We start from the raw sequence: 133,257 nt of genomic DNA, 5'->3' as shown, positions 1-133,257 counted from the left end.
TGTTTGCAGCCCATACTAGTTGCAGTAGAGTACACAAAGATCACTTGTGTTTTGTAATGGCTAATTCCGAAGGTACCGTAACATTGGCAACATTTGTGTAAGGGCTTCAACTTTGCCGTGCACTTTCAAAGACATTTTCCAGTTATCTCCAGTGATACATGTCCCACGTAACCTTGACTCTTTATAATATCTTCAATGTTTATTTTGTCTGCACAGACTCTAAGTAGCATGCACAAGAGTACACTAAAAGTGCATCAAAATTATCCCCTCTTGCAGACTTAAATACCTTTGGTGGACTGTTTCAATAGTTTATGTGAGTAGGCTCTGCTTCTGGCATCTCTCCCACCCAATCCAGCCTCTGCCCCAGAATGAATGAGGGAGACACGGAGAGAAGATCCTTTGGAGTTGAGCTGAAGGATGGAGAGATTGGGAGCAGCTGCCAGACAGGAGTCCACGTGAATACCTGCCCAAGGGATTTGCAGCCGCATACTTGAGGGAGACTCCTGTGCCTGGAACGCTCAGAAACTGTTCACAGGGCAAGAACCACTGGCAGTGGACCAGCTGATAGAGGAAAGTTCTAGAGGACCAGTCAGCAGTGGAAGCAGCCAGTCTTCAGTTCTCAGCAGCCTTCACTGGGCCACATCATCCCTTGGCAGCCTCCTCTTCGTGACTCTGCTCCCTGGCTCCATGGCATTCTCTCTTGCCGCTTCTCTGTCTGCCCTTTGCTTCTCCATTGCCAGTTGTGCTTCATTCCCCTCTTCAAAATAGTAGATATTCCTCAAACTTCCATTCCCTGATCAGAAATGAGCACTGGAAGGTTGGCTGCACCAGGACACAGGCTGTTCAAACCAGAACAAATGTTGGTATGGAGGCTGAGACGTCTCCAAACTGAGTGCGTCAGCCCTGGAAATCCCAGAGCATGACCAAGACAGGGATTATCAGATGCCAAAGAGATCAGCGAGTGATATAAAACCTGCTCTGTAGAAGAAAAAGACCCAGAGAAGGGCTGGATCAGTTACCCAGGCTGAGGTTCAGTCATTTCTTGGCTAGGAGCGATGAGTTGCTTTTTATTTTTTTCGTTTATGTATTCATTCATTCTTTAACAAATATTTAGTAAACATCTGTATTCATTAATAAGCATCTCCTAAGTGGCAGACATAGAGCTGGATGCTTGAGATTCAGTATTAATCTGACTAACATGGGTCCCTAAGTTCATGGCGCTTGCTTCCTAGTGGAGGAAGCTGAGATAAAGCCAGATGATAGCGACAGCCTTAAGTAACTTGAGGGAAATAACAGAGGAATGTGACAGTAAATGGCAAGGATGGGGGCAGGGCTGTCTCTGATGGTGGCCTCAGAGCGGACTTCTTAGAGGATAATTAACCAATGAGGAGACACTTAAAGAGGCCAGGAAAGACCCTTTCGGGCTGGGAGAACAGCAGATACAAAGGTCCTGAAATGGGAAAGAAACTGTCCTATACCAGCTGCAGGAGGGAGGCCCTCAATGAGTGGAAAAAGCAAACGAAGGCTAGCTACAGACGTGGATGGAAGCTGGACTCACCCACCTTTCGGCCAAGGTGAGGGTATTTTCTAATTGCAGTGGGAAGTCATTCAATGGTCTTATGCAAAAGGCAGCAAAGTAGTTGGTGTTTGAACAGATCCCTCTGACTTCTGTCTGCAGGGCAAGAGTAAGAGCAGGAGGACCAGTTTAAGAGGTTGTTCTTGGAGATCAAGCAAGAGACAAGGGAGGAATGATGCCGGTGGCAGTAGAAAGAGGGGCAGACTTGAGATCTGTTGGGGAGATGGGAAAGGACTTGGTCATGTGGTAGCTTTCTAATGTGTCAACTGGGCTAAGCTGAACTTTGTTTCCCATATTTTCCTCCCCTGGATGTTTCTAATTAGGGTTAGTCACCAAGACATTTTTTTGCCTGAAATTGCAGGAGCCATTCTTGTTTTCTTACACGTAGAAGTTTGGGACCGGCACTTTTGTAGCTCACACACGCTGTAACCTATCTGCAGACTCACCTCACTGGCACAAAGCAGCAGTGGGACCTTCCTTTCCCTGGCTCTTCCTTCAGCTCCGCCCACACCTGGGACTGGTGTGTGTTTAGCTCCGTGAGGAAGAGCACCAAATTCTCCTGCCCGACCACCACATCCTCGAGGTTGGAGGCAGTGAGAACACTCCAAGATTCTAATCCCTTCTTGTGGATCCCAGTTCATCCTTGTGGGTCCAAGCTTGTCTGCCTCTTCCCTACAGCGCACCCAGAAGACCCTCGCTGCTCTCCTGAAGCTCTAGCATCAGAGGCAAAGGCTGTCTGCAGAGATCCCTTCAACCAGCTCCCACATGGGTCAAATCCCTAGGACAAATCCCCGACTATTTGTATCTTTGGAACTTCTGCTTCTCCGATTGAACCGTGACTGATATAGCTCAAATGGAGGGGCTGTGGGAAAGTGAGAGCTTGTACATTTTTACCTAAAACTCCAGGTAGATGAACACAGCATTTACTGTGGGAAAGGGAAAAGAGCTCAGGTAGGGAAGTCAAGAGTTGTGTTTCGCATTTGTTAAATGTTAGAAACTAGTGAAGTAACATTTGAATGCTACTAGAGTATAATCCGTATGGTCAGAACAAATAAATTAGTACTAGCGGAGCAGTTTCGGAATTGTTATTATAAGAAAGAGCTACCCCAAAGTCAGGGATATCTGCAGATGAAAGAGGTTGCTTCAAAAGAACAGCCATTTTGGCAAGAGGGGAGGTCCAAGAGATGAATGGGGTACAAAACCATACTTAATTTTAGGTAGTCTCCTACAAATTGTATTCTCTATCAGTTTATATAGTTGTGAACTCAGTGGAACAATGCCATGCCTTCAGCCCACCCCCTCTGGAAATTCCACAGCGATCCCCTAGGTGTCCTTGGGCTCCAACCCTCCAAGCAGTAATAATTTGGGCCCAGCTCTTTCAGTGCTCCTGATTACTTTGGCAAAACATTGGGATTTTGACCCAAGTGTTTGGTGTAAGGTAAAAAACCATGACTCTGGCCTGAAAACCTTGCAAATTCATTGGTATTTTTGTTTCCTTATCAATGCTGTGTTACTTAATGTGTTTGTTATTGAATCTGTACCCACTGCTATAAACAGAACCCTTCAAGCTGGAAGTCATGTCTTATTAGCAGGTTAACAAATTAATTGAGAGGGGGAGTAATCAGCATTTAAAAAGAGAGAGAGAATAGAAGGGGAAAGAATGACAATAAAGTAGAATTGGATTAAAAATCCGAGTACTGAGGATGAAGGTAGTTATGTGGAAATTTTGTTTCAAAAATATATATCCCCACATGTGCACTGAATTTCCATGTTGTAGGTAAACGAAGGGAAAAAAAACTGGGAGACTTAAAAACCCAGAACGCTCCTACCATCTCACAGCTCCGGGGCAGAAGTCTGCCATCAAGGGCCAGGTAGGGCCACACTCCATCTGAGCACTGAGGGCAGAATTGTTCCTGCCTCTTCCTACTTCTGGCAGTTCCTGGTCTTCCTCTGCTTCCAGTGTCTCTATCGCGTGGCCTTTGTGTGCTCCTGCCTTCATGTGGCTGTCTTCCAGGAAGGATGTGGCTCACATTGGAATGGGGGCCCGCCCTACACCAGTATGGGCTGGTCCTAACTACTTATATCTGCAATGACCTTATTTCCAAGTAAGATCATACCCTGAGGTACGAGGGGTTAGGACTTCAACATACCTTTTTTATGGGGGGAGAGAGGGACACAATATACCCCATGATGCTGAGAATTCTGTATATATTTTAGACATAATAGATGCACCACAAATATTTTCTCCTAGTCTCTGGATTGTTTTTAAATAAAAATTTAGCCCTGGCTGATGTAGCTCAGTGGATTGAGCACCGACCTGGCTGAACCAAAGAGTGGCTGTGCAGATTTCCAGTCCGGGCACCTGCTTTCGTTGCAGGCCAGGTAACCAGTAAAGGGAGCGCAAGAGGCAACCACACTTAGATGTTTCCCTCCCTCTCTTCCTCTACCTCTCCCCCTATCCAAAAATAAATAAATAAAATCTTTTAAATAAAAAAATAAATATTTTAATTTTAGAATAGATTCAGATTTATAACAAAATTGCAAACAACAGTTCAAAATTTTTTCCACAAAACCAAAAAGTCGGGTTGCCCATCCCGTCTCAGCTATTAGGAGGCCTTGGAGGGGTCAGAAATGGACTGGGACGAGCCACAGGCCGGCACCACAAAGCCCCCTGTGCCACGCGGCTCCGCTGCCAGTGTGGAATCAGTGGCCGGGGTGTCCCATCTTTTCTTGGACCCACAGCTCGATCTCTCTCTGGGTAAAGAGACTTTGGTATTCTGAAGAAAACCTCGAAACTTTCCTTTGGGCCATGCTCCAAAAACCCCAGCTTTATAGAACCTTAGTTTTCTTTTTGACCTCTCTGAGTACTCAGGGTCCAAAAATCATTGCTTAGTAATGCTCTTTGCAAACTGGCATTGCAGCATCTGCGCAATCTCTGCCCAGGCAAAGATAAGACTATTCTTATCTGAGAAGGAGGTCAGAAGGTACCTTGTAAATGCTATCATTTAATATATTCTGTTGATAAACCGTGGCAATGACTGTGTGTATTTATTAATAAATGAACACGCGCTTTCCCCTGGGGCAGGTTTGGTGCCTGTGCTGCTTCTGCCGACTGTTTCTGTCACACGAGCTTTGAATCCAGGCAGCTGAGGGGCTCTGGGCGGCTGCTGTCCAATGGCTCCTGTGGCGTTGACGGGCCTGCTTCCTCTGTGTGTGTGTCTCCTGCTGGCCCCTGGCTGTGCCCGGGCAGGCAAGCTGCTGGTGGTGCCCATGGATGGGAGCCACTGGCTTACCATGCGCATGGTTGTGGAGAAACTCGCCCTCAGAGGCCATGAGGTGGTCGTGGTGAGGTCCGAGGGACATTGGCTCCGGGAAGACTCTCCCAGCTATACAGTGAAGACTTACTCCATGCCATTCACTCTGGAGGACGTGAATCGTCAATTCAAGATTTTCTCTGATGCCCAATGGAACACTCGGGCACACAGTTTATCTTCTATACTAATGAGTTCATCCAACGATATTTTTTACTATTTTTTTTCACGTTGCCGGAGTTTGTTTAATGACAAAAAACTAGTGAAATACATAGAAGATAGTTCTTTTGACGCAGTGTTTCTGGATCCTTTTGATATGTGTGGCTTAATTGTGGCCAAGTATTTCTCACTGCCATCTGTGGCCTTCTCCAGGGCGCTGTTCTGCCACTATCTTGAGGAAGGCGCGCAGTGCCCCGGTCCCCTCTCCTATGTCCCGAGAGGCCTCCTAGGGTTCTCGGACACCATGACCTTCAGGGAGAGAGTGCGGAATCATATCACGCATGTGGAGGAGCGTCTATTTTGTGGCCATTTTATTAAAACAGGCCTAGAAGTTGCCTCTGAGATTCTCCAGACGACGGTCACAATGTATGACCTTGTGAGCCAAGTATCCATTTGGTTGTTACGAACTGACTTTGTTTTGGACTATCCCAGACCTGTGATGCCCAGCATGATCTTCATCGGGGGCATCAACTGCCTCCCAGGAAAGCCACTGCCGCAGGTGAGTCGCCTGCCCTTGAGCCCGCTCCCAGTCATCTCGCTGGGACCTGTAATCGAAATGGATTCCTTATCGAGCTGTCTTAGTACTTACTTATTTTGAGTCAATTCATTTCCTTGTGTTAGTGAATTTTATAAGCTGTCCCCTTTGATATTCACTTGTGTACAATTAAGAAAATTGTGTAAAATTTCTAGGCTGCGTTTTTAAAGGCCATTTTGGAAAAAAATTTTGAAAAACTCAATAAGTAATGAAACTTTTGTTAGTCTCGTGCTAACCCTATAGGAAAACACTCAGCAGTTTCATGTACATCTCTTCTAATTTTTATGAAATTATTTTACGTATGTGTGTATACAGCTAATGGAACTCCTCCCACTCAATTTATGACAATGAAACCTACTATCAGGCCGGACATATGGTCCTTTACCTTCCTTTTCTCACTTGCCGATAATTCATGGACTTTCGAGGGCCACATATGCAAGTGTGTAATTTCTTTTTAAGAGTTGCTTAAAATTCTTCATTTTGGAGTCACTGTAGTTTGTTCAACTAACTAATATGGACAGGTCGTTAATCATTTAAAAATGTTTTATAAGACTGTATTAATTGTTTTCAAATAAGCTCTTTACATTCCTGCATTTCCATATTCTTGCTCTTGGTGTAGAGGACCTGAGTCTTCAGGATAGGCACGCCTAGCGCTATGTAGGTATCACATTCGAGAGTTCTAGTTTTTCCATGCCGTCTCGAGCTTCAGATGTGGCCAAACTTTAGAAATTTTGGCAAAAAGAAAATTCTGCATAGATGTTTCAGTTTATAGAGATTATTGGCCATTTGCATTTCACTGTCTGAGATATGTATTCACATTCTTTAGTAATGTTCTGTGGGACCTTTTATTTTCGTCTAGCTAATTTCTATGTCTCTTGAGGATTAGGAATATTAACACTTAGCTTTTCATTTATGCTGCGAATCTTTTCTCCAGGCTATTCTTCCTTTTTGTCATACAGGATTTCATTTTTGTGTAGTTAATCTGGTTTACTTTTTCTTTAATGGTTTCTGACTTTTAGCTGGTTTAGGTTTATCCAAGCATGGGATATATAAACATATTTTCCATACTGTGTCTTAGTGTATTGAATTCCTCTGATATGAATAGTTTTACTTTTTACATGAGGTTTACTTACCTTTATTATTTTTCTAAATGGAGAGCCCACTGTCCTATCACAGTTCAATAAAAAATCCTTTGGATTGAAATGCATTTTTATCATATTTGAACTTCCATATTTATTTGCATCTGCTGTTGAGCTTATAGTTGTGTTCCACTGATGTATGTCTACATAATCACCAGTATCATATTTATAGTTATAGTTAATTTTGCTACTTTTGTCTTTTGACCTTTGTAGTAGTTTTTAAATGGCTGATGTTTTGTGTTTATTGAATATTTGTCTTAATGTCAGACTTTTTTCTTTTACATATTGTCTTATTTCTTTTATCTTTTTTTTATTGTTCAAATACATTTGTCTCCATTTTCCAGCCAATGCTCTACCCTGCCCCACCCACCCTCACCTCCCCGCCTCAATCCTTCCCCACTTTGGCTTTGTCCGTGGCCCTTTACACATGTTCCTTGATTTGACCCTTCCCTTTCTTTTGCCCCTCATACCCCTCTCTCCTCCCTCTTCCTACTGTCTGTTTGTTCTTTCAAGTGTTGCTGGTTATATTTTTCTTGCTTGTTTGTTTTGTTGATTAGATTCCACTTAGAGGTGAGATCATATGGTATTTGTCTTTCACCCCCTGGCTTACTGCGCTTAGCCTAATGCTCTCCAGTTCAGTCCATGTTCTCATGAAGGGTAGTAGCTTTCTTTTGTTCTGTTGCGTAGCGTTCCGTTGCGTAATGTACCATAGTTTTTCGAGCCACTCATTTATTGCTGGGCATTTAGGTTGCTTCCAGCACTTGGCTATTGTGAATTGTGCTGCTATGAACATGGGGAGCATAGGTTCTTCTGAATTGGTGTTCTGGGATTCTTAGGGTATAAGCACAGCAGTGGCATGGCCGTGTCAAAAGGCAGGTCCATTTTTAGCTTTTTGAAGAAATTCCAAACTGTTTTGCACAGTGGCTGCACCAGTCTACATATTGTCTTCTTTCTGATTACGGCTTTTTCTTTTTTGCTTCCCGAAGACCTTTCAGCATTTGTTGTAAAGCTGGCTTACTGCTGATGAACTCCTTTAGTTTTTGGTCAGGTGAGGAACTCCTTATTTGTCCTTCAACTCTGCATTATAACCTTGCTGAGTAGAATACTCTAGGTTGTCCAGTCTTTGTAGCTCTCTAAATATGTCTTACTACTCCTCTGCGGTGGGAAAGTGGGTGCTGCAAGATGAGCTGATACCGCCGTGGGGCTCTCCTCGATGGTATGTGACTAGTGGTTTTACTCTTTCTACCATCAAGGTTACCTCTTCATCTTTAACTTTTGTCATTTGAATTGCAATATGTCTTACAATGTGTGGGTCTCAGGGTTCATCTTGGTTGGAACTTTCTGTGATTCTTAGACCTGCATGCCTATTTCCTTTCCCAGCTTAGGAAAGTTTCTGGCAACTATTTCCTGAAATCAACTTTCCACATTTCTCTCTTCTTCTTCTCAGATCCAGATCATGGGAATGTTGGTGTGCTTGATGTTGTCCCGCAGGTGCCTTAAACTGTCTCCATTTTTTCAAAGTTCTTTTTTTGTTGGTGTTGTTCTAATTGGTTGGTTGCCACTTACTTGTCTTCTAGTGGTGGATTCATTTTCTTAGGTTATCTAATCTGCTGTTTCTTCCTTCTAGTGTATTTTTAATTTTTGTTCCTATGTTCTTCTGCTCTGGTTGGCGCCTTACGATAGTTTCTAGTTCCCAGTGGAAGTTCTCCCTGAATCACTTCATTCTACTCTCGCGTTAGGTGGGCATCCCTACGACCATTTGTTCGAATTCTTTATCAAGCAAATGACTTACTCTGTTTTGTTCTTTGGTGGGACTTTTTCTTATTCCTTCATTTGAGACATATTCCTCAGTGTTCTCATTTTGTGTGACTTTCTACGCTCGTCTATATGAAACAGACAAAGCATGGCCCTCTCTCTCAGTCTTGAGAACATGGCCTTTTGTAGAAGAGACCTCTGTGTGGGCTGTGTGTGCCGGGGGGTTTAGCAGGGTGCTGGGAGCTGGGCCTACGCTTGTGGCAGTTTGGGTGTTGGCGTGCTAGGCTGGAGTGGCTTGGGCAGGGAGGCCAGGCGCATGCGATGCTGCGCTGTTGATTCTGCTTCCGTCCTCCGTTCAGCACCAAAAAAAGGGCTCTGGACTGTGTAGCTGGGAAAATGCTGCAGCTACTGTGCAGGCAGCCCGGATGATACGGACACAGCTTCCACCTCCCTGTAGATCCCAGCGAATCCCCGCGTGTTCTGGAGAATTCCTGCACATGCAGTTCCCCAGGCCTGCGTCCGTGGTCAGTCTCCATTTGTTCCGCAGCAACTCTTCAGTCAATCCTCGGTTGTTTCTCAGGAAAATTGCCTTATGTGTAGGTGTATATTTCAGTGTGCTCTTAGGAAAAGGTGAGTTCCGGATCCTGCCATGCAGCAGCCATCCTGGAACTCGGTCTTGCGTTTTTAAACGTGGCCACTGGTAAGTTTTAAAGGAATATGGCTTGTATTCTATGTTCTCAGGGGCAGCACTGAGAAAGACGGTTGTGCCCAGGCCTTTCCATGGACATTGCTGATCGGGCAACTGGCCTGAGCCGTAATGGCTGTTATCAGGCAGAGGACAGAGAGGAGATAGGACGGAGCGTGGGTGCTAGGGGCACGAGGAGTTTTAGTCAATGGACCGTCGTGTTAGTTGACCTGAAAGCCCAACCTCCAGCTCGCCCATTATGGCCTGAGGGGAAGTCTGTCTTCTGACTCCCGCCTCAGTCTCAGTGTTTGCCCCTGACTCTGGGGCAGGGCCTTCTGCTCACAGAAGAGCGATACCCATCTGCAGGACCACTGCAGGCGGAACTTCCGCGGGGATTCCACAGGGTCTGGGGGGCCACTTCTGCAACCAGTAATGATTTGGGGGCAACTCCTTTCAGGCTCATGATTTTTTTTGTGTGTGTGTGAAAAAAAATTTTTTTTTTTGTGAAAATTGTTTACCCCAATGGTTGGCGTAGTGCAAAACTCATGACCCTATCCTGAAAAGCTTGCATTCTATGGGGTATTTATTGTTTCCTCATCTGTGGTGTGTCACTGAATCTATTTGTTACACAGTCTGTACCCAATGCTATAAAAACACCTTTCAAACCAGAGTGGGCTATCATATTTATTGTGAGCATCATTTAAGGTCACAGAGAGTATAATGCAAAAGGAAGAGAACTGCATCAACTTGGATAAAAAATATGTCAGTACTCAGCACAGAGGTAGTTGTGTGGAGCTTTTGTTTTAGACGTACAGACCCACACTCGTGTACCGAGCTTTCACGTTACACATGAATTATTGCTGTGGGTCCCGAACCCGGTGATTGGAAAGCCGCTGTCCTCAACCGCATAAGGACCTTGCGCCAGCCTGCGCAACACACTTAAGCAAACTTTATGGAGTGTGACCAACAGTCACCAGTGTGGGCAGGACAAGACAGCATCTTCAAATCTAGAATAAAAGAATAGAACCCGCATGGTATGTGTTACTTAACGGAAGTGTAGCAGCCCTCTGGAGATCCGCTGCACAAGACAAAGGGCATGTACAGGACTCACAGAGTTCCTTCAGTTTTTATCTGAGTGACCTCCGGTGACATCATTGCTGCGGCCCAGGTCATGATCGCTCCTGTCTAAATTTCCTGGGCTGCTCTGACCAAGGATGGCAAGAGGGGGAGCTGACATACCCAGAACGCTACTACCGTCTCCCAGCGTGGAGCCAGAAGCCTGACTGCAAGGGGCGGCCAGGGTCTCGCTCCCTCTGAGCCCTGAGTGGAGAATGCATCCTGCCTCTTCCCAGCTTCTGGTGGTTCTGAGGCTCGCGCCACTCCCTGCTCGCGTGACCGGCTGCTGCGCGCTCTTGCCTTCTGCGGCTTGAAACGGGTGACCGTCACACCCTTCTCATTGCTGGGATGGTTTACGTAAGTGGGGTTGTCACCCCCTTCTCAGCTTTTAGGAGGCCTTGTAGGGTTGGGAAATGGACCGAGACAGGAAGCGGGGCCGGCGCCAGTCTTCCTGTGCCACGTGGCTCCCCTACTGGTGAGGATCAGCGTCACAGGCATCCCGTGTTTCCTTGGAGGCGGATGTCGATCTCTTTGTGGGCAAAGAGGCTTTGGTAGTCCGAGGATAAGGACCAGACTTTCCTTTGGGCCACACTCCGAAAACCCCAGCTTTGTGGAAGCTGAGTTTTCTTTTGACCTTTCTGAGTACTCAGGGTCCAACATCATTGCTTCATACTTCTCTTTGCAAAGTGTCATTGCAGCATCTGCGTGATCTCTGCCCAGGCAAAGATCAGAACGACTCTCACAAGGAAAACACATATTGTTCCCTGTGTTCTTATTTGTCAATCTTTGGCAATGAGTGGTTTTGGGTGTTCTGTTTGTTTGTTTTTTGTTATGAACATGCGCTTTCCCCTGGGGCAGGTTTGGTGCCTGTGCTGCTTCTGCCGACTGTTTCTGTCACACGAGCTTTGAATCCAGGCAGCTGAGGGGCTCTGGGCGGCTGCTGTCCAATGGCTCCTGTGGCGTTGACGGGCCTGCTTCCTCTGTGTGTGTGTCTCCTGCTGGCCCCTGGCTGTGCCCGGGCAGGCAAGCTGCTGGTGGTGCCCATGGATGGGAGCCACTGGCTTACCATGCGCATGGTTGTGGAGAAACTCGCCCTCAGAGGCCATGAGGTGGTCGTGGTGAGGTCCGAGGGACATTGGCTCCGGGAAGACTCTCCCAGCTATACAGTGAAGACTTACTCCATGCCATTCACTCTGGAGGACGTGAATCGTCAATTCAAGATTTTCTCTGATGCCCAATGGAACACTCGGGCACACAGTTTATCTTCTATACTAATGAGTTCATCCAACGATATTTTTTACTATTTTTTTTCACGTTGCCGGAGTTTGTTTAATGACAAAAAACTAGTGAAATACATAGAAGATAGTTCTTTTGACGCAGTGTTTCTGGATCCTTTTGATATGTGTGGCTTAATTGTGGCCAAGTATTTCTCACTGCCATCTGTGGCCTTCTCCAGGGCGCTGTTCTGCCACTATCTTGAGGAAGGCGCGCAGTGCCCCGGTCCCCTCTCCTATGTCCCGAGAGGCCTCCTAGGGTTCTCGGACACCATGACCTTCAGGGGGAGAGTGCGGAATCATATCACGCATGTGGAGGAGCGTCTATTTTGTGGCCATTTTATTAAAACAGGCCTAGAAGTTGCCTCTGAGATTCTCCAGACGACGGTCACAATGTATGACCTTGTGAGCCAAGTATCCATTTGGTTGTTACGAACTGACTTTGTTTTGGACTATCCCAGACCTGTGATGCCCAGCATGATCTTCATCGGGGGCATCAACTGCCTCCCAGGAAAGCCACTGCCGCAGGTGAGTCGCCTGCCCTTGAGCCCGCTCCCAGTCATCTCGCTGGGACCTGAAGAGCACCATGTTCCTTACCGAGCCATGACTTGTAGTTTACACTAGCTACATTTGGAATTCCTTCCTGGTTCAATGACAAATAATGACTATTATTTGTGTCAATTCATTTCCTTGTGTTAGTGAATTTTATAAGCTGTCCTCTTTGATACTCATTTGTATACAATTAAGAAAAGTGTGTAAAATTTCCAGGCTGCATTTTTAAATCCTGTTTTGGAAAAAAATATTGAAAAACGGTAAGAAATCAAACTTTTGTTTTGTCAATTCAATGCATCCCCCTTAGGAAATTGCTCTTGACGGCTTATATGCATCTTACCCAAATTTTTCTAAAATTATTTTACATATATGCATATAGCTATTCTCACACTGTTTTTTATGAAAATGAAATCTAGTATCAGACTGGACATATCGTCCTTTACCTTCCCTTTTTTTTTTCCCTTGCCGATAATTCATGGACTTTTTCTGCCAATATATGCAAATGTGTGACATTCTTTTTGAGGGTTGCATCAAATTCCTCACTTTGGATGCATTGTAGTATTTAAGTACCCAATGTTGATTGGTAGTTAAGCTTTTTTTCCCTTCTTCCTTTTCTTTTTATAAGTAAGACTATACTAATCATTTTAAAGTAAGTTCTTTACATTCATATATTTCCATAATCTGAGAAATTGAGGGAAGGGAGAGGAGACTGGTGCTTAAGGAATCATGTAAGAAGTGAGAGATCACTAGTGGTTGAGAAGACTCTTAGGAGTCAGAGGGTTGAGTGTGTGGCTTTGAGAAATTTCCTGTGTGCTGCACTGAGACAGCTCCTACCTTCGGGACCCTTCACCTTCGTAGAAGTTTTGCTACGTGAAATGGCCTGGCCTGCGCTTTGTTGCAAGGGTGAGGCAGCAAGGGGTTGCGTCTTATGTTTGATTTGAAATAAAAGAAATTCCTAATGACACATAAAGGGAGACCAGGATTCAGCAGAAGTTGCAAATAAGAGTTGGAAGGTAGCAGTGACTGGGAGGGGCTGAGACGGTGGATGGGACATTGCATGGACATGTCACTCAATCTTATCTAGATTTAAGGAGCGAGATGACCCCAGCTCATATAGAGTTGCCTCTCAATTTCACAAAATCCTTTTTGCAGACTTTTCTCCATTCCTGTGTCCTCCATCCCTCTTCCTTGTACCGCCCCAGTTACTTTTTCTCTCTATTCCATTTTCCTTCTCCATCTCCTTTCCTACCCGTGTTTTTCCTTTCCTTGTCACTTCCTCACCTTGACCCCAGCGACTCAGAGGAGCAAAAAGGAAGTGCTTCCCACTGGCTGGCTGATGCATGGTGAGAGGTTAGTAGTTGATGGTGGGCAACGAGGTTGTACCCTGAGGCATGCCCTAAACCCTGGAGGGCCTCAGGAGGCGGTGCCACACAGTGTTTGAATATGTGGGCTCGGGGGCCCTCCAAACATACGTTTATAGCTCCTCCAGCTCTGACACTTAGCGGCCACATAGCCTTTGGTAGAGAATTGCTGGTAACACACTAAGTTAAGTAGGGATAAAATAGTACCACCACACGGAACTTTTTACCAGATTAAGAATGATGATTGTGTATGAGTGCCTGGTAGGTGGCAAGGAATCAGTAATAGTCATAACTGGGTGGGTGATATGCATTTTCCAACCTCCCCAATGTTAACATTAACCACAGGATCAGGCTCTTTTCAAAGAAAGAATGAGCCTAACTAGGTCTCTCAGTTGGTTAGAGAATTGTCCCAATATGCCAAGGTTGCGAGTTCAATGCCTGCCTGGTCAGGGCACATACAAGAATCAACCAATGAGTGCATAGACAAGTGGGACATCAAAAATCAGTATTTCTCTCTCTCTCTCCTCTCTAAAATCAATCAATAAAAAATTTTAAAATGTTTTAAAATATGATCAGATGTCAATACTCTTCTCTTTGGGGAGCATCTCAAGAATTACTTAACCCTCAGCTGTGTGGATAGTCCCTCAGGGGGAGTTTACCAACTCAGTATAACAAAGGCTAACATAGGTTGGCATTATCTTAAGCCCCTTTTGCTGATGAAGGAACTGAGGCACAGAGACATTGAGTGACTTGCCCATGGTCATGCCCCTGGGACGTAGGAAAACAGGATTTGAACCCAGACTTTCCTTTAAAAAAAAAAATGGTGACCTAATTCATATCCCAGTTTTCACCCTTTATAAATATACAATTCAGTCGTCTTTAGTATATTCAGGAATACAAGCAACCATCACCTCTCTCTAATTCCAGTGCATCCCCACCTCGCCGACACGCACTCCAAAGCGAAACCCCACGCCTACTGGTTGTCACCCCCCAGACAACCATGAGTCTACCTTCGGTCCCTATGTATTTGCCTATTCTAGACATTTCACACAAATGGGATCGTTAAATGGGGCCCTCAGGGTGGGCCCTGGTCCAATATGCCTGTTGTCTTTATCCAAAGGGGAAAGGCGGACACAGATAGGCACCCAGGGAGAACACCATGTGATGACAAAGGCAGAGGAAGGGTGACGCTCTGCAAACCCAAGGACCCCGACGGTGGCCAGCGAGCCACCAGGAGCTGGGGGCAAGCCTGGAGCAGATTCCCCCCTCAGAGTTCCCGAAGGAACCTGCCCGCTGACACCTGGATCTCAGACCTCCAGCCTCCAGAACTGTGGGAATCAGCGTCTGTTATTCAGGCTGCCCAGAGCGGTGCCTTGTTACAATGGCCCTAGGAAATGAAGACAATGGGAAACTGTTTGAGGAGCCGAACACGGGGGTCCTGCTGCGGGAGCCACCTTCTTGTGGTGACTGCTGGCTGGCCAAGTCGCCGCCCTCAAATGCTCTGTCACCCGATGCCTTCCCACCTTCCCTGTTCCTACATTTTCTTCTCTTCTTCATTTCCACCTCCTCTTCTGTCCCCTTCATTCCTTCCATGTTTCTTGCATTCGCAGCACAGGGCCATGAGTCGTTTTCGGGGCGCTTTTAACCGCCGCAGTGCCCCTCAGTTCAGGCCGCAGAGAGCCTGGCTGCCCCGCCAGACCCAGAGGGAGCCCCCGTAAGGGCCCTGAGCTCAGCTCATTCTCACAGCCCCTGGGGGACGTCCTGATCCAACCCCATGTGACAGGTGCAGCCGTGCAGGTGAAGGGCGGGGGACCGCACAGCTCGGAGGGGAGAGGCGGCTCCAGAATGTGTGCTCTTCACAAAGAGGTAACAGCAGGGTCAGAGCACCTATGCTGGGATTTGATTCTATCTTTGATATAACAGAGACCTCCAATAACAGCGGCACCGGGGGGCGGACAGTTCTATTGGACCCGTCGATGAACACGCTCGTCGTTGATTCTGCAGCATCCTGACGCTCGGGGAGGGGCCTGTGCCCAGCCCCAGGGGCCTCTCCTGGTTGTCCTCAAACAGGAGAGACAGGCAGGTTGGTATGGACAAAGAGAAAACCCCAGAAGCTCAGACAGAAGCTAAGAAGCATGGTTGGCTCCAGTTATCCATGTGCTTAAAGATAGTTAAATATTAATTTAGGTTGTTGCCCAACAAAGGCCAAAATTCAGAGTACAGAGAGAGGCAGGCAGTATCCGTGGAAAAGGGGCTTAGGATGGGGAACACAACCAGAAGCCGTGTGGCTTAGGAGGTGTAAACTATTTATTCTTGTTGCTATCTGCACTTCCCATCAGGATGAACTGCATCCCGCATGCGTTTCAGGGAGTTTCCGCAGGGGTTTTCCTCTTAGCGCTCTGGGATGTGGTTCTGGGTGGCAAGCTGCTGGTGGTCCCTCAGGATGGAAGCCACTGGCTCAGTATGAAGGACATAGTTGAGGTGCTCAGTGCCAGGGGCCACGACATCGTGGTGCTGGTGCCAGAAGTCAACTTGCTCCTGAAAGAGTCCACGCACTACACCAGGAAAACCTACATGGTGCCATACAGTCAGGAGGAGCTGCAGGGGCGCTTCCACGCCTTCGGGAACCAGCACTTCGCCCAGAGGTCGCTCCTGAACGCCAGCCAGGTAGAGTACAAGAATAACATGATTGTTGTTGACCTGTTCTTCACCAACTGCCAGAGCCTCCTGAGGGACTCAGCCACCCTGAGTTTCCTCAAGGACAGCAAGTTTGACATCCTTTTCACAGATCCAGCCATGCCCTGCGGGGTGATCTTGGCCGAGTACCTGGGCCTGGCCTCTGTGTACCTGTTCAGGGGCTTCCCATGCTCCCTGGAGCACACGTTCAGCCGGAGCCCGAACCCCGTGTCCTACCTTCCCAGGTGCTACACCCAGTTCTCAGACCGGATGACTTTCTCCCAGCGGGTGGTCAACTTCCTCATCAATTACTTGGAGAGCGTTCTATTTTACTGTTTATATTCCAAGTATGAAGACCTGGCCTCCGATATCCTCAAGAGAGATGTGAGCTTGCCTGCCCTCTATCAGAAGGTTTCCATTTGGTTGTTAAGATATGACTTTGTGTTCGAGTATCCCAGGCCAGTGCTGCCCAACATGGTCCTCATTGGAGGACTCCACTGTAAGAAGAAGGGAGTCCTGTCTCAGGTTGGTGGCGTGCTTTCTTTGCAATGGCGCTGTTGCGATGTGCCTGGCTCAGATGCAGAGCAGGGGGTGGAGGAGCCCTGAGGCTGAGCTCCTGGGTACTGCAGAGGCTTTGAATGAAGACAGGGCTCTTGCCTTGGCAACAGCAGGAGAGGCTTTAGCTAGATAATCTGGGGACAGCCACAGTCATGGATGAGCCTTAGAGGTTTCCAGGCCAAATCCTGCCCTCACCTGTTGAAGAAGCAGGTGAAGACCTGACCAAGAGAACACAGAGCGAAGAGGACAATCCAGGCCCAAACCTGATTTCCCTGCTCTGTGTCATGCTTTTTCCGCTGGTCCTAAACCAGCGATCAGCAAACTGCAGCCATTGAACCAAATGGGCCCAGGGACCCATTGCTACATAGCCCAGAGCTAAGAATGGGTTTCGTGTTGTTAAGGGGATGTTAAAAACAACAGTAAGAAATATGAGACAGAGGTGTACGTGGCCCGCTAAGTCTACAGAGTTACTGTCTAGCCCTTTATAGAGAAAGCATGCTGACCTCTGACCTGAGGCAGGTGTTGTAGACACTCTGATGTACTGGGAAGATGGCCAGGCACTGCTTCGGAAAATAAAACTTGTGAGGACCCAGGGGTCCCTCCCTTGTCCCCATTGCATTAGTAGGATAAGAGCTCTAAGGCTTGGATTTGAACCGGGCTGTGTGGCTGAGGTAGGTGGCTTCTCTCCAAGTGTTTGCCTCTCCCTGTGTGACATGGGAACCCTCCGGACACCGTGGTGGTGCGCAGGGAAGACCAAGTTTGCGGGAGGACTTGGGACACTGTTAATGCGACGTGAATGGGACAGGGCCGCTTTGGGCTGGAATCATGGGATGGAGGCCCTCAGACGGGGGCAGTCCGACTCTGTCACATAAAGGAGCACACTGTTGCTTCCCTCTGAGTCAGCGGCCAAGGCCACAGCCAGAGCCAGGCGCAGCGGCAAGTTAAGTCCCTGCTCCCGGCCGCTCCCACCCGAGGCCGCCTGTTGGCCCTCAAGCAGCAGCCTCAAGACGGGAAGGAAGAACGCTGACTGGCCAGCCGGCAGATCTGACCAGCCTCCTCCTGGCCCCCTAGCCTTGGGCTTCTGCTTCCTCATCTGAAAATGGGGCCAGCGACGCCTGCTCTCCCCTCTCAGGGTTGTTTGAGGATCGCATGGGAGGCAAGTAAACGTGCATGTGAGAGACAGGGAGAGAAAAGCGGGGGAGAGAGAGAGAGAGGGAGGGGGAGAGAGAGAAAGACAGCGAGCGCGAGCGAGCGCAAGGCGGCTTTGCAAGCTGTCAGAGGAAGCTACGGCCCCCTCCCTTCTCTGTGCCTGAGCTCGATCCAGGCTGACACTTTATCCTTGTGAGATGATGAAAACAACATGGTTTTCCTGCCACAGTCTTCGGGGAGCATTTTCCCAAAAAACTAGACCCCAGTTTCTCAGTCTTAGCTCTTTTGTTCCCACCTTTTCATGTCTTGTGTTCTGGAATCATCTAGATAGTGGTTCTCAAATGGGGGCGACTTTGCCCCTTGAGAGGTAATCCCTGAGGACATTTTCGCTGTTGCAGTGGGGAGGTGACACTGTTATCTAGTAAGTAAAGCCCAGGGATGCTGTTAAAAATCCTACAAAGCACAAGAAATACCCACCCACTCGGTCCCAACAAGGAATCATCTGGCCCAAAATGTCAATGGTACTGAAATTGAGAAATGCTGATCTGAGTAAATTCCAAGTGAGTATCAGTGACTTCTACGCAGCGGGGTGGGAGCCGGGCGATGAGGGGGCGGCAGGCTCCCTCTGCCCACCCCTGAGCTCACCTCTTCCCCTCTGGCAGTGTCTGCAAGCAGAAAGCACTCAGCTAAAATCTCAACACTTGTCGGCTGAGCTGAGACGTGAACTCAAAGCAAGTCAGGGGAACCAATCGCAAAAATGCTAAGCCATTCTTAACAGGCACTTTTCGAAACACGCAACGTAAGCCCAAGTCTACAACTCCTATAGTGGTTTGCTTCTCTTTCCAAACCCTGTGCTTGTCTTTTTGACTGGTTATCTTGGAGATGATTAGACATGTGGAACATCTTCACAGGACTGTTTCTGTTATAAAACGCTTGTCCAGAGAGTGGCTAAATGCTAAAATGAGTCAAGGTTAAAAAAAAAAAAAAAAAAAGGAGGATTCAACACAAGTACCTGAAAGACTAGAAGCTTGGTTGGTTAATAATTTAGATAATTTGAGGCAAATGAAATTAAATGGGTAATTTTATATTAAGATATAATTCACATACAGTACAATTCATTTAAAGTTTATAATTTAATGGTTTTTAGGCATAGTCGCAGAGTTCTGCGACTTTCACCACAATCATTTTTAGAACATTTTCAATCACCCAGAAAAAAAAAAAGCATCAATTAGCAGTTATGCCCGATTCCCTCTTCTCCCCGCCCTCTGGCAACCACCGATCTACCTCCTGTCTCTATGGATTTTCCCATTCTGATCATTTCATACAAATCAAATCATATAATGACGTGACTGACTCTTTTCACGCAGCGTGGTGTTTCTAAGATTCGCCCATGCGGTAGCGTTGCTTTTGATTATCGAATGATATTTTGTTTCACGGATATACCACACTTTATGTATCTACTCATCAGCCAATGGACGTTTGAGTTATTTCCACTGTCCCCAGGGCCCCTGCAGCTTTGATTCAGGCCCTCGCCTCTCACAGACAGGCTCCCCATAGACCACCTGAGTCCAGCCCGACCTACTAAGTCATCCCCGGCTTCTATGCAAGAGGGACATTTCAGGGACACAAAGCCAAACCTACCACACCAACCTCAGTGGCTGCCCCAGTCTTTAGGAGAAAGCTCAGGGCCCTGGCTTAGCACACGAGGCTCATGGAATTGGGGATCCCCCCAGAAAAGTCCTAAGCCCCCAGCACCTCAGAATGTGGCCTTCTTTGGAAACAGTCTTTGTGGAGGTAATCAAGTTAGCATGCGGCCACCGGGGTGGCCTCTGATCCAATGTAACTGGTGTCCTTATAAAAAGGGGAAATTTGGATACAGAGACAGACACATCAGAGGAAGACCACGTGAAAACATGCAGGGAGGAGGAGGACACGTGACTGGGGAGTGATGCATCTGGAAGCCAAGGGGGACCCAGGGCTGCAGGCAACACCGGGGGGCTGGGAGAGGCCAGGAAAGACCCCCACTAGAGCCTTCGAGGGAGCATCCCCACTTTGGGCTCTGCCCTACGCAGTGGGAGACAACGTGCTTCCCTCCAGTTCTCAGTCCCCCAGTCCTGGCGCGTTGTGTCAGCAGCCCTAGGAAGTGAAGGCGCCCGGTGTACTTGCAGCCTCCTGCTTCCTGCGCTAGCTGCTCTGTGAGTTCCCCGGGTCCTTTACTGCTTAGGATGTTTCCTGCCCCTCCTGTGCCTCTGTGCAGGGGTCGGCGGCCATGTCAAGGCACTTGAGAATGAGTTTCAGGGGCGTGACGTGTACCAACCATGGCTCGCCCTCGTGCAAAGAGCCATGAACGTGGGCGTGGGAAAGGCAGCCTCCCCTGGGCTCTCTTTTGGCCCCACTCGCCGTGTAAAAATGGTCCCGGCGTGGAAGTCTGCCCACCCAGAGCATAGGCAGCCTTGTCACCTAGCCTAGGGATGCCTTTCCACGCTAGGGAAGTTTCCACGCGTGGGGATGCCTTTCCAGTTTCAGGCTTGAAGAAAGATCCTTTGTCTTTGCTTGCAGCGTGCAGGACCACATGGGACCCAGCCAACCCGCTGTTGCATCTCCCCTCCAAGGGGAGGGGCCGGGGTCTTTCTATGGCAGCTTCGTCGGGGTGGAGGGGCCAACTGCTGTCATAAACACCTGCTGGCCGTGGGTGATCACTGCTGGAGTTGTCTCACTCTGTCTTTCTCCCATGCAAGAAAGGCGTGTTGCATCCGGTGCGTGACCATGTTGTGCTCTCGGAGACCCCAACAGCAAGACTCTGATAGCAGTGGGCAAAGGTGTTCGGCCTTCTTTCCCTGGCGGTTGGCACAGGGAGGGTCTTCACTACCCTCAGTGAAGTAGAAGTCCTCCCCTGGCATTGGTGCCTGGTACCCAGTGATCTGCTCTGATGGTTTGGTGCTGTGAACAGGGTTGCCAAGGAAACACAGCGGGGCAGGGAAGTCACGTGTGGGCCTCTCAGCCTCTCCATCTCAGGGTGGTGCTGGCTGCCCAGAGATGAGCTGACTGAGGTACTGGCTGCCTTCTGGCCCCGTGGAAACAAAGGAGCTGCAGACAACCTCTCTCTTAACAGGAAGGAGCTGGTGCACTGGGCGAGGGCAGACGTAGGAGAGGCAGGTGCTTCGAGGAGAGCAGGGAAACCCTCCGCGGCCTTCGGCCACCCTCCCGCTCCCATGTCATTTGGTGTTCCTTTCAGTTTCTGCTTGTTTTTCCTTTCTCTCTAGCGCCTTCAGACAGCTTGAAAAAATTTTTGGGGGGTAAGAATTTATAACGATTACCTGTCTGGTCTGATAAGAACTACCGTTGTATTACCAGAAGACAAAAATGCTTGTGGGTGAATTAAGTATTCTTTGTCATGTGAAAAATCCCAGTGAGATTTTGTTTGACCTCGTATTAAATCTGTAGCTTAATTTGGGACAAAACCAAGAGTATCACAATGTTAAATCTTCCCATCCCGGACACTGCGTGGCTCTTCCTCTATTCTCCCTAGATTTATTTGTACCTCCCACTGGGGGAGAGAAAACGCCTCCACAGTGACCAGATCCCTAGGCGCACCCCGCCTTCTTACTTGGCTTACAGCATCTGGTCAGGTTAGGGTGTGACCACAGCAATGAAAGCTGGAAAGGTGGCCCTGGGATACACGCTCCGCAGCAGGTGTCCAGTGCAGTGACAGCCGCCCAAGGAACAGGGACCACTGAGCTCTTAACAGAAGGAAGGCCACCCAGCTCCAGGGACTTGCTACTGCTTCTGTTGACATGGTGGCAGCAAGAATCCTTAAGGGCAGCTTCTCTCGCTGCTGGTATAGCAGCCACAGGGGTTCCCGTCACACACTGGGAGTTGCATTTTCCCAGCTGTCGGCTCCATTCGCCCTTGTGTTTTGAACACAGGGTGCAAGCAGCCTCGAGGCTACGCACGCAAGTCATGTTGCATGGCTTTTTGGAGAAGTGAATGGCGGGGCAGGGGCGGGCAGAAATGATAGGATTTAACCTGTGAGTAGGGGACAGAAAGGGAGCCTTGGGGAAAATGTACAGTTATGTCTCAGACAGAAAGAGACTCTGGAAAGGAGAGCAGAGAAGTTGCTGTTGGAGAGGCCGGCAGAGAGCGGAGGTCCTGAGCTCAGAGCCTCCAAGGAAGAACCCTTGGGCCTAACGCTGCCTGCCCCGTGGTGGCTGGTGTCACATGGGTGGTATCTTGGTGTGCAGGCTTGTGTCCAGGCCTGCGTCCAGGCCTGTGTGATCTCTGTGATGGGGTCATTTGCTTCAGCCTCATGTCGTCACGGCAGCCTGAGCCTGGACGTCGGTACAGCAGAAACCGAGGATGGCCAGGAGCCTGCCTGCACCGTCCCCAGGGCGAACAGGACAGGGAGGTGGCAGCTGACCGCCTGTGGGAGTCACTTTCTGGGGCCTGGCCTCATAAGCACGTGACTGCTGAGGCTGCACAGGACCCTCCCGCCCCGCCGCCCCCCCTCCGAAAGAACCCACACATTCTGTAGCCCACCCTGTTCTCGAGGAATCCATTCTCATGAGGACCCAGGCTGTAAATGACCTTGGAGAGGCGCCCGAGCACACGCCGCAAGTGTCAAAGGCCTGGGTGAGGGCACAGCCCACCGCCTGAAACCGAGCAGTGGAAGACCGTGCCTGCAGCAGCGCAGAAGAGGGGAATGTCCCACAGGGCACAGGCGTGGCGGCGGGGGGCGGGGGGGAGCGTGCTCTCTGAACCCACTGTGTCCCTGCCCATCTATGCTGTATATAACACCAGCCTTTATTCCCGGAGGTGCAGAGAAATCTCAGCAAGCTCTGGGTTGTCTTTATCAAGACTCAAGCTCGGGGGTCCCTCCAGATGTTTTCATAGTTGATAGCTGCTCAAGCAGACTCTTCCGTGAACATTGTAAGAGATGTCCTTGTGTAGAAGAGGGACAAAACCAAAGTCATGGTGCCCTTCCCCATTGCAGAAAGCTGTCTTAGGCATGTTATATGTACTCGCTGGAAGTGTTCTTTGTTACCCACCAATGGAAGGAAAGAGTTTTAAGAGTTCTCAAATAAGGGCACATCTAGCAGAAAGGTTCTGGTTGGGGACCAGGCAGATCCCCAACCAGATTGGACCCCTTGGAGCTCAGCCACAGCCCTGTAGATTCAGTTCACAGAGGAGTGGGTGGTGAACGGTTGAAACGGGCATCCACAGCCTTGTTTGGGGAATTGAATGAGAAACAAAGAGAGTGAACTAGAAGGTTCACTGGAGAAAGCAGCAGACTCAGATGAATTTCTCCAAAATAAGGGGATCGTTATCTCCCCAGTAAATGTAGAAAGGTGAAGGATGGGGCAGATTCATTCTGTAATGATTAACCTTTAAGTAGGGCGCTCTGCCCTCTAATGACATGCTGTTCTGTTCATTGGTTTGGTGATGTGATAAAACCAAGAAAACACAGGCACGAGTCACAGGCTGTGCTGGGAAGTCAGCTGCTCGTACATCTGCGGAGATGGCCACAGGACCCCCGCTCCCCCTGCCTGTGCTCACGGGGCTGCTGCTCTTGCTGTGTGCTGGGCCCTGCGCTGAGGGCGGGAAGGTGCTGGTGGTCCCCATGGAGGGCAGCCACTGGCTCAGCATGCGGGAGGCTGTGCGGGAGCTCCACGCCAGGGGCCACCAAATAGTGGTGATTTCACCGGAGGTGACTTTGCACGTCAAGGAGGAGGACTTTTTCACCCTGAAAACCTATGCCATTCCATTCACCCAGGAAGATTTTCAGTATGTCATGGTGGGCCAGGTACACAGGATTTTTGAAAGAGAACATTACCTAAAAACATTTTTTAAAATTATGCCAATTTTGAAAAATGTGTCTCTTGTCTTCCAAAAGTCTTGTGAGGAGCTGGTGCATAACAAGGACCTGATCAAGCAATTGAATGCTAGCGCCTTTGATGTGGTTTTAACGGATCCTGTCTACCCCTGCGGGGCAGTGCTGGCTCAATACCTGTCCCTTCCTGCTGTGTTTTTTTTGCGTGCCATTCCCTGTGACTTTGACTTTGAGGGCACACAGTGCCCAAACCCTTCTTCGTATATTCCTAGGTTATTAACAAGGAATTCGGACCACATGACATTCCTGCAAAGGGTCAAGAACATGCTCTACCCTCTGGCCCTGACGTACGTTTGCCAAATTTCTTTACCTCCTTATGCAAGGCTGGCCTCTGAGCTTCTTCAGAGAGAGGTGTCAGTGGTAGAGGTTTTCAGCTATGCATCCATTTGGCTGTTCAGAGGAGACTTTGTGCTGGACTACCCAAGGCCGATCATGCCCAACATGATCTTCATTGGGGGCATAAACTGTGCCAACAGGAAGCCATTATCTCAGGTCTGTATCAATCCTTATATTCAATCAGTGCGCCAGGCAGGATGCACTTTATTTTTTAAGCTAATTCCAGGTGCTGACTTATGTACCAATGTTCTCTGTGGATTTCTCCCTCTCATTCTCCTTCTGAGTCTTTGGTGAGCAAGGTTGTTCAAGTGGCTTCAGTGCTGTGGCTAAGGTTTGCAATGGTTAGTAAGAGGAATGAGAGGCAGGCGCAATGTTCTGCAAACAGGATTTACAAACAAGGCTGTGATTCATCCAAGATTATCCTTTGATAAAAGTACCATCCTCAGGGTTGTGCAATTTTCGTCCGCTCCGTAGGAGCAGAGAAACTGAGTTGTGAGCTGATGCATCAGGGAGTTTTTGCTAGTGGGGTTCAGTGGAAGGACAAAGGCATGAGCACACTGCATTGGCTGGCATGATCATTTACAGTGATCTTTTCTCAGAAGGGACTGAGGAGGAATGTCATTCAAGCCACATATGTTATTTAAAACTTTTTTGTAGGCACATTAAAAAAAAGCCAAAAGTATGTTAATTTTAATACACTTTATGCAACCCATAGATCCAAGACATTATCCTTTCACCGTATTCTCAATATCAAATGATTAATGAGATATTTACATTCTTTTTCGGGTTAGTACTGCTTTCAAAATTTGGTATGTGCTTTATACTTACAGTGCATTTCAATTTGCACTAGCAACGTTTCAGATGGTCAATGGTCACCTATGACCAATGGTCACTAATGGCTACCACATCAGACAGCATGTGGGCAACACTTGTAAATGTTCCATAGATGTACCTAAAATACATATTTTTAACTTTTCTGTTAAAAAACTCAACATGCCAGTTCTGAAAAAGATGTCTTACACTCTACCTTATTTAACTAAATTTTGCCCAATTTGTATTTGGAACTTTAATAGTTTTTACTTATATGCAGAGTTGCATGATGGGTGCACATAGTTTTATTACTGTAGTATTTTCTTCTTAGCCTTTAAAATTTTAAAAATTGTGGTAAAATACACCTAACGTAAGGTTTGCTACCTTACAATTATAAAGTATACACCTTAGTAATGTTAAGTATTTCACATAGTTTTGCGACTAATCTCTAGAACTCTTTTAATCTTGAAAATCTGAAACTATACCCGATAAATAACAACTCCCCACTACACCCCTCACCCGCCCCGGCAACCTCCATTCTTCTACTTTATGTCTCTATGAATTCGACTACTCGAAGTACCTCAAAAAGGTGGAATTATGCAGTATTTGTCTTTTTGTGATTGACTTATCTATTGACCCTGCAACGGGCACTTGGCTTACTTTTACTTTTCGGCTACTGTGAATAGTGCTGTTACGAATGTGGGTGCACAGATACCTCTTGAAGACCTTACTTTAAGTTATTTTGGGTTTATACACAGAAGTGGAATTGTTGAATTATATGGTAATTTTATTTTTAATTTTTAGAGGAACTGTCATATTGTTTTCTACAGCGTTGGCACAGTCTTACATTCCCACCAGGGGAGTATCAGGATTTCAATTTCTCCACATCTTCTCCAGCACTTCTTTTCTTTTCTCTTTTCTTCTCTATTCTAAGTAGTCCTCCTAATTAACTGTGATATGGCATCTCATTGTAGTTTTGATTTGCATTTCTGTTTGTGATGTTGAGCCTTGTTTCATGTGCTTTTTAGCCATCTGTCTATCTTCCTTGGAGAAATGTTTTTTTAAGTCTTTTGCCCACTTATGATTTTTTTTTTTTTGGTTGTTGTTGAGTTTTTGAAGTTCTCTATGTATTCTGGATATTAATTGCTTATCAGGTAAATGCTTTGCAAATATTTTCTCTCATTCTGTGGGTTGCTTTCTTACTCTGTTGATAGTGCCGTTTAATGTAAAAATTTTCAAAAGTTTTCATAAAGTACAATTTGTCTATTTTTTCATTACCTGTGTCTTAGGTGTCATACCCAAAAATCATTGCCAAATCTAATGTCAAAATTTGTCTTTTACTTTCTTCTGGGCATTTCATCACTTTAGGTTTTACATTTATGTGCTTTATTTACTTTGAGTTAATTTTTGTATATGGTGTTAGCTAAGGGTCCAACCTCATTCTTTGTGGTTATCCAGTTTCCCCAGAAATGTGTGTTTTAGAGACTGTCTTCTCCCCGTTGAATGGTCTTGCCATCCTTGCCAAAAATCATTTGACCCCCTATGTAAAGTCATGTTTATTTTTAACTTAAAAACTTCATTAAAAAACTTGCTTAAAGAGTTTTTTAATAACATTTTTAAAATGCCTCTTATGATACTTTCTTTTATGTAAGAATTCCATAAATTCACATAATATATATACTTGATTTTATTCCATTTGGTGTAAACTCGTTCTTTTGCACTTTTTTTTTTTAAGTAAGCTTTTTCTTGTTGCTCTTGTTACTGTGGGATCGTCTGGTGCTTTCCCATTTCCGCTTGGCGCAGCACGGCACGCTTCAACCTCTGCTCTCTCTCCTCTTCCTTTCACTTACAGGAACCCTGCGATTACATTGACCCTACCCAGGTAATCCAAGATAACCTTCCTATCTCAAGATCCCGACCTTCATCAAATCTGGAAAGTCCCTTTTGCCATGTCAGGTTCCAGGGGTTAGAGAGTGGACATATTTGCAGGGCCATTTCTTGTGCCTACCATGCAGAGCAAGCCTAAAGTTAAAGCTAGGCCTTATTGAAAACTTTCAAGTTCTCCTCTAAATTGTTAAGCTTTTTTCTTCTGGTTCCTTTGGCAAGGTGTGCCATCCATAGATTTCTATTTTTCAGTCTCTGTCATTGTCATCTTCCTCTCCAACTTTATCTTCTGTGTTTTTCCATTGCATCATGGGAGGGTATCTCTAAAGAGTACACTTGTATCATTGATTTTACTTTCTGTATCATCCACTGTGATCTTTTTTGCTTCCTATATGCATTTAAAAAACTCATCATCTTGCTTACTTCAAGCCAGTTACTATCCCCCCTCAATGATACAAATAAACATTTATTTTCAATGAACAATTTTATTTTCATAGAGCTCCAAGAATCCTCCTCAATTTTCAAGTATAGATAAGTCAAATGAAGCATTCTCCCTGGTTTTACATAAATAATCTTTCCTAAGTGGAAAAAAAGTGAGGTTCCCTTAGACAACTCCACCTTAACAAAGCTTATTTCTGATTGACTATACAACAAGTTGCTTATGAGTAGGAGGAAGAGTTCTCTTAAGTTACCAAGAAGTCCAAAATTCAACTGAGTGGGATAAAGATGAACAGGCTATTTCAGGAATAGGCCAATGACGACTCCCCAGAGTGTAGTCACACTCGATTGCTGGCCATCGAAGTTATACTGAGAGGGGACACAGGAGACTGGGAGCAAACACAAGGAAAGGACTCTTGTGTTTATTGAGAAAGATGACTAAGTGGAATTAGAAATTTCTACAGAGGCCGACACTTGAGGGAATGATTTCTTAAGATGAAGGAGGTCTCTCTTCCTGTTTCCTGTTTGGAGACAGAAGAGTGGCATTAGCGAGGAAGAAGACAGATCTTGTCCATCTTCTTCTAAAAGCTCCCTGCTGTGTGTGGTAAGCGGAACTAAACCAGGTGTGCATGGAGCGCCAGCCCGGGGAAGTGTCTGGCTGTTTGGATCCTGCTGAGATGGCCGCAGGTCTCCAGGTCTCTTGGGGTTTGTAGGAACGTGTCTCTCCCTGCCTGGTGCGCTCTGTGGGGAGATGCAAGAGATTCCAGGGAGTTCCTCACCGCAGGAGGCTCAAGGTGGTCATGTTTGCAACAGAGAAATGCTTTCTTTTTCTTTTTTTTTTTTTTAAATCTGAAAGCCCATTTTACAAAGAGATTTTCAATTTTGAAAATTCTTTAAATAAAATGCTTTATATTTCTGTAAAGGAGAAACTTTTCACTTAGGAACAGTACTCTGAGATAGTTCAAAACTCAGTGCTGGGTTTATCCTCCGCTATTGGAACGAACCAGAACTATTAAAGATCTATGACCTCTCAGTGACCTCTGAGACTTTTCCTGGACCCAGCTGAAGACTTCCCTGACTGTGGAACAATGGGGACTTATTTTAACCAGTTGTGTAGCTACAAATGCCCTTGCTTTGCCTTCTTCAGAGTGGTCATTTTCAACCCTTACTTGGCATATCTACCATGAAAGTATGTAGCCTTCTTCGTTTCCTGTCAAATCTCCTGACATCTTGTCTCCTCCTGCTCCCCCCCACCCTCTCTTCCAGCAAATCACTCTGGGAATATCTTCTGTCGTGTAAGTTCCTTTGCCTGGCAAGCAAATCGTCTTGTTTTTTAAAAAGCTGCTTTATTTTGATATTTTTTTAAATGATGGCTCCTTGATGCGGTTATACGGTGCCCTGTGCCCCTGTGGGACCGGGGTGGCAGACTCCTAGGCTCCCGCAGTGTAGTTATCCTGCAGGGATTGGACTTTAAGGGCACTGAAGGGTACCAAACTCATTCTCATACGGGCTGTATTTTCAGTTGGTCTAGTTCAGTTGTCTTTTTGCTCTTATGCTTCATGCAAGCCTCCCCTTGGAGGTGACTGGGGGAATGGCCCACTTTGTGATGGATTATTCCAAGGCAACCATAACCCAAGAGGGTTTTCTCTGGGGGCACAGACTGGTCCAACAAAAGGCTGCTCCCTCAGACGTGCATATGCGACCCCACCCAATCAATATTCCAAGTGAAACCTGGCTTTCATCATCCTAATTTGCTATGACAGAAAACCTGTGCATGGCAAGGCAAGTTTCATGTAGCCTTACAGACATGCTCATCGCCTTTCCATCAATCATAGCTGTAGCATGTTGGGTCAAGGCTAGCAATCGGGTTTGCATGAATGTAAATGGCCATCGGTACCACTGTTATTATTAAGTCCTGAATATGGTCCTAACATTATTAATCAACCATGTGACCATGAGAAATTCACTTATTTAGCTCACAGCCTTTGGAGGGAGTATGTTCCTGCCAACACTGATTTCAGTTCAGTGAAACTGACTTGAGACTGCTGACCTTTAGATCTTTAAGAGAATAAATATGGATCTTTTTAAAGCCACCAACTCTGTGGTAATTTGTTACAGCACCCATTGGAAACTCATACATCCACTTTACTACGTTCCTCTGCCTTTCAGAAACCTGGGGGTAACATCATGTTTAAATAACAGTTAACTCCAAGTCACCAGCATGTATATTGAACTAAAAACATTTTTAACTTAAGCAGAGGTATTATTAATATACTCATATCTTTTACTACTTACTATGTGCTAAAAAATGAAGTAAACCGTTTCACCTTGGCAATATTAACCTTAGAACAAACCACCTAATGCTGCTATGAACACTTTGCCTTACTGTGAAATTTATGCCGTCTGCCTCAACATTTTCTTTGATAAATAGCAAAGGGTAGGCTGACATTTTCAGCCCACAGAGGTTCTATTTGTGTGGTCCCAACAATAAGAACAAATAGGCATTGACTGGCATGAACTGTTTATAAATTGCTGAGTACAGTTATTCTCAAAGTAGGGTCCACTTGCAATCTTCAACAACAACAACAAAAATGTCCTGTTATTCCTCCTGATGTGTGTTCAGTTAAGCCAGGACTGGTGTTACTTGGTGTTGATGTGCAGCAACCGCTCTTCGCCATTTATCATCGGGGACTTTACTCTCTGTCCTCTTCCACTTCCACCTTTTCCTGGCCATTCTCAATGATTCTCTTGGTGGTGATTTTTTTGCCATTAATGATTTTGGTGGAAGTCAACACCGACTGGAAGTTCCCCGTCCCACCATTACTGCAAGTCATGGCGAAGGAAGAAAGGCCCTCGTTCCCCTCGAAAGCAAAGGAACGAAATCCTGTATTGAAAGAAGAAAAAACACCAAATGCTGGAAACTTACTGCAGGTAGAGAAAAGGGATGCGGACCCTCTGCTTCTGCTCCTCCGGGAGCTTCTCCGACCTCCCAAAATAAGTGGGTCTCTGAACAAGTCAAATGAAAATGGGTGCCGGCCACCAAAAAACTCCCTGAAGACCTCGGCCGGGTCGCGGAAGGTAAAGACGTATTGGAAGTGGTTCTGGCAGGGCCCGCCGCCGTCCACGCCGCCGTCCTGCACTCCTGCCTCGCCGTAGCGGTCGTAGACGTCCCTCTTGTTGGCATCGGACAGCACCTCGTAGGCCTGGGCCACTTGTTTGAACCGCCTCTCGGCCTCCTCCTTGTTCTCAGGGTTTTTGTCGGGGTGCCACTTGAGCGCCAGTTTGCGGTAGGCCTTCCGGATGGTGTTGGCGGAGGCCCGGCGGGGCACGCCCAGCACCTTGTAGTAGTCCACCATGTTGGACGGCCGGCCACGGGACACGGAAAGGCAAGGGAAACGGCGAGCGGCGCGGCTGGCAACCCCAGAGCCCGGGCCGAGGGTCCGGGGAGCCAAGGCCTTCCAGGCGATGGCCCCTTGTGACGTAGCCCGCACCTCATTGGTCGGGGCGGCATCCCAGGAGGCAGGGCTAGGAGCCACGCCTCACGCCCTCTGCCCTACGCGGAGCTCTGTGCTGGGTCTCCTGCGGGAGCCGAGGCCCCTCCCCCCAAAGCCCCGCCCACCCGCCGACACCTCCCACCGGGCCCCCAAGCGAGCTGCGATCTCCAAATAGCGGAAGAGAAGAGTGTAACCCGTGGAGAGTAATTTTCTTAAAGTTGGCTTTCCCTTGGCCTGAGATTCAGGTGGGGTGAATTTATTCACTCAGGGCTGAAGGACAGTCATCGATTTTGTCTAGGAAATTAGTTTTCCCAACGTTTTGGCTTCAGGACCTGTTTTTGTTTATGGGGGTTATATCTATTGATACTTGCTCCGTTAGAAAGTAAACAATCAGAAAAATTCATTAATCAACTCAATTACAACAAACATGATGCGCTATCATACACCGTATTTTTTATGGGAAAATTAGCTTTATGAAACAAAAAGATTTAATGAAGAGTGGCGTCATTTTACATTTTTGCTTCTCACTGGCTTAGCTGAAGAGAGCTAGATTCTTATATCTTCTTCTATATTCAATCTATTGTTATATCACACGTTCCGGGGCCCCTGGGAGATTCCCCTGTGCACTTGAGAGAGAAGGAGAGTGAAAAAGTCCAATAACATAATTACAGAAACAGTTTTGACTTTGCAAAATCCCCCTGAAAAATTCTTGGGGATTGCCCAGAGTGCCCTGGTACACACCACTATCAAACTGATTGAAACTTGCTGGTTGAGCTTATGTGGCTAAACTGGGGACGTTTATTAATAGTGATTATTTCTACTAAAACAGTTATATCACAGCCACAATTTTATTTTTGGCATTTCTTGCCACTTGCTATCTCTCTCCTCTCTCTGACCCTATATTCTTTGCTCTGATAAATGGTGAGGCAACACCAATAAAGATCACGTAGTTCTAAGAGGAAAATTATTAACCAATGAAATCTCTAATTTCATCATAAAGAGTGGTAGATTCAAAAGGGTGTGTGTGCTCTATCCCCAGAACAAACTGCTACCTTTGTATCACCTTGAGAAAATGAATATAAAGCCCTGGACCTGGCGCTTGGTAAACATGCAATAAACAAGAATAAGAGGCCGACTAGGAGTCGAGTGCTGTGTGAACAAAGCAATGTGGGAAATTACAAAGCATATTTGTGGAAGAGCAAGAGATCAGGATGGCTGGAGGGAAAGAGGGCATGGGGGGAGGCATGAGCCTGGGCAGGCGGGCTGGGTCCATCCCCGTTCTGAGGGCAAGGCTCAGGAGTCTGAATTTTCTTCTGGGCCCTCAGAGGCTGTTGACCAAAGTTTCAGGAGCGGTGGTCGAGTGGGGCCACGCAGGGGTGGCTGATGTCAGGAGTCAGAAGGCATAGAGAATGGCTGGGAACAGAGGCGGCTGGAGCCCTCAGAGAGGACCATGGCAGCAGGGTCTGAGAGACAGCGGTAGAATCACCTGGATTCAGTACTTCCTCTTTTGGACCGGGGACCTAGAACAAAGGGAGAAGGGAAGTCACATCTACACAGAAACATTTACTGAGTGCTTAAGGCCTAAAAAAGCCATGGACTTGCACCTGAGTAACAGCGTGACACCAAAGCTGACGCTGAAACCCTGCCTGCCAGGAACCTGGTTAGATGAATAAATAGGCACACCGAGTAGCAGAGGCAGATGCGCAAACTGCTGAAGAACACACCGCAGAATAAAACAATGTTACAGAGATTCCAGGAAGCCTGCTCTGCTTCCCCTGGAAGGTCTCATAGCTTACCAGGAAGGCAATGGCTTTGTTTATGCAGCTTCTTTACTTTAGGAGCATCAACAAGCAGCTCCAGTCCGGCCCTGCCAAAGGAGCTAGGAGCGAGTGGGCTGCTGGGTCTCTAAACTACTAGCTCCAGCTTGAAAAAGAAGTTACCTTCCAGTGGGTTCCAGGAGCTCTCTCACAGACATTCCCACTCTGCGGTTGCCGCCACCCCCGCCCCCGCCACCCAAGCAAGACCACATCTCTGCCCTGTTCCCTGTTTCCTCGGCCACCCGTGCTCCCCACCAGAGCCCATCTCGCCTGCCCTGTAACCCGCCTGGCCGTTTGTCCACTAGAGCCCTCCTGATGGGCAGGAGTGACTTCTAACTTGGTTTTCCGGCGCCAGTCGCCAGCATCGCGCCAGTACAGCCAACGTTCCACATAAATATCTGGTGAATGGGAGAATTAGCAATGGCTTTTGCGTGTTGGGTCTGCTCAGGTTCTAGGGTAGAAGCTTTGTTGGACTGCTCAGTAGTGGTTCTTGGCTGCAGTTCTTGAGAGTGAACGTGGATCACCTGCTATTCATATTAGTAAGCAACATACACCAGTCATGGGTAAACTTGGGACCGAAAGCATCTAGGTGCACAGAAACCCCCAAAAGTTCTGAGGTGCTGCGTGATGCAGGAAAGCCATAAAATCATTACAGTGGTGACTGCATTTACAACCTTTGGCCCCGTGTAATCTACAGATGAACTCCCATGATATTGAGACCTTAGGGGAATTATTACCCTTAATGTTGAAACTGGAGTATGAATTTCAGAAAGGTCGATAAGGGCACACCAACGAGCCAAAACACGGCTCTCCTCTTCCCTTCACCCAGCATCTTGGCCCTGGAGAATGGAGAGTGCTGGGGAGCGGGGCAGAGGAGCTTCAGGGTGCATGTGCGGGTGGGCACACACGTGTGCACCTGTCGATAAGCAAGTGCGAGACTGGAGGTTTGTGGAGGAAGGATGGTGGTACAAGGAAACGGGGTTGTAAGTACTTACTACTCTAAGTACCAGGAAGAGAGGGACCCTGTGACTGTGTCCCATGAGACACCAACACTTAAGTTAGCAGCGTCTCCATGACCCTCCTAACAGATCCCGCAAGTGTGGGTGGCCACCGTTGTTCATGGGCAAAATATCGGGATCTGCGCTTTCATCCTTGGATAATTCAGAACAGCAATGGGTTCCTAAAGGAGAGAGCAGGGACACTCAGTTCTGCCTGCACTCCAGTTTGCCCTTGTGGCAGAAGGGACCTTTCTGTTAGGCAACTACCGTATTTGTTCCCTGACCCTTCGCCTGGTCTGCTGGGGTGCCAGCTGGCACTGGGCGAGCACATTGCTGAACGAGCACATTCTCCGGGGTTGCAAAGCCCTGCCCTGTGCCTTCTCTCCATTTATTTCAGTTGGATAATGGCTGTAGGGATCATTACCTTGAGGCCTCGTTGCTTGTAGATTTCAGTCGTGAACTTATATTCTACTATCGCGGCGCTGCTGGGAGCCAGTGGGTGTTGTGGCAAAGAGCAGGGTCTCTAGGCCCCGGCAGTCACAGCCTGGGACTCAGCTCTGCCACTCGGTAAATGTGAGACTGGCAAATCACTTTGGCTCTCTGAACCTCAGTGCCCTTGTCTGTAAAATGGGGATAATAGTATGTGCTTTTACAGGATAAGTCTAGGGAATTACCTAAGAGGTGTTGTTAAGTGCTCAGTCACCATACTTGGCACGTGGTACATGCTCCATAAATACAGATCACTTTTATTCACCTCTGCCCTTTGCTTCAAAAAGGTCATTGCAATTTCCCAAAGAGTCTTCCTTTCCCTGGCCCTTGGGCCTGTGCCACGAGTATAATTTAAGCTTTGTTTCGTTACTGATTTTAGTCTTTTATACACAGAAAGCTTCTTACTGCCTCTCTGAATGAATGCTGATCTGTCCTGCAAAGGGCCTTCTGTGCACAGGTACCCAAGTGGGCTCCCCTTTCTTGTCATTCCCTACCCCATCTGCACTCGGTTCCTTCTTAGCCCTTTTCGCAAACTCTCATAGGCCTGTTTATCCCTTGAAATTGCCTGTCTGTCTCTCTTGTCGGAGGGGGAGCTCTGGGGAGGTGAGAGACTCATCTGCGTTGGCCTGTGCTGGCGCCCCAAGCCCAGCGCTGCGCCGGACTCAGCCGATCCATGTGGGATGAAAGGATCAGAGATTGTTGGACTGTGAAGGACATTCTTAAAGGTCTCCATGGGCCAAAGGTACGCTTGCAATGTCGTCTTCTTTTCTTTCGAAAAGGCATAGTCAGCTTTCTCTTGCATTTCTGGAAAGGAGGTATACTTTTCAGCACATCACTTTTTTGCCCCTCTTAGGTAACACTCTCTTGGTCTATGAAAATACTAATTTAATGGAGTAAAAGGTGCTAGATTGTTCACTCAAGAATGTGACTTCAGTGGTTGATAAACCTGCCAGTTAAACCTGCCGTTGCCCTTTTTATTGCTAAAAGTAAATGTTTTTGCTATCCATAGCTGACTGACAGCCGTAGTCATTGACGCTATCAAACATTAACTCCATGTATAGATTGGTTCTTGGAAAACTAAATGGCAGAGGACAAAACTCTGGCAAGTGGAACTCTTGGCAGCAAAGGCGGGGCACTATGACAGTGTCAGGTCCCTGGAGTCCGCGTCCGCTGGTCCTGGGCCTGCTGCTGTGCGCGCTCGGGCCGGCTGTGTCCCAGGGTGGGAGGCTGTTGTTGGTCCCCATGGACGGCAGCCACTGGCTAAGCATTCGCGGGTTCATCCAGCAGTTTCAGCAGAGGGGACACGATGTAGTGGTCTTAGCGCCCGATGCCTCGATGTACATCACAGAAGGAGCGTTTTACACCTTAAAGAGGTACCCCGTGCCGTTCCGGAGGGAGGACCTGGAAGCGTCTTTTATCCGCCTTGGGCGTAATGTGTTTGAGAAGCAGCCTTTCTTGCAGCGTGTGGTCAAAACGTACAAGAAAATCAAAGAGGACTCCGCTCTGCTTTTGTCCGGGTGTTCCCATTTGCTGCACAACAAGGAGCTGATGGCCTCCCTGGCCGAAAGCGGCTTCGATGCCTTGCTGACAGACCCTTTCCTCCCCTGCGGCTCCATCGTGGCCCAGTACCTGGGCCTGCCCACTGTGTTTTTCTTGAATGCACTGCCGTGCAGCCTGAGCTCTCAGGGAACGCAGTGCCCCAACCCACCGTCTTATGTGCCTAGGGCTCTGTCATTTAACTCGGATCACATGTCCTTCCTGCAGCGGGTGAAAAACATGCTCATTGCCCTGTCAGAGAACTTTCTGTGCAGTGTGGTTTATTCCCCGTATGGGACACTTGCCTCAGAAGTCCTTCAGAAAGACGTGACTGTCCAGGACCTTTTGAGCTCTGCGTCTGTCTGGCTTCTCAGGAGTGACTTTGTGAAGGATTACGCCAAGCCCATCATGCCCAATATAGTTTATATTGGCGGGATCAACTGCGCTAACCAAAAACCATTATCCAAGGTTTGTAATCTGAGTGGGCACTTCACAGGTCTGTACTTTGGGGAGGTGAACTTACACGGAACTATCCTGACTGAGCATGCCTGGTTTCAAACGTCCTCTTGTGTTAACTTCTATCTTGCAGGTTTCCAAGGGTGAGTTGTAACTTCTGTCTTTGGAATCATCTTTGAGGTTGTTTCTTTGGCTCTGAGGCTTTAGGAAAGCATACTTTGGGCATTTGAGTCTGTGGGCTCCAGTGGACTGTCATCAATTAGAGGCAATAAGGGTTAAATGCCATATGCACAGAGCAGTGGGTTCAGGGGTTTTTTCAGAGAACAACAGTGTGCAGGATGCACCTTGCCTTTGATTGTGTCAGGCACGCGAGGTTCAAAATTGCTGAAATAAGATTTTGATATCTGTAGATCCCAGTAGGGGAAGTGGACCTTATGTTCCTGGTTAAACTGCCAGTTTCTAGATATTCCTAAGCTGGCTCCACAGTCTTATCTTCTGTAATAAGGAACTAACCAGACAGCCAGATTCTGACTTTGGGCAGAAAGGTCATGAGTCGCATTCTCTGCAATGCTCCTCTGGTCACTTTTCTGCTACAGAATTTGAGGTGTGCAAAAAAGGAGCGCGCACATCCTCTTCCTGGAGGCAGTCGTGGAGAATAGCAGGCGAGGCCCCTCCGGAAGATGAGGGGCGGGCTCTTGGGGTGGTGGCACCTCAGCGGGCCTTCCTTCGATTATTCTTCAAGAATTGGCCAAGGGTCTGCTAGGAGTCCAGGCACTTTCCAGGGGCTGAGCCCTCACCTTGGGAAACAGTGAGTCTCATGTCCAGTGTGCCTTCCACATGATTCGTGTGTTAAATGACCATGCAGGTGCCCTGGCAAGGAGAAACTTTGGGTGGTAGGAGAAGCACCAGTGAGAAACCAGGGCTGAGCTGGTGCCGGCCCACTGCTGTGGGCCAGATCCCCTCTGTGGGGCTCTGATCTCTCCCCGAGGACATGGAGACAGATCTGACAGCGCTTGGAAGATCCCCTGGCAATAGGAGTCTAATACTCTGTAGCCGATTGGACAAGTTTGTGTCTGACGGGGTGGTCTGGGTGAGAAAGAAGAAGGCGCTATTATTTTTGGAACGCAAAAGGGAGAAACCCTAGCAGTATAGAAAACCATTACTTATTCTCTATCTCTTTTAAAATTTTTTAATTATTTTTTCCATTACTATTTAGTCCCTGTATACCCGCCTCCTCCCCCAAGTATTCTCTTTCGAGCAGAGGAAAAGGAATAGATGAAATATTACCGGACCAACAGGCACATCTCAGGTCAAAGGAAAGAAAGCTGTCGGTCTGTCCAGGTTAGAGAGGCACGGAAGAGGGACATGTTTGGTGTCATTACGCAGGATCCAGGAGAAAACAGTTGTGTCTCACGTTCACCTTAATAGTGAAAAGGCTTCACTTTGGAGATGTGCATGCGTAGTGGAAATTGCACTTGACGTAGAAGGGCCTGGCTAGGAACTTGGATGGACAGTCCCAGTTACTCCGGCCTTCTCCCTATTTCTGGGACATTCCAATACATTTCCCCGTCTAGGACCACTGAACATGCGATTCCCTCCTCCTGGGGTGCTGTTCCCTGAGTCTGTTAGGCGGCCATCTTCTCATTTTTCAGGTCAGCTTCTACATCACTTCTCCAGGGAGTCCTTCTGCCTAGGACGGCGTGCTGCTATTTCCTTTATAACACATCAAATCCTGCGATCGTTTCACTCAGAGAATTATTATTGACTGTTTCCTCCTAATGCAGGGGGAGCAGGGGCCCCTCCTGCCCGGGCACCACATCCTTGGCAACGCAACACTTGGCAACGGTTGTGCACGTGACTGGTATCTCATAGTGTCAGCACCTAAGGCGTGTAATAGGCACTCATCTAATATTTGTTATATGAATGAATGAAAACAAAAAAAAAAGGGGAGGGCCAAACTGAGGACGAGTCATGGACAGGGAGTAACCCCACAGTGCCACACCAGCATACGCACACGTGTGGAATTTTGGGGGGCTCGTTGAGCACAATCTGCTCAGCTATCAATATGTCATGGACATCGCTCCAGTTCTAAGTGTCACATCTGTGTTTTTAACTGCTACGTAGCATCTCGTGGTTTTATATGCCTGGGTTATTCTGTTAGCTGTCCACTGTGGTTCTCTGTTGGAGGAACACCGACATTTGTATTCCAGGATGTTCTGTTGTTCTTGCTACTTCAAACATCCCATGAACAACGATCAAATATTTTATAGTCTTCTTCATGTTTGTGCTGTTCCTTCCTCAGTCATTTCTTTCTGAAGTGTTTTGTACTTTTGAGGGGGGGGTCACTACTTCAAAAGTGGCATTTTTTCCATTTCTGCTTCTAGCTGGTTATCTGCTCACCATTCAGCCATCGCACCTAAATAATTGATTTTCACCATTAAAAAAAGCTAGCATGAACCAACGTGGATACCCCGGGAGGTCACTCTCCCCGGGCTCTGTCCAGGTGGCGTAGGGGAGCGTAGGGCTCTGCCCAATGATGTACAGTCCCTTTCCACAACGTTGGAGAGAAAGCCGGGCCTCGAGTCTGCGCCTATGTATTCCTACAGCTTCTCAGAGTCCTTTGGACAATGACTGAGGAGACAAACCATGCAGGAAACATTTCTAGAGAAAACAAACAAACAAACAAACAAAAAAAACTAGCATGCAGTCATTTGCCAAAAAAGAAATTTAAGTTTTTCTGTTCTAAATTCCATGCTAATGCTCAGTCTTACTGAATTAACGAGAATCTCTAAAAATAATTGAATAAAGTTGGGAATAGCAAGGATTCCTGTTTTGTTCTCAATTTTAATGGAATTCGTTTTTCATTTCACCACTTTGTATCCTGTTTGCCATTGCTTTTTTTTGGCAAGTGATCTTTATTTATTTAAATGATTTTTTTTTTTTTTTACTTTAGGATGATTAATGGAAGAGGCTGCTGAAATTTATCGATTGTATTTTTATATTACATTGTAATTATTATTTATCAATATATTTTTCCCTTGTAAATTTGTCTAGGTGGTGAACCACATTCACTAACTGCCTTGTTTGGTGCAAGCAAGCTTAGATGTGAGAAGGTCTTATATTGTAAATCATACCTGATAGTAACTCTCTTTGTCCTATTTAATGCTTTAATTTGAAGTGCCATTTTTTTAATATTACTATTACCATCCCTGCATTATTCTTGTTTACATTTCCCTCTTACCTCTTTAGTTAGTTCTCCTTTGTCTTCAGGTTTTCTTCTTTAAAAAAAAAAAACAACAGCACAGAGCCGATATTTTTAAATTGGTCAAACAAGTTCCTTTAATGGGTGAATTTTGCCGGTTTGCACTTAATTTAACAATTGATAGAGTTGATTATAATTCTTCCAGTTGACTTCTTGTTGTTTTACATTGTCATTTTCCCTTTCCCTGACCTTTGCTAGTTTGTCAAGTTGCTATTTATTTTCTTTTTTCCCCTCTGTTAGTTAATGAAAGCTACTTGTCAACTAGTTTTCATTGGCTCAAATTCAACACCAACAGGGACCCAATTCGGGCTGTGGTGAAGAAAGCAACTTTATTCAGGGCAAACAGCTCAGTGTGACAGAGCCAGGCTGTGGAGCGGCTCGACAGTGTCACGGCGCAATTATGAAAGAGCAGGGCCGCGGGGAGGACCTCGGGGAGGCCTCTCTCCGCCGGATGGCTCTGCTCTCGTCCTCTCCGCCCCGCCCTGGTAGGGAGTCTTCGGGAGAAATGCAGCCTACAGTTTTCAGCCTTTGCAGGAAAGGGAGAGTGCGCTCCCAGAGCTGAGGGCAGCTGACGTGTGTAGAGCAAACCCCTGCCCCATCCCTGATAGGCTCATCCCTGCGCAGATGAGGAACCCAAATCCTTGCAGTCTGGAGCATCCAAAGAGCACTGTTCTGATCGGTCAGAATGGAGCCTCTCGATCGGTTGGTGAAGATGTTGCTGGGGAGGAGGCGGGAATATAGCCGAGCAGCTTCAGTTGGACAGGGAAGTAGGATTCCAGGAGCTTCCTTGCAACGGTTGGCTCAGCCGGCAGGAACGCCGCACAGGCAGGCTGTTCGGTGTGGGAGGCAGGCGGCTCCATGCGAGCTTCCTCCTGGAACAAGGTTTGCCTGCGAGGCCCCTGTTTAGGAACAGCGGCTGGGCTCTTTGTATATTTGAGCCCTGTTAGCCACCAGGAGTCTCCTTGGTATCTTCTTTCTCAGGGTCAACATACTCTGTACTTCATTCCTCTGCTGCATATTTTCTTATTCCCAATGCTCTTGGTTAAAGTCCTGAACTTCAAGAATAAGGATAAAAATCTTTATTCAATCAAGAGAGTCCATAGAGAAAGCACAGTCTGGCACTGGACATGCCTTTGTGAGGCCTGACAGACAAAAGATGGAACAGCACTGAGGGCAAAGGAAGAGAACTCCACGATGTCACTGTCCCCTCAGCGTGAGGGTCCATCTCTGCGGGAATGTGGAGATTCAGAGGTGAAATCCATCCACATATATTGGGTGTGGGGAAAGTAGCCAAAGAGAAGGTCAGAGAGAACAGAGGCTTGGAGGTGGTGAGGAGAAGGAAGACTGGGACCGGGGAAGCCTGCAGGACATGTGGGTGGCTCTGAATGCGCAATGATAAAGTGACGTGTTTCCAACATGCTAAGTGCTTAATAAGGGTTCTTGCAAAACTGAAGGCATTTAGGAAGGGACAATGTAATAAAGGCCTGGAACTGAAATTACTACACTCTTGGGGAAAGTAAGGAACTGTTTTAAAGGCCTCCTTGGAGTGGGCAAGTGCATTAACTTCAGATGGCGCCTCGTTTCTCTGGAAGGTGATACGAGGTGGGAAATCAAGGGTTACTTTCAGTTAATAAACACGGTGCTCCACCCTTTGGCCATCCCGGAGTCTGTGAAGTTGCCCGAAGGCCGAGGGAGGTTTTGCCAGGTAGGGAGGGGGTGGACCACACTGTTGCCAACTCCCACCCGCGCTGGTCCAGGACACGCCTGCCCACGACAACGCAGCCTGCGCAGAATGCCTTTGGGGCCTTAGATAAAGTCCTATGCCATGTAAACTTGAGCCAAGTGCTGATGTTTAACTTTGCGTGTTTCTGGCCTGTGGGTTCCATTTGCATCATTGCACCCGGCTGGTGGCTGAGTGGGTATGGGAGGGTTTGCCAGGAGGGGGACTTAGGTCCGTCCCTTCCTAGATGAGGTTAAACATGAGGGTGGTTTCACTCCTGTGTGAAGGTAATGCCTGCTTGGAACTGAGCTCTCCCTCCCCAGGAACGAGGGCTGTGGTGTAGATCTTAGGAGGAAGGACCTCAGAAAAAGCACCTGCAAGAGGCCCTTGTCACAAACCCCAAATATGGTGTGGTGGGGGAGAGGATGAGGCTGGCTCCCTGGACCTCTCAGATGAGCTTGGCGGAAAAGGCCGAGACCCAGCTGCCAGGAGCCAGAGGCCTGGGAGAAAGTGGGCGGCTGGGAGGGCGGACCAGGCGGAGGGCTCCCCTCCGAGGACACTGGTCAGTGTTTTTACCCGTCATGCTCTGGGTCAAACTGGGCAAAGTCTGAAAACCGGGTGTGCTGAGCCCTGTTGGAAGTCACCTATGTCTCACGTCCAGGGTGACCAACATCTGTTCAGGACTCTTCAGGTTTTAACACAGGAAGTCCCATGCCCAGGAAACCTCTCCGTTCTAGGCAAACCCAGCCACGTTGCAAAATCTCGCTAATGCCCTTGGCATTGTTCAGAGACGTATAAAACCATTTGGAGGTGCCGGGGAGTTAATTAGATCACCTGAGCCTGTGAGCAAGAAGCCTTTCTCCTCTGATGGGGAGAAAGGCAGGCTGAAGTGCTGTAAAGCACACTTTGTGTCTATCACACACGCATGCGTGCACACACTCACACACATGCATCCCTTATATCACATTCTTTTCTTAAAATCCTCACCTGAGGATATGTTTCTATTGATTAGAAAGAGAGAGAAGAGAGACATTGCTGTGAGAGAGAAACATCAATGTGAGAGAGAAACATCAATGTAAGAGAGAAACATTGTTTCTCGCGTGCGCCCCAAAGGGGAATGAACCCACAACGTAGGTATGTGTCCCGATGAGGAATTGAACTCGCGACCTTTTGGTACACAAGATGATGCTCCAGCCTACCAAGCCACCCAACCAGGGCTAAATCACATTCTTTAGAGAAAGATATCTGACTCATAGCTTAATGTATGCAGCTACCCAATGAATATGAGAAAATTAACGGGAAATTTCTCTTCTGGCTCTAGGAATTTGAAGCTTATGTTAATGCCTCTGGAGAACATGGAATTGTGGTTTTCTCTTTGGGCTCAATGGTCTCGGAGATTCCAGAGAAGAGAGCAATGGAAATTGCTGATGCTTTGGGCAAAATACCTCAGACAGTAAGCAGACGCTATATTTACCTATTTTCACAAGAGTCCTAACCCCGAATTTTCAGCTCTGAACTAATTCCATTAGTTAAACTTTAGACTTGGGTTCCCTGTCACTTCCCAGTTCTTAAGCCCAAGTTCTTCTTTTTGCAATTCCACTCTTAACCCTGGTCCGCTTTGCCCAGATGGTTCATCTTCTCTGAGACTTGAAAGTGTATTAAGGAGAACTTATTTTAAAAATAAAATTAATAGGATATTGTTTCTTCATATTAGGTAGGAATATTTCCCCCAGGAAACTGTTGGTTAGGACAATGGTATATAATTATAGTTCTACATTCATTTATTTTATTAAGTAGACTTTCTCTTGAAATGCAGAAAATTGCAAAAATCGTAAATGTATAGCTTGGTCACTTTTATCAAATTCACAAAATATTACCAGGCCCCGGAGCCTTCTCAGTCATTCCACCCCCTGCCTTCAATGAGGTTACGTCCATTCAGAAGACTCCAGTTTCTAGCTAATTTTTAAAAAAAATTTAAAAAATCACATTATGATTTTTTAAACAATCGGACTTAAAAAAAAAAAATCACATTATGTTCTTTAAACTCTCTACTCATCTCTAAGGTCCTGTGGCGGTACACTGGGACCCGGCCCCCGAACCTTGCGAAGAATACAATCCTTGTCAAGTGGTTGCCCCAAAATGATCTGCTTGGTACGTGGAGAGGATTCGATGTGTAGGTCCAACTAAGGTCACGTTAAGAAGGTGGCTTAGGCACGGCTGTTCTGAAGGATTGTCTAGCTGGATCATATTGTGGCCGACATATCCCACCTTGCTTTTTACCTGGGAGGGGCGGGGCATCTCCACCACCCTTTCTTCTGGAAACTTCTGCAAGGGCCGCCCATGCCCAGCACTGAGTGCTGAGAGCGTTTTCAGAACGTAGGCGTGACAGAATGTGACACCCAGCGACTTGACCACCGCATCCCTTCCATGTTGCCTGCCAGGTCACCCCAAAACGCGTGCCTTTATCACGCATTCTGGCTCCCACGGCATCTATGAAGGAATATGCAACGGGGTCCCGATGGTGATGCTGCCCCTGTTCGGGGACCAGATGGACAATGCGAAGCGCATGGAGACGCGGGGAGCGGGCGTGACCTTGAACGTCCTGGAAATGACTTCCGAAGATTTAGCAAATGCCCTCAAAACTGTCATCAATGACAAAAGGTAAGAGAGGCGGTATAGGGGAATACGACTTGTGTTCTGTTCATTGTAGTCATAGTAAATATTCAAACAAATATGCTAAAATCTATTATAAGGAAGGCGATTTGGGATTATTATTTATTTTATAAAAGAATGCTTGATTCCTCTAGAATCGTGGAAATGATTTTATTTTAATATTATTTTCCCTCGTAGATTTAAAACTTAATTTAAAAAATTGTCACCATAATCGACGCCTGATCTATAAGGTCCTGAAAAGAGAGAAAAATAGTCCATTGCAGGAAGTGTGCTTAGAAGTACAGCACTGAAACCTGTGAGGAAGTTTGTCCGTGAGATTTGTAACGGGGGTGGGGTGGGGTGGAGGCTGGGGAGTCACGTGATAGCACTTCTAATAAAAGGCGTATAATACAAATCAAAGACAGGTTTGTTCACAAATGGCTCTGAAAACAATGCAAAAGGCAAAGCCGCCCGATCAAGTGATCGCTGCGTGACGTTTGTTGTACAGCTGCCAAGCTCGCGGGGAATAGGCCGCTTCAGACCCTGTGGGAAGCGATGCGCGCGGGTGGATTCCATCCCGCTGTCCACCGTGTGCGTGAGTGCGCGCGTGAGTGCGTGCGTGCGCGCGCGCCTGCAAGCGTCTCGGCTGCCTTCACCTGCAGTCGCTTCATTTCAGACGAGGCACGTCGGTCAGGGGGGCGGATGTGACACCTGGGAATGTTCAGGTGGGAGCAGACGCACGTGGGGAGGGGGGCACTGAGCCTGGAAGAGGGAAAATGGAGAAATGGCGATGCTCGCGTGGGTGCGGTGCCAGGGAGACAAAAAGAGAGGCCCACAGGAGCTCCGGGTGATGTGCCCGGAGCGCTGAGCAACAAGCTGCCCAGGGCCGCTGGCGCGGTGTGCGCGCGCCCCTTCGGGGCAGCGGGCCGCTCCGGAAGGCCGGCCGCGGGGCGTCACACGTGCTGCTCACACGCCAGCACAGTGAAAACCCACCGTCTCTCTCCGTGTACCAAGGGAGCTCATGCCTGAGGCTCACGTCGGTGATGGAATTTTGATCTTTTGTTCACTGGTGTAGACAACTACCTGAAACGTACAAGTGACTTGGTAGAAGTTCTCTAGTACATTATTGCTAAAAAAAACCCCACTAACCCATCTACTTAAGTTATTAACAAGAGTCATCTATTCGTTTTTGAGCTACTTCTACTTGGTTGTGAGTCTCCATGTTCCCAATACTCTAGGTTTGGACTGTACCCACACAAATTAAAGAAAATGGAAAAAATTTAAACAGCAGATTAGGCAACCAGACCATAACAGGTGCCCAATAAATATGGAATGAATTAATGAAAATCCAAAGAAATCAACTTTGCTTCAGAGAAGACGTATAAAAGGAAGATGTTTAACAGGATTTATAGCCAAATATTAATATTACAATGTAATAATGTATCCAAATAAAACGATGGACATGTTTAAAGGCAGCAAGGATCACAACTACTCCTGAATAGAAGTGATTTTTTTCTTTCTCCTCTCTTTTTTCTTTTTCTTTTTGCTACCCCTCCTCCCCTTCCTCCTCCTTCTCTTTCTTCTCCTAGTGCATATATGCCAAGCGTTGAGATATCTGAGCCATCTGGGATTTGGATATTCTGATTCAGCGGTCCACACCGTGCCAAATAAACAGGAATCCATTTGCTTTAACAGGTTGCGTAGACACAGCCTCATGCAAAACTGATTGTCTTGGAAATGGACTTAAAAATGGCTTTTACTTTTGACTAGATGTGACTGTTTACTAATCCGAATGAACAGTTGTTCATAATTTCTAATGTGACCTTTTTCTTTATTTCTTTATCTCACTATAAAGAAAGTATAATTTAATTTCCTACAAAAATATTGCTAGAGATAAAAGAAGAAAAGTAGCAAGCAGGTTTCAAGTAATTTAAAATTATAATCCTCCCTCCCTCCCTCCCTCCCATCCTTTCCTTCCTGGAGGTGAAGAACATTGTGTGTGTGCGTGTGTGTGTTCTTTGCTACTTATAATAGAGACCCATTCCCTACGGAGCTTGGGAAAACCTGGCAGCATCCCTCATTGCGCGCACACATGAAGGGAGGAGAACCCTCTGCCACCGGCGCCCCCAGCATTCACGTAACTGTCTTTGTGTGCAGCTATAAGGAGAACATCATGCACCTGTCCAGCCTTCACAAGGACCGTCCCATCGAACCACTGGACCTGGCTGTGTTCTGGGTGGAATTCGTGATGCGGCACAAGGGAGCCCCGCACCTGCGCCCCGCGGCCCACGACCTCACCTGGTACCAGTACCACTCTTTGGACGTGTTTGGCTTCCTCTTGGCCATTGTGCTGGGAGTTGTCTTCGTTGTCTATAAGTGTTGTGCCTTTGGCTACAGCAAATGTTTTGGGAAAAAACGGCGAGTTAAGAAATCTCAGAAATCCAAGGCGCACTGAGCGGTGGGTGGGAAATGGGGAGACGGAAGCTGCAGGGCCTGTGCCACATTCATGTTGTGCTGATTGAAGAAGGGCTTTGCTGCCTTAAGTTAGACACCCAGAGTGGTTCTCAAAAATAAAAATAATTTACTTGACAGCCACGCCTGTAGGTAGAAATATTTTGAAAATGTCCTCTGCCCCTCCGGTACCTTTAATCGGGACCACACCTGCCACCTTTAATATGACTTGCCAAGAGGGTCGGACGGGGCCCCTTCACTCTGCCTGACCTCTCTCACTCAGAAGGGGAGCCAGGGCTGCCCCCACTGCGCGTGACGGTGCTGACACCCTCTGGCTTCTCCAGACTGTTGTGGTCAGTTCCTTCAGCAAGTACGGCAGGTCCTAATTTATTTCCATGCTTCATAGATGTCACTCTGTGTGTGTGATGAAGTCAACATGTATTCCTTTAAGGCCTGATGCCTTGCACTTGACATGAATGAATGACGCAGTGTCCTGTGAGGACAGCGGGTGACTTCTTCCTTGGGGGGCAAAGAATGACGTTGACAATGGTGGCCTGTATGTCTGAGAGGCTCCTCATTGCTTGTGTCGAATGCTTCTTAATTTGATAAAAGTGCAAAGTATGTTTTTCTCTGGTGTACATTTCCCACAACTAAAAACATCAATAAATTTATATGGTATATTTCTTAGGTGTTCTTCTTTTCATTGGTGTTGCATTTATTCATTGCTAAATTACATGTTCTAATTACAAAAGTAATTCATCATTATGACAGAAATTTTGAAAAATACAGACTTGTGCACAGACACACACGGTAAAATAAAAACTGCCTGCAGTCATGTTCCTCAGAAATAATCACAGAGACTATTTTGGCAAATGCACATCAAATACTGCAGCTGTGTGAAATACTTCGTGTTGCCTAGCGTTCTTTCTTCACTTCACTCTACTGTGAATGTTCTTTGTATAAACATTTGTTTTTAAGGATTGACCAAGGATTATTCTCTTGCACGGGTTTACCAGGATTGTACCAGTGGTGGTAGTTAATCACAGCTTCTGGGTGGATACACTTTTATTTTCTTTTATTAAAAAAGCTAAGTCCCTGCGCCTATTCCTGACTATTTCTGTGGGAGGGAGCTTTACAACAAACCAACGGCTGGCTGCCTCAGTTTAGGTTCCTTTGTGGTGAGGATTCAAGGGCCAGAGGTTTGTCTGGGAATTGAAGGCAACCCAGATCCGGGCGTGGGGACTGGGGTGGGGGTGATGGCCGCCAAGAAGCTGGCTCTCCTGTGGGTGACGGAGCTGAACCCCCGTAGTGGACGGTGGGTGCCGGTGCAGGAAATGCACCAGACTTTTCCCACCAGGAAGCAAGGCCCCCAGGTCGCTGAGCACCCGCCTTGTCAGTAATTGGCTGGCCCCAAGTGGCATTGATTTCCCGCACTTCCGGTCAGCATGGGGCCTCTGGGAGTCAGAGTGCCCCCGGGAGAGAGAGGCAGGCACGCTGGTGGAGGTGGGCTTGCGTGCTGCAGGGGAAAGGACACAGGACATCCGAGAGGGGCGCTGCCGCCTGTCATTGCAAGCGGTTTGAGCTATTCCCACACTGCATCCTGAGCTGGCGTGAGAAAGCCTGGTTCCCACACCCTTTGAGTATAAAGTAATATCTTGCAAAACAAACAAACAAACAAACAAAAAACAGAGCAAAGAAACCATTAGTGTGAGTGAAGAAACGTGGGACCTTGTTTTAAATTTGCTTTTATTTTATTATTACTAGGAAGAGTTGAGTTTTTACAAGCTACGAGGCTCTTGTACCTGTTTTCCATCCCCTTGTCTGTCTGCCGATGGGGTGTATCATCCCGAGCACTTGCTAAGAGTACGAGCCGCCCTGGTGAGAAGGTCCTCTGTCGTTTGCTGGGGGTGTATTGGCTCTGCTTGTTCTTTGCCCTTAATTCTGTTCACACCTCTGTTTGTGGCTTTGTGTTGCCTGGAGACATTTTAGACATAGAGGCTTCACGGGGGAGCTGGGCGTCGCGTGGACAGCCAGCAGTTCCCCTGACCCCAGTGCCGTGCGCTCCTTCCCCAGCTGCTTTTGGAGCCCAAGCTGTTCACACCAGCTCCTTCCCCGCAGCTGTGGGCCCCATGGCGACTCTTGGACTATGTCCACCCTCCTTCCAGGCCCTTGCAATCCAGCCAGTGGACGTCTCCTGGGTTCCCTGCCCACACTCCCTGCCACCCACGTCCCTCTCGGGGACCTTGAGCTGCTCTGGCCTCCCACGTGTTCCTCTGCGCCTTCTTTTTTCTAGCCCTTATGGCCTCTTGTTTACAAGGAAGAGGACCCAACTCATGACACCTTAAGCAAAAAGGGGGTCCTTTTGTAATGAGACAGGTTTCCTAAGGACTCAAGTCTCATAGCCAAGTCTCCAGAGGGAACCTCTTATGTCCTCTCCTGTCCCTGCGTGCTCTGAGGGACAGCTTTGCTCTTCCCTCTCCTCGTGTCCTTCTCTGCTCCCCGTCCCCAGACCCCTCAGCGCCAAGATCCCACAGGACACTGATGGGGTTCCCTCTTACCCAGAGTTCTGCAGTCCTGGGAGAAAGAATCTGGTTGGTCCAGCGGGATCAGGTGTTCGCTCCTTGTCCAGCCGGGCTCGCTGGGAGAGGGATTGCAGAGGGGAGAGCATGGCCACCAGGAGCCTATAACTGTGACCCCAAGGATCAGGGAAGAGGGACCCTTGTGAGCTGAGGAGATGCCACCAAACGTGTTTACGACCTACGTGTCTTTTCCCCACTTTTGCCTTGGCCTTTTCATACATTGAAGCTCACAGGTTTCTACAAGTACAGTGGATTGTTGTTTGTTTTTTTTTAATTTTCAAGTTAGTTCCCATAGAAGTGGAGGTGCGGAGCTCTGTAGAGTGATAGCACAGGGGAGTGGCTGATTTTACGAATGGATTGTGAGTCAAGTGTCATTGTCACGACCTGAAAGACCAGAAGCATTTTTATCCCAGGAAACCCCGCAGGGCCCACCGGTTTTCCCCGGCCTCACCGTCTCCGGGTCCTTCCAGGTGATGGAAGGACAGCGCCTCACTTTTTGCTGCGCTTACTCACTTGCCTGGTGTGTGAGAGGAGAGCGGCCCTCGTCTGCCACCCCCACTAGCTGTGGCCTTCACAGTGGGACTTCGCGGCCCTTCTCATTGTGAGGGGAGATCTATTTCCCCGGCCCTAGCGTCTGGGCCGGCCTGTGACCCGCATTGGCCGACAGGATGTGGCAGAGGTGAGGGGTGCCAGTTCCAAGTCCGGGCTCCGGGAGGCCTCCAGGTTTCTGCTCGCTCTCTTGGAGCCCCGCTGAGCGGCTGTGAGACACAGGTGTCCCAGTCACCCTAGTCCCTTCAGCCGACAGCCAGCCAAGTGCCAGGCGCGGGTGTGTGAGGCCATCCTAGACCAGCCAGCCTTCGCCCAACCCAGTGGCTACTGTAGATGCACAAGTGACTCCAGCTGTGCTTGGCTGGACGTGGGCCAGATCAGCAACCACCCGGCTGACACCCACAGACTTGTGAACAACAGTAAGTGGTGGTTGTCCGTCATTAAGACTGAGGTGGCTTGTTGCACGGCTATGGTTAACTGATACAGACGCTTCTGTCTCCACATCCGTGACATTTCATGTGCTGGGTCTTTAGACCCTCAGAGGACAAAGGTGCGCCCTACCTACCTCTGGGTCCAGCACAGCACGGAGAGCCACATTTAGCTGCTGTGAACTTGCCCCTTGTCACCTGACTAACCTTTGGAAGAGAGACGAAGGCTCTGAGGGGAGTGAGAGGAGGGAGGGCAGAGGGGCTGGGGAAGCGGGGGCGTGTGATCATTGTCTTCAGGGGTCTGTTCCGTATTTGTCAGTTTGTCTCCAAAGGGCAGACCAAGGAACAATGCTTACATTTTATGGGGTAGAAGGGTTTGGCGCGATTCGCGGGGAGCTCGCCTGCTAGCCTTCCAGAGTCACTAAAGCAGAAATGGGTTAGTGAGGGAAAGGGCTTCCTGGCGTCAGAGGTGTCCAAGCAGAGGCTGTGAGCTCGCGCCCTCTCGGCCCGGCAGGCAAGCTCCGAGTGTCAGTGTAGCCAAGCAGCCGAGCCTTGGGCGGCTCTGAGCCTTGTCCGGCTGCCCTGTGATGCAGGGAATGAAAGCCCTCCAAAGGCTGCTACTGCCCTGCTCCAGCTGCTGATCTGGACTCTCTCACAGCTGCAAGCGGCAGGGGGACCCTTTGCACCCCACTTTTGGTGTAAGAAAACAAGGTCCCTGCCTTCTTTGAGGTTCTTTGCCTTCTAAGCGTTCTGCCAGTAGAAACCCCCTTCCCCATTCTGCAAGTCATCAGTCCTCGGCGGGGAGGCGTCCTCTTCCCGGACCTTTCCTGTCGCCCTCCTCCCCTCCCGCAGCCCGGACCGCACCTCCCCACCCGGGGGCCCTATGAGAGCATCCCCATGGACCTCGGCTGCGAAGCAACCCCTTCCGATCATTTTCCTTTCCCAACCAGGCCACCGTACGCCCCCAGACACGCGGCTAACAGGGATGTTTCCACAGCATGATGTGGGGGCTTTATTGGGGGGGCACTGGGCACTCTTCAGAGCCCTCAGTGGACAGAGACTCCGGGAGGCAGTTGGAGCTCAAAGTTCCAAGGGCTGGGAGCTAACGGTGATGGTTCTGAGGAAGCCGCCACCCTGCCAGGAGAGCGCGCCCTCATCTGCCTTCCCGCTGAGGAGCCTGGCTGCCCCCTGTTGGGACAGCCGACCCTGCCGCTGTCCGCGTCGCCACTGATGTGTTTTAGGCCAAGGACAGGGCTTCTTCTTGCGTTGTATTTTTGTTCCGTCTGGGAGAGAACTCAGAGAAAAGGTCAGTACTTAGGTCCCAGAGCAGCTCTGTAAAGGATTCGCAGGCGGCAGGAGCCCAGGATGGGAACGGGCTCTGGGCTGGAGTCTGAGACCGAGGGACTTGGAAACAGGAGGAGGCGGGATCTGGGAGCGTTGTCTTCCATCCTGACATCTGTGTTGGTGTTTGTCAACACTCAAGAAGCTGTTAATGTTGTGGGAGCCCCTGTCAGGGACTATGAGACTTGGTGAGGTGGATTTCTAGATAGTCTTTCCTTTTCAGCGTCTAGAAAAGAGGGAGGAGGGCCTACTTAACCAAGGGAATTATTTATTTATTGCTGTGTGACAAATGACTATAACCTGAGTGACATTTATTATCTCATAGCTTTTGCGGGTCAGAGACTGGGCAGGACTTTGCAGGGTCCTTTGCTCGGGGTCCCACAGGCTGCACTCAAGGTATCATGTGGCTGCCTTCTTTCCGGAGCTCCGTCCCCTCCCAATCTGTCGTGGCTGTTGGCAGAATCCAGGTCCTTGTGGCCGTAGGAGCGAGGCTCTCCGTTCCCTGCCTCGTGCAGCTACGTCACAGCAGTTACCTTTCGAGGCCGGTGGGAGAATTTCTCCGTCTAGTCTGCTAAGATGGAGTCTGATACATCACGTGACCATGGGCAGGGCTTCCCCTCATCTTTGCCATATTCTTATGGGTTAAAAACCAGTCACGGGTTCTGCTTGCCCTCAAGAGCAGGGAGTGATACAGGGTGCGACTCCCTGGAGGCCATCTTTGAGTGTGTCAACACACCATGTATTTTACAAATCTTGTGTATGTCGAAAGGGCCCGAGGAAGAGATGGCAGAATCAGCAATAGACCAAAATGAGCACCCGTCTGAGGAAACAGAGGAGCTGGACCCTCTGGAACCAGACGACGGTGGTGAGAGAGTCCCCCACATCCTTGCATTCCTGACCCATCTTGGCCCCTGACTCCTTGAGGGCATGTCCCAGCCGAGACCTCAGTTTCTCCACCTGTACCGGGGACAGGAAGGTCCCTGCCCAATCACCCCACAGGCAGAGTTGAGGCTGGGCAGCTGATGGGGAGGCCCGGGCACAAGGAGCACCTCCTGGGCCATCTCTGTCTCAGGGACTTTCCAACAAGTCACAAACCTGCTCGACATCATGGACAGCGAGTCGGCAGCGGCGGACACTGCCGGCACGGGTCCCAGCCTGCGGAAGGCGCTGGCCTCGGCGATCATCACGGAGAAGGCCGCCAGCGAGCCCTGCGTGGTGATGAGCGCCCTCATCCGCTGCCTGCAGGTGCCGCAGGTAGGGCCGCCTCGGCCTCGGCCGCCCCGGCGCCTGCCTGTGTCCACCCATTGCTCAGCACTGGCCGTCAAGGGTGCAGGGCTGGGTGCAGGACTCTGAGGCTCTTGCTCCTTGAGGACCCAGAAGTGGCCTGGGGCTTTGACAATTTTTTAAATTCCTTTGTATTGAGAGGCAGTGGGTTAGGGAGCCATAGTCCTGGAGCAAGACAAAGCCAGTGGACGTGGGGGAGCAAAGACTCAGCCGACACAGGGGAGACTGTTTAGGGGGACCGGAGGCTGGCGGAGAGGATGCTGAGGGGATGGTGGGAAGTGTAATGGGAGACCATGGTGGGCCTCGCAGAGCAGGCCTCCTAGGGCAGGGTTTGGACCAGAGCCTCAGAACCGCCACGCAGTCCTGTTAAAACCCGGGTTGCCAGGCCCCCACCCCATGTGTTTCTGGTTCAGTGGATCTGGGGCGGGGCCCGAGGAATCAGCATTTCTAGCAAGTCCCCAGGTGCTGCTGCGACTGGTCTGCAGACCACACTTGGAGAACCGCTGGGTGTTAGACTGTCCCGTGGCCTTCGGGAGAGGGCAGCAAAGGAGTTCTTTTTTGGGGTTCCTTATGGAAAGTTTTATTTTATAGAAAAGCGTGTGGCAGCCACGGAGAAGGGGTGCCGGAGTCCGGGAGCCCAGGCAGGGGGTTTTCCTATGCGACTTCAAAATGCGGGTCGTATTACTGTTCAGGGGTAGTGAGCAGACAGCGCAGGAGACGACTGCCCTCGGAGAGACGGTGCGTCTCGCACAGGCCCCATGAGGCGAGGGGAGGCGGCGCCACGCCGGCCACGTGGGAAGCGGCCCGGCTGGGCGAGCGGCCGAGGCAGGGATGGCATCCCCTGGCCAACGGTCGTTATTGTGGCTTCTCGCGGGGCGGGGCGGGGATGGAAGCGCGGGGTCGGCGCGTGTGAGTGAGTTCAGCGGGCTCTGGGCTAGACGGCGGCCCAGGGCCTTCTGGTGCCCGGTCCTGGGCTGATCAGGGCGGGTGGGAGAGGGCGTCCCTCTGGTGGGCTCTGGGTGGGTGGGTTTGCATTTGAAACATCTACTCCCAAAGTGAGCGTTGACTCTCTGTAGGAACTGGCTCCCTGGGAGCCATAGTCTCTACAGGGTCAGCAAGACCGCAGGATGTCAAAGCACCGGAAATAGACAACATTAAAAAAAAAACAACACATGATTAATACCCAGGCCATAATCAGTGATCAGTGGTAGTAAACAGAAAACACACAAGTAGGCATAGTTTTTAAATTAATGTAGGTCAAAGATTTGAGTTATTCATTAGTTGGTGAAGGAACCGGTAAGATGTTGAAGTCCGTTAAAATGAAAATTCTGGTTATTGAGATTTACATTCTTTGCCAGGCAAAATCAATTTCATTGCCACAGGCAAGAATTGTTTTCATTGCTATGGAAGGAATGTTTTCTTTTCGTTTGTTTGTTTGTTTGCTTATTTTTTTTATTTAATTTGAGAGAGAAACACTGATTCATTGTTCCACTTATTCACGCATTCATTGGTTGAGTCTTGCCTGTGCCCTAACAGAGGTTCGAACCCTCAACCTTGGCATATTGGGACAACGCTCTAACTGACTGAGCTACCTGGCCAGGGCTGTTACTCTCAGTTTTCTACAACTTAGCTTCTATCCCCACCGAGCCACACTGTTGCCTAGACAGTCCCAGGATAAAGGTGCCTGCCCCCACAGGCCCCCAGGTCCCTCCAGGCTCCCCCCAGGCCTCGGAGCCCCTGAGCCCCTGTGCGCAGGCCGGCAGCACCGCGCACTCCTCTGGGCGGCCACCCAGTGCCTGTCTGACACCACTTTCCAAGCCTTGGACAGTGTTTTTCTGGTGACCATAGATATTTTCCAAGGATTCACTTCGATACCAGAGAAGGCCGACCTTACTACAATGTGGCCGTTCAGGCTGCAGCTGCAGTGCTAATGAAGCATAGAGACCTCCTTCAGCTACGGGGGGTGGGGGTTGCCAAACAGGTAAAACCGGTTCTTAGCGGTGGGAGGAATGCTAAGAAAATCTTACTTTTTATGTATAAAGCACAGACATGTATACAGCCCATAAAGAGACACATAATGTATTCGTGGTATTAAGGTTTCATGGGGGATGATGAGGGAAAAAATATCCAAGAAATGTCCTGAGGGAGAAAAAAAGAAAAAAAAAGAAATAGTTGAGACTCACTGGACTCCAAAGGCCGCACGATTCTCTTCTGCCCAGGAACTCCCACGAGGAGTCTTGGGTTGGCGTTTTACCAGCCCCCGTGACTCGCAATACCAACACTAGGAAAACAAGACCGATAGACTCTGTCCCGGATTTCTCTAGAACATACAAATTGGGGTGAATGCCTCTCTTCTTGAGGTCCCCAAATTTGCTAAGGTGTCTGGGCTGTTGGGAAGTGACCTTCTTACCACCTGGGGGAGGAAGCCTTCCTCCCAGAGGGCTTTGCAGGCAGCGGCTCACTTGCAGGGTGGGCCCTCCCGCGAGTCGATCTCGAGCACGTCTCTGCGGGTGTGGTCCGGGTTGTGCAGCCTCTTTGTTCAGTCTTATTGTTTAGGATAGTGATAAGTGCTATCTGGGAATCTAAATGCGGGCAGAGGAACATTTCCTGGTCTGCAGTGCTCCCTCACTGGGCCGAAGGGCAGGACAAGCCCAGCTCCTTGGACGCGTGCCCGGGCCCGTGCCCAGTCCATGGCGGACCTTGCCTGCAGGCCATGGGACACCTGCCTTACTGTGGCTGCCAGGCTGAAAACGGGAGAGAGGACAGATTTGCAGGCCACCCTGACAGAGCCAGACGGAGGGACCCCTGGGAGGAGGACGGAAGGGGAGGCGATGGAGGCGGAGGAGTCGGGGTCTGAGGCTCAGGCAGTGTGACGGCGGGGGTGGGGGTCCGCGCCCAGGGGTGGGGGTGTCGGGGGGAAGACCGGTGAAAGGAGAAGACAGTGGCCCCACGGCCCCGCGGCCTGGCCCGGGACCTCCCCGCCCACCACGCTTGTTTCCCAGATCCCCACCCAGCGGAAAGTCAACGTTTACAACATCCTCCAGGAGGTCATCCAGCAGGAGGGGGAGCTGGAGGAGCAGTGTGTCCAGAGGCTGGTGGCCATCGCCTCCAAGGAGATGAGGGAGATCCAGGAGGTAGTGGGACTCCGGCCGCTACCAGTGCCCTGTCCCCCACCCCCCACCCCAGGGGCTGGGCTGCTGGAGGCCCGGGCCGCGTGGCGCGAGGCCCTGGTCCAGTCACCTCACGGGGCAAGAATAGCCTGAGACCCAGGGGCCCAGCGGGGCTGGAGAGGGTGTGGGCCAGGAGGGTGTTTATATGGAGGGTGGGGGCATCACAGGTCCCTCTCCGTCCCCTCAGATGGAGGGATACCTGAGGGCAGAGGTGGCCAGTGACACCCTGGTGGCCCTGTCCCGAAACCACTTCAGCCTGGTCATGTATGAGATGCAGCACCACCTCAAACCCCTTGACCTTGCAGATGAATTTGTCATTGTCACCCTGGCGAAGCTGGCCAACGGCAACGGTAGGGTGCGCCCCCGCCACAGTGTCTGCCCCTGAGGGCGGGCCCAGGGCTCCCTGCTGGTCCCTTCTCTTTCCGTTTCTGTCCTTGTCTCGGGCCCCGCCCCTTCCACGTCTCTCTCTTCTTATCCTTCTGGGGCATCCCTTCTTTTCATCTCCGTGGGTAACCTCTCCGCTGCTAAGGTTTTCTCTCTGTGTCTCGGCCTCATGTCTTGGTCTCTCTTGCTCTTATTCCGTCTCCTCCAAACTTCTCTCCTCCCTCCCTCTGAGGCTCACCGCTTCTCCGTCTTCTCATCTCCCTTCCTCGTTCTACTTCCCTTCTCTCTCGCTCTTTCCTTTCCTGCCCCGAACAGGGTCCGAGCTCCGTGCGGGCACTGGGTGGGTGCTGGGCCACAACAGTGAATAACACATGCATGGCCCCTGTCCTCGCAAAGGACTGCAAACAAGTAAATAAGAAAATAAGTGTCACAGTATGAGGTGATGGGTGTGAAGAGGAGGCCTGGTGGCTGCGGAGAGGACCTCCTCTCGGTAGGGTCCTGATTGAGGCAGCGGTATTTCGGCTGTGACCTCAAGGGTGAGAGGACGCTATCTGTGTGGAGAATGAGATGGGAGAGAACATGTGGGCAAAGGCCCTGTGGCCGGACTAAGCCTGGCCTCTTGGAAGGGCCGAGAGGTCGCTGTGGCTGGACTTCGAGCGCGAGGCGGGCGGTGTAAGGCGGGGTCGCTCGGTCAGGCAGGCCGGGTGCGTAAAGAGCCAGCGCTGTATCCGAGGACGCTAGGAAGCTACGGAGGGACGTTAGGCTGCAGCTGCCTGAGGAAACGTGGCTGCTGAGTGGGTGGGCTCGGGGTAGGAAACGTGGGAAGGCGCGGAGGCATGGCGTGGGCCGGAGCGCGTTCGGTGAGGGATGGCCACGCAGGAGGTACAGGAGGGGCCTGGCCGTGGCATGGAGCTGAGTGGTGTGTGGGAGGTGCAGAGGAAGAGAGAGGGACTCCCAGGGTTCAGGCTGGAGCCATGGGATGTGCGGGTGGCCATGTCCTGAGAGGGGAGGCGGGGGTCGGGGAGAGAACTGGGGAGCTTGGAAAGGACCTCATGTGTGAGCGTTGCGTTTCCGTTCCTTGTGGGATGTCCAGGTGGGGAGGTCCCCAGGCGGGGGAGCTGCGGTGTGGGTGTCGGGTTCGGAAGGCAGGCCTGGGCTTGGCCTTTGTCCCTGGCTTGTTCAAAGCCACTCACCCCGAGGGTAGGTAAGTGGAGAGAAAAGAGAAGAGCTAAGGAGGCTTGAAGGGGGTGGGGCTTGTAAGAGTGGGGTGGACAGTGTGGTGTCGTGGGGCCTGGGGCGGGGACAGTGATTCAGAAAGGGCCCAGGGGCCGGCTGGGTCGCGTGTTGCTGGAGGTCCAGGAAGATGAGGCTGGAGAAGGCCGCTGGGCCCAGAAGTTTCCAGACGTGCGGGGCTGGAGCCTGGGTGGGCTGCAGAGAGGCGGGCAGGAGGGGGGAAGACCAGGAGGGTGGGCCGCTCACTGTGAGAGGCTCAGGGGCAAGAGAGGCCCTGGCATACGGCGCGCCGAGGCCAGAGAGCAAGGACAGAGGGACGGACGGATGGACAGGAGGGAAGGCCCCAAACGGGGAAGGAAAATCCGGGGAAGGTGCGGTGACGGGGCTGGGGCTCCCAGCACAGTGGAGGCCTGGGCTCCGAGCGGGGTCGGAGGGCCGGCCGGCCACTTGCTAAGCCCCTTTCTCTGTCCCCTTCGCATCTCGTTTCCTTCCTCTCCCTGCCCCGCTTTCTTCTGCCTGCCTGTCTTCTTTCTTTCAGCCTCTCTTCCTCACCTGCTGGGTCCCCGTGTCCTCATTCCCTCAAGAAGGCCTCCGACACCCCCAGGAGCCAGCCGTCACTCCAGGGGCAGATGTGCTCTGACGGCCCTCTGTCTCCTGTCTCCGCGTCCGTCCGGCCTTTCCTGCCCCCCGGGCGTCTGCCTCCCTCCCTGCGTCCTCTGTCCTTCTCCCCTTCCCCCTTCTCCGCCCTTTCCCTTCACCCACCTCTGGCGGGCTCCTCACCACACGCTGACTTCCCTCTATGTCCTGGCGCCTCGGGGTCTCAAAGGGGCTCCCTAGCCCGGCCCTGCAGGGTTGTGTGGGGCTGGGGGATGGGAACTGGGCGTGGGGGCAGCCGGGTGGCCGCCTCTGCCTTCTCCCTGCTGACGCCCCTCCTGGCGCCCTCTCCCCCGTCCCAGTGTTCGAGTTCATGCCCTACATGGGCATCACCCTGGCCACCATTTTCACGATGCTGAGACTTGTCAACGAAGCCAAGATGCGCCAGGTGATCTGCAGTGGTAGGTGTCCCAGGTGGGCCTGCAGGTGTGGCCCCATCAGGGGGCGGGAGGGCAAAGTGGGGCAAGAGGCGGGTTGTCCATTTGTTCCCAAACACTTGCTCAGGCTGCTACTTGGCGTGGCCTCTGACTGGCTCTCTGGCGCTGGGGCGGGCGGGGTGGGCAGGTGGCTGAGAGGGAGCGGCGGCCCCTGTGACTCAGGTTCGCTCGCTCCCTGTCAAGCTTCTCGGGAGATGACTAGAGAAGGCCGATGGGCTTCGCGGGGCGTGGAGGCCAGGGCCTGGCACCGCAGGGCTTGGATGCTGTTTACGTCTCCTCTCCTTGCCCCAGGGTTGGACTACATGATGTTGACACGGTCCCCAAACCCCTGACTGACCCCTGAAAAAAGTAATAGGTAACAGGGCAAACTGGGTTTGCTTCCCTCTGCACTGGAGTCCCGGGATGTAGGCGAAGAGTTGTATCCAGGCCCCGCCCTTGACCCCTGGCATGTGAATCCCAGCCTCAATGCCCGGGGTCTGGACACCCCTGTGTGCTCAGCGCCCCCTGGGGGAGCCTTTCACACACAGTGTTTTTTGATAAAAGTTAGGGAGCTGCGAGGGGAGGGAAGGGCAGAGGAGGGGGATGCCCAGGGGACTATTCTGGGCCACCTCGGCCTTCCTCCTGGAGAAGGTGGCCTGGGACCTTCCCGCTTCCTGCCCGTCTGCGTTCCCCCTCCCCCTAGCCATGGAGACCTTCTGCGAGACGGTGCAGTTCTACCTGAAGCACCTGGAGGACAGCGTGTACCCCATGATGACCGAGGAGCAGTTTGCTGTCAAGCTGTTCCCGATGTATCGCTACTTCGTGACCGTGTGGCTGAGGAGCCACAACCCAGAGGTAAGATGCGCCCTTCTAGGGGGCGGTGGGGGGGAGCCTGCTGCCCCATCAGGTAACGGCTCCCCAGCCTGCGGGGCTGGGGGAGCGGAGACACCTCTGGGTCCGGCCTCATTCCCAGATGCCCCGAGGGATGGCAACCTGGGCAGACTGATGGCAGAGCTGGGAGGTCGCGGCGAGTGGCCCTGGGGCCTCAGGTGGCCCCATGGGCTTTCAGATGAGGGCCGCGTCCTGGGCATGTGGGGCTGTCCGGGCGCTTTGCTCCTGGGAGCTATTTATGTGCCAACTCTGCTGCGGGACTGTTTTACAAAAGAGGAAAGGGAGACACAGAGAGGGGAAGTACCTGTCCCAGGCCCCCTAAGTGACACAGCCAGGACTCGCGGGGACAGCCCGGCCTCACTGCCCACCTGCGGGGCCTTGGGCGAGGACTTGACCTGCTTCCAGCATCCCCTCTGTCACGTGTTCTGGGTTCTGTGAACGGAGCTTGTGTCCTTGGGCCTTGCTGCGGGTCCTGGGCTGAGGCGTCCCGGGGCCCCGCTCCTGTGGCAGGTGAAGCTGGGGGTCATCAAGTCCCTGAAGCCCATGCTGAACCTCCTCCTGCCCAACGATGACCTGCGGGAGCAGGTGTATGACTACGTCCCCCTGCTGCTGGCGGAGTACCAGGGCAACCTGGAGGCCCTCTTCATCACGCAGGTGAGGGCCGCGTGGGACAGCACCTGGGCCGGACGCTTGGTCCCCCCGAGCACTGGGCGGGGGGGGGGTGCCATCTGTGTGGGTGGCAGGTGGGATGTCAGATAGTTTGATACCTGACAGCAGACCCAACATCGGTGCCCTATGAGGGGCTATGGGGCCTGGTACTTCTAGGGTCTTCTGGAAATAAGAGCTGCCATTCCAGGGGGACGGGGCACAACCCCAAAGTGTCTCAGAGGCCCCGTGAGGCTGTGGTGTTTGCAATAGTTTCCTGGGGCTGCTCCAACAATGAACTGTTACAAGGTGGGTGGCGTAAAGCCACGTAAGTTACCCTTCTCGCAGTTCTGGAAGCCAGAAGTCTAAAGTCCAGGTCCTGGCTGGGCTGTGCTCCCTCTGAAGGCTCCAGGGAGAATCCGTCCTGCCTCCTCCTGCGTCCGGGGCTCCCAGCATGGCTTGGCTTGTGGCCGCCTCACTCAGAATTGCCCTTCATTTTCCCCTGGCCTCCTCCTCTGTGTCGCTGTCCTCTCCTCTCCTTCGAAGGATGCCGCCAGTCATCGGACTTAAGGCCCGCCCCTAATCCAGGATCCATCTAATCTCCAGGTCCTTAACTAATTCCATCTGCAAAGTCTGTGTTTCCAAATAAGGACACATTCTGAGGGTCCATGTATTTTGAGGGCATGTCTTTCCACCCATGGCAGCTTTGAACCCATGGGAGTGGAGGCGTGACCTGGGCCGCCTGACCTATATTGTAAAGCTTTCGCCCACCTTCAGGCGAGGCATGGTCCTTAGCTGTGAACGCAAGCAGCGGAAATGAACGTGATGGAGTTAGGGAGCCACCTGCATATCTTTCCGGCTCAAGAATGGGAGTCACCTCCCAGGAACTAAGAGAGAAAGGTGAAGATGGCCTTGAACGTCACGCCTGGTGACCCAGCGCAGGGCTCCCCAGCTTCGCTGAGCACAGGAAAGGCCTGGGGCCTGGTTCAAACGCAGGGTCATTTCCGCCAGTTTGTGGCACTTGCCGGAGCGGCTGCCTTTTCCACCATGCAGCGTGGCCAGGGTTTCGAGTGAGTCAGTCGAAGGCCATCTGTCCTTCCGTTGCAGATCTTGAGGCAGATCCTGGAAGTGTCGGTCACCACCAGAACCCCCGTCCCCCAAATGCAGCTACACACCATTTTCACGGAACTGCACATCCAGGTGAGGCCAGCAAGCTGGGCTGGGCAGGCCATCCTCAGGGCGGAGCCCACCGGCAGGACGCGGCAGCGGCTGGGCAGGAGGCCGACCTGGGCAGAGGGGAGATGGTGGCGGCCCCTCCTCTGACTCCTGTGCACCCGCCTCCGCTGTTCGTGGGGGTCCCACCTCCCACCCCGCCCTGCCCCCTCCAAGGTGTGCGCCAAGGCCCCCGCTCAGCATCAGTACAGCGGCCAGAACGTGAGGGAGATCGAGCACTGCTTCATCGCCCTCGGTGAGGCTCTGGTTCGGCCCGGCCAGGGCTGCCTGCTCCCTGCCCGGCCACCGCCCCCACCTCCCGCCCGCGCCCGTTGCCGGCCCCGCGGGAATGACGCAGACGGCCCTTCCTCCGCAGCCCGTTCCTACCCTAAGGAGCTGATGAAGTTCTTCCTCAGCCAAATGGAGATGAGCAAGGAAGCCGTCCGCCTGGGGACCCTGACCCTGATCAGGGCAGTGGTGGCCGCGGATGGTGAGCAGGGGCCGCCAGGCGGGCGTGGGCCGGGGCGGGGGGCGGGTCTCACCCATTTCCTCTTTTGTACACTCTGCTTGGTGAGCTAAGGAGCCATCGCTCTGGACTGCCTCGTATTTTCTTTTTTTAATTAAAAAAATTTTTAAAAAGATTTTATATATTTTATTTTTTTGGTGGGGGGAAAGGAAGGAGAAAGAGAGGGAGAGAAACATCACAAGTGTGGTTGCCTCTTGCACACCCCCTACTGGGGATGTGGCCCGCAACCCAGGCGTGTGTCCTGACTGGGAATCAAACCGGCAACCCTTTTGTTTGCAGGTCAGCGCTCAATCCACTGAGCCACACCAGCCAGGGCTGCTTCAGGTTTTCTCTTCTAGAACCTAACCAACACTGTGACCTCCGCTTCCCCACTCCTAACGCTCTCCTTAAACCCTGAGTCCCAGCTTCCACCTGAGTCTGAATTTCAAACTGTTAACCTGAATCCCAGTACTAAGCCCAAACCTAAATCGGAGGCACATAGAAAGCCTCGTTACAGCATGCGGGGATAGCCCTAAAGCCTCATGGACCCCATGCTCAACCTTAGTCTAAAAGCCCTGATTCTGGATCCTTAAACCCATACTCTGGCCTTGATAACAAGGAAAATGCCGGACTAGCTCAGTCTCACCTTTTGGACCAGGCGCCCCCTGCTGGCAGCGTGCCGCCCTGCAGGTACATGCCTGGAGAAGAGCCGGGGTGGCTTCCGCTCAGCCCGCTGTCCCTGCGCGGGGCGCAGACTGGGCGGCTGTGACCCCTCTCTTCAAGAAATGTGACTTTAAGCATCAATGAGTCCCCTTTTACTTAGCCCATGGGCAGAGATGACATGACTCGAGTTGTCCTAGCCGCTTTTCTGTGCAAGGTGATGATAGCAATATGTTCAGCTCACAGGCCACGTGGTCCTTGGGACAAATTACTCAGCTCCGCCACTGCAGAGCAAAAGCAGTCAGACCGCAGAGCGCAGCCGTGTCCCAAGAGAGCTATTTACAAAGATGGGCTTGGGCTGCGTTTAGCCTACAGGCTGCACGTTGCTAATCCCCGGTCTAGAATAACAAGGAACCAGCTTCTTACTCCTATTTGACAGGGGTGTAAGCTGATGAAGAATTTTGGATGCGCAGTTGAGTAGGGGCCAAAACCGGGGCTCAACAATCCAAGTTTTTGTCAATTGAATGAAAAAATTGCCCAAAGGTAATTGGACAACAGTGTTCATTATAATACTGTACATAAAAGCAAAACATTAGAAACAAACAATTTTTTTTCTCTAGGGAATTTTTGGAAAAAAATGATAGTGTATCTCCAGAATGGAGTATTATACAACCGTAAGGATGTAGTCAGCCTCTACTTTTCCATGGAAAGCTGCCCTTCATACATTAAGTTTAACAATATGTTATAATATAGTATGAGGCAGCATACATAGCAAAACCTCGGCTTTTTGAAAGAAATCTGTTTATGCATAAACGGGCTTGGACACACGTGAACTGTTGACCAGTTATTTTTAGTTTTAATTTTGCAATGAACATACACTATACAATCAGAAAAAAGTAACAGCCCCCTCAGTACCTGGTCACCTGTCCTCGTTCCCTGTCTCCTCCACCAGCACTCACTTCTAGTCACACCCACCCTTGAGCGCAACGTCGCCCTAAGCCCCAACCCTAGCTCTGCCCATACACGATCTCTCCAGAACCTTCGCGTGGGGGTGCTTTCTCACCTCCCGGAATCGCCCTCCTGCTTTAACTGGGGGTGTGGTCGTCAGTTTCAAAACACAAAGCCGCATGTCCCGTGTACCAGGCACTGTGTTTAGCCCGTCACTGCCCGGCGGCTCTGTCAGGGAGGTACTATCATTGTCCCCATTTTCTGGGTAAGGAAACTGAGGCACAGAGAGGCTAAGTGATTCACCCGAAGCCTCACAGCTGGGGTGTCCTGGGGCCAGGCCTGGGCCTGGAGCCTGTGCTTTGCAGCCTGCTCGTACCCTCTGTGTGCCCTGCACCGGCAGCCCAGCTCAGGGGACTAAAAAGCTCTTAGGTGGAGACCCTTCTTCCTGGAGACTCCAACTAGGTTCGAAAAGGACACACGCCAAGCAGAGGCCAAGGGAGTGAGGCAGGAAACACACCGCGCCGGGGCGGCCCAGGGTGTGCGGGGCCAGGCGCTGGAGGCTTCTGCGGGAAGTGCCCTTGGGTGCGCGGCAGAGAGCGGGAGGCTCAGGAGGCTGTGGCGTGGACAGGCCGCCTGCTGTCTGCCGGGCTCTCTGTGGAAGGGGGTGGGTCGCCTGTCCAGGGAAGGTGGGCTGCTGCCCCCGCAGGCACCTCTGCAGCTCCCAGCCTGAGGCTGTCGGCCCTCCAGGTTGGCTCTCCTCTTTCAGAGCCCAGGATGAACATCAAGACTATCTGCCTGGCCATCCGGGTAGTCAAGAGCTCCATCTCCGATACCCGCCCCAAGGTAACAGGGCCGGCGCCGGCAGGGGGCGGTGCTCAGCGGCCTCTGGCGGGTGGCAGAGGGAAGCCAGGCCGGCGGCCAGCTCGGGTCATCGGGCGGAGGCCGGCGCCTCGGTGATGCCCTTCACAGAAAACCCGGCTTCCCGGCCAGCACTGGCAAGGCAGCGGGTGGAGGCGGCCCACTGCGGCCGCTTTCCTCCCAGTCTCACTGTCCCCAGTGTGCCGGCGAGGGGTCTCACACACCCTGGAGCGGGGCAGGGCGTGGGGCTGCAGCTCCAGCCAAAGCAGTTAGGCCCCTGGGGGGTGTTGTAAGGTGGTTGCTGTAAGGGAAGAAAGCACCTGGGGACACACTCTCCACCCTCCAAATGAGAACGCCCTGGCAGCCAGGGCCACCTTGCAGGGCGGCCTCGGTTCTGGCCCGGGCCCTGGGGCTGCTGCCCGTCCCAGGGGCGGTGGTGGGGGAGGCCCAGGATGGGAGAGTTTGGGCTGGAGATCCAGGTAGCGCTGTCTTCAATGCTGGGGGCTGTCGAGGTAAGAGAGGACGGGCCTGCTCTGTGCTGCCCCGCACAGCAGCCCCGGGGAGCCCCAGTGTAAGAGTCCAGCGGTCCCCTGAGGGGGGTGCTGTCCACGTAAAAGAGGGTGCCCTCCGTGTCTCTGAATGATCCAGACGAGGCTCTGGGGTGGACGTGCCGCAGAGCGGGACCCTCTGGATGGGGCAGGGGCAGTGGACAGAGTGGGCAGTGGGCAGGTGGCCCCTGAGGCGCCGTGCACAGCCCCGAGCACCCCCAGATTCCAGCTGTCTCGCATCCCGGGATTGGGTGTCAGAGGCCACGCTTCCCACCCCGGAGCCCACCCCAGCGCCCAGCGTGTCCTCCACCCTGTGCCTCCAGGTGAGGATGGCTATTCTCCGCATCATGGGCCAGCTGGCTCTGTCCGGCTTTCAGGACAGGATCAAAGGTTGGGGCCTGAAGTTCGTGTCCATGCAGCTGACCCTGTCCACCTACAAACTGGTGAGTGGCCCTGGCCAGGGAGCAGCCAGACTTGGGAAATGGTTTCCAAAGGGTTGAAGACAGGATGCACCCGAGCTGGGACCTGCAGGCCTGTACGTCCGCGACACCAGTGTGCAGACACAGGGGCACCCGCATGTAAAGGCGGGCGCAGCCACACAGGCAGGAGAGACATGCTGAGCATCCCGAGACTCGGTATCGGGGCATCGAGCCCCATGGGGGTGAGGAGGCCACACCTGAGGCCACGGCAAGCCCCTCGCCAGCCCGCAGGCAGGGACCTCTCGGTTCTGCATTCCAGACAAATCGCCGGGACAGCTTCCATCAGAGGGACCTGGAGGAGAAGATGGTTCACAAAGTCACCATGGACACCGTGAAGATCATCACCTCTTCTGTCAGTGGGATGACCCACGTGAGTGAGCCCCGCCCCCCGCCCTGCCCACCGGGCTGGTGCCCTGCCGCTGGTGGCCCTGTCTGCGCAGCTCTGCCAGGCGCGGGGGAGTGGTGCAGGCCCAGAATTCCTCGCCGTTGCTTCTCCCGTTCCCGCTGCCCAGGATGCCTGGGCGCCTTGATCTTCCACCCGCCTGAGCTCTGGTCCTTCAAGATGCAGTTCCAGAGCCAGGTGCTTGATGGGAACCTAGAGCCCCCAGGTGCCAGGGCAGTGCCTGGCACACAGTAGGGCCTCAACATGTATCAGTTGACTTAGTGCCTAAATGTGTTTGTTACCTTAAATCCCCTTCAGTCTAGGGGTGTGTGTTTGTAAAGAGATGATTTTAGTGGTTTAATTCCACAAACATTTGGCAAGTTCCTACTACGTGAAAGACGTGAGGGCCCACACCGGAAACGCTCACTATGGCCCCAAGGAGTTCACAGGCTTAAGGGGAAACAAATGTGTCAACTTTCCATTGCAATACACTGTGACATAGCGATACGGTAGGAAAAATTTACCTTGACAGCTCAAGGAGGGTATCATTGTCCATTAACTGCGACCATGGGCTAGATGCCCTGTTCAGGGGCGGCTTATCCTAATAACAGACATCATGACAAGAATAATGATCTCAACAACTCATTGAACATCGGCATATGGGAGGTACTGTACTATGTGTGCAACGTGCTGACTCTGGTTTCATTACCCCAACCAATGAGATACGGTCTCTTATTATTACCCTACATTTATAGACGAGGAGGCTGAGCATCAGAGGGACATTAATTTGGTCCAGGCTCTGAAGCTGGCAAACAGTGGAACCAACATTAAGATGCTGTTTCCAGTTCACTGCGATGCCCCCCGGGGCGGGGCGGGGGAGGGGGGGGAGGGGCGCCCAGGCGCTGAGTGTTCTCTTCCCGGCAGCTCGCGTGACTGCACGTGTGTGTTGGTAGCACAGGAACTTCACCCCACACTCCCAGGGGCGTCGAGTGAGGCTTAGGGGGACCAGGATCAGCTGGGGGCAACCAACGATCATTCAGGGAGAGGGGAGATGGCTGGGTGAAGTCAGAGGGCTAGAGACACGGCCCCAAGAACGTGTATCAGTCAGTGTTCTCCAGAGAAACAGAACCAGTGGGAGATACACACACGCACGCACGCACGCACGCACGCACGCACACGCACTACTTACTTCGAAGCATTGGTTTCCGCAGTCGTCGGGGCCGGCGAACCTGAAGTCCGCAGGGCAGGCAGCAGGCTGGACTCTCGGGTAGGAGCGCGTGCTGCCACCTGGCGGCGGGAGGACTTCTTGCTCAGGGAAACCTCAGGTTTTTGCGCTCAAGGCTTCTTAACTGGCGCGATGAAGCCCCCGCAACCCCCTGTGTTATCGAGGACAGTCTCTTTTTGTCACATGTACAAAACCTTCACAGCCACAGCTAGATTGGGGTTTGGTCGCATAGCTGGGTACCTTCGCCTGGCCACGCTGACCCACAACCCTGCCCCTCACAGCTGGTGAACACCGTTGAATCGTCTGCCCGGCGTGCACCTCTACGGGATTGGGGTTGAAGGGGATGCGGTGGGTGTGTGAAGCGAGGCGGGAGGTCAGCAGGGACCGGAATCGGGTTCCCAGGGCCAGCTTGCTCCTTCCGCCATGTCGGGGTGGGCAGTGCCGCTCAGACGGCCGTGGCAGAGACCAGGGTCGGCGGCAGAGCCAGCCCGGGCGGAGGCTGCCGGTGAGTGGGAGAGCAGTTCTGGAAAACCGAAGTGAGGCCCGCACTGTGCAGGGCGGGGGAAGGACCTGACTCATCTCCTCGCGGGCATGGGACACCCCGGCGAACTCTGGCTCCTCCCCCCAGGAGTTTTGGGTGAGGCTCCTGTGCTACATCATGGAGACAGACAACGTGGAGGTCTTGACCCCCATCTGCGTCAGCCTCACAAACCTGGCGGAGCGCCAGCTCCACTCCACGGCTGAGGAGGCCAGCGCAGCCAGCAGGAGCAGGCACGGTGGGCAGCACCCCTGAGCCAGCGAGTGGGACCGGGCGGGGCGCGGGGGGGGGGTCGCTGTGTCCCCAAATGTCCCTCTCCTCCAGGAAGCGTCCTGGAGCCCTAACAGCCAGGCCGAGGGCCTGCCCAGGGCACATACAGGGGATGTTGACATCGGACAAGCATCCTCTGGCAGCTCACTCCCCACATCCCCATGTCCCCATGTCCCAGCCCTGACCTCACCCTGCGGAGGTCGCTGCACAGCCTCGCTGGTGGTGTGACATTCTGGGCTTCTGTGAGCCGGTGGGGGAACAACAGATGTCCCATCTGAGTCCTTGTAGACCAACCCACTGTGGTCCCCACGACTGAGCACTGGGAACATCAGACTCTCCACAAAGTGACTAGGGCCTCTCTGTGCAGGGTGACACTGTGGTCCTCATGGGACTGCTCCCAGGGCCTAGGGCTTTGCTGACAGCGTGGCTGACAGTGGAGGTGGCTCTGGGGGCCCTGTAGGGGCTGGGGACAGCTGAAGGCAGACTCTGCTCTGAGCCACCAGCGAGGCCACCTCCTCAGGTCTTCCTCATGCCCCCAACCCCGGTCGGGGTGGGGGGCAGCGGCGTCCTCTTCCGGCCCCGGCACTTGCGACTCCTCAGCAAGCCTGGCCCGCCCTTGCCTCCTGGCCCAGGCGCTGTGCCTGCTTCTTACAGACTCATTGACTCCAGAGCGCGCAGGTGCGGGGCGGCAGGGGGCGGGTGTCCGATTGCTGCTGGCTCAGTGATGCCAAGCTTCACAGTAAGACACGGCCACTCTCATGGGGGCCCTGGAGTCCTCCACAAAGGGGGCTCCTCCTGAAAATCACATCTTCTCAGCTCCCAGTCCATTCTCCACCCTTCCCAGGATTGGCCCATTAAAACGATGTTCTTTATGGAAACCCCCCTTTTGCCAACACATTCTCCACCCTGGAGACAATGGGATGGTGTTGCGAAAGCACCTTCCAGGGCAAAGCCCCCACCGGGGACACAGGGAGGGCACATCCTGGCTGGGGCCACGCCCTTCAGCGGGGTCGAATCTCCTTCCTCAGTGGACCTGCCCGTGCCGCAGAAGCTGCTGGCCCGCCTCCTGGTGAGTGGCTCGCCCGGGGTGTGCCCTGTGTGGCCGTGGCCGTGTCCTGCGGTGCCTCTCCCTTGAGCCGCTAATTCCCGGAGCCCCCAGAGGGAGGTGGGAGCAGGTTGCGTGATACAGCGGAGCTTTCCTGGTCCCTGGTGTCCCCCCTCCACCCCGCGTAGATGTCAGGGGTCGGGGGCTTGGATCTGCCCTCGGGTTCCTCTGCCCAGCCCTGGAGCAGCCTCGAAGCATCCCCGGGCCGATGGCCTGTCTGCTCCCGGGGGGTGGGCTCCGTCCTGCACCCTGGGGTGGGCTCTGGATGCTCCTCCGTGGTCCGTGGAGATCTAGGGTGGGGAGGGTGCTTGCTGTCTCTTCTCCCTGCTGGGAGTGAGGTGCCGGGGGTCGTTCAGAGCAGGCAGGGGCCTACCGGAGGCTTGGCTCCCTCCAGGTGCTGATGTCGTCCCCGTACGAAGGGGAGGGCAGGGGGATCGCCATGCTCAACCTTTTGAGGACCCTGAGCCACAGCATCGCACCCTCCATGGCCGACATGTGGGAGCTGGAGATCCCACTGTTGGTCAACTACCTGGAAGGTGAGGGGCTCGGGGCGCCCACCCCAAGCCCACTGCTCTCTTGGGGTGCAGACTGGGGCACTGCTCGTGTGGCTCGAGCCCCAGGAGCCAAGGCTCGGGGTGAGGTGGCACCGCCCGGTTTGGTCCTCGGGAAGGTGAGCAGGGATACACAGCGGGGGGGTGAGCCGACCCGTGCAGGGCTTCGCAGGCCAGGCTAAGGAGGTGGCCCAGTGGGAGGTGCAGAAGACAGTGGCACAGGTGACCCTTCTTTCTGCAGAACACACAAAGTTCACCTGGAATCAGAAGACCTGGGAAGACAAGCTGATTCAGGTAGAGCGGTGACTCCGCCTGCTGAGACCAGGGTGGGGAGGGAGGGGGATCGATGGAGGGCACTTGGTGGGGCTGGCATGTGGGAGCTTAGGGGCCCTTACAGGACACATTCTCCCTCTGTTAGAAGATTGGGGGAGCCCCAAGCATGCACACTGTGGGGTCTCCCCACGGGGAAGAGCCCAGGGCCTTCCATCCGGGGTCACCGAGTGCTCAGGACATCAGCACGGGGTGACACCCTCCCACGAGCGCTCAAGCCAGAGCTGCTGCCCAGGCCCACAGGCCCACAGAACGTCCGCACTAGATCAGGGCTTTACGGGTTGGGGGATGGGCCCAGAGGCTGGGGAAGGTGGGTTGCTGCTCAGTGGCACCCAGCCCTCCTGGAGCACCGCCCACCCATGCCCCCTCCCTCCCCAGTTTCTGAGGCACTCCCTCAGGAAGACTCGGGGTTCCAACTGGAGCCTGCGTCTGGGCAAAGAGCTGAACAACCAGATCGAGAGCTTTGACAGCCCCTCCCTGGAGAAGGTTGGTCCCCACGGCGGGGGCGGGGCAGTTTGGACAAGGAGGGGTGCCCAGGGGCGTTGCAGTGGAGAGGCTGCACCTTGTGAGAGCAGCTGCCCTGTGGCTCCTGGGAGGACGGGGAGGGGTTAGTTTTTGTTTTGCTTCTCTTTAAGAACCTGCTGTGCTGAAGCTGAGGCTCTCTCCTCCAGCCCACCAGCTTCCCCTCCCTCTCACTTCCCTCTCTACCTGAAGGTGTCTCAGAGCCGAGTCCAACAGGCAAGGGCTGAAATGTCAGGGCAGGTCTCGGTAAATGGGGAAAGGTGAGGATGACACTGAACCACAGGTGTCCGGGTTGTAGGGGGCAGACGGGGGTGTGGAGCTGGGCTCCCGGCTGTCCTAACTCCCCACCCCCGACAGGCTGCTGGGTGTAGTTCCTCACACCTGACTCAGCCAGATACTGCCCTACGATCACATGTGTATGTTTCCCTATGGAAAGCTCTTTACAAAACTATAAACATGGTTGAAAGAAGTCGGAGGGGGTCTCAATCAACGGAAAGCATCCCATGTTCATGGACTGGAAGACGATACAGTTAAGCTGACGACAACTCCCGAAATATATCTATAGATTCAACATGACCGCTATCATAATTCCAGCTGGGTTTTTTCTTTCAGAGACGGGTAAACTGATCTTGAAATTCCTGAGGAAATGCAAGGGGCCCAGAACAGCCAGGAAAACTATGATTTAAAAGGGAACAACATGGGAGGACTCAGACTTGACACTCTCTTGCACGCCGCGGCAGTGAGCAAGACAGAGCAGCACTGGCATAAGGGTAGAGAGAGGCATCGAGGGAGCTGAATCGGGAGTCCGGAAATAAGCCTCACGTGGACTGGCAGTTGATTTCCGACAAAGGGGTCAATGGGGAAAGCACAGCTTTTTTCAACAAGTGGAGCTGGGACAAATGCACCTGCCCCTGCGAAAGGGTGACACATAAAAATGACCTCGAAAGGGATCACAGACGCGCATATGAAGCCTCAAACTATAAAACTCTTAGAAGGAAGCATAGGTGTGAATCTCTGTGACCGTGGCTGGGGCAAAGCCATCTTAGAAACGACACTAAGAGCACAAGTGAGGAAAGATAAAAATTAACGAGTGGGACATAGTCCAAGAAGTGAATGCACTTCTGCTGAAAATGGTGCCGCCGAGGGAGTGGAAGGGCCCGCAGGGAATGGTGGAAAATATTTGTAAGTCAAGTTCTTGTTAAGAAGCTTGTATCTGAAATATATGAAGGACTCTTATAGCTCAGTAATAAAAGGACAAACACGCCAGTTAAAAATGGGCAAAGGATCCAAATCAACATTTCTTTTAAAAAGAGACACAAATGGCAAGTAAGTGTTCAGGATCGTCACCATCAGGGAAATGCAGATCAAACCTCAGGTGCCACTCCACGCACACAAGGATGGTCCCAGTGTAAGAGATGACAACAAGGGCTGGCGGGCGTGGAGACGCCTGAGCCCTCCCGTGGGGCCGGTGTGAGGGTGGACTGGTGCGGCGGCTTCGGAAGCCAGTCTGGCGCTCCCTGGAAATGTTAAATATGGCGGTAACACGTGACCCAGCAACTCCTTGGGGAAAAGGGAAGCAAACGTCCACATGAAATATTGTATACAAATGTTCACTGAAGCGTTGTTCGTATAGCCAAAAAGTGGGCACAACTCAAGTGCCCATCAGTGGGTGAATTCATAAGCAAAATGTGCTCCACCCATGTGATGGAACACTGTTCAGCCATAAGCAGGAATGATGCGTTGACATACAGAACAAAAACATCATCCTTGAAAACCTGCCGAGTGAAAGAAGCAAGATGCAAAGGACACAAAAGACCACTTATTATATGACTTCATTTATAGGACGTGTCCAGAACCGGCGTCTCCATAGAGACAGAAAGTAGGTGAGTGGTTGCCAGAGGCTGCGGAAGGGGTGGGGTGACTGCCAATAGACGCGGGTTTCCTTCTGGGGCGACCCAATGTTCCAAACCTCGATTTTGGCGGTGGTTACACCAGTGTGTGAAGATACATTGGATTTGTAAACTTCGAAGGGGTTAATTTTATGGAAGGTGAATTATATCTCAGTAAAGATGTTTTTTAAAAAGGTTTCTATAGGTGTCCACCAAAACCTGTGTTTGTTCAGATATATACCTTTACAAGTGAGTATATAAAATAACAAATAGTAAAGTATATCTTACAGATATCTCTATAGTTAAAACTGTAGGTTGGCAGATATAAGTTCTTACCAAATGTCAGTTTAAGGCCAGATGCCGTTTGATAGAAAGTTGCATGTAGTATGGCATAAGGAAGTGCATGCAATTTAACCATATTGCAATACCTCACCTAGCTTAAGAACAGTAAATAAATAAGATTGCATTGGCTCAGATAACTTTAAAAGGCACAGTTGGATACGGCAGCTTAAGGAACTTCACCAGGACCACATTGAGCTCTTTGTTGCTAGGCTGGACCCCTCTAGATGGGGTCGGGGGCTACCAGCAGCCTCCGGATGTATCACCCCAGTGGACAGGGCCAGTCTTCTTCCAAAAGTAACACGCAGAAAACATCTTCCTACATACAAAGAAAACAAAAATACAATGTAATGGAAACAGATCCTATTCAAAGGACCAATGCAATGTAAAATATGTAATCAATATATATTTGGTCATAAAATATTAACCACATGAAATAACGTGGGACCCATGTGAAGGACACGAAATTAGAGGGAGAGGCCCCGAGCAAACAGATACAACCATTTGTTTGTCAACAGAAAGTCTCAATGTTGTGACGGTGTCCACTGTCCTCAAATTAATCAGCAATATAATTTACATATATTTGACTAATTTATGAACTTTGACAAGATTATTCCTAAGTCCAGCTGAATGAAAAAAAATGTAAGCAAATAGCTAAGAATACCGTGAAAATGAAGCACATTAAAGAAGGAATTGCCGTCCTGGAGCAAAGACTGAAGTGCGCGCCATAGAACCGTGGAGCAACCAGGAGAATACGCGGATGAATATTTTTATAATTTTAACATGGAATAAGCCCTCCTGGAATAAGAGAGACAAAGGAAAACAAAGACACTTTCCTCTATGAAAATTTTCTGTGTGACAAAACAAAATTATCGTAAATAAAATCAAAAGGGAAACGAGGCACCGGGAACGGCACCGCTGGCGATCCGCCAGTAGGCTCTTCCGACGCGCGACTGTTAAGCAGTGAGCCTCAGGCCGTGCTTGATTTCACATCCTGGTGAAGTGATACGTGTTTGTTCGTTCTTATTTCAAATCTACACATCAAGTTCTTGTATATTTCACACTAAGTTCTTCAAAATAAAAACAAGAGAATAACCAAACAGAAAATGGGGAAAGAACATAGATAGAAATTCAAAGAGTGGATACGAGAATGTGCAAAGATGTTCAGCGTGACTGATAAAGAAACACGTGAAAATGGTGTGTCCTGCCTCTCCCTGATAACGTTCTACATGCGAGGGAATGTGGGAAAATTGGCCTTTGGGATTGGTTGGTGGGAGTGTAAATTGGTTCAGTTCATACAGCAGAGAAATGCGGCCTCCCCTCTTTATAATAGGCCTGGGTCTGCGCACACAGTCCAACTGCCCCTGAACATTCATTTTAAAGAATGTACAAAATGCGTGGACACCTGCGTATTAAGAATATATTTAGAGGACTCTGCAGCGAACCACACCCCCCGGCACAGAGGCCCCAGGGGGCGCAGAGGACAAAGGCCTGAAGCTCCCTTTGCCCTCCGCCCTCCAGAGATTTCTGTACCGGGCCTTGGGCCTCACCCTGGCCACAGGCCTGGAGGCTGACAAGGTGGAGTTGCTGCTGCTGGAGCTGCTGTACAAGACGGACTACAGCAAGGACTTCGACCAGGAGGTGAGCGCGCCCTGCAGCCCCCGCCTGCCCGCCCGCCAGGGCTCTCTGGACCCGCAGGGGACGTGGCACGTGCATTTGTGCATGCGGCAGGTGCATACCTATGGGTGCATGAGTGCCTGCCTGCACGTGTGTGCACACGTTCCATTCATGTGTGCATATGTGTGACCCATGCTTATGTGCATGTGTGTACGGGGGCCCCTTCTCTGCCCTCACCGACCCCTCACCCCTGCCGGCTGGGTCTGCCCGCAGGGCGTGATCCTGTGCTTTGGCCTGTGCGCCCGGGGCCAGGTGAAGACGGTGCTGAACGTGCTGCGTGACTTCGAGGAGAGGATCCAGGAGTCGGAGCAGTCCTGGCAGATCGGTGCTTGGCGGGTAAGGCTCCCTCGCTCCACAGCCAGGCCTCGGGGGCCTCTGAGAACAACAGGTTCTTACTCGATTGCAATAAGAATCCCCCCTCCATGTCTCCTGTCACCAAATGACGGATCGGAGCCGCCTCCAACAGGGCCTTGGCTGTCGGGGGAAGTGAAGAACACAGGGTGGCCCTCTCCAGGCCCCGGATATTGCAGAGGCCTCCGGGCCCCTGCTCCTCATGGGCGGGGTGCCTGGGTGCTGGCTGGCCCGCAGGGTCCCGGGCCTCGCCCAGCCCACTGGGTCTGAAGAAGTGCAGGTGCTGCCTTGGGGAATCAGCGAGGCTGGGGTGGGCGGGGCATAATGGCCACAGTCGTGAAGAAGAGAGTGCCGAAGCTTGTCCAAAGGCGTGCAGCCAGCCAGTGCTGAAGCCAGGACCTGGCCCCGAGCAGCCCACGGCCAGCCCCTGCTCCAGTGCCCTGCTTCAGGGCGTGGCGCCACAGGTTGGCCGAGTCCCCAGTGCGTAACCGTCTGGAGTCACCGATGCCTCAAGCTTTCGCCTTGACCTCGACCCTGGCCCTGGGGGTCTCAGGCTTCTCCATGGAGCAGGACCTGAGGCCTGGATTTCTACTCGCAACCTGTCCGGGCCGGGAACGCCCTGCCGCGCTTCCATGTTGGGTCTGTCTCCATCGCCTCCCAGGAGAGCAGGGCTGAGGCTGCCCGTCCCCACTGGGTCCCCAGCACCCTGAGAGCCCCTGGCCCAGAGCAGGCGCCCGGCAGGCGGAGGCGCGACGGCGGTGCAGCCAGCCTCTGCTCAGGGCTGTCCACAGGGCCATCTGCTCGCAGCCAGTGGGCGGTCTGGCCCTGCTCTGACTTGCTCACCGCACTACACCTGGGGCCTGGAGTGTGGTGGGTGCTCCATAAAAAGGTGTTGAATGAATGAACAGATAAATGAGCATTTTAGGCACCTTCAGCTGACTCCCTGGCCCTCCTGGTATTGTGACCAGAGACCATCCTTGAGCAGCTGGGGCGGACCCCTCCCCCTCCCAGTGGGACCAGTTGAGCACACGGCCGGCTAGCGTCCCTCCTGTGGGCCTTGCAGAAGGACCTCCCCTGGAGGCGGGAGACGGTGAAGAGCGCCCTCATGGTGATGTACGGCTGCGTGGCCCTGCATTGCCACTGGCGGATGCTGCGCGCCCATGTGGACACCCCCATCACCTCGAAGATCATTCACCACTACACCAGCAGCTCCCAGGTAACTCCGGAGAGCCGCAGGCCCGCATTCGGTGCCTGGGAGACGCCCTCCTTGACCCCAGCTGGCGGAGTCACCCCGAGTCCCCCTCGGGTGGGGGTGAGGCCAGGGCTGGATGCAGGCAGCCCGTGGCCCACGTGGAGACACCCAGGAGCCCGACCTGACTCCCAGCGTTTGGAAGGCCCGTTGCCCAACCTGTGCTTTGCTCTGGGGCAGGAGGTGGGGGCAGCCCCTTCCCCGAGTGCTGGGGTGAGCGTGAGTCCCCAGAAGTCACAAGATGAGTCCCCCTTTCCAGTCGCCATCCCTCCCTCTACTCTCGCCTTTGTCCCCCCGATCCCAACACCTGACCCTAGACCTTTTCATAGGGGACAAGATGCTTTCTTGGAATAGCGAGGAGAAAACCCAGGAACTAAAGCAAACATCACTTCGTTATTTTTAAAAATTGTGGTAAAATGCACATCACATAAACTTTGTCATCGCGACCATTTTTACGTGGCATTATGTACTTTCCCATGGCGGTGCGGCCATCACCGCCACCCACCTCCAGTCCCTTCATGTCGTGTGACTGAAACCCTGCACCCAGCAAAGGACTGCCACCCCCCGCACCGCCGCCCTCGGCGCCCACCCTCCCCTTCTCTCTGTCAGTGTGACGGCTCCGGGGACCTCACCCAGGTGGAATCGCACAGTATTTGTCCTTCTGTGTCTGGCTTATTCCACTTCCCATGATGCCCTCAAGGTTCCTCTGTGTTGTAAAAGCACACAGGGTCTTCTCCCAGTAACTCAGGCTGCCTCTCTGGCGACACACGGGGCTCGGTGCCCCAGGTCCTCGAAGGTGCCCACTGACCAGCCCTGCTGCCCTCGGGCCCAGGTGTGGGGGGCCTGGTCCCCGCCCTGCCACGTGGCCGGTGCTCTGTCAGCAGCTGCAGGACAGAATGCGGCCAGCTGTCTCTGAGCGCGGAGGAAGGCCCGTGCCTCGGCGGCCACAGGGCCCGGGCACGCAGGCCGTGGCTTGGTGTCCTCGGGTTCACTCACGACTGGCTTCTCCCTCCCCGCGGTCTTGGTCCGCGCACAGGACATCGGCCTCAAAATGGCCTTCATGAAGAGTGTGGTGCAGGTCGCCAATGCCATCAGAAACCTCAGGGACCCGGAGGACTTCCAATTTGCCCAAAAGGCGGCTCTCACGACCATTCTCCTGGTAAACCCGGGTCCTTGGCTTTGGGCGCTAGGGGGTCCCACTCCGCTGAGTTCCTGAGGGCATCTGAGGCCCCTTCCCGTCTCTGTGCTGCTTTGATCCGAGCGTACAAGTCCTGGGGTGACATCCTGTTATCTGATGAGGAGCTTCATGGCCACGGGATGGCTGGGCTCTCCGTGGCCCTGAGGCGGCTGGTTCAGGGCCAGGACTCAGGGCGGGGCCGCCCCACGGCAGCCCCAGCGCTTCTCCGTGGGAGGGACCTAGTGGGGAGGTAGCAGCTGCAGTCAAGACCAAAGCTAATATGCACAGAACCTTGGTAAGATCTAGAAAACACGAACTGCCCAAAAGCGAGAGACGGTGACAGGCACTGATGGAGTTTGTGGCTCAGTCCCTGCTCCCTCTGTGTTGGAAGTAGCCCTGGAGTGATGTGAGGCGTGGGCAGGACAGGAGGGACTGAGAAGGAAGCAGACGTGCGTCTGGCTCCTGTCTGGGCCGGGAGCAATGCACCTGTAGTTTCATGCCGGCCTGGCTCAGCCCCAGGGGACACCTGCGGAAGGCAGACCTGAGCGGGACGCACACGCCCATCTGAGCCCCTCGCCCTCCACCAGAGTTTGCCCCCTGCCCCCGAAAATGTCAAAGGTCAAGTGGCCCTAAAAACATCGGCTCTTCGGGACACTAACACTGCAGCTCTGGTCGGGGTCCCTGTGCGTGAAGGGCCCCGCCAGACTGGCCCGGGACTCGGGGGCCTGGCCACTCACCGCCGTGTTCCGCCGGGCAGGCGATCATTAGGGCGGAGCCGCCGGACGGCCTGGCCTCCCCTGTGCGCATCATGGCCATGGAGGCCCTGTGGCACCTCAGGTGAGCTGGGCCCACCCCAGGGGTGGCCATTCTGGGGCCCTGGGGCGGGGCCGTGGCATCTGCATTCCCGATAGACTCCGTGGCGATGCCGCCACTGCAGGTCCCGGTGTTTCCCCCGAGCCCTGGGCCAGGACTGGCCCGGAGGGCAGCGTCTGTGGTGGTGTCAGGGAGCAGCAGATGGTCAGGGGCAGAGCGGGCACCAAGAAGGAGAGGGGGCCTTGACCCCTGAGTCTGCCCCTCAGTCCCAGACCCAGTCACCAGGCGTGCATGGCTGGGCAGAGCCAGGGCCCTAGGCACACGCCGGAGCCCCCGGCCAGGGGAGTGGGCCCCTCCCCTGATGTGTGACATGCCTCCACTCCCTAGACTGGGCCATGGGTCTCAGCTCCCCGCTGACCACTCCTTTGGTCGCTTTTTCTGTCCCTAGCGAATTGAAGCCCTTCTACTCCACGGAGGAAAACAGCGAGCTGATGGATGCGAGCATACATTCTGTAGTTTCTCTCGTGCCCCCAGGGGAGGACAACGAGTCCATTAAGGTAGGTCCTCCAGGGCCTTTTTGGGGTCAGGACTGGGAAGTTGACTTTAACGTGAGTCTGGAACCAGCCATCCGAGGCCAGAGGCAGCTAAGGGCGGGAGCTCCGTTAGTCAGCACCAGATAGAGCTGGCTGCTTTAGCAGACGGACTGAAATCTCTGCTGTTTAACAAGATGGAAGCTGAGATCAAATAGGCAGTGGGGTGGGGACAGCGCTGCTTTGCACGGTCGTTGAGCAGCCCTGCCGTCCTCAGCGAGTGGTTCCGAAAGCCCCCGTGGGTACTGGGGTCCAGCCCGGAGAGGAAGAGAGTCTGCTGGATTCCCCAGCGGCTCTGCCCGCCTTCCCTTGGCCAGAATCCAGTCACAGGGCTGTACCTCGAGGCAGGGGGTCCTGGGAAATGTAGTCCCAGACTGGATGGCTGTTTTCCAGGCGCACTCCTGGAAAAGGAGGACACACCTTTTGTGGCCAGGTAGCCACCCGGGCCTCCAGAAGGGGGCTCTGGGAGGCCAGTGCCCCCCTTTGTGAAATGGCTCCCTCTTAAGAGGTTGTTGTGCACATCACACGAGAAGATGAGCGTAAAGAGCTCCGTCTGAGCAGAAGTACAAGGGGTGACTATCAGGCCATCTCAGGCTGTGCGCCCCGCGCTGCTGCCCGCTCCCCGTCCCGTCGTAGGCCCTGCACTCGGACGCCCTGTGCGCCCTGGAGCGGCTGACAGAAGGCCTCCTGCGGAGGCAGCTGGGCCCTGGTGCGCTGCAGGAGGCGGTGCAGGTGGGTGCCCCGGGGGGCCGGGGCCGGGGCGGGGGGCCAGGCTCTCTGTGCGAAACAGGAGGAAGAGTTAAACATGGTTTCGGTAATTTAATTTAGACAAAACGTCGAATTTGCTGAAAAGTTGCAAGTATAGCAAAAAGAACTCCTGCATACATTTCACCCAGCTTCACAGGACTTGATGTTTGGCCACAGTTTTTCTTCTTTTTCTCATCACACGTATTCCTTTTAAATCATAGGGAGTTAGTTGCAGACATTAAGAGCAAGAATAGTGTTTTATATAACAAAACAATGATCAAAATCAAGAAATTTCACACCGATACCATACTATATCCAGGGTCTATGGTCAGGTTTTTCTAATTGTTCCGACAATGTGCTGCGTAGCTATTTTTCCCTCAATTCAGGATCCAGTGTGGATCATGCATTGCTCTTCATTGGCATGTCTCTTCCGTCTCCTTCAGTCTGGAACAATTCCTCAGTCTTTGTCTTTTACAATCTTGGTATTTTTGAAGGGTACTGGTAGTTTTTTTTTAAAAAAATTAGGTTGTTTGCATTCTTTTTATTGTTTTTAGCGTTTTATATTTTCTAGATACAAGTCCTTTATCAGTTATATAATTTGTGAATATTTTCTCTTGGTCTGTAACTTGTCTTTTCATTAATTTCTCAGTCTCTTTTGAAGAACAGAAGTTTTAAATTTTGATAAAATCTAATTTAGCATTTTTTTTTCTTTTATGGATCATGGTTTTGCTATCTTACCTAAGAAATCTTTCCCTAACCCAAGATCACAAATATTTTCTTCTAAAACTGTAGTTTCAGGTTTTACAATGAAGTCCGTGATATATTTAGGGTTAACCATTGTATATGGTGCGAGGTACGGATCAGAGCCTACTTAATTTTTGTATTTTTGCACACAGATAACCAGTTGCTCCAGCATCATTTATTGAAAAGATGGTCTTTTCTCCATTGAATTAATTCCCTTTGCACCTTTGTCAAAAGCCCATTGGCCACGTGCGTGTGCCTCTATTGCCGAACACGCATTGTGCTCCCTTGGTGTACTTGTCTGATTTTACACCAACATCATGCTGTTTCCATTACTGCAATGTTGCGATAAGTCTAAAGTCAGCAGTAGATCATATGGGTCTGCTGGCTTTGTTCTTGGTGGCTGCATCCCATAAACACGAAAACGTTGTGTCCTAACTTTATTTCAGTTCAGAAGACATATTAATTTCTCTTTCAATCTCCTCCTTGACCCATGGGTTTTCTAGAAATTTCCAAATATTTGAGGATATCACCCCTCCCGAGAGGTCATTCTGGTTTTGATTCCTACCTTAACTCTATTGTAGTCTGAAGACATACTTTGTGTGATTCCAATCCTTCTGAATCAAAGGAGACTTATTTTGTAGTCCAGGTATGGTCTATCTCTGGTGATGGCTCTGCGTGCCCTTGGGAAGAATTCTGCCGTGTTGGGTGGGGTGTTCCTAAATATCGGTTAGGCCATGTTGGTTGGCAGGCAGGGTCGTTCAAGTTTTCTGGATCCTTCCTCATTTTCTGTCCTCTTGTTCCATCAGTTACTGAGAAAGAGGTCCTGAAGTCTCTATCACTGCGGTTTATTTATTTCTCCTTTCAGTTCTACTGGGTTTTGCTCTGTGTGTTACGAAGCTCTGTTATTAGACGCAGGACTGCGGAGGCCCTGGGGGGCCGGGCGGGCTGGGCTTCCGGCCCGCAAACGCCTGGCGCGAGGCCCAACACATTCAGTAGTCAAGAGCCGTCTTGGGGAGGATGCCGAGACGGTTCCCTCTCTGTGCCCGCACCTCATCACCCTAGTGCTGGGGCCTGGGAAGAAAACCAGAAGTGTCTGGAACCATTCAGAGTCACTGAAAGTCAGCTTCTGAGTAGGGGGGATGAGGAGGGCAACAGTAGGCCGGGAAAGGCCTGGCCTTGGGATTTTAACGCTCCCTTCTGTGTTCCTGGCTCCGTCCGTAGCTCCTGGAAAAGTGGATCTTGTCGGAGAAAGAGTGGGAGCGGGAGAAGGCTGTGAACCTCCACCTTCGTCTCATGCAGACCTACGCCCAAAGCCTTGGCGCCTGTGTGAGTGCCGGGGCGCCCAGCCCCCCAGCCTGGTTCTGCCCCCTGAAGAGTCCCTTGGGACGAGGCCCCCTCGTTTGGGAATGGCCACGAGACGCCTCGGGGGCCAGCCGGAGACTCCCGGTGGGGGCGAGGGCAAGGATGGGGCGCCGCTGGCGTGGGTCTGTTTCGTGGGGCCTGAGGCTTGTACTGTGGCGCCAGCTCTCTCTAAGAAAAAGGACACAGTTATGGTACCACATGGGCGAGACAAGTGAATGTTCACTTAAAATGAGAAAATACATCACTAAACAATGACACATTTTATAAAGCTTGACAAGCACCATGAACATCCAGAAAAGCAACGAGCTGTTTTTGTTGGTTACTTGTCTGACACTCCCTGATGGGACCTCTCTTCCTCCATTTGTTTGCTCCCTCATCTTGGACATTCTGGTCTCCAGGGACAGTCGGCACTGGCAGGAGGACGGTGGTGTCCTGGGGCCAGAGTGTGGGGACCAGCCTCAGGTCTCAGGATGGGGACATGGTGAGAATGAGGGGGGCCGGACACAGGCCCCCCAAAATGAGGTCACGGCCAGGACAAGTGCCAAGTAACATTTGCAGCCCGATGCTGGGTTTTCTGGTGCAATTGTCACGCCGCCCCCTGAATGGCGGGCGTGGTGGGGGTAGAGAGGCGGGGTGCCATTATTATCGGATGAAGAAGACGGGGTCCGAGGTTAGGAACCCTGCCAGGTCACACAGCTAGTAAGTGGGGAGGCCCATTCTGAGCCCTCCCCGATCCTGGCTGCTCAGCCTGCAGGGGCCCAGCTGGGGGGCTCCGGGGGCAGAAACTTGGGCAGCAGACGGAGGCGGCAGCCCCCCTTCCCACATGGGGCGGTGTTTTCGGAGCAGAGGTCCCCCTCTCTGGCCACCCACCACCCTTCCCCTGGGTGGCCTCAGGCGGGCAGGAGGTACCACCTGAGTGTGATCCTTAAGGCCTCCCGTCTCTCAGATCCCCCTGAAGCTGGGGCAGTTTGGTACGCTGGTCGGCCTCGTTGCCCCGTGCACCTGTGACTCCAAAGAGAGCACTCGCATGACCTCAACAGATGTCCTGTCCAGCCTGCTGGATCTTCATGGTATGCGGAACGGGGGACAGCGGGCCCCCCTTCTCCCGGCTGGGAGGGAGGGCTCTCCCTCGCATGGAAGCTTCTGGAAGCAGAGGATCATTGGTTCAGCGTAACTCACTGCGGGCATGTGCGGGGCCCTGAGGGGCCCCACTGGGACAAGGCCAGCTCACAGACACCAAGGACACAGCATGAGCTGGGCCAGAGATGAGCTGGGGAGAGGCTGCAGCACGGTGGCCATCAGGAGGGGAGTGTGCCTGTGCCCTGGGGGCTGGGGGCGTCCACCCCAGGAGGGCCTGTGGGGGAACAGGTAGTTGGGCCATGTATGGAGGTTGTGGGGGGGGGCGCAGTGAGCGCAAAGGCAGGAGGGGGCGGGACGCCCGATGCCGCAGTGCGGTCGGACCCGCCGAGCCCAGGCGCCCCGCCAGCCGGGGTGGGGGCCGCCCTGACATAGCTCGTGGCCGCGCCTCCTGTCTTTGCTGCTCACGCCTGAAACTGCACCCCCGGCAGCAAGCCAGACCCGCTCCTCATGGGACGCGTCCACAGAGCTGGAGCTTGCGCAGTGTAAAGAAGACCTCCGGGCCATGGAGGTGGAGAAGATTTTCAGTGCGTCCTGCAGGATCGCCAAGGTGATGAGCCAGCTCGTGTGGGCTGCTGGGCTGGCTTCCCGGGGCCTGGGCCATCGCTGCGGGCAGGACCTGGCTCGGCCTGGCCGCACAGTCCCCACCCTCTCCTGGGAGTCATAGCTCGCATGGCCTTTGGTCCAGCTCAGGCCGTCAGTCCTTAAATGGCCTGCACGGTGTAAGGTCCCCATGTGTCCTGGCACACAGGAGGTGCCGAGCCGTCCATGGCTGGTGTCTCCTCCGCCTTACGATGTGCTACACCGAGGGTGGAGGGGCCCCAGGGAGACGGGGACGTGAGGTCCGGCACACAGGCCCTGGCACATGGGCAGGCTGATGGCAGACTGGTGACAGAAGGCAGCCAGGGCCACCCAAACTCTCGGGGCTGCAGAGGGGTACGGTCACTTCTGCCTCACGGGGCAGATGGGGCTTTCTGGAGCAGGGGCGCTTGTGGAGTGGCAGGACAGATCAGGTTGGAGGGGCTCTAGTGCCCAGGGCACACACCCTGAGGGGAGGCTGCAGGGAGCAAGGACAGAACGGGAGGGTTTGGGGTGAGGCTCCCTGCGTGGGGTTCGGGCAGGGCCGGGGCAGGTGATGGGGAGTGGGAGGTGGAGGTGTGTCTGGGAGGCTTTGCAAGCCCTGCTGAGCCCTAGGAGGCTCCGGAAAGAAAGTGACGTCCTGAGCAGGCCCAGGATAGGACAGGATAGAGCGAGGCTGGGAGGCAGGGAGGCAGGCAGGGGAAGGGGCAGGCCTGGGGGTGGGGGCCGTGCTGTCCTGCAGGACATGAGGTCCCATCAGTGGTGACCAGAGGGGGCAGGGGCCTGGGCCTGGGACTCGGCTGTCGGACCCTCGGCAGCCTCTTAGAAGTCACTTCTGCCGAGAGACCCTCAATATCCCTTCCCGGTGGGGTAAGGAGGAGAGTTTCTGGAAGCTGATCATACTGACAACCCTCCTTCCCGCATGACCAGGGTTGATCTGTTCTGGTCCTAGGTGGCTTGCACGCAGTTTAATTGTGATGATGTGGTCTCGCTCATCCAGAAGCTCTGCGAGAACATCGGGGCCATGGGCCTCCAGCACGACCAGGCCTCGGTCGCCTGGATAGGCATCTTCCTCCAGATGCGGGTCAAGGAGCTGGAGGACAAGGTAGCAGAACCTGTGGCTGGGGCTGCCCAGTGCTCCCAGGCTGTAGGGACCGGCCAGGGCCCAGCTGCCCTCACTGACAATGCCTCCCAAACCCCTGGCTGTGAAGAGAAGGAGGCAGGAGAGTTCTAGAATGAGGAAGAAAGGTGTTGAAGGTAGCCGGGTCCGCCAGTGGATGGTTGACTCGGGCCAGTGGACGGTTGACTTGGGCCTGTGGCTTTCTGTCAAAGCGCACCGCCTCCCACCCCAAAAACCTGACCACAGTCTGGAGAAGACCAAAGCATTCGCTGGAGGGGTGTTGGCATTTAACTGCCCCCGATGGGCGAGAGTCCCTGAAGGAGGGGTGTTGAGCAGGGTGAGGGCGAGAGGCCCGTGGGGGCCGGCTGCCCTGGTGATGCCCAGCACCCCCCTCCCAGGTGGCTGAGATCCTGGGCGCCATCCTCGCCCACCTGCCCGTGGTGGAGTCCCCGGAGGTGCGGCGGCGCCTCACCGAGGCCGTCCTCCTGCTGGCTCAGCACCACCAGGAGATGGTCCTCACGTCGCTCCTGAGACAGCCGCTGCCCATGCAGAGGTGGGGGCCCTGTGCAGCCGACCCCGGCCCGACGCGCCCCGCTGCCTCGTCCCTGCATCTTCCGTGGGAGGTCCCGCCTTGGGGGAGCCGCGGACCCAGATCCGTGAATTCTAACAGGCAGTGTCCGCGTCTCCTTGTTCCGTTGGATCTTGTGGGGCTTGTCTCTTTGGCCCAGACTGTAGTCTGGCAGGCCACCTGACCCCCCAGGCCTCACTCCCTCTTCCTCAAAGATGTGCGGGCAGGGAGAAGGCGCCAGCCCGCGGCTAGGGCCGCCCGGCAGAGGTCGGGCACGGGAGGCTCTAACCACGTGTGCCCATAGGTTGTCAAACAGGAGGCCCAGCGGGGACTTCCGAGGTCACCTAGCCGTGGAGCTGGGGCTTCCCAGGGGGCCACGGCTTTCTCCAGGGTCCCCTGAGCCAGGGCACAGAGATGCAGCTGAGTGTGGAGCCCGGGACTTGGGCTCTCGTTACGAACATATGGCGGCTCCCTCGAGCTCTCTGAGACTGGCCTCCAGAGTCCATCGGTGACCCAGGGCGCCACTGGGGGTCCAAGAGGCTCGTACCTGGCAGGGCACAGGGCCGGTAACCCACAGCCCTCACCCCTGTCTTTGGCCAGCCACCTGAAGGGCGTGTGGCTGGCTGTGGCGGAGAACGCGCCCTTTGCCCAGCCGATGCTCCGCGGGCTGATGGGCCGGCTGCAGTCGCGGTTCACCCCCAGGGCTGCCGCCGCCTCCACGGCCGACGTCTGGCGCCTGGCTGCCGTGGACCCCCTGATGGTGAGTTGCGGGGGCAGCCCCGGGGCTCCGCGGGGCCTCTGGGTACAAGCCCGACGCCTGCTGGCCCTCTCCCTGCAGACCCTCTGCACCGTCCAGCTTCTCATTGAGAAGGTGGACAAGGATGACACGCTCCGGGACCTCTTCCCGGACCTCCTCTACACCCTCCTGATGCAGCTCGGCAGCAGCCAGGGCCCAGGGGCTGTGTCCCCCGTCCTGAAGATGGGGAGGCTCGTCCACACGGGGACCCTGCCCGAGGAGACCAACCTGCAGAGGTGCTCTCCAGGGCCCGGGCGGGGCGGGGCCTCGGCAGCCTCTTTGAAGCCACCTCTGCCTAGAGACCCTCCTCATCCCTTCCTGGTGGGGTGAGGAGGAGAGTTTCTGGGAGCTGATTGTACTGACAACCCTCCCTCCCGCGTGTCCAGGACAGGGCAGACGAGTCTTAGCCCCTTGAGTGAGGCCCAGCAGGCATTGGGACCATCTTCACAGACCCGGGGGCGGTGCTTGCCCCTCCGAGGCGCCGCGGAGGCTTCCGGCGGGTGACCAAGCCGTGACACGGTCCCACCTTCTTCCAGGGTCACAATCAAGTCCATGCAGCTCTTGTTCGAGAGACTCGGCAGTGAGCAGGCGGTGCACGCCCTGGAAGAGCAGGGAGCGTGGGCCCTGCTGGCAAGCGGCTCGACCTTCCTGCAGGGAGCGGGCCTGCTGGCCAGGTGGGTGCCCGGGCTCCCACGCCGGTGGCCGCGCGACTTGCGGAGCCGCCTCCTTGCCAGAGGTCTAGGCGATGGCCCAGCGCCTCATTTCTGGGGATCACCAGGTGGACCCGTGCCCCGCCCTTTGGGGAGGTGGTAGCAAGCAGGGCGGGCAAAGGGAATCTCCCATCCCTTCATGGTCCTGAGCCGATGTGAGGTCAGGGGCCGGTGGGGCTCAGCCTAGGCCACGCAGAGCTTCTGAGCCGGGCTGGGAGCGGGGAGTCCTGGTCCGATCACTCGTGAGCAGCCCTCATTAGAATTCTTTTATAAAAAGGTGAGAGGGAGTGAGTACTTCAGTGATGCCCCTGGGGGGGAGGGAGAGGCCCAGAGGTGTCAGCCCCGCCCAGAGGTGTTAGCCCCGCCCACTGGCACCCTGCTGCAGAGCTGCTCTGCTCCCCCCCACCGCCCCCCGCCCCCGTTGGAGCTGAGCCGCCCTCCCCGCCCGCTGGGCTGTGGTCCCCCCTGCAGGCTGTGCATCCGGAACAGGGAGGGCTGCTGGCAGAGGCTGTTGGAGCTGGCGCTCAGAGGCATGGCCTCGGAGGTCCTCAGCTGCCGCGTTGGCAGCACGGCGATCTGCGTGGAAGTGAGGCGCAGGGCTGGCCGGTCTGGTGCAGGGAGGAGGGGTGGGCGGCCCCCAGCCCTCTTGGGGGGCTGGTCTCAGGGGCAGGCGCTCAGGCGGCTCCGAGGGCACCTGAGAGCAGGGCAGGGGGTGTTCCTCATCTGTTTTCATTCCTTCACTCGCTCCATTCCTTCATGGCACCAGTAATTCGGGGGGGCCGTGGGGAGAGGGGCTGAGAGCGGCTGCGTGGCAGCTAAGTGATGAGTGGTGGGGTGACAGCCACACGCATGCCGTGCACCCTAAAGATGGGGGCGGGGGCGTGGCGAGGAGGCACCTTGGGCTCCTGGTGGGTTGGAGGCACTGGGGAGGGTCTTGGAGGAGGGCGCAGCCGGGCAGGAAGGCCGGGGGCGGGGCTTACGGCCACAGGGGTCCAGCTGCGCTTCTGTGCACTTGGGACGCCACGTGGGATCACCTCTACTGAGAGGCCCTTGCTGTCCTCCTGGTGGGGGAGAGAAGTTTTGGGAAGCCGATCCAGGGTATTGGCCAGAAACCTCGAGGAGAAATTCTAACGGCTGCACAGTGCCCAGTATATACCACGGGAACCAGACATCCGCATTGGCGGGGGGTGGGTCCCCAGATGTTTTCTGTAAAGGGCCACTTAGTAACTTTTCGAGTTTAGAGTCGCCAATTGGATGTTTAGTCTCCTTTAGGTTTATTTTAAAAACGCGTGTGCGGGCCCATGCACACGCACACACACAGGTGCATGCATGATGCTGGGGTCCCTGTGGGCTCGCTGTCCTGGCCCCGGGAGGACGTGGTTGAGGGCGACTCTCGCTTCCCGTGCGTTTCTGTTTGGGCACAGGGGACGCGGCCGCTGCCCATGGCCACGGCTCTGCGTGATCACTGAGGAAGCGCGTGGCGGCTGAGTGTGGGGAACACTTCCCTGACGTGTCCCACACCTGTCCTTACCGAGTCCTCACGGCAACCGTGAGAGGCCGGTACTGGTTCCACACTCCTTTAACAGACGAGAAAACCGTGGCGCAGAGGTTGAGTGACTTGCCGGGGTCCCCCCGCTGGCAGGTGGAGGAGGCAGGAGCGGGCCCCGGGAGTTGGGGCTCCGGATCGCGGGGAGGCCGCCCTGTGCACTGCAGAGAAGCAACGCCCGCCCGTGGCGGAGAAGAGGGCCTCTCCCGCGGTAACCGCAGCCTCTTCTCCCTTCTAGTTCATGAGCCACCCGATGCTGTACCAGGAGAAGCTGCTGAAGCCGGCCGTGCTGCTGCTGCAGCAGGGCGTGGCCCAGCGGGACGAGGCCCTGCGGGTGCTGTCCCTGCGCGCCCTCGGCAACATGGCCCTGGGTGCCCCCAGGAAGGTGCTGCGCCCTCGAACCCCCAGGCCCAGGATGCAGGGCCCCGAGGGCTGAGGGCCCAGTGCTGGGAGGTCCTGACCACACAGGGGGCCACGCCGGGAGCTGACAGCTCCCTGTGCCCCGCCCCCCAGGTGAGGCAGTACCGGAAGCTGCTGCTGGAGGCGTGCCTGGGCTCCCTGCGGGGTCCTGCCGGCACCGGCGTGGCCTCTGCGGGCCTGGAGGCCCTGGCCCAGATCCTGGCCGAGCTCCGCGAAGGGGACCTGGGGTCCTTCTTCGACGCCGTCTCTGAGCAGTGCAGGTCCTTCTTTGACCACGTGAGTCGGATGAGAACCTCGCTGGGCCCAGGCCCCGGTGGGGGCTCTGCAGACGCCTCTCTGGAGCAGACATGGCGGGCGGCCCGACTCAATGCTGATGTATCAGTTGGCCCATTGTGGGATCTGGTTAAAAACAAAACAAAACCAAACCAAACCCTTCTTCCAGAGCCCATGGGACCCGTCTCCCGGCGCTCAGAGGATGGGCTTCCCTTCTAACTCCTTGCAGCCCACAGGCGCAGCTCTCTGGGCACCTGTGGCCGGCCGGGTGGGGACTCTGCCGGGCAGCGCGCGAGGGCAGACTCAATACAGCCGTCCTCTGGGAAGCAAAGGTCACAGATGTGAGCGTTAGGCCCATCAGGAGCCCTGCAGGAGACCCTGCGTCCTGATGGAATGATCCGGGAGGCTTCGCAGGGGTGGAGGCGTTTGAAAGAGTCCGCGGAGCACGGCTGGGGTTTTGCTGGGCTTCCAGCGCCCTCCCCCCGACCTCCGCCCCCAGCCTCAGAACTGCCGTGCCCGCCCCCCGACAGGAGAGCGAGCTGCTGCGCCTGAAAGCCTTCCTCCTCTTCGGCGCGCTGGCCAAGGCGGTCAGCCTTTCCAAGAGGCGCTTCTTCAAGGAGGAGGTGAGGAGAGCCTGGGTCCCGCTCATGCTGCACTGCCAGGACCCGTGCCCGGACGCGGCCCAGGTGAGGCATGCCCTCGGCTCTGCGCCCCAGAGTCGGGGGCTCGTGCGCCCCGAAAGGAAAACGTTTCCTGGGTCCACTGGCTCAGCCACCTGCCAGCTCCCCCACCAGCTCCTGTCCATCCTTCTTCCCCATCCCGCCCCACTCAGTCTCCCGGAGAGCGCAGAGGCCACATGCCAGGCGGGGGAAAGGGACCCTTCAAGGCGACCCACAAGCCGCCCTATGGAGCTGTCTCAGCTCTGTGGGGGCTGAGTTTCCTTCCTCCCCAGGCGCCTCCACCGATCGCCCTTTCTTCTACCTGATTCACTGCTGCTGAGTGTTACGGTTCAGTCGTGTTTAAAACTCACCTAACCCTCTCCTCACCTGCTCCCCGCGGGGCAGGCTTGTGTGATGCCGGAGAGAGGGGTGCGCGGGGTGGGGGCTGTGCCCGGCTCTGCGCCCGGGCTTTCCTCCCCGCCACGTCCCAGCCCCTCTGATGCTTTGGGAGGGAGGGCGAGGGGGAGGGACGCGTCTCCCAGTCTAACTGCTGCCTCTCGGGCTAACTCCGGCTGGCTGGGGGCGCCCGCCCAGGGGACCTGTCACCCGTGCGCGGCCCGCGGACCTGGCCTCTGCCTTCTGTCCTCTCTGTCCTCCTCTATGGCCTGTGGTGGGGATGGTGTGCAGGTGGCTGAGATTAGGACCACTCTGCAAAAAACAAGGGACAAAGATGCAGTTGTGGGGATAGAGCTGGCTGTGATCAAGGGGTCCTCAGCAGCTCATTTTAAACTAGTGCCTTAGTCCCCAGGTCTGGGGTCACAACACAGGTCCCCTCGATGCCGCTGCTGTGAGAGCTGAGGGTTGGCATGTGGGGCGGCAGCGGGCCCGGCGCGTCCTCAGGGAGGTGGGTGGAGTCCCTCCCGCAGCACCCCCGACGGGGGGCTTTGCAGTCACACTGCCTCCCTGCCTGGGCTCTGCCTTGGGGACACTGGTGTCCCAGGGCACGAAGTGTCACCTCTTGGAGATGGCTCCCAACTCCCTTTATCAAGGGCTCCCACAGTTATTTCACGTTTATCAGCAACTGTCCCGTGGGGGCGGTGCTTCAGGGAAGGCACACCGGTCGGTGACCAAGAGGCTTTAATGAAGGAGTCGCAAAGACGACAGGTCGGGGGACCAGCATGGGAAGGGCCAGAGGCTAGCCCCGGCTGAGGCTGCTGCCCCTGCCACTCCTCGGGGCTGTGCCCAGCCCTCTCTCCCTGCCCTCCAGTCTCCCCCCCGCCTGGCATCCTCCGGGGACCTGATGCCCCGGCGGCCAGAGCCCAGCAGCCTGGCTGGTGCAGCACGCAGGGGTGCAGCACGCAGCGTCTCGGGGGATGAGAAGGCTCACCCAGGTCCTGCCAGCCCCAGCCAGGCCCCCGACCCGATCTCTGGGAAGAGCAGGTCCCAGGCAGGGCCGCTGAGGGTATGAAGGCTCTGCTAAGGGGCACGTGGCCGCACCTGCTCCCTGGGGACTTTTTGCGAACGTGCACACAGGTGCCGAGGGGTGGGCTCGGGTCCCAGCGCCCTCCCGGGGCCGCCGCCAGCCCGCCCTTCCGCTTCCTGAGGCTCTTCCAGGCGGCCCTCTGGCTTCGTCGATGGGGCACGGCCCCGCAGGGCCCGCACCTCGGGTGCACCTCCCGCCCCCCACCGCGGCCTGACGCGGCTCCTGCTCTCCTGCTCTGTGTCCCTCCAGGCCTGTATGGCGACCCTGTGTCAGTGTGCACACTTCTGGGGCTGCAAGGCTCTGGAAGACTCCTTGGGGCGAAGGGACCCCGGCGGGGCCGACGAGACGGCTGCTCTCCAGATGACCCTGTGCTCCGTCCTGGTGAGGACGCTGAGGGCGACCGGCCTGTTGGAGGCGGTGGCCCGGTGGCCTGGGGCTTAGGGTCTCGGTGACCATGGAGGCCTGTCTCGTGACCCCTCGATCACCCCCTGGACGTAATGTGTGGAGGCCAGCACCGTCCGACAGAAACGAACGCCAGCCACATACCCGTTTTTAAGTGTTCTAATGCCCATTAAGAAAAGTGAAAAGAGGTGAAACCAAATTTAACCATAGATTTTACTGAACCTGAAAGATCCAAATCGTTATCATTTGAACATGTAGTCACTCTAAAAGCCGTTCATCCCGGCTGGCCACATTCCTGGTGCTTAAGGACCGCACGTGGCCTTTGGCTGCTGTGTCAGACAGCACAGGTTTAGACGAATCCAACCTCCTCTCTGGGTGAGACCGGGGCATGGCGGGGGCTGAAGGTTGCCGGGCTGCTGATTTGGGTGTGACGCAGGAGCGGGCCAGACCCTCTGCGTCGGCGTCAGATGGGTGGGAATACACTTTGCGAGAAGCCCGGCTCCAGGACCTCGACCTCTGCGTCCCTGTGTCACTTGTTTGCAGACTCAGAAAAAGCCTGCTGTTCTCTACGGTTTCTTGCTAGAAACAATGACCTACATTAAAAGTAACTTGTCGAGGATTAGGATGGCTTCCTGCAGCTTGGCAGGTGAGGGGCAGGCATCTCCTGATGCAGGAGAGACCTCGAAGGCCATCGGGTCAGACGTGGGCCTGGAAGGGCCGGGGACAGGCGTCGGGGCCAGAACGCGGGTGGAGGTCCCCTCTGTGCCTCCTGTCCCACTGTGCCACGGCCCCGCCCGATTCTCCACTCTGCTCCCGCAGCGGACACCTCATCAGGTAGAACCGGGCCTCTGGCTGGTCCGCGCTCTGGGTGGTGAGCGTTTCTCTGTCATTTAGGGATTATCATGAAGCAGATGTCCGAACCGTACCTGAAGAAGCTGGACTTTGCGGCGCTGCGGACTTGTAAGCCGTGGGGACTCGGCTGTACCCCGGGGGGCTCAGTGGAACACTGAGTTGGGTTGGGGATTGTAACGAGGGCACAGAGAGATGGGGGGGCCCGCAGAGGGCTTTCCAAGGATGACAGCCTTGGGGGGGGGGTCCTTTGTTCCCTGGCCTGTGTCCCCTTGTCCTTCGCAGACATTTATAAAATGCCTCCGCCATGGTTCCTTCAGCTGATCCAGGCGGCAACCAGGTTCTGGGGGATCCCTCTATCCCCGTTACTTAAGGGAAGCCCCGAGCGATGGGAGGGGTGTGTGTGTGAAGACCCAGCTCCACAGGCTGCCTCCTGGCCTCAAACCCAGCGGGCCCCACACCTGCAGCCGCGGCAGCCCCTCGCAGCCCCTTGCCCGGACCCCGGTGGGCAGGCGTGTGGGGCTCGCCAGTGCTGACCCTCCCGTCTCTCTCACGCTCAGCTCTCCAGGAGCTACAGCTGGACTCGGATCCTGGGGTCCAGAGGGCAGCGCTGGACACCCTCAAAATCTTGGACACCTGCAGTCAGCACTGGCTCCCGGCGCCCCCCGAAGGCGTTTCCTAGGCGGCCCGGATATGAAATGCACACTGCCCACCCCGCCGACAGCAGAGTGGGCCACAGTGAGCTCATGGTAGTTTGTAAGGAAAGCTTTGTTCTGAGATAACCAGCGTCCCTCCCCTTCCACAGAAATAAACCTCCATTGCCATGTGGAGTGCAGGTTCCTGGCTGTAAGGTGACAGCACCCCAGGGCCAGGACGGGGGAGCAAAGGGAGACAACAGTCCCACCAGCACCGTCCTGGCTTCCTTGAGGGGGTGCCCAGGGCAGACAGCCCCTCCCAGCCCGAAGCTCCGAGTCCGCTGCCTCTGGCTGTGCCCTGCGGACAGGAGCTGGCTATCGGGCAGCCTCTACCCCCAGGGGCCTGACTCTTACAGGGAAAGGTGGCTGTCAGCCAAACGTGACACACGCTCGAGGGTGCCACTCCGTAGTTTATGGGGCCCGTTGGTGGCTGAGACGCAAACCCAGCAAGTCCCTTCTGCCTCGCCTCCCTCTGCTGGCTAATAGGACACTGAATCTGGAATTTCCAGGCTCTCTGGCTGCGAGCTCTGCCCGGAGGCCTCAGCACAGGCCTGCGGGGTCATGGGTCAGGGGCGAGGCAAGGCACGAGCAGTTTTAGGCAGGAGCGATAGTTTTCCTGATAGAGAAGGTCTGGAGTTGCAACCTTGGCCCAGCCTGAGCCGGCAGCCCCCTCCCTGCCGGCCTTCCTTACTGACTCACACACAGGCTCAGGACCGGCCATACCTCCTCCCACCGCCCCAGTTCACACATGAAAGCTCTACCCTCAGTGTGAGGGTGGCTGAGAAGGGGCCTTTAAGGTGGGACTAGTGCCCTTCTAAGAGCCACCGGACGGCGGCTGCCTTGTGAGGGCAGAGGGGAGGCCCCGGCTGCAAGTCGGGCAGAGTCCTCGCCAGAGCCTGACCACGCGGGCGCCCGGGTCTCGGATTTCCAGCCTCCAGGACTGTGGGAAATAAATCCCTGTTGTTGGAAGCACCCGGTCTGTAGCAGTTTGTTCTGCAGCCTGAGCTCATACGTACGGGTTATGTGGCCGCAGCGCAAAGATGTGGGTGGAAAAAGTACAGGATTCTCAGGACAGTGACAGCCGGGGGGAGGGATGGGAAGGGGAGACACATCACCTTATCTGTAATCTTTTATTCAAAATAGAAAATCCGTAACACATGGCAATAAAACGATTACTCCGCATGGGCTTGGTGGCTGTGCTGTGCCCACCAGAGAGTATGTTATTACAGAAGACGCTCCGTTAGGGACGGCGGCTGTAGGAGTCGTGAGGTGCCGTGGGTGCCGTGTGGCTGCAAGGGCACTTGGGGACCGTCGCAGCCCTGTTTAAACACAGTATGCTTTCCTCTAAAAGCACAGAAAATTGCCTCTTAGAGGTGACTTATGTTTCAGTTTGCGCCCTCCTGACCTGGAAGGTGCCACGTCCCACGGGTCTGAATTGAAAAGACCTGGCAGCCATACTTCTCTGTCAAGGGTCGGCGTTCCCAGGGCTTACACGCAGGTTCCGTAGGAAGCCATTTCTCTAGGGAAATGGGAAACCCATGCATGTCTACACTTAGCAGAGAAGTCATGAGCCAAACAGCCCTATAAAGTGTAACAGTAATACTTTTAATTGAGCAACTTTATTCCAATAATTTCTATACCAAGAACTCAGGTTTATCTTCATGAAACCAATTTCATTGAAATTTGCTTTGAAGGGCAGATAACAAGCACGTTCTAGCATATTCTTGAGAATCAAACGTACACACAAAGAGAATATGAGGGAAGAGGGACAATGCTCTTAAAATAACTGGACTATAGATTTTTAGCTTTGAATTTTCTCACATGAAATCACTTATCTTCTGTCCTGAAAGATGTGCTCTTCTTTCCTCTAGAAAACAAAGACAAAATGATTTCAGTGAAATTCCACCAGCGTTCCCGGTGGCAGCCACCAAGAGTTTAACTGTTTTAGATTCATTCCAGTGTCTACACACATAAATAATAGTGTGTCCTCCTCTATAGAAAATGGCACCATGCTTTAAAATACCCTAAAAATCAAAAAAACAAAACAAAACAAAACACCAAAACCCAAAAACCCCTGAAGACAACGATGACGGCAAAAACTGACAGTAACCGCTAAGCCAGCAGTTGTAAGACTTAAGCCGAACATCCTTATTTGCCACAAGAAGGGGCAGAACCCATCGAATCAAAGTGTTCGTCGGGGGCCAAGGAAGGAAGGGGTAAGGAGGGTTCACCGCGGCCTGGTGAACTGAGAGCACTCGGTGCCAGCCGCTACAATCCCATTCCCCTGCAGCCACAGCTCATGAAGATTCGGTCCCTTTCCTCAAGGGATGGGCTATTTAGAAACAGAAGAAAAAAGTAAGAAGGAAATGATTAAGTATGTTTATATTGTGGTTTAAGATGGAACTGCGAAGGCCTCCAGGGGTGGAGCTTGTCATACCCCAGACTCCGGAGGGCCCTGGGGGCCACCCAGGGTCCGACACGCCCAGGCCCCGGCCCGGCCCGTGTGCGGTGAGGCCCGTGGCCCCAGCCTGGGCCTGGGAGCGGCTGAGGGACACTGCGCCGGGCGTCCAGGGGGTGGAGCGGAGGCAGAGGAGGGCAGTGACCCACACGCTCCGGGGCTGAGCCAGCAGACGGCCTGAGAGGGGAGAGGCGTGAGCAGATTGGGGGACATGGAGGGAGAGGCGCAGGAAAGGGAGCAGATTGGCGGGGCCGGGGCCGGGGGGATGTAGGGAGCTGCGTGGGGACAGCAGGACGAGGGGGGCGTGACGTGTCACCTTGGGTGAAACGCACCCTTTCGGATGAGAAGCAAGGGGCTCCCGAGGGGTACGAGAGGCGACCTGGGAGAGACAGCAGGGTGGCAGTCCTCGTGCTCCCGCAGTGTTGGCCGTGGGCGCGCGGCTGGACGTGGGCACGGGATGCAGTCACCCTGCTGGTGGCCTGGTCTGCAAGTCGAGTGGGCCTGGGGGGACGGGGTGGGGTGGCCAAACCGCCTGAGGCCCTGACACAAGGGAAGACGCGGACAGGGAGGGAAAAGTGACTCCGTCCGGCCAAGGACCTGCCCCAGCCGTGCCTCCGGGGGCCTGGCCGCCCCCTGGCCTAGTGCCCGCTGGCTGACTCTTCCTGCCTGTGCTCTGGCTCCCGCCTGGGTCTCCCTGAAGGTCCCTAGCCCGGGGGGGGGGGGGGGGGGGTGTCCCGCAGGGGAAACTCTCCACATAATATGAGCACTCCACTCACCCCTGTGCTGAGAAGAAAAGTCACAGTGCAGGTCTGTTGAGTCTGTTTCTGGTTTGCTCACCGACAATTTTATACACAGAAATAAATTTCAAAAATAAAACAAATGGGAGTTGATAGAAGTGAGCCAAGGAGCCTGAGCCACCAACCTAGAGAGTATGCTCGTGTCCAGAGAGCTCCCTGCAGAGGGGGCGGGGGGGCGACGCAGAGCATCGGGGCTGGGGGCACAAGAGAAATTGCTGGAGCTCCACTTGGGAAGGCAGGGGAGAGGGAAGCGGGAGGGAGGGGGGGAGGGGACGGGAGCCCTCGCAGGGCGGAACCTGCCGGGCGGCCCGGGAGGAGCCCGGGCGCTTGTCGGATGGGGCACCGGTCACACAGCACTTGCGGTTCAGGCCAGAGGAGCCAGTGCTGTGCGGTGTGGCTGTAGCCGCACCAGCTGGACGCAGGCCGAGGAGATGGGGCTCCAGAAGGAAGCGGAAACAGGAGGGAAAGGAAGCCCAGACTCCGAATCCGAGCCAGACGGACAGAAGGAGCTGTGCCGGCCCCTGGGCTTGTTCAGGGAGGAGCGGTCGTTTCCGCATCCACAGCACCCAGTCCTGTTTGTAGCCAAAGCTCCCGAGGCTTTTGAAGTATTTTTGGGGAGAGGAAGCCACATGGGTGGGAGCGCTGAGCAGCACTAGTGGGTGGACAAGGGCAGGGGCGGGCCCATGGGGGCCAAGGGATGGTGACAGTGTCAACTCAGGTGGAAGGTTCATCTCGGAGAGGAAACACACGGTGTCTGAGAAGGGTCACAGGACCAGCAGAAAATGAGATAGTTAGGGCGGCGGGGGCGGTGCATGTGAACGGCCGCTGAGGGGCCACCCAGGTGGCCGGGGTAAGAAGGGAAGAGGAAGTTGTAACTGGCCGGACCTGCAGGCACCGCATCAAGTCCCAAACCGCCGGACCAGACTGAGTCCGGTCCCGTCCGCTGGTGGAGGAGCGGCTGCAGGCAGAACTGCGATAGGGTCCACGCGGAAAACCTGGCCTCTGTGATAATGCTCAATGACGCATTGACCTGTGTTGCCCTCTCCCCACGTGTCTCTAGAGAAAATAAAATGGTGCCAGCACACGAAACTAGCTTAACAGGTCGCTCAGATGCAACCGGAGGAAGGAGGCGGGGCACTGAGATGACTGGCAGAGCAGGAGACCCTGCACCAGCGCCCCCTGCTGGCCCCCAGTAGGAGGGCTAGACGTCCACAGCAGCGTTGCCTTCCAGACCAGCAGCGTCCTACAACAGCGCCCTACAACAGCGACTTTCAAGGCGGGTAAGGTGAAGCGGCTGGACACGCGGATTTGGCAGGGAGGGCTGGAGGTGGAAGCAACGCGCTCCACTGGAAAATGTGTTAAGCTTTTCCATGAAGGGTATTGTTAGCTCCCCCTTGGTGCGTCTTACCTTGCACATGTTGTAAAACAGCCACATTTGACCAAAACTTACCTTCTTTTCCCTGTGGACTTCTTCCCTGGGCTTCGGGATGGCCCTGCCCACCACACGAGAGGGGTCCTGGCAGTCGGCCCGCCTTCCACACCCCCGGAGGTCTGAGAGTCGGAGCCTCTTGGCCTGGGGGGCAGGGCCGCACCCAGCAGCCCCAGCAAACCACGCAGAGGGATGAACCTCAGTGGAGCTTGAGCCCAGCGAACTTCTTACGCTGCACTGGGGCGATGCCGGCAACTTTTGGGGCCTCTGGCAGCTGGAGTCCGGATTTGACTTTCCTAAGAAGTCTGTTTGATTCTGCACTTGCACACCTGCTTTATCTGGAGATGCTTCAGGAGAGAAGGGCACCTTCGTCCTCTGAGCCGACTTTCGGCAATACTTACGGTGGAGCTGGTCAAACTGCTCTTTGATTTCCTCGTAACGGTCTCTCGCAGAGCCTAGCGGTTGTACCCCGGGGAGTGAGAGAGCTTTGCTGAGTGATGACGACCTCCTAAATATCCCAAGGTGATTTCCTTTAAAAAGATCAGCTGTTGGCTCAGCGCGGCCTGGGCTCTGCGGGGAGTTGGACTCCGAAAGCGACAGAGAGGAACCGCTTTTTGGCAGCCATCTTCCTGCCTCAAGAGCTTGTTTGCCCAGGTTTGCAAAAGCCTCATTTAGACTCTTAGCTTTCACTCTGCTGAAACATCTACTTGGCTGGTGGGTTTCTAAGCCCCGGGGGACCCCGGGGCTCACTGAGCCACCCCTGTGCACGCGGACCCCAGAGGGGCTGGGTGGGTAGGTCAGGCACAGCTGTGGCTTCCTGGGACTTAGACAATATTCCTGGTGAAGTTTACCAAATTTGCTTTCGAGCTCCCTGTAATGATCCCCTCTCTCGCCCTGCAGCATTCTTGGTCTGGAAATTATTTTTACAGGAGAAATTAACCACTTTAATGTCATTAATCTATTTTCCCGATCAAGACGGTGCATTGCGCTGGAGTCTACGGAAGTCCATGAAGACAACTTCCGGGGCATTCCCTTAAGCTCCTTCCAGATTTGGAGTTTGTTTACTTCAAAAGAAGCTTTTTCCAATTTTAATACTGCCTTCTGGCCAGAAAGGTCTGGGACGTTCTGGCACTCTCTCAGGACTCCGACCTCTCTCACCGACTCGGGACGGGGCTCAGGCCTTTCCTGGGGGCCCCTCCACGCAGGCCTGACACCCCTGCAGAATGTCCTGTTTGCCCTGCTCTTGCCCCCACACCTCCGCCGACAGGCCCGGCCCCGGAGGATGAAGGTTTTGGTGGAGATGATGCACGAGGGCTTCACGCTCAGCAGCCGGCTCATGGAGTGCAGCATGCCCGCGTACAGGTCACTGATGGTCACGGTGCAGATGTCGTCGGCCACGAAGGACTGGCTGCTCGAGAAGCTGTGACTGCTGGTCTCTTGCCAGGAGACACTGTCATTTCTGGGCACTACCGCCATGTCTGTGGAGTGCGGGTGTGAAGACGCAGCTGGCTCGAGAGGGCACTCTTCAGAGACAGCGCCACAGAGGCCTGGAGAAGAGCACAAGGGGAAGGCGCGTTACCACCCACCCAGGCCGTGCCCAGGGGCCGTGGGACTGAGGACAGGGCACGACCGTGATGGTTTCTTCAGAGCAACAGAACACAAAAGAAAAACTTCAAATGTTTGGGAACGTTTGTTAAAATGTCTTTCTAGCTATAAAAGTTAAATTTCACCTCAGCACCAACCTTCCCCAAGAGTCTTCTTTCTCCATGGGGTGGTTTAGAACTTGGTGCCTTTTCAGACTAATTAGGGTCCAGAAAACAACGATGCTGTTTGCCTACAGGGACGGCAGAAGGAATGAGAGACTCGAATGCACCTCTTCACGCAGCTTTGACTTCTTCATGATGTTCGATGTTTTATACATAAAAAAAATAAAATTAAACCAACAAAGCTGGGGATCACTCTAAAATACAGACAGAAAAAAAGTGATCCTAAATGTATATCAAATTGATAACAAATGATGGAGAAAACAAAATCCAAGTAACGCTGCACACGGTCCCCTGAATGTGCTCCCTCAGCGGGGCTGGCTAAGGACAAAAATTGCTGCTTGGAGATCTCGAACCTTCTCCAGCAGATTGTCACACAGAGAAGTAACAGGTGCCCAATTCTGAAATTATTTTGCACCGCATGGCTGACCAAATGAGCGTATGTTATTAAGGGGGGAGGAAAACTATGAAATCAGGGCTGAGAAGTGCTCAAAAGCTGATGGGGACAGGTCAGAGGACACAGAGGCCAGTGTGAAAGGGGTTGCTCCAGGCTATATCCAGGGCGACGTGAGCATCAAACTGAGCCCTGGCAGTGGATTCTGACATGGAGTTAAAACAGAAAGTTCGTGAGTTCTTACTGATTGTAGAAAAGTTAAAAAAAAAAAAAATGGAGGAACAGACAGCTCTTCTTTATCGAGGGATGCCAGCAAAGGCCTGCAGGAGGAATGGAAGGAGCGGGAAAGGCCCACTCGCTGACACCCACTCAGGCGATGGTGGTGACCAGGCGCCAGGACACAGGGCGAGAGGTGTGGGGGAAAGGCGCCCGGGGAACCTCGAGGGAGCACCCACGATGCCTCTGGGAAAAAGGCCCATAACAGCAAGACCTCTGGTGGGTCCTTCTGGAGCTATGCCGCCAGACTTAAGAGTCACCAACAATGGGACAGACTGACAAGATGTCCCCAGCAGACACATATCGCCCCTGTGGTGTGTTTGCCAAACATGTTTCGCATGAACCTCACCATGAGGAAACAATCAGACAAGTCCACATTGAGGGACATTCTGTAAAACTATTGGCAGCCGGGACTGTTCAAAAAGTTGGTGACAGGAAGGTGATGGCCACAGTGACAGAGACAACTGAGGCAAAGGGTGAGGTCCCAAGGGATGATGAGCTGGTGGAACAAAGGTGACAAAGTGGGTGGAACTGGACTGCGTCAGAGTTACATTCTGGTACCTGCCCTGTTTACTGCTGTTATGCAGAATTATCTGCTATAGGAGGTACTTGTGAAGCATTTAGGGACAGTATATGTGGGCGCAAATACATATATACCGTGTGTGTGTGTGTGTGTGAGAGAGAGAGAGAGAGAGAGAAAGAGAGAGATAATCAAGCAAATGGGACCACAAGCTGGTTGTCAAGGGCAGGTGAAGGAGGTTTGCTGCAACGAGTCCTACTTTCCTGGAGATTCAAACATTTTCAAAATAGCGAGTTGGGACAAAGAGCTAATTAGCAGCAATCACACCAGGGCCCGAAGGGGAAAGGCAGCTCACTTTGGAGCTCAGACGCATCTGCCTGTGAGGTGCAGGTGGCTCTCACAGCTTCTGCCACTGAGCCTGCACAGCAGACGGGGGTGTGCCCAGCGTAGGGGCTGCGCGCTCTACCAGCGGCGCACGGGGCGCGGTTCGCGCTGTCTGTCACACTCACCATGGGCGGGCCTGGGAGGCGCGGCCAGCGAAGGGACCAGGGTCACATGTGTGTCATTTCCGTCTCCATAATCGTAGTACTGAAATCAAAGCAAGTGGTTTTAAGGAAGAAGTCAGCGGTTGGCTCGGGACGCCCCGAGGTGGTTCTCCCCAACACCACCCCGCAGGATGCAAGAGGGGACTGAACTCCTGGGCTTGGCAGCGGCAGTGATGATAGTGGACGGCGGCCGGTTGGGCTCACAGCAGTGGCGGGAAGAGGTGTCTTAGGGAAATCAGGGACTTGGGCGAGGCGGCCTCCAGGATACCCACGGGAGGGCCACTGCCTGCTGCTTTAGGATATAGGCAAAAGGCACTTCCGGTGCACCCACTGATCCAGTGGTCCTCAGACAGAGCACATGAACACACACGTGTTCCTGTTCAGTTGGCTGCCTTTGAGATGAATTATTTATTGTACCCATGTACTTCCTAGTTATTTGGTATTAAAATGCCCTTTGTTTTATGAGAAGACAGTGATGGGACTTGGAAAACCACAGAGCCAGCCCCTTACGGAGCCTGCCCCCTTATGGAACTGGCACCTTTACGGAGCTGGCCCCTTTAGCATTCTTGCTCTTCCTCAAGCAAAGCTCCGGGATGCAGGCTGCAGCGGAACTTGGGGGCATGGACCCTGGGGAGAGGGGCCACCTCTTGCAGGGCTTAGAACCTCTCCACTCAAGGGTGGGCCCCCCTGGATTCTGAGCCACCCCAGAACACAGTGGGCAACAGAGGCCGCAGCCACGGCTTCCCTGACCATGCGGCCCCAGGGGCGCCGGAGCGTTCACTCAAGAGGAGCGGAAGCCTGCAAGCTTGTATGTGAAAGGGCTTGGAAACAATCGCTCAGAGTGCTCTTTACAGACCCCACAGGGAGAGGACAAAAGCAAGGCCACACTGCACCGCAGCACGTCTCTAGTCTGCGGTCAGTTACCCGGAGACACACGCTGGAGAACGGATTACCTCTGCCTCTTGCAGCAGTGTGTCCACCTGGTTCAAGTACTTCCTTCTTAGCTCGTCCTTCAAAGGGCTCCAAGGCACTGCAGGCTGATACAAGAGAAGTGAGCATTCTTAAGAGCTTTTGGGCTGGGTGAGCTCTTGAATTCTGGAGCAAACTGGCAAGCTCGTTAGTGTGCAAATCTTTAAATGACCTTCCTGAAAGTCCCCTTTTCACTTCCCGCTGTTGCCAGGACAGAGCGGTCCAGCCCCTCTGAAAGCCCACCTGACTGAGGGGTCTGACCTTAGGGAACTGATAACAAGCCAAGAGAGAGTAGAAAGACAAAAAGTACAAGTATGTAGAGGTTTATGACAGTGTTACTAGAGCAGAGAAAAAGTCAAACCATCCGCGTATCCTCAGGTGTGTCCAGGACTCCACCACTAAATCCAACCCCAGTCGGAATGTTTTATAAGAAAGAAGTTCAGTGTCCAACTCGGGAGGCAGGACCTGTCGCCTCTCTGTCACCTCACCTCCCACTCTGCAGCTGAGCAGGTGCAGCCGGGCCCGGGGACGCAGACGGGGGTAACACAGACCCGCGCTGTCCCGTGTGCCCCTACTGTGGGGCCGCCTACGTCCCCGTCACTGCCACCGCCCCTACACAATATTCACCAGGTACCCCCTTCTCTCCCCCAAGGTCACCACCTTATCTAATAGTTAGGTGCCCAAAGTCACACATGCTATATGAGCAAACCTACGCACAAAAAAAGAGCGATTTCAGGAAAAAGCCACATGCTAGCTATTCCAGCACCTGACACGAGCCAGGTAAGACACTCCATGTTCCGTGTGTGTTCCTGTCTATCCCAGAGGGGAGGAAAGGTGAGCAGCAGGTCCTGTACGGAGACAGATGGTTCCCAGGGCCACCTGGGCGCGCTGGGAGACAGACACAGAGCAACGGCCTGCCCGCATCATATGACCTTATGACTCATGGGCTTTCCAGGGTCCACCTAAGAGGTTCCCCGGAACGCCTCCCTAGGACGCGGCCCCTGTGGAGCAAGAATGACTTGGAGCTCAGCTTTTAGCGCCGGGGCTTGTTCGGGGGAGTGGCGCGGTATGAGCCCCAGCTGCGATTTTCCCCTGTGCAGAGGGGACCTCACCCAGCACCTGCGTAAGGTCAGTAAATCAGGCCGGACCTTGGCTAGTGAGGGCTGCCAAGTGCCAGGTGGAGAAGCAGAGAGGCCTGCTGCGTAGGGGACCTGACGGGGGGGACCAAAGGCTTGAGGCGCGGATTTCTAAAGAGCGAGCCTCCGAACTAGAAGGTGCGGGGAAGGCCCAGGTAACAGCGCATGTGCCTGTTCCCCCAGCCCCAGCTCCGCGCCCTCAGGCGGAAGGCGGGTCTTACCGGTAAGACGCGGGCAGCCAGGTCCTCTTGGTGCGAAGTCGCATCAGCATCACTGCTTCTTGAGTCTAAAAGCAAAAAAGGAAATTTCTATCAGGATTTTTGAGAAAGCGTGCGCTTTTCTCTCCAGGATGGTTTCTGCATCACTTGCGGGTGTCCTGTGGGAAGAGTCCCAGTTGCTTCAAGTGACAGCCATCTGTCAGTGGCCCGACACTCGTGATGGGGATGCGGAGACCCCGCCAGTGCGGGAACAGCCTCTAGCGGTGGAGACCGGAATAGCAGCCTTCACATCAGTTCGAGCTGATGTCCTAGAGGCTGAGTCAGAGTCCCGCAGCGTCCAATGAACTCCCTGCGTTGAGGGAAAGTTCCCCGTCTACTGGCAGATGTGTCAGCCCTGCGCCGCATGTGGCTGTTGAACACTTGGACCGTGGCTAGTGAAGCCGGGGAGTCGCATTTTAAGTTTTATTTAATTTTCAATTAACTCCAATAGTCACAGGTAGCTAGCACTACCACATGAGGCTGTGCAGCTCTAGAAAAGCTATTTCTAGTTATTTCGGGTGGTCCAGGAAATTCACAGACTTAAGGATCTATGGTGTTGAACATTTGGATGAATATTGGTAAAGGAATAACATCCACGAGTACACATCTTCCGCGAGGCCTTTCTGCCAGTGTCCCCGAGGATTTCACCGTGTTCCTGACCGCCCGGGGCGGCGAGGGGCCGGGAGGGCTGGGCAGTGTGCACGCAGGCCAGCAGATGGGTGGTCAGACCAGCCACAGGCCTGCCATTGCAGAGTTACTTTACACCCCAAGCGAAGGAGCGAGGGGTGAAGCGCTCAGGCAGAGGCGGGCTCTGATCTGATCTCCACCACTGGCCCCGCTGAGAATCGCCATGAACGCCGCCAATGGACTCTCACTGGCGAAGTCCAGGAATTCGGGTCAGGCGTGCTTTGGACTCTGCTTTTGAGCAGGGAAGCAACGTGGCCAGATTCGCACGATCAAAGGCGCCCGTGGGGCGAGGGAGCCCGGGGCTCCTATTGCAGGCGTCCCGCGGGGCTCAGGCGGGAGATGGTGGGCGGCAACAGGCGCAGGGCAGCGACGTCCTGGGCGTGAGGAGTGGGGAGGGGCCGAGCCAGAGGGACGCCAGGCTTCTGCCTGTTCCGGGGCAGGCGGTGCAGCCCTTGTACTGAGGGCAAGCCTGTGGGCCGACTTCTTGTGCGATGTGCGGAGCTCAGAGTATTCAGGAGAGACCACAAGGCAGGAAGCACAGCCAGACAGGGCCTGGGCCGGGGCTGGGCACCAGTGAGGGGCCCGGACCGACTCTGGAGAGGGCACCCTGTGGAGACGGGAGGGCTGAGAAGGAAGGAGAGGGAGGGCACGGCGTCACCGAGGCCAAGGCCAGGCCTTCCAGAAGCTTCAAAACCGGGAGGCCTCCGTGGAAACATGAAAGAGAAGGGAAGACGGCGGAGGCAGGAAGACTGCGGTGGAAGCGGGGCGTTCGTGCCACCACCTCATAAGGGCAAATCTTAGGTCTTATTAAATTCTTGAGATTGTGGTTTTTTTTTTTTTTGCAAAATGTTAAAAAATTGGGAGGGGTCCAGGGGTGTGTGTTTATTATTCTAGAATATTTGAGTACGGCTCATGCGTCAAGTATCACAGTGCACCACAGCCCCTACGGGGAGTGTAGGAGGAAGTAGCGGGACACTTGAAGATGTTCTGTTTTTTAAAACAGTAATCGGAGGAATCTAGACTTTAAATGTTGTCCCAGAGACATGGCAGGCCCAGTCCCTCGTGACCTCGATTTCTGGCCCAGGACACACTCACCCAGTCCCAGGTCCTGCGCGCAGGGCGCGGGCAGCCCGTCCTCCTGTGTGAGGCCATCCTTCCTGCTGACCGTCTCCGCGGGGGAGCCCTTGACATGTGGAAGGTGAAAAAGACACACTCGTTTCAGTCATAAGACATTTCAAAGCCCCTGAAAAGGAACAAGCCTCCTGTGGGAGAACAGGGAGCCTCACAAGGCTTCTCTGGGAGAAAAGGCCCCCAAACTTGTAGTAGGTGGCCAAGGTTCCCCATGGTAACGAGCCTGCTTCCCTTGGCTGCACCCAGGGCTGCTACTTCAAAATCCACATGGACTTTGAGAGACGGAGCAGGCAAAGCGAGAGGCCAAGGCCCGAGCGGAAGGGCCCGACCCTGCCCATGTGTGATGGCAAATGAAACAGGACAAAACTGTGTCTAGACTGTCAGGCAGAACCCAGAAGTTCAAGAGGCTCCTGGGGGACTGCGTGTGACCTTAACAACGAGCTTATCTTGATGTTGGAGGGGCCTACAGCCTCCGCAAGCAGAACCAGGTTCAATCTAAGTTACCATCGGAGGGAGGGTCGGATGTTGTGACCAGGACTTGTGACCCAGGCGTGGTCAGGGACTGAGTCACAAATGCCATCAATGAACTCTTATTAGTGAAGTTCAAAGTACCAGGCTGGCTAAGGAATCCGAGGACCCCAGCCCCGCAAGAACAGCAGGGAGGGCACGCTGGGGCCTCGCCCTTTAGGGGCGCGTCTCAAAGGGCTGGGGAGCTGTGGCTGCGGGAGCACAGGGTGACTGGGTCCTCCCTGGGGCGTTTGGGGGGCTGCGTGTCGCTGCTGTGTCTGGGGCTGCGGCAGAACTTGGTCTAAAATTACGGGGCGGCCGCCCACTCTCGCCAAACCCTGACTGCCGGGGCTCCGGGGGCTCCAGAGGAGCTGGGGCTCGGTGCGGGCCAAGCTGGCTTGCCGAACAAGCCCCCAGCCTCCGAGCAGCAGTCCTGGGGAGGGGCAGGGGCGGGGGTTGAATGTTTGGGTGTCTGGGAAAGAAAAAGGCAGATTTGGACATAATCACCCATTTCGGGTTGTAGACACCTGACCTGTCCTCACCTACTGTGCCCAGTTTTCTAATTCCAGGAAAGGCCTTTAAAATTCTGTAGACCCCAGAGGAGGGGTCTACACTTGGAGCAAAAACCTTAACTATCCAGATGACAACATTTTGCCACAGGACTACCTGACTGGTGGGCGTCACTCTTGGGTACAAAGAGTGCGTGTCCTTCGACTTAATAACCCTACAACTGAAAAGGGGCGATATCAGTACTGAGAAGAGACCAGGATTATCCTCCAAAGAGGATTTATAAATGAAATTTTATCGGAACACAGCCATGCCTGATAGTGCACGTGCTGTCTATGGCTCCTTCCCCCTTGGGACACAGAGCCGAGTAGCTGTGGAAGAGACCAAGTGGCCAGCAAAGCCTCAACTATTTACCATGCGGCCCCTCACAGGGAAAGGGTGCTGATCCTGACTGGCAATAAAGGAAGGTGCGAACAGCCAAATGTCTATCAACAAGAGAGCAGCTTTAAAGGAAGGGGAACATTCACAATATATATTAAGTGGAATAAAGGAGGGCAAAAATATGCGTACTTATGAACTCGTGTATTATAAAGAGGAATCACATTATACTAAAGTATCATTAGTGACTGTCTAGAGAAGTCAGGTTAATTTTAAGTATGCAGTTATGTATTTGTCACATTTCTACGACTAAATGTATTATGAGTGTTATTAAAGTAATTAATCAGGAAGAAATTTGACTCCTGGATTGCTGTTAATTGCTTTGGAACCCTAACCCCAAGGTTTTCATTTGGCGCAGTCTCCTCGGCGGGGAAGCAGAGGTGCCAGACTCCGGCGAAGGTTACTATCGCGTAGGATGGCGCAGCCGGAGGGCAGCGGTACCAGCACCTCCCGTGGGCATAATAGACTGCAGAGCTGCAGCGTCCATGGGCAAACTCGGGTGAAACAAACCCGCCACTGGGCTTTGGGAGGTAGTGCAGCGCAGAAGGAAAGAACCGTGCGCCTGCGCACGGCACCCCCTCCCTAACCTCCCCTTCCCCTTTCAGAGAGGGAAGGAGGCATTTTCCTTCCCTAGAAGGACCTGGACTTGGTTGTTCCTGTAAGAACCCAGTGAGGAGAGGCTGAAGCTGTGGCTGAAGCGTGGGACGGGGAGAGGCCTGCCCAGCCGGCCCAGCTATGCGCATGGGGTCCAGCTGTCTAGGGTGGAGGGGACTCGGGGGGACAGCAAGGGCTTAAGCATCACACAGCTCTTCCTTGCACTTAACAAGCAGTGGAAGAAATGCTTTTCAGTAAATCCTTAAAAACAGACAATAGGGCAGTTAAGGTGAGAACGCTGTGGAAGAAGGGCCCGTGGTGGCCTCCAGAGGCTGCCGGTGCGGTCACGGCTCTGCCGCACCTTCGTTCGCATTGTTATCCCTCCACTGCGAGGCCTGTTCGCAGTAACACATGACATTAAATACCTGGATTTGGCCTTTGTTCTTGTTCTTTACTAGTCCTCCACCCCAGACTCTCGATCCTTAAGAAAAGAAACAAAATAAAAACGACCGCTTAAGTCATCCTGAACACCAAGTTCCTGTTTCATCCGCAAAGAAAACCCAAGTGACAAGCAAAAGGAAATTATATTAAAACCAGGCCATGTTTCTGATCTTCTGTTGTTTTTCATCTTGGTGAGGCGGAAGGTTTTTTCTTTTTTAAAATCAAGATTAGACAAAAGTCCGTCGTTAATGAATATCTCTACCTAGGGGGCAGCAGCTGGTCAAATTTCATCATTAGGCCACAGAGTTAAGTGGAAACAAGGAACATGTGAACACCAAGCACTGTCCTCCTCAGGACAGACACAGAGGGCGACCCACACACTGCGAGGAGGGTCAGGGTGAGCACCCTCGAGGCGCTCTCCCTGCCCCCGGTACAGGGGACGCGTTTCCAGGGACAGCCCGTACATCACCCATACAGAGCAAGCGCTGAGCACAAGGGTAAACGTGAGTTTTGGAGTCCTGCCACTTACTAGTTTATAGAACCGAGCAAGACACGTCTTCTCTTCCGAAACCTTCATTTGCTCCCAGGTCAATTCAAGTCGATCAGGAGGGATTATGGGGTTTCAAGGCTTGAAACGGTCATTGGAGGCAACAGCAGCGAAAACATCCACAGCGATAACGCTCCAGGTTTTAGTCTAAACCCTTTCCAAGCGCGCCTCGGTGAGTGTTCACACACACTCACTTACATATTAACTCGAATAGGACTCCTGCTCTCTGCAGGGCAGGCACCCACCGAGTTCATGGTACAGATGGGGACTGAGCGGGGTCAGGGAAGCAGCCCAGGCCAGCGGCCCGCGAGGTAGGGCCCGGTTGCGAGCCCCGCACAGGGACTGCACTGCTGATCACGGTGCCGCGCAGCCTCCCCAGAACAGGCAAGGCCTGAGCAAGTGCACCTGGAGCCAAACCCAGGCTTTCCCACCTTGACTAAGTGACACGGGGCAAGTTCATTAACCTCTCTCTCTCTGCTTTCCCCCGGCCAGGAAGCAGGGATGATTGTGCAAGCAGTGCCCACCTTGCAGGATGGCTGCGAATCAGACACACGAGACTTCGAGAAGCGTGCACTCAGTGGTCAACACATGCGAACTGCTAGTACCTTCCTGCTGTCCTCATCGTTTCAGTGCCGGAGGGGGTTAGTTCCAGAACACTCCCTATGGCCTTGCCTTAAATCGGGAATCCATGCTGCAAGGGTGGTCAGCTAGCATTTAATCAGACAGCTCACTCCCTAAACGAGTGTCTCTTCAGGCTAAGCAGCAGATCAGGGGACCTGTGCTAAACCATCAGCTAGCACCTTGTTAGGCTGCAGACCCACTGGCCCCGCACCCAGCATCTGCGGTCAGGAGCCCCAGGAACCTGTGCCTTATCGAGCCCTCCGGGTGGTCTTCTACATGCTGCAGCGTGACTGCCAGCAGCTGTTTGCTTGCTTCAACTACTGTTCGCATCACAACGGCAGGCAAGAGTTTTCACTGGTGAAATTAAGTGGTATCCGAGACACACAAACTGGCAAAGTATTCCAGACACTGCCCATTCGTGGTGAAGCCGACAGGAACGATGGCTACAGGGCCCTGCGTCCTGCCCTAGGGTGAGAGTTGGCACCACCTGCTGCAGACCAGAGAGTACAAGAAACCTGCAGCTGGCATACCTTGGCTTCTATCTGTGTAAACTTTTCACCTGAGGTATCAAGGGTCAGCTAAGAAGCCAAAGAGCTAGGACTCCATCTAAAGGTCAGGTCTCATGAACCTTTTTGTGCCTGTCTTATCCAACCCACGGCAGAACTGGGTCTGAGCTTGGTTTTCATTAGTAATAACACGTAGGTCTTAAGGCTGAATGGGAGAAACTGACATCACCCAGGGCAAACTCTCTTTAGCTCTTTACCAGACTGAATCCATGAAGTTTAAGTCAGTTTGCAACACTAACCATTAACCAGTTAACTGGAAATATTCAGAAGGGGAGGGGAGGATGATTCCATACCTTGGGGCGTCTCGTAGGTCAGCGTGGACATTTGCACTACCGGGGCATCCTCGAAGGGTTGGTTGTACTGCAGGGGAGAAAGGGACGTCAAGTCGCGTCAGAGGGCGCAAAGCCCCTGACCCGGGCTGCGGAGCGATTCCCCGCTACAAGTCCTTACTTACCCTGCCCCCGGACCTCCAAGCCCCCCGGGCTTGCCCGCGGCCCCTGAACCCCGCCTCCTCTCTCCTTACCCCCGGACCCAAACTCCACCTCCACGTCCCGCCGCTTCCCTCCTTACCCAGGCCCCCCACCCTGTCTTCCCCTGCTTCGCCGGCCTCGCGCCCCTGCCAGCGGGCCGGTAGGGGACCGCACCTTCTCGAGCAGCTGCTGCATGTGCCTTTGGAAGCGGCGGCGGCTGTCCCTGAGCTTCTGCAGCAGCACGTCATCCCCCGTGACCTCGTCTTCCATGGCGCGCGGAGCTCCAAACCTCGACTCCCGCAGGAAAAAGTAGGACTGGGAGTCTTAGAACCGCGTCCCGGTTCAAATAGTGACTCCGCCCTTCCTGCCCACCCCTCGGGTTTTCCATTGGCTGGCGTGGAGAGGGTGGGTGCTGATTGGGCCTTTCAAACGCCGTATTGAGCTTTTCTCCGGCCAATGCGGGCCGGAGTTTCTGCATCCGCCCCGCTCCGCTGTCTGGGGAGGGGGTGCGCCGACGCGCGTGCGCACGGTAACTGCACGGTTAGCCCTCGGGCTTCTCCGGTGCCCGATAATCAACATGGCCACGCGCGAATCCTGGAAAGTCCGTACGATTTCACCCGGTGTGCACGGCCGGACGCAGGGCAGCCCCCTCACCCGTAGTTCTCCCTGGGGCCTTGGCGTCCCCAACCCACCCTCCTCGGGGCCCAGCGCTGTCACGAGAGCCGGGGCCAAGAAAGAGTCCCCCAAATTACGAACACAAAAGGAGCCAGGCAGGTGAACATGTATTTAGAGAGAAGTACCATAAACGTCACAAAACCCAAGAAAAGATAATATTTTTTAACCTTCTGGCATAACTTTCTCGTACATATATATATTTTTATATATGTATTGGCCTCTGGGTTGGTAATAATTTTGCAGTATTTTCTCTATAAAGTATGGAAAAGAATTGTCTGCCTTTGGGTATGGTTGTTGAATTCAATGCATACTTTAGAAAAGTTTTATTCAGCTTCATATCTTAATCATATCCATGTGCTTGTGCTGCTATAATTTCCAGGGCATGTGACAATAACGGGCATAATCTGGAGCACAGGTAGGTCCGTAGGTGGGGCTGCTCACCTCCTCCCAGCTTCCTCCCCAATCCTCTCACACCATCCAGCAGAAAGGAGGGGAGCACAAGGCAGTGGGAAGAACTTCGGGGCTCCTGCAGTGTAAGTGCCCAGGGGATGGACAGTGATGGCCTTAGGGATGGGCTGCCCAGATCCGCCTTCGAGGGGACCCCGCGGCTGGGAGGGCCGTCTGCAGGTGCCGTCTCAGGTGCAGGAGCCCCTCATCGGGTCCTGGGGCCCCAGGGTGGCCCAAGTCCAAAAGCGGATCCAGGTGGGAGTATGAAGGCTGGGCTGTTTCAGTCTTGGGGGCAACCCTCCTGCTCCTGAGCTCCCAGTGGAAGTCACGGCGGGCAACGTGTCCTGTCTTGATTCGCTCCCTCCTCTCCACAGGTGCCTGACGGAAGGGCACTCCCTAATGGACACCCTGCACGCCAGCTGTGTCCCGCTCTGCGCCCTGGAGGATCCAGCCTGTAACCAGGGCCCGACTGCAAGTGGCCACAGAATCGACATGCAGTTTGTTGCTTTTCCAATTTTCACAAATAAGCTGAGGTTTTAAAATATTTTTCCCCCTTCCTCCCTCCTAATGAATGTTCAGAAGTTGAACCTGCTGTTCCCTTCACCCTGTTTGCACAGTCAGGTTAGTTTTCAAACATTTAACTGTCACATTTGGAGTGTGATGCCTTGGATAACATTTGTTTTTCTTTTAAGGCTTGGAAAACTGTCTCTTCTATGACTCTAAAAAGTGTGATCATGATTTATCACACTTACTGAATTTGGCCTGTATTAGGTCCTGGTCCTTACTCCTAGGAGACCACCCCCAGGTTCCAGGGCTTCTTGGTCTGTTCAAGGATCTGCCTCTATCCCAGGGGCTCATGGGCAAATTCTGGAGAGAGATTCTCAAACTCAAGCTCATGCCTTTCATCAAAGGTCGGAAAACATGGGCGCTGTGGCTAATCCTCTCTGAACCAGCCAAAGCTGGTGCGTCGGCCTGTGTCCTTCACGCTTGGTGGTCTCCCGGTCCTCTCTGGCTGGCCTTCCCCAACCGCTGGTCCAAGGTGGTGGCCCAGCGAAGGAAGGAGCCCCACACCATGCCCCTAGCTTGACCCCGTTCTCCACAAGGCCTCCCTTCCCTCACACATGCCTTAGCAACCTAAACATGTGACCCAGACACCCTACCAAACTCCTCCCTCGCCCCTCCCACCCCCACGTCACAGGGAAGGATCACAAGTCAGCTCCTCGCCTGGCAGTGGACGGAGCTGGTGTGGCTGCTCGGGGTGTCATGGTTTCCGTAGCCTGCAGGGGTGAGGGGGTGCTCAGTCCTGCTACAGAATCTCCACTTCTGGCTGTGCTGCACAGCACCCTCTGCTGGCCGGGCCAGAATTTCAAACCATCGAAGTGCTGTTTAAAATTGTGTACACAGGAAGTAATTCTCCCTGAAATTATTATATGTCTACTCTCATAAAATGTGCCTGGATTTTATACAATTTTATGTAATAAATGGGGGTTTATTCTGCATAGAGTTGCCATGCTTGTACTTTTATGTTGGAAAGGTGTGGATATGTCATCCCCCGGTCTGGTTGGAGAGGCACAGCTTTTGGCTGGTCCCAGAGCCGACGTAGAAACTGCTATGTGGCAGCGGAAGCATCGCTCCGAGATGAACAATCAACCATAAGCATCAGTCCCCCAAGAAAAGGGTTCACCCTCTTCTGCCATTTCAGGACCAATGGAAAGGCTGGGTGGGAGAGAGCCGAGGGGTGGGCTTTCCAGGAGGCGCCAGTCACAGCTCACAGATATGCTTATCCTTTGATTTAATCAGCCTTCTTTTTGGGATCTCTCCTAAGAAATCCAGGATGTTGGCAAGGAGTTAGCTGTGGGATCTGTAGTGAAGCATGTTTATAAAGTCCAATGTGAGACGGAAGGTTGAATAAATGATGATACCTATCTATGTCCTATTCACAGCAATTTTGAAGAACTATATTGTCATCTTAAATGTGAGTGATTTTTTTCTTAGTATAATGGAGGTTACAAACATGTATTATGTATTTGCAATTTAAAAGTATCCACTGTATGTTTTAAAAATATGAATATGTAGCCCTGGCTGGTGTGGCTCAGTGGGTTGAGCACGGGCCTGCTAACCAAAAAGGTCACCAGTTCGATTCCCAGTCAGGGCATGTGCCTGGGTTGCAGGCCAGGTCCCCAGGAGGGGTCGCGTGAGAGGTAAGCACACATTGATGTTTCTCTCCCTCTCTTTCTCCTTCCCTTCCCCTCTCTCTAAAAATAAATAAAAATTTAAAACATATGAGTATGTATATATCAAAATGCTCCCAGTGTTACCACTGGATGACGGCATTGTGGATTATTTTTTATGTTAGTTTCCCTCAGCTGCATTTCCTAGAATGAATGCGTATTCTGCAACTACCAGCGTGCATCACTCATGTAATGAAAACACAGAAGAACTGATCATGCGTTTTTACCTTGGCTCCACAAAGCCGGAGGCCATTTGCCCAAACAATCCATGCGTGGCTCAAACATCCTAGATCTGCTGTCATGCAGCATTTTATCACAACGATATCTCGCCTCCCAGCTTTTACCCAGAAATGTTTTTTCCTGGGAGAAGCAGGGCTCCGCTCCGCCGGGTGACGCTCCCACCTCAGCTTCATGCGGTGGGAAATTGCTTTTTGCTCTTCACCTTAGGCTTTTTGCAATACAACTATACTCTTTGGGTCATGATTAATGCGTTTTAATGGGCTATCCATTTTTTAAAAAATCAATGGAAAGAATTTACATTAAAAATAGAAGGCAATTAGATTGATTTGGGTGACCTATTTTTAATCAATCCCATTATTTATGGATCTGAAAACCATCTGGACCGCTTTCTCTGGCGCATTCAAGGATCGGCTCTTCTGTTATTGTGTGTGGATAATTTTAAAACAGGAGGCACCGGGGTTAATTGGTAATTTGTGAAATACTTTTCAAAAAAAAATTCACCTACCTTAGAAATGTTCCCAGATTGTCTCTGTCCTTTCTCCCTCCGTCAGCTCACTTCAGTTTCTCCTCATGCCTTGGGGCTGACTGAGGCAAGTTTGAAAAACACTGAAGAAACTCTGTCCTGGTCTCGAAAAGTTTTGCTGTATCTAATCCTTACTTAAAATGAGATTTTATATTAGTAGTATTACATCATCTCACAGCTCTCTTCATCCTTTTATAGCCAGCCATTGTTTCTGTTGCTTCTAATGTTCTCATCTCTTGTGAGAAATAAGACTCTCTATGTCTCTCTCATCACGATTATTTCTTATCATTGTTATAAAGTGTATAGAATTTAGTTTTCTTTTTTTAGGACTTCTCACTTGTTTTCTTACTTTAAATGTCTTGCTTATATATTTTTTTCTCATTGCTGAGTGGAATATATGCTTTAGAACTCTGAACTTTCTTCGTTCTATAGTTTTGAAAGTGTTGCCTAATTCTTTCTGCAATTTGTAAGTAGTGTTTTCACCACATACTTGAACTGATTATAAAAAGGTTCTTTACTTGCAGTCATTCCTCTGAAATTCATAATAAAATGAGCTAGTGTTCAGAGGAGAAGAAACCAGTGGCAAATGCCTCCTTGACCTGCAACAAGTGCGTGTCCTTGCAGGAAGCATCCTGCGCCTGACAGTCCCCAAGGAACTGCGAGCTTCTCCGCTCCCTGCGGTGTCCTTGGAGTTTCAGTCGGCGGCGTGCTTGAGAACCCGGGTGTGCAGACTGGGACCTAGACAATGCCCGACACGAAGGGCCCAAGATGAGAGCTCTCCCTGCCCACGTGGACCCGGCTGAGTTTTGCTGTGGGTCTTCTATGCCCCCCAGGCCAGGCAACACGGTGGTTCATCTTACGCATCCACTGGGCGATGGGACACCGAGCTGTCCGGTAAAACGTTAGTTCTGGGTGTGTCTGTGCAGGTGTTTCCAAGAGAGATTGGCACTTGGACCAGTGGGCTGAGTCAAGCAGAGTGCCGTCCCAGCGTGGGCGGATGTCGCCCAGCACGCCAGGGCCTGAGTAGGGCAAGACATGGAGGGAGAGAGGACTTCCTCTCCGTGCCTGACTGAGTGGCCTTGGACTTCCCCTGCCCTTTGACCGGGACTTAAATCACCGGTCCTTCGGTTCCCGGGCCTTAGGGCTCAGACTGGCCCCACCCCACAGACTCCCCTGGGCCAAAAGCTCGCGGTGGGCTGACCGTGGGACCTCTCAGCCCCCACAGTCACATGAGCCAGTTTTTTTTAATAAATCTTTTAAATTTGTTGAGGACTTTTTATGGTCTAAGATATGGTCCCCCTTGGCTTCCTGGCTATGGCTCTCTTGCCAGGGAGAGCTGGGGCCAGCTCTGCGTTTGCCAGGTTTCAAAGCATGTACTTTCTCTATTGATTTTTCTCCGTTACATTATAGAGTGGTTTATATTTTCAAAACACCCACTCTTAGATTTGTTTATTAGATTTATTTATTATTTATTATGTATTATATATTTTAACTGGAGTTATTAATTTTACATTTTGCATTCTAAGGATTCTTCTTGCTTTACCCTTTTTGTTGTCATCCAACGTCTTCATGGGATTGCCTGCGTAGTTATTTTCACTGTCCTATTTTGTGATGGGCGTGTGCAAAGCCGGATTGTCCTTGTACGGTGCAGCACGTGGGAGTGAACTTGGGGCCGGCCGCCTGGGTCCAGAGCCTGCCCCGGCCGCTCCCTCACTGGGCGACCTGGGGCCAGGTGCCTCCGCTTCCTCGTCCGCGGGGGAAATGAGTGCCTTCCTCACTGGGTCGTGATGAAGATTCGATGCAGTGACATTTTGAAACTGCTTGGTGTCTACCGCGTGGGAGCGGGACTTGGCGCTCACTCCATTGTTTCTTTAATGGTTGCCGAGCGAGCCCCAGCTCCCACGCATGGCCTTTATTCAACCGACCCCGTGCTGATGACCGTTTCTCATCGTCGCTCTCTGCGCTCTGGAAAAACCCAGAGCCCGGCAGTGAGCGCCTTGCACAGGCGTCCCACAGAGCGAAAGGCCTGAGCAACGAGCAAAATGGACTCACGGGGGATTGCAGGGCTGCAGGGCATATCCATGTAGCATTTGACAGACGTCAAGAAAATGCCCGCCTTGGCGGGCGGGGGCGTCCTCCCGGTCTATAGTCCTACAAGCACTGTCTTCCTCAATAGGGTGTGTTATCAGAGCTTTTGATCTGTGCTAATCTGATAGGTAAGCTCTTCTCTCCTTTTAATTTTTCTTATTATGTTGAGCGTATTCTTACAGGTTTCAAGGCCATCGCTTTCCCCTTTTCCTGTAAAGCGTCCTTTTTCGTCCTTTGCCCATTCGGTGGTCGCGTAGGGTCTCTGTGGGGCTCGCGACGGTGCTGGTGGAATGCCGCTGTGTTAGGAGACGTGAGGGAGTTGGGCGGTGGAGCCCTCTCCTGCAGTGGGTGGTACACTTAGCAAGAACAGCAACACTACTCGTCGGACAGCAACCGTGCCACGCCGTTTACGTATATTGTATCTGTCAGGAATCTCAACTAAGGAGGGAGATTATTGTGTTGCTGTCTCAGTTCTGCCATTTTTAACCAAGGCCACCTTGGGCAATCGTCCCGAGCCTCAGTTATGTCATCTGTAAAATGGGAACACTATCTAGGTCATAGGGTTACGGAGGGGAAATGAAACGAGCTGCGTAAGAGCACCTGGCACGGCACTTGGCATGAAGTAGCGTGGTCGCTAGGCAGCGTGATTTCCTGCCCACGCAGGGGTGGGGCAGGAAGGGGGGTGCTTCCAAGTCCCATGGCAGTGCTGTGAGTAGCAGTGATGGGAGAATGTCCACCCGAGGCGTGTGGCCAGCAGAGAAAGGTGGGTGGAGGGGCCCTACTCCACTTCAACTCCCCCACATCGTAGCTCTTCTGAGGCCTGGAGAAAAACTACCAACCTGTTTCAGAGAATAACTTTTGAATCCAGCATCGGCTTTTTAAAAGGTTGGATGGAAACCAGTAAGTGCCCGTGCAAGTACAAGGGCTGAGATTTCTAAGTGGCCCTGGCACAGGGACGTCCATGAAATCACTGTCCTCCGCTTCTGGAGGGCAGCCCGCTCTGCACTTCGCAGGGGTCCGCTTTGTGCTTCCCGCTGGGCGCCTTTCGGGGCGGCTCCCGTGTGGCAGACGGAGCCCAGTGGACTGTCTTGCCTCGAGAGGTCTCACAGCATCACTCCTTTGCCACAATTCTGAACGGCCATGAGCAAGGAATGCGGCCTTTCAGCCGTGGCTTTCCTCCTTCCCTGAGCGTAAAGCTTTTGCTAACTTTTCTGGTGGCTTCAAGGACGACGGGAAGGACACTTCTAGGCCGTGGTGGTGCCGTGGGCCCCGTTCCCTCAAGCGGCCCGTCTGGGGGGAGGTGAGGGTCGGCTCCCGCTCCACTGATGGCGGGGATTACATACTGTCTTGACGTCCACTTGCTCTTTAATTGAAGACAAGTCTCAGGAAGGGGAAAGTGTCTCTTACTGTCCCGGAGAGGGTCACTGGATGTGACACTAACAGCCTGGAAGCTGGGGTCAGACTCGGAGATCCCAGTGCTGGGAAGCACGGGTAACAAGGGCCCCGACGTCATCATTCGTGGAAACAATCACACCCGTGGCCGGTTGAGGGAAGTTACGACCGTCCACCCCGCCCCACCGCCCCTTCGCGGCCTTGCTTGGACCCCCAATTTCACTCCACTGAGACGTGCGAGCCAGGACCGTGGGGGACAGAGTTGTCGCCCAGCGTAGGTAAAGCCTTCCCTTCTACTGCTTCTTGGAGGGGACAGAACACGGAGCCGCGTGGTCGCGGAAGTCACAGGGACAATAGCGGTGGCCGTAAGTATACTTGTTTTGTTAAACCTTTTCCTTTTTTAATGTGAGATTTATCATCACAGAGCACTGCGCAAACCGTCCATGGACTGTTGAAAAACACTCACAAGCAGACACGGAGAAGTAGGAAGCCCACCAACATCAAGAAGTAGGGCACTGTTTGCACCCCAGAGACTCCCTGGGGGCCCCCGCCCCCTCGGTGACCCCTCTCCTGATGCTGTGCTGAGAGCACCCTCACGCCGCTCCCATGTTGCACCTGTGACTCCATCCTTAAACTGTGAGGGGACTTCAGCCTGGTTTTGAGCTACGGAGATGTGGGTACGCACCGCAAGTCCCCTCTGTACTCCGTTGCCCTCTTGGGCTCGATGCCCAGGAAGGGGACTCTGAGACAGGGTTTAAAGCAGGATGTCATTTTGGAATTGACCCCTCCCCTGTGGAAGGGACGGGGTGGGGAGGAAGTGGGTGGAGGAAGGAGTCTGCGGGGATACAGACCCCCAGGCAGCCTCTGCCCGCCCGCCCGCCGCACGGGGCGCTGTGCCAGGTGGTTCTTCCGATTGTCCCACCCTGGACAGAGCCGTCCAGGCCTTCGGATGCCCACGCTGATGAGTCGCTGGGTCTGGACCACGCTAGGACGGGCCCGACCTCGGGCCAGGCGGCTCCCCGCACGCAGGAGGGTGGTGGGAAGGGGCTGAAGCTGGAGCCCCCGCTCGCGCGGCAGGGTGGGGCTGACTCCCCCGGCCCCCGCCCGGCACAGCAGGACTGTGGAAGGACCACTGTGCTATCAAGGGCCACAGAAATGTTTAACTCAGAGGGAAAAAAAATGGATGTGGCCCGGCCTGGATTACATTAGTCTCTGTACCAACAGTCCTAAAAATTTAACTACATGCAAAAGAGACAGCAGGTTGCGTTCACTTCCCAGGGCTACTGTCACTGCCGATGGCCCAAGCCAGGTGGCTTGAAGGAACAGGCGTTTATTCTCTCACAGCTCTGGGGGCTAGAGCTCTGAATCCAAGGTGTGGGCAGCGCGGCCCCTCCCGGGGGCTCCGCGGGGAGCGACCCCGCCCCCCTCGTGCGGCAGCCGGCGGCCCTCGGCGCCCCTCGGCGCCCCTGGCCTGCCGCGCGCCTCACCGGTCTCGCTCTAGCTCCTCCCGTCGCTCCTCTGAGTCTTCCCTCCTCTCTCTCTTTTTAAAATAAAGGCACTTGTCATTGAGTTTAGAGTCTACCTAATCCAGCATGATCTCCTCTCGAGATGCTTAACCGAACCGCGTCTACAGAGGCCCTTTTTCCGAATGGGGTGGCATTCGGAGGTTCTGGGCGACGTCTTCCTGCGAGGCCCTCTGTTCAGCCCGCTGCACAGGTGGTAAGATGGGCTTTTAGGCCTGGTTTAGATGGGGGCTAGCCCAGAGTGGGGTCCCCTTGCTGCCCCCTCCGCGGCGGCGATGGGGACAGCGGGGTGCGGGGGGAGGGTTGGCGGGCGCCGTGTTTCAGGCAGTTGGCAAACGTGAGCTGCCGCAGCTCCGAGAACAATGCGACGGCCGGGGCGCTGAGCTCCCGTGGGTCCCTGTTGCTTTGAACGGTTCTTAGTGACATTGGTGTCAAACAATGAATAAACGCATGGGTGACTGCTTATGATGATTTATAATACAGAAGAGCTGGAAACAGCTTATTTGTTAAAAAAAAAGAGGGGGCTTGATTAAATGTATCAATCATAGTGGTCTCTAAAACAGAGTAAGTCTTCGAAATGAACTTACTGATACAAAAGTATTCATGAACTAAAGTATTCATGAACTATTAATGTGCAAAATGCACGATATAAAATAGCATACCTTGAACCACCCAGTTTTGGAACATATACATGTTTATTAACTCCGGACATGGCTCCACGAACTGTGGATAGTCCAGTGCGGGATGGTAGGAGACCTGAGTGTGTTTTCTGCGTACTTCTCTTTTCTAATTTCTAATTGGGTGTGTGAATTAAAAACATTAAGAGAAAAAAGATGTAGGAAGAGGAGTATGTTTTCAGAAACTTTCCCACCAGCATAGCTAAAATAAAAGGAAAATCAGTAGTTCTGTCGAGAGCAAAGGCCGTGGGGAAGCCCCGGACCCCGGCGCTGCCCTCTGAGCCTGGCCGCCTTGCACCTGGAGCGTGACATGACATGCGCCTGGTGCCGAGCTGGGAGATTTCCCTCAGCATCTCACATTAGGTTCTCCCGGGACACTTTCGGACTAGTGACACCTGGGTGGCCGTGCTCCACCCAGGTATTCTGCTGTTGCTGGTCTGGCCCTCTTCCCTGCCCTCAGTGACTCTAGTATGCCGCCCAGGTTTAAAACCACAGCGCCAACTCATTTCCTGATAAAGATTTTATTAATTTATTTTTAAAGAGAGGGGAAGGGAGGGAGAAAGAGAGAGGGAGAAACATCAATGTGTGGTTGCCTCTCGCACGCCCCCAACTGGAGACCTGACCTGCAACCCAGGCATGTGCCGTGACTAGGAATCGAACCAGTGACCCTTTGGTTCACAGGCTGGCACTCAGTCCACTGAGCCACACCCGCCAGGGCGTGCTAACTCATTTTATATCTCACAACAACGCCAGAAGGAAGATTCACTTATTGTCTTTATTTCACAGATGAGGGAAATGAGATACAGAGAAGTTAAGCAACTTGCCTTGGGTCACACAGCTGATTAGTAAATGGCATGCAGGTGGCCTGGCTTTCAAGCTGCCCCTCGTAAGCAAGGTCTACAAGGCCGATGTGCTATGTGGAAATGCCAGACGCCTGGGTTTAATCTGATCTAGTCTTACATTTAATTGACGTATGGGTAAATAAAAGGCCATGATATGTTCAAAAGTAATGTATAACTGATAAGGAACTAACTATTTAAATGAGGAAATATTATTTCTGCACCTAGTAGTTCCATTTACAGCACGGGTGTCCAGCCTTCTGGTGTCTCCGGGCCACCCTGGGAGGAGAAGAGTTGTCTTGGGCCACACATTAAATACATTGCAACACGTAATCACAAAGAAAATCTCATAATGTTTTAAGTGAATTTATGATTTTGAGTTGGGCCAAGTTCACAGCCATCCTAGGCTGCGTATGGCCTGTGGGCCTTAGGTTGAATATCCCTGGTTTACAGTCTTTTACTGAATGGAACCTACAATTTGACCAACACCAACTTCTTCATCCTTTATTATGAATAAGGTCTTCAAATCTATTCTTTTATGGGGTTATTTTTGCCAACCACCCAAATTTGAAATGAAACTTCAGTTGTTGCCATGTCTGGGGAAGGAACCCAGTGTGTGAATATTCGGAAGGAAAGGCTTCGAATCCAAGCTTTGGAACCAATGGGACGCTTCTCAGCCGTCGGCAAGGCCGATTCCCTGAGGCGCACCCAGGGTGGCCGGTATGCTAGTTTTTGGTGAGGTTCGTCAGTCACACGGCGCGTACCGAGCACTCCCTGCCTGCCAGCTCCGGGAACACAAGAACGGCCTGAGAATTCCAGGATGCAGAAACGTTGTCTCTGTGTCCTTAGAAGTCCCATGCAGTGGGAGAGCATCAAACAAAGTGACAGCCGTGGTCACAGGATGTGTGACTCAAAGAAGCGAAGGGCAGAAGCGGCTGGTGCCAGCTGAGACAGGCCCTTGAACTGGGAAGAGCTAGAGTTGCACCTTCGCGGGCGGCCGAGTGTGGGAGTTGGCCAGGCAGGCGAGGAAGCGCCCCCTTGAGAGGCGAGCCAACGCCAAGGGCTGGAGGAGAGGGGGAGCGTCAGGCAGGGGGGACCGCGGCAGCACAAGGGGTAGGGCCGCTGTGAAGTGAGTGGCGGCGCGCTGGCCAGCCAGCGCGCTGGCGTTCAGGTGCAGCCGGGGGAGGAGGGAAGTCTGGAAGGTGGGTGGGAGTCCAGTAGGTTGAGCCATTCTGGCAAATAGCTTTCCCGTGCACTTGAGCCACCTCGAAGTCGAAGCGTCTCCCCCAACGTTGCCAGTGCCACTTGTTCCGCCTTTGGGTCACCTTCACCAGCTTTTCCTCCTCCTGCTTCCCTGACACGCAGGGAGCTCCTGTCCAGCATGGAGCTGGCACGGGAGCGCCCAGAACGGAGAGCAGCGCAGAAGTACAAAGAGAAGATGATAGAACAGCTGTATGTTAACTGTCATCAGCTGGGCCTGGGTCTGGAGGGGGTGCTGACCGGATGCCACGGAGAAACCAGGGAAGGGTCTGCTCTTGTGACTGTGGCTGGGGCCAGGACACCCCATGGGCCATCGGCGCAGGACTACGGCTGAGCTGGGACAATTCCTGAAATGCCTATCGTGTCGAACCTCCAGGGACGGCCTTAGGATGGACATCATCTCTGGAAGCAGGGAAGATAATGGAAAAAAAAAAAAAAAAAAGGTGTAAAAAGTCTCACCCTGAGTTTAGGGGGTAAAAGATGGAGAGGGAACGTTGTTGTAAGGATCAGGTTGATTTTGATCCTAAATAGCTCATTCTTTCTTCCCATGTCAGTCGCAGGAGAGAAGGAAAATTCTTGAAGTAGAATCTATAACCCACCCCTTGAAAGAACACATTAAAGCACCCAGTCCTAAGTGGTTTTCAGCACACAGCATCACAGAGCTCGATAAATAATTGATATAAATTAATGGCCAATGAAAGAAACTTATTCTCACTGATCTATAATTACTGGAAGCATCCTCATATATTTTTCATAGAAGTGTTGTTTCATCGCAGTTTTTTCCTCTAAAATTCAGTGTATTTAGAATTTAAATTGCTTTCAATAATTGCTTTCAATCGCTTTCAGTGGCGGCGCGTCTCTCTCAGTTTGGGCACCGGAGCGGCGTGTGAAGTGGGCGCTCCTTTCTGATCTCCTGATCCCGCCTGACTCTCATACCTGGCCCAGTGACAACACAGCAGGGGACTGCGATGAGCAGGGACATGCGTCTCTCCAAGTGTGGCTCCCACCATGCCTTGAGGGATGGCCCTGCAGCTGAGGCTTGCAGGAGCGGAAGCCGGGTCCAGGACTGGCAGGAGAGGGGGCTCCCAGCCCAGCCAACCGATGGCTTATTCCAGTCCCTTCAAGGAGGAAGAATCGTGCTGCGAGGGAAGGCGTCTCCGTGCCTCCGCGCAGCAGGAACAGCGGGCACCTGTTGTTGGTCCACGTGTGATGACTGTGTCTTACTTGATCCTAGAAATGTAGTTGTTTGCAGACAACAGTCTCCTGACAAAGGCAACTTCTCTTGAGGGTGAGGAGGGAACTCAGGTTCTAGGGACTTGGAAGCTCGGGCAGACAGCCGGGGTCTACATGAGTCCCGCATCACGGCACGCAGCGCGGCCATGCCTCCAGCAGGCCCTGTGGTACGCAGACAGTCAATCAGCCGACCGGTGCTTCCTGGGCACCGGCTGTGCCCGGAGCCGTGGAAGGCACAGGGGCTGTGCCGGTCACCACCCTCTCTTAGGCCAGGCTTGTTTCCACCTGAGATACCACATCACACAGGAACTTCTCGTTTTCCATTGTTTCTGGCCTCTGGGAAAATGAACTAGAGGCGTTGAACATACTCCAGTGTGGATGACGGATCGCATCCCAGGATTAGGAAAAAGCTAGGCAGGGGCCGAGGGAGCAAAAGCGCACGCCCGCGCACCTGCCGCTAACGGGACTTGGCTACGGTGCGCGTCCGGTCTTGGTCATCGGCTACGGCACTCGCCGTGTGAAGGCTGACGTCGTGTACGTTGGGGCTGCTCCTTGACCCACAGGCTGCAATTGGTCAAAGACGGTGAATTCAAAAGAACATTGAGGGCCAGCGCGAGTCTCACAGGATCAAGATGGAGGTGTCACAGGGCTGTGTGCCTTTCTGGAGGCCGAAAGGGAGAAACCATGTCTGGGTTCTTCAGCCTCCAGGGCCGCCCCCATTCCTGGGCTCCTGGCCTCTTCCTTGTGACACCTGATGCTACCCACCTCCCCAGCTCTGCGGCACTGGCTCTCCTTCCTCCCTTTGCCCTTTAAGAGGACCCTGCGCTTGCACAGACGCCCTTGAATAACCCAGGAAAATCTCCCTGTGATAAGGCCTGCTGTTCAGCATCCTTAATTCCTCTTTGTCACGCATCCTAACATGTTCACGGGTTCTGGGCAGTAGGACTTGGACATCTTTGGGGGGCCATGGTTCTGTTTACCACAGCAATCTAAATCGAATGCTCCCCCAAGAGCCTCCATTTTTGCTGCTCTTCGAAGAAACGAACACCCTGCCAGTCCCAACGGTGTTGGTAGGAGGCTTTCTATGGCACAATGACGGCCAACTAGAGTAACTGCATCATCCCTCAGGCCGGGGCCGGAGGGCTCAGGGCCGTCCTCCTCTGTCCTCAGATCTCATCACCCAGGGATCTTAGAGAATCCACCCCTCCTCTCTGTCGCCTCTTATGGGGATTGAATCGTTCCTTTTTTTTTTTTTGTTTTTAACCTGATAGCCAGGGAGACTCAAGGGTCACTTTCCTGAAGCACACATCTCCCAGCGATCCTGAAATAAGCCCTTCCGTGCCTATGTGCCTGAGAGGTAAATGCCAAACTCCTCCGCCAGGTTTTGAACGGCCCTGCCCACGGGCCCAGGCGCGTCCCCGACTCCCAGCCCCACCGTGACGCCGAGTTCCAGCTGCCCTCCCTGTCTGCTGACTTGCGTCCTGTGTTTGGTTCCGGGGAACACGGTGGAAGGGCAGCTTTTTCTCATTCCCCTGGGCCGTTGCAATGCTCACAAGTAGGTGCTTGCACTTGGTCACATGGCCTTGGTGACTTCAGAGTCCAGCATTAGGCCAGGATGTGGTTGGCACTGAGTCAGTGTTAGGCTGATGAATGAGTCAAGTGATGGGGAAAGGACCACATCAGTGAGCAAAGAGGGGAGGTGAAGATGAGAGGCTGCGTCTGAGCCCGTGCCCCGGGGAATAAGCCACTGAGCGCTGGCTCGTCCTCCGCGGAGGGTGCGCTCCGGGAGCAGCCGCCGGGCAGCAGTGAAGGGTCCTCGCAGCGGAAGACCGTCCATGGAAGTGTGATGTGCAGGGGTGGCTGACCATGAACTTGGGCAGCAGAATAACAACCCCAGGGAACAAAGAGAGACCTAAGGCAAACAGGGCACTGCCACACGTGGAAAACTGACTTCTGTGACATTTGTTCCTTCGGCTTTTACTGAGTCCTACCACGTGCCAGGCCCCGCTCCAGGCCTCGGGGAGACGCCGGTGGAGCTTACGGGCTGGAGGGGAGAGAGAGGATCGAGACCACGCCACACGGCAGAGGGCGTGACCAACGCGACGACGAAGACCAGACAGGTGGTATGACGGAGTGCCCAGGGTCGGGGTGCCGGGAGGGTGTCCTGAGTGAGGGGCCGGTGAAACAGAGACCCAGAAGGAGGGAATGATATTGGGAACATCATAACAATGATGATAAACATTTCTGAAAGCTTACTGTGTGCCAACTACTGTTGTGAGTGCTTTATGTGTATTTACTACGGAAATCCTCACAAAATATCGATGGAGATGGTGTAATTATTATCTTCACTTTTAAATAGGAAAACTGGGCCCAGAGAGGCCAAGAAATTGTCCAAGGTCACACAGCCGGTAGTGAGTGTTAGTCTGACTCTAGAGTCCAAGCTCGCAATCGCCTGGCTGTGAACAGTAATAGTGATAATAGACATAACAACAGTAAACATCGCTTGAGATAGGGCCCCGCTCTAAGAGCTCTCCCTGGGTGTCTTGTTTAGTTGTCTTCACAAGAACCCTGGGTAGATACTGTGACTGTCTTCCCCATTTTCTAGATGAAGAAACAGGCACAGAGAGGTCAAGAAAGTTGCCCAAGGTCACACAGGCGAAACGGTAGAGCTGGGATTTTCACCCAGGTAGTCCACTTCCGGCGCCCGAGCTCTTGCCCTCGGCTCCACAAGGTGTCCTCAAAGCAGCCGCGTGCTGGACGACCTCGGGAGAGCGGTTGCCACGGCCCCTGGACAGTGCGAGGGGCCTGAGGAGGGACGGGGCAGATGCAGGGGGAAGAGCTCTCGGCGGGCTGCTCCAGGCCCGTGTACGGGGCGGACCGCACCCTGGCCACCCTGGGAAGCCACCGGGGGGCTGCAGAACGGGAGCTGACGTGATCTGACATGTGCTTGGACGAGATGGTTTTGGAAGAGATTGGAGCAGGAGTAGCTGATGCACCAGCTTGGCGCCACGGCTGGCTTCCAGGAAAGGGACAGCGGAGCCTTGGCCAAAGGAAGCGGCGGCCCGAGAGATGGCAGGTCCGGGGTACCCTGGGCTGCACTAAGTCAGAACGGGGGCGGAGCCAGCGGGAATGACTGATGGGCCGGGTCGTGGGGGAAGAGGGGCCAAGTGGCTCCGGCGTGTGGTGCTGGCGTCTTGAGCTTCCAGGGGGAAGCCGCCAGTTAAGGGCTGAGGGTGGCTTGGGCTCAGACCCTCGGACTGGGACCCGTTAGGTCCGAGCTGCTAATTACACATATACATGGGGACGTCCAGGACAATCCTGATGTTCCTGAAAACGTAGCATCTAACAGAAGTTTAGGTGAGCCCTGACCAGTGTGGCTCAGTGGGTTGGGTGTCATCCCATAAACGGAAAGGTCACCGGTTTTATTCCCCGTCAGGGCACGTGCCTGGGTTGCGGGTTCTGTCCCTGGTCGGGGCGCGTGTGAAAGGCAACCAGTTGATGTTTCTCTCTCCCATCGATGTTCTCTCTCTCCCCCTTCCCCTCTCTCAAACCAATAAGCCTGTCCTCTGGGGAGGGTTGAAAAGAAAGGTTTACGCGGAAAGGCCGCCGACACAGCCTTGACCTTTGAATGTCCTTAGGGTCCCCCTGCCTCAGCGTGTCTCTTATCTGAGTGACTCTGAGTGTGTGTGTGTCCCTGCGTGTCTGTGTGTGTGTCTACGTGTCTGTGTGTCTGCCTGCGTGCACGTCTGTGTGCGTGTGTGTATGTGCCCATGTGTGCCTGTAGCAGTTTAGCAAGGGGGTTAAGCCAAGCCCCGGAACCAGGAAGCCTGGATTTCACCCTGGCTTCCCCATCTGCTGGATGTGGGACCTGGGCACGTTGCTAGATCTGCCCGTGCCCTAGTGGGTGACCTGTGGACGGGGCGCGGGGGCACCCACCTCCGGGTCTGCTCATTCCCCTGGGCCGTTGCAATGCTCACAAGTAGGTGCTTGCACTTGGTCACATGGCCTTGGTGACTTCAGAGTCCAGCATTAGGGACACTGAATTTCAGCGAGCCAGCACGCTGGAGCGGCGCCCGGCTCCGAGGGGCATCGGCGCGTGTTAGCTGTTGTCACCAGTGCGTCATCGTACTGAGTGTCTGGGTAAACTTGTTAAAAATAGGAATCCTGCAGGGGGCGAGCGGCCCGATGCTCTTCTCCCAGAGGCATCACGTCGCAGCGTGGGTGTCAGGAGAGAGCTCAACAGGAAGCCCAGCCTCGGTCGCTGGACGAGGCGCCTCACCCAGAGAGACCAGAGTCCCGTCATCACGGGCACTGACCGGCGTCTTCGCTACGAGGCACGACGGTCGTTCGCTGCCCTGAATCCCTCGAGGGGCGGCGGGGGTGGGGGCTTGGCCTTTGTAGTGCGCTGGAATTCACAGCCCCCGCCCGGGGCCAGGCTGCCAGCCTGTCCCAGTTTGAGGGATGGGACGGAGCTGCTAGGGGTCGTCACACTGTGGTGCCTGCTCTTGCCTTGGAAAAAGTCCTTCCCGTCAGCTCACTTGTGGGGCAAATACTCAGTTATCGTCGAAGGTCACTCGGCTATTTTCGTTTCTGACATTTAAACCCTTTCCCATTCAGGGACCACTCTGCGGGCTGGTAATATTTCTAATAATCCTAATTGTCCACTGCTTTTCCTGTTCTGTCTCCATTACATGTCATCACCTGGAGCCTCCGTGCTTTTAAGCAGCGTCCAGGCGTCCCTCCTGCCTGGGGGTGGGTTTGCCGCCCCCCGAAGCAGAGGGCGCGCAGGGCGGCTCCGCGAACCCGAGTGGGCCTGCAGCGCACGCCTCTTCCTGCCCCATGACCACGGAGAAGTGGTCGCGGATCGCTCAGACCTTATTTGTCTCCTCGGGCAGAGTTTCGGTAATTTGGATAAAAGGGAAGAAATGGGTTCTTAGTGCCCAGAGCTCTGAAATGGGACTGAGCAGGGTCATATAAGGCAAATTGGCTGCTGTGTGAATTTTCAGGATGCAAAGCAGTTTCATATCCTCTCTCACCCAGCGGCTGAAGGGCTGAAGCGCTCTCAGGCTGCAGTCAGGGCAAAATGTCTCCTCAAAAGACCCCTTCCCCTGAAGCCTCCATGCCCTGCCCGCGCCCCCAACCCCACGCACCTGGCTTGCTGTTTGTCTATTTGACTTGCAGATTTTTAAATGCAGTTTCCTCAGAAGCTCTTTGAAATGATCTACTTCAAGTCACAAACCCTGTTTCTAACTCCTTGTTCATGGACGTGGCTGACAAGCTTATCTTGTCGTCAGGGAATGTTTGTGCATTGCCGTGAGCACGTGGTCGTGGATGCGGAGCTTCACCCACAGCAGGTGCACTCGCCCGTTCTTTACCTGCGTCCTGGCACCTGAGCAGAGCACTTCACAGCTGGCGTTTCTGTTGGGGGAGGCGACGCTTGGCTCAGAGAGGCCGGGGGCCTTGCCCGAGGCTGCCCTGGAGCCTGGCCTGCAATCCAGACCTACCTCCTGGAGAGGGAGTGCTTGGTAATTACAGTATTCTGCCTTATTCTGAGCGATTTACTATAAACGCATAAGGCAAGTTGCCATTGTTTTCATTTATGTTGGTGAATATCAAATATTTGCTCTGTGCATCTGAGTTACTCTTGGTCCTTGTCACTTTGGTAGCTCTATCATCTCCATCTCTATCTCTGTCACTCTCTACTTCCATCCCCATCCTCACCCAGATCCTCATCTGTCACCCCCATCTCCATCACCCCTCTCCCCATCCCCATCTCCATCACCCCTCCACCATCTCCATCTCCATCATCTCCACCATCTCCATCACCCCTCCCCCACCCCATCTCCATCACCCCTCCACCATCTCCACCTCCATCATCTCCACCATCTCCATCACCCCTCTCCCCCATCCCCATCTCCATCACCCCTCCACCATCTCCACCTCCATCATCTCCACCATCTCCATCACCCCTCCCCCACCCCATCTCCATCACCCCTCCACCATCTCCACCTCCATCATCTCCACCATCTCCATCATCCCTCTCCCCCCCCCCCATCTCCATCACCCCTCCCCCACCCCATCTCCATCACCCCTCCACCATCTCCACCTCCATCATCTCCACCATCTCCATCATCCCTCTCCCCCACCCCCATTTCCATAACCCCTCCATCAGCTCCATCTCCGTCATCCCCATCATCTCTCCATCACCTCCATCTCCATCATCTCCACCATCTTCACCATCCTCATCTCTATCTCTGGCTCTACCTCGATTTCTATCTCCCTCTCCATCTCTGTCTGTATCAACTCCTGTTTACTCTTATTTTCACCCACAGTGTGAGTTCTCATCTGCACAGAAACTTGGATGCCTGACCTAGAAAAATCCTGGAGGAACAGCATTTATCCCCTTACATCTGGCATAACTGAGGAAGCTCCCCACGAGCATGAAAGAGTTTCAAGCTCCTATTTCTGGGTAAATCACTCAATAAAACCTTGATCTCCAAAGAGGTGCCAAACCCCCCAGGTCTCTGCTGAGGTTGTCTTCAGTCGACTTGGGGAGGTGTGGCATTTAAACAAGGGGCCCAGGCAAGCTGATGCTGGGATGCCCTGCAAGCAGGGACAGATCGGGTGCTTCTCGTTTGAGACCAGAGGAGAGACAAGCGCCCCACGGAGCTGGCTGCAGCTGATCCTGTCGGGGGGAGCAGAGGGGCAGGGGCCGGGAGGCATCTGAAGGGTGGCCCCTGGGTGCGCCAGCCAGACAGGGTTCAGGTGGGTGGCACATTCTCCTGACCACTTCTCGCTCCTCGTTTTCTCCTGGCCGCCACTTGGGAGCTGACCGTGGTGCCGGCCGGAGCCTGGTTCTTCCTGGGCCCTTGCTGTGTGAGGAGTGACCGAGGACCAGTAGCATCGGCTCGCAGGGAGCAGAGGTAGCATTCTGGGTCCCGCCGCGCATCTGCTGAATCAAAATCTGCATTGCACAGGGTCCTCCAGTGATGTGTGTGCACGTGAAAATTTGAAAAGTGGACTTTTTATTATTACTCCGCTGTGGAATGCCTGGACAGGAAATGAGAGAATCAGGGCAGAGGGAGCGGGGGACGACGGCGCAGGCGCACGGATGTGGTTCGCGTTAGGACTCACACCTGAGCGGCCTAAGAAGGGTTCTGCAGTTCCTGCAAGGGTGGGCAATGCACGTCGTAAGGCGCGTTTGTGCTGGGAGCTCCCCATCCCACGCGTGCTTCTGGCGCCTGTAAAGGGATTCTCTGTCTTGGTCACCGGTGTGTTGGAGGAAACTGTGGATCCCTGTGGTGGCTAGAAGTCCCCCAGGTGAGAACATGTTGCGGTCCCGAGGCGCTGGGGTGGAAGCCTAGCCCCCATGCACTGTGACGGAGGAGGTGCCCGCATCGTGGGCCGTTCTGAGCCGGTGAGAGAGCGGACCCGCCGCGCTGATGTCCGAATGTCGCGATGACTCCACTTCGCTTGGATGGTCAGTGTATCGGTCATGTGGATCATGGTTATGTCAGTGGAGGAGAGCTTTCTAGAACCTGGGTGGTGAACTGTGGGCTGTGGTCAGAGAGCAGTGGCTAGGTTTTTGGGATTAGTATAAAATTTGGATGAAGGCCATGAAAGGGGTCGGTAGAGCTTCCATGCAGAGGGTAAAACGAGCAAGAAATGAGAGAGGCCCCGCCTCCGAGAGACCAAGGGGCACTGTGACGATGGGACCGAGTAGCGTGGGGGCCAGACATGGCATCCTCGCGCCGTGCACCTGCGCTTGGCAACTCCAGGGTGTTGTCCTGGGTGTGAAACCACTAGCTTCCTCCTGGGTCACGGCCGAGCTTTGGGACCCATCTGAGTTGTCCGCCAGCGCAAAGGTCTCGCGCTCCGGTGCCTGCGTCCTCAGCCAGCCCCGCTGGGGAGCAGACGCCCTGCCCTTAAAGGGATTCTTGCTGCCCTCAGGGCCTTTCCGGGGGGACTGGGAAGCCAGGAGCGGCGTGGCCAGCCCGCGGCTTTGGAGAGAATACACCTGTTGGGAAGGACGTGGGTCCTGGCACCAGGTGACCATGTGCATGTCTGCTGCCATGGTAACCTTTCTCCTTGATGAGCTCTGCATAGTTCAGAATTTACGAACGGCCAGTGCCCGGATGGCTGGAGGGTGCAGGTGAGGGCAAGGAAGCCACGGGCCTGCAGCAGTGGAGCGCAAGCTGTTGGTTCTCTGGGAAGGCGGATCTTGGGCCTCCTGCCAGCAGAGACCGGCAGGTGAGTACGGGTGACACCCCCTCTACCCTTGTGCGAGGGGCGGGAGGACCTGTGAGCCGTTTGGAGCTCCTGGTTTGTGTGTTCATCAGTGGCACCGTCTTCTCACGTCTGCTAGCGTGTGTCAGGTGAGCACCGGTGCCTTCTATCAAGGCCCAAAGGAAAAGATGCCCGCTGCCATTGAGCACCCAGAGTTCTAACTGGGGGCGGGGCCCACCTCCATCAGTTGCTACCAGTATGCAGAATTCGCTCCTCTGATTGGCCAGGGCTGGATGCAGTGGGAGGAGCTGGCCTTCCTTCCAGCTGCCAGATTTGGGGTTCCTGGCAGTGGGAGGGAGCCTGTTCCCGCAGGGTGGGTCAGCTGCCCCTGTGCCACGTGCCCGCTCAGCTAGTACCTGAGGGAAGCCTGGACTCCTGGTCAGGTGGCCGGGCCAGCTTCCTGCAGACGGCCCCAGGAAAAGGCCAAGTTCATGGCGGTTGCCAGCGCAGCCTCCACACAAAGGGCGGACTCTTTCTGTAATGCCCAAGCGGGCCTTCCTGCCCTGGACCGTAGGCTGTGCCCTTCCAGTGAGCACCAGTGGGCAACTTGGCCGGAGGGCAGGGCTGCCACGCAAGGCTGTGCCCAGTCCCCAGGGGAGGGGAGAGCCAGCCCGTGTGCCTGGGGAGGAGGTGCCCCCGGTGGGCCAGGAAGCTGGGAGCATGGGGAGGGAAGTTGATGTCAGAGGGAGCAGACTGGGGAGCTGGAAGGGGGCGGGCCGCAGTGCCTTGCGCACCCGCTGATGTCCTGGCCAGTTTCAGGGCCTGTGTGCACCTTACAAAGTTAGAGCCGTGGCGGCCACTTGGTTCTGGGGTTGGCCATGCGCTGGAGGTGGTCCGAATAGCGCTGCTTTCAAGAGGGGTTCTTTAGGGGCACGAGGGACCAAGGAACCTCTCCCACGACCCACGGGGTCTACAGTAGGTCAAAGCTACTGTACTCACATAACACACAGCAGCTCTTCATTTGGAGCCCGTGTAGCTGAAGGAGCCCAAGCCCTGGGTGAGAAGTGCGGGTGCTGACCTTTTCCTTCTCTGGTCAACAACGAGCCTGGGGTTGAAACCAGGTGCCACCGTGGCGTGTGACCGCTTCTCCTGTGGTTGCCCCGCCCCTGCCACCTGCCCTTTGCTCCCGGGAAGCTCCCCGGCCACCACTGAGCAGGCTGTGACTTTGCCCCATTCCTGCTGAGTGATAGCGTTTCTCCTGATGGCGCAGAAGGCTAAAGCGGGGCCTGGAGTGTCGTTTCCAACCCGTCCCCTGAAATGCCAGCACAGGGGGTCGTGGGACACCCGCCCCATGGAAGCACAGAGGGCTCTGTGTGGATTGGGGTGGGCTTCTCAGTCTTGCGGGACAACGAGGGCTGGGCAACTGAAGGAAAGGTCCCCTCCCCCCGAGGGAAGCCCAACCACGTGGACCCTGAATTAGAGGAACAAAAGAAACTGGAGGGAGGAAGGCACTAGTATGGCTGGCACATCTGCTGTGGGAAGCCCTTTCAGGAGCCCCTCCCCCCTCAGAATCCTGACACCACCCACGATGCAGGCGTTAGGGCCCCGTTTGACTGAGGACGAGCTGGCCTTGGGTAGTTCGTCTGAGCTCTTACGGTGCTCCAACCCACAGCGGTTTCCTTCAATATTTTAAAATGTTATTTTTATCGTGACAAAATACACACAACGTAAAATCGGCCGTCTCGGCCGCTGTTAAGTAGTCGCATTCCCATGGTTGGCCGCTTGTCACCACCGACCACCTCGGTTCGTTCAGTTGCGGCATGTTTTCTCACGGCCCGGAAAACAGGGAGGCGGAGCTGAGAACCAAGCCTGCAGCGGCGGCGGGGAGCGTGCTGACAGGCTCTGCCGCTCTTCATGGGGCAAAGAGGGCTGCGGAGAAACGCGCCAGGCCAGTGTCAAGATTCACCTAAGAAACCTGCTCTGGGGTGGAAGGGGCGAGAAATGTCTGCGGCAGCTACGGATTTGCTCAGAGGCGCCACCTTTTGGCACTAAGTGGTAATGCAACAACCTAGCAGTTAAAAAATCTTGAAAAAAAATTTCATGTTTGCGTGCCTAGAGGAATTTGGGCATTTTGTTAAATCTTGGGGAAAATGGCAAATCTGTAGGTTATAGATGTATGTCCGTACATCTGTGCCTTCACCTGTACACCTCTGCCTTTGCCTGTAAACCTCTGTCCCACCATTGCCCTAGGGTGTTCACTTACAGCAGAGATCCATTCACAGGAGACCCCAAGGACGTTCAGAGGACGTTTGGAGAGAACTTGTTTAGGCCAGGTGATAATTTGATACAATGTGTTTGGAATTAAGATGAAAATTGAAATTGAACAAAGAACTTGATGGCTTAATAATCAGAAAATGAAGGGGAAAAGCCTGCAGTAGCTTGACGAACCTCACTTGCAGACCAGGACAGGGTGCCGTGGCTCCGAATACTTCGGACGGTTGCGGTGAAAGCCCATTTTGCTGTTTTTCTGAGGGGCCTGCGTGGCCGTGCGTTGCTGAAGATGGGCCCGGGGCGGGTGTCTGAGGCTTCAGGGGCTTCTTGCTCTTCCTTCGGCTATTGGGGTGGTCCTGGCTGTCTCAAGGGAGGAGTCGACAAGTCCCCCGATCCTGGGAGTGGTATCCGTCTGCTTGGGCTGCCATAAAAATGCCATAGCTGGCGGGGGGGGGGGCCGGGGGGGCCTTAATCAACGGAAGTGTATTTTCTCCCAGTTTGGGGGCTAGAAGTCTGAGGTCACGTTGGCAGCCAGCTGCCCTGAGGCCTCGCTCCTCGGTG

The 133,257-nt window shown here is 53.6% G+C and overlaps 5 protein-coding genes and 1 non-coding gene across 7 annotated transcripts; 4 read left to right on the top strand and 2 right to left on the bottom strand.

The window, feature by feature from the left end:
* Positions 1–4,679: 4,679 nt before the first annotated feature.
* On the top strand, positions 4,680–5,704 carry LOC129068521 (UDP-glucuronosyltransferase 1A9-like). The gene is given in 3 exon segments (XM_054570764.1): positions 4,680–4,922; positions 4,925–4,995; positions 4,997–5,704. Coding segments are annotated over 3 exon segments (951 nt in total). The 5' UTR covers positions 4,680–4,750.
* A 17,678-nt stretch (positions 5,705–23,382) lies between these two features.
* Positions 23,383–46,835, top strand: LOC129068856 (UDP-glucuronosyltransferase 1A1-like). 2 transcript variants are annotated; one of them, XM_054571295.1, is made up of 5 exons: positions 23,383–24,285; positions 42,355–42,486; positions 43,097–43,184; positions 43,475–43,694; positions 45,843–46,835. In XM_054571295.1, the coding sequence occupies exons 1-5, from the start codon at positions 23,422–23,424 to the stop codon at positions 46,138–46,140; spliced, it is 1,602 nt and encodes a 533-aa protein (XP_054427270.1). In that variant the 5' UTR covers positions 23,383–23,421; the 3' UTR covers positions 46,141–46,835. The 2 variants fall into 2 exon arrangements, with proteins under 2 accessions (XP_054427270.1, XP_054427264.1); XM_054571289.1 differs by lacking the exon at positions 23,383–24,285 and adding an exon at positions 35,174–36,063 and having other exon boundaries at positions 45,843–46,832.
* Positions 28,999–30,674, bottom strand: LOC129068870 (dnaJ homolog subfamily B member 3-like). The gene has a single exon (XM_054571307.1). The coding sequence runs from the start codon at positions 30,615–30,617 to the stop codon at positions 29,955–29,957; it is 663 nt and encodes a 220-aa protein (XP_054427282.1). The 5' UTR covers positions 30,618–30,674; the 3' UTR covers positions 28,999–29,954.
* Positions 38,509–38,712, top strand: LOC129069170 (small nucleolar RNA SNORA73 family). The gene has a single exon (XR_008528985.1). It is a non-coding gene; the product is annotated as a small nucleolar RNA SNORA73 family (small nucleolar RNA).
* Positions 46,836–47,392: 557 nt separating the features above from the next.
* MROH2A (maestro heat like repeat family member 2A) lies at positions 47,393–92,005 on the top strand. The gene is made up of 42 exons (XM_054570751.1): positions 47,393–47,451; positions 51,711–51,898; positions 52,106–52,287; positions 55,320–55,451; positions 55,675–55,837; positions 58,061–58,159; positions 58,878–59,029; positions 59,576–59,719; positions 60,818–60,910; positions 61,100–61,178; positions 61,299–61,412; positions 63,802–63,878; positions 64,765–64,884; positions 65,180–65,290; positions 67,156–67,303; positions 68,364–68,404; positions 68,835–68,976; positions 69,233–69,285; positions 69,700–69,807; positions 73,593–73,712; positions 73,962–74,084; positions 75,163–75,315; positions 76,385–76,507; positions 77,283–77,362; positions 77,787–77,895; positions 78,565–78,660; positions 80,641–80,745; positions 81,728–81,851; positions 82,350–82,468; positions 83,450–83,602; positions 84,016–84,170; positions 84,786–84,945; positions 85,024–85,217; positions 85,518–85,655; positions 86,163–86,277; positions 87,476–87,622; positions 87,751–87,933; positions 88,461–88,616; positions 90,322–90,453; positions 91,018–91,120; positions 91,369–91,434; positions 91,884–92,005. Exons 1-42 carry the CDS (start codon positions 47,393–47,395, stop codon positions 92,003–92,005), a joined length of 5,181 nt encoding a protein of 1,726 aa, XP_054426726.1.
* A 1,840-nt stretch (positions 92,006–93,845) lies between these two features.
* Positions 93,846–109,341, bottom strand: HJURP (Holliday junction recognition protein). The gene is made up of 9 exons (XM_054570530.1): positions 109,246–109,341; positions 108,895–108,961; positions 106,852–106,907; positions 104,345–104,432; positions 102,527–102,591; positions 101,133–101,237; positions 100,165–100,243; positions 96,714–98,180; positions 93,846–93,883 (listed from the first exon to the last, which is right to left on the bottom strand). Exons 1-9 carry the CDS (start codon positions 109,339–109,341, stop codon positions 93,846–93,848), a joined length of 2,061 nt encoding a protein of 686 aa, XP_054426505.1.
* Between the last annotated feature and the right edge of the window lie 23,916 nt (positions 109,342–133,257).

Source organism: Pteronotus mesoamericanus, unplaced genomic scaffold (genome assembly GCF_021234165.1).
Source record: "Pteronotus mesoamericanus isolate MK-2021 breed Mesoamerican mustached bat unplaced genomic scaffold, CSHL_Meso_final contig_1018, whole genome shotgun sequence".
Classification (NCBI taxonomy): Eukaryota; Metazoa; Chordata; class Mammalia; order Chiroptera; family Mormoopidae; genus Pteronotus; species Pteronotus mesoamericanus.
Note: the sequence above shows the minus strand (reverse complement) of the source record. Positions and strands in the feature narration are given on the sequence as shown.

What these genes read in the sequence shown, in the direction of transcription:
- HJURP (XM_054570530.1), bottom strand. Translation starts at nt 109,341, where the DNA reads ATGGAAGACGAGGTCACGGGGGATGACGTGCTGCTGCAGAAGCTCAGG. An exon ending in AGAACAAAGGCCAAATCCAG is followed by an intron (nt 104,433 to 106,851) that starts GTATTTAATGTC and finishes CCACATGTCAAG; the next exon opens with GGCTCCCCCGCGGAGACGGT. An exon ending in TAATCCGTTCTCCAGCGTGT is followed by an intron (nt 100,244 to 101,132) that starts GTCTCCGGGTAA and finishes CTTTGATTTCAG; the next exon opens with TACTACGATTATGGAGACGG.
- LOC129068856 (XM_054571289.1), top strand. Translation starts at nt 35,197, where the DNA reads ATGACAGTGTCAGGTCCCTGGAGTCCGCGTCCGCTGGTCCTGGGCCTG. An exon ending in ACCAAAAACCATTATCCAAG is followed by an intron (nt 36,064 to 42,354) that starts GTTTGTAATCTG and finishes TTCTGGCTCTAG; the next exon opens with GAATTTGAAGCTTATGTTAA. An exon ending in GCCCCAAAATGATCTGCTTG is followed by an intron (nt 43,185 to 43,474) that starts GTACGTGGAGAG and finishes GTTGCCTGCCAG; the next exon opens with GTCACCCCAAAACGCGTGCC.
- LOC129068870 (XM_054571307.1), bottom strand. Translation starts at nt 30,617, where the DNA reads ATGGTGGACTACTACAAGGTGCTGGGCGTGCCCCGCCGGGCCTCCGCC.
- MROH2A (XM_054570751.1), top strand. Translation starts at nt 47,393, where the DNA reads ATGGCCGCCAAGAAGCTGGCTCTCCTGTGGGTGACGGAGCTGAACCCC. An exon ending in GGGAAGACAAGCTGATTCAG is followed by an intron (nt 69,286 to 69,699) that starts GTAGAGCGGTGA and finishes CTCCCTCCCCAG; the next exon opens with TTTCTGAGGCACTCCCTCAG. An exon ending in TGACCCTGTGCTCCGTCCTG is followed by an intron (nt 90,454 to 91,017) that starts GTGAGGACGCTG and finishes ACTTGTTTGCAG; the next exon opens with ACTCAGAAAAAGCCTGCTGT.